This window comes from Martes martes, assembly GCF_963455335.1.
Source record: "Martes martes genome assembly, chromosome: 1".
Taxonomy (NCBI): Eukaryota; Metazoa; Chordata; class Mammalia; order Carnivora; family Mustelidae; genus Martes; species Martes martes.
This window is the reverse complement of record NC_137888.1, coordinates 205,247,704-205,389,117: the sequence shown is the minus strand read 5'-3', so window position 1 is coordinate 205,389,117 and position 141,414 is coordinate 205,247,704. Positions and strand designations below refer to the sequence as shown.

General features: G+C 49.6%; 7 protein-coding genes across 8 annotated transcripts in view; 3 read left to right on the top strand and 4 right to left on the bottom strand.

Annotated features, from left to right (window-relative positions):
• CASP14 (caspase 14) overlaps nt 1-975 on the top strand; it is a 6,532-nt gene extending 5,557 nt beyond the window's left edge. For both annotated transcript variants that reach the window (XM_080799288.1, XM_080799289.1), the window contains exon 7: nt 1-975. This exon is cut by the window's left edge and continues 1,210 nt beyond it. The gene's annotated coding sequence lies outside the window, so the exon portion shown is untranslated.
• A 23,170-nt stretch (nt 976-24,145) lies between these two features.
• On the top strand, nt 24,146-25,096 carry OR1I1 (olfactory receptor family 1 subfamily I member 1; the record flags this gene model as incomplete). The annotated part of the gene is made up of 1 exon (XM_080799153.1): nt 24,146-25,096. One exon carries the CDS (start codon nt 24,146-24,148, stop codon nt 25,094-25,096), a length of 951 nt encoding a protein of 316 aa, XP_080655279.1.
• Nucleotides 25,097-35,256: 10,160 nt separating this feature from the next.
• On the top strand, nt 35,257-42,112 carry SYDE1 (synapse defective Rho GTPase homolog 1). Its single transcript, XM_080798956.1, has 8 exons — nt 35,257-35,386; nt 36,987-37,328; nt 37,430-38,074; nt 38,227-38,441; nt 39,061-39,187; nt 39,398-39,558; nt 40,117-40,342; nt 40,684-42,112. Exons 1-8 carry the CDS (start codon nt 35,299-35,301, stop codon nt 41,085-41,087), a joined length of 2,208 nt encoding a protein of 735 aa, XP_080655082.1. The 5' UTR covers nt 35,257-35,298; the 3' UTR covers nt 41,088-42,112.
• Nucleotides 42,113-42,119: 7 nt separating this feature from the next.
• ILVBL (ilvB acetolactate synthase like) lies at nt 42,120-49,717 on the bottom strand. Its single transcript, XM_080798988.1, has 17 exons — nt 49,574-49,717; nt 49,334-49,378; nt 48,878-49,022; nt 47,477-47,678; nt 47,223-47,350; nt 46,997-47,135; nt 46,795-46,906; nt 46,373-46,472; nt 46,139-46,236; nt 45,884-46,020; nt 44,720-44,854; nt 43,552-43,666; nt 43,283-43,452; nt 43,136-43,206; nt 42,987-43,058; nt 42,706-42,811; nt 42,120-42,589 (listed from the first exon to the last, which is right to left on the bottom strand). Exons 3-17 carry the CDS (start codon nt 49,010-49,012, stop codon nt 42,411-42,413), a joined length of 1,899 nt encoding a protein of 632 aa, XP_080655114.1. The 5' UTR covers nt 49,013-49,022; nt 49,334-49,378; nt 49,574-49,717; the 3' UTR covers nt 42,120-42,410.
• A 22,580-nt stretch (nt 49,718-72,297) lies between these two features.
• Nucleotides 72,298-73,335, bottom strand: LOC308351123 (olfactory receptor 10T2-like; the record flags this gene model as incomplete). Its single annotated transcript, XM_080816602.1, has 1 exon — nt 72,298-73,335. The coding sequence occupies one exon, from the start codon at nt 73,333-73,335 to the stop codon at nt 72,298-72,300; it is 1,038 nt and encodes a 345-aa protein (XP_080672728.1).
• Nucleotides 73,336-88,792: 15,457 nt separating this feature from the next.
• On the bottom strand, nt 88,793-97,145 carry LOC308339951 (neurogenic locus notch homolog protein 3-like). Its single transcript, XM_080799023.1, has 5 exons — nt 97,024-97,145; nt 95,591-95,895; nt 95,189-95,336; nt 91,701-91,798; nt 88,793-90,893 (listed from the first exon to the last, which is right to left on the bottom strand). Exons 1-5 carry the CDS (start codon nt 97,088-97,090, stop codon nt 89,841-89,843), a joined length of 1,671 nt encoding a protein of 556 aa, XP_080655149.1. The 5' UTR covers nt 97,091-97,145; the 3' UTR covers nt 88,793-89,840.
• A 9,653-nt stretch (nt 97,146-106,798) lies between these two features.
• On the bottom strand, nt 106,799-139,884 carry NOTCH3 (notch receptor 3; the record flags this gene model as incomplete). Its single annotated transcript, XM_080798827.1, has 33 exons — nt 106,799-108,899; nt 109,707-109,804; nt 113,195-113,342; nt 113,597-113,901; nt 115,030-115,192; nt 117,785-117,869; nt 118,820-119,042; nt 119,143-119,297; nt 120,806-121,138; nt 122,517-123,082; nt 123,435-123,553; nt 123,634-123,891; nt 123,978-124,110; nt 124,655-124,839; nt 125,277-125,430; nt 125,569-125,770; nt 126,184-126,409; nt 127,328-127,483; nt 127,950-128,063; nt 128,283-128,434; nt 128,511-128,703; nt 129,181-129,291; nt 129,412-129,645; nt 130,202-130,315; nt 130,718-130,831; nt 131,491-131,676; nt 131,772-131,927; nt 132,531-132,764; nt 132,850-132,972; nt 133,062-133,400; nt 133,480-133,622; nt 137,154-137,232; nt 139,767-139,884. The coding sequence occupies 33 exons, from the start codon at nt 139,882-139,884 to the stop codon at nt 107,847-107,849; spliced, it is 6,972 nt and encodes a 2,323-aa protein (XP_080654953.1). The 3' UTR covers nt 106,799-107,846.
• Nucleotides 139,885-141,414: the final 1,530 nt, after the last annotated feature.

Genomic DNA, 141,414 nt, shown 5'->3' with positions numbered 1-141,414 from the left:
CCTTGCCATGGCCTGCTAAGTCTTGAAACATCATAAAACTTTTCTAGTTAGAGGAACTTCCTAATAAAGGTTCTCCCTACTTCGCAGTAGGAGCTTTTTGGAAGACCCACAAGTCCTCGATACCCAGCAGTCAAGACTACTTGCATGAGATTCTGGCACTGGCCTGGAATTTGAACTAGATGCATTACCTTCCAAGTCTACGACTCGTGTCTCCTCATCTCTAGCCTTGACCTTCCCCACTGAAATAAAATGCAGGCATATCTGCCATCACTGAAAATTCATGGTTAAAGATGAGTCCTTTCTCTCCAGTTCCTCCTCCAAGTTTTAACTGGCACCCCACCCTCAGACCACAGGTTCCGAATTCTGCAGTTATCTATGACTCCCCTCTTCTTGTCTCCTTTCAAATGCCAACAAGCACAAGTTTTAGCACAGTCTGACTTTAAAACAGTTCTCACATCTGTCTTCCCTTCCCTTACATGTCATTCTTCAGGCTCAAGTTCCATCCTCTATGTCTGCATCTTTGCATCATCTTCCTTCTTTGCCTCTCTGCCTGCCCACTTCACCTCTCCTCTGCCCTCCATCTACAATTCCTGACCTCCATAGAACACTCAAGAGTACACATCAGTGTCCCATTACTTAGATATCAAGACCAAACTCCACATCCTGATTTTGCACTTCCTTACAACTTCCCCCCGTACCAGCAATCAGCTAAACTCATCTCCTACCTCCTCCATCATGAATTCACTTCTCCAATAACACTAATGTCTTCTGACTCATTTCTGCCTCTGAGGCTTTGCTTACCACCACTTCCCTGAGCTGGGGTGCCCCTTCTCTCACTACTTCCCACGCAAATGTATTCTTTCTAGTTGATTCTGCACTCTCACCCAGGATGAGACACTGATGATTACAGGATTGACAGCAGGAACAAATCTTGGATCAACATAATGAATGTTCAATAAACAGATGTCAAACTTTAAAAGTATGTGTTGGAACCTGCTCTATGCTTAAAACATGAGGCTAATGTGAAAGACATTATAGATTTAGTTCCTTTTTCCCAATGGCCCACTGCCTCCCAGACAAGTCTATCATGAATAGAGAATCAGGAGCCTCATCTCATCTTTCTCAAAAATGCAGGTGTGTATGAAATTTATAGTTAGAGACCACACTTCCATTCCAAATGGTTATGTTTTTCACGATTGTGTTATCTCCAGAATGTTCCTGAAGAAGTTTCCAGACACTGAACTATAGCTTTTTAGAACCATAAGGGACCTTGGAGATCACCTAGTTACAGGTTCACAAATATTTAGCTAGTGTATCACGTCTTTCTCATCTGGGTGCCCATGGCAGACATGACTAATCAATCATACCTTTCCCACTGAACTTGGGTGCTGCCTCAAAGTATTTCTTCTCTTAGCACTCCAGGAAACATAAGCACACCATTGGGGAGGGACTTGTATAGAGTCACCAAGTTCTTTTTTTTAAAGATTTTATTTATTTATTTGACAGACAGAGATCACAACAAGGCAGAGAGGCAGGCAGAGGGAGGGAGGGAGGCAGGCTCCCTGCTGAGCAGAGAATCCAATGCAGGGCTCAATCCCAGGACCCTGTAATTATGACCTGAGCTGAAGGCAGAGGCCCAACCCACTGAACCACCGAGGCGCCCCCAGTCACCAAGTTCTTAAGTAGCAAACCCAAGCTCCTCATTCTACAGTAGTAGCAGTAATAGCAGTAATAACATTCTGCAGTGATAGGGCAGCAGTGAAGGCTTTATCCATGGGAATGGCAGAACAACTGACTGAGGCAGGGTTGAGTACACAGGGCCAAGTAGATCTAGGATGATGCATATACTGAGTGCTATACACCCACCCATGTGAAAACCTGTGGTCCAAACACCCAATGATTCTAGAGTCTCCAAATAAAAACAGGGATCAGCAAACTATACCTCCCTTGCCAAATCCAGTCAGCAACCCATTTTTGTAAACAAAGCTTTATTGGCACACACTGATGCTCATTCCTTTACACATTGTCGATGGCTCCTTTTACCCAACAATGGCAAGCTTAAGTAGTTACAATAGACAATATATGGCCTGCAAAGATGACAAGATTTACTACCTGGACCTTTTCAGAAGTGTGCCAGCCCCTGCCCTAATGTCCATGCAACAAATTCCCATTTTGTTGAAATCAGCCAGAGCTGCTCATCACCAGAACTATACCTGATACAAGTGACAGCACTGAAAACAATGACTTAATTCTTTAAGACCCCTCATTAAGTATTTCCCCAAAGTATTTAGTAAGGATTTGAAAGGGTATCCTGGAATTTTATTACTGAGTATCAAGGGCACATCCAGGTTTTGTGGGACCTGTACAATTGCTGCAGGAGGAGTTTCTCCTCAAGGAAAATACAAAATTTCCAACCCAGAATTAGTACAGCCATATAAGTGCATTGTCAGGTCTCTCCCAAGGCCTTGGAGGAGCCCATGAAAGTGAGGTACCAGCAGCTTATTCTTTGATAGCCTCCCGGAAAACACACATCTGTCTACCACCTGTTTTCTAGACCATTCTCCAAGAATAGCAGGGATGGTCATTTTTTAAAATGAAAACCTGCCCTGGAAAGCTTGGATGGCTCAGTTAGTGAAGCATCTGACTCTTGATCTGAGCTCAAGTCTTGATCTCAGGGTTGTGAGTTCAAGCCCCACATTGGGCTCCATGCCCCCCAAAAATGAAAATCTGACCTGCCATGCAACCTCTTAAAATCTTTCAGTTGTTTCCCACTACCCTTTGAATAAGGAAAACAGTCTTAATTTGACTGCTAGATCCCATGTTTTCATCTCTATCCCTTCTCTCTTTCTACTCCAATCACATTGGCCTTCTATTTTTCCCAAAATAAGCTCTTGACCACCTCAGGTCTCTCTGCCTAGATCATTTTTCCCAACTACCACTTATCATTCGTATCACAGTTCAAGTATCATTTCTTCAGGGAATTCTTATCCATCACTCCAGAGAAGATCAATGTTTATAGTTCTTTGCAGACTTTTTCCTCAAACCACAAGTCACACTAAAATCTGCACTCAGTGGCTCCAAGACAAGACTTCTGTTGTCATATGCCAATGTGCTATACTTTATATGGAAAACCAAAAAGATTCCACCCCTAAATTACTAGAACTCATACAGCAATTCAGTAATGTGGCAGGATACAAAATCAATGCACAGAAATCAGTTGCTTTCTTATACACTAACAATGAAACTATAGAAAGGGAAATTAGAGAATCAATTCCATTTACTATAGCACCCAAGAACCATAAGATACCTTGGAATAAACCTAACCAAAGAAGTAAAGGATCTGTACTGGAGGAACTACAGAACACTCCTGAAAGAAATTGAAGAAGATGGAAAAACATTCCATGCTCATGGATCAGAAGAATAAACATTGTTAAATGTCATACTGCCCAGAGCAATCTATACTTTCAATGCAGTCCCAATCAAAATTTCACTGGCATTTTTCAAAGTGCTCGACTAACAATCCTAAAATTTGTATGGAACCAGAAAAGACCCTAAATCACTAAGGAAATATTGAAAAAGAAAAAAAAAAGCTGGGGGGATCATGTTTCCTGATTTCAAGCTTTACTACAAAGTTGTGATCACCAAGACAGCATGGTACTGGCACAAAAACAGACACATAGACCAGTGGAACAGAGTAGAGAGTGCAGATATGGACCCTCATCTCTATGGTCAAGTAATCTTCAACAAAGCAGGAAAAAATATACAGCGGAAAAAAGACACTCTCCTCAATAAATGGTGCTGGGAAAATTGGACAGCTATGTATAGATGAATGAAACTTGACCATTCTCTTACACCATACACAAAGACAAACTCAAGACAGATGAAAGATCTCAACTTGAGACAGGAATCTATCAAAATCCTAGAGGAGAACCTAGGCAGTAACCTCTTTGACATCAGCCACAGTAACTTCTTTCAAGACACGTCTCCAAAGGCAAAGGAAACAAAAGCAAAAATGAACTTTTGGGACATCATCAAGATAAAAACTTCTACACAGCAAAGGAAATAGTCAACAAAACAAAGAGGCAACCCACAGAATGGGAGAAGATATTCACAAATGACACTATAGACAAATGGCTGATAGCCAAGATCTATAAAGAACTCCTCAAACTCAACACCCAAAAAACAGATAGTCATGTCAAAAAATGGGCAGAAGACATGAACAGACACTTCTCAAAAGAAGACATGCAAATGGCTAACAAACACATGAAAAAAATGTTCATCATCATTAGCCATCAGGGAAATTCAAATCAAAACCACAATGAGGGCGCTTGGGTGGTTCAGTGGGTTAAAGCCTCTGCTTCTGGCTCAGGTCATGATCCCAGGGTCCTGGGATCGACCCCCGCATCAGGGTCTCTGCTCAGCAGGGAGCCTGCTTCCTCCTCTCTTTCTCTCTCCCTGCCTCTCTGCCTACTTGTGATCTCTGTCTGTCAAATAAATAAATAAAACCTAAAAAAAACACATTGAGATACCATCTTACACCAGTTAATTATGGCCAAAATTAACAGGCCAAAAATAACAGGAAACAACAAGTGTTGAAGAGGATGTGGAGAAAGGGGAACCCTCTTACACTGTTGGTGGGAATCTAAGTTGGTGCAGCCACTTTGGAAAACAGTGTGGAGATTCCTCAAAAAATTAAAAATAAAGCTATCCTATGACCCTACAATTGCACTATTGGGTATTCACCCCAAAGATACAGATGTAGTGAAAAGAAGGACCACATGTACCCCAAAGTTCATAGCAGCAATGGCCACAATTGCCAAACTGTTGAAAGAGCCAAGATGCCCTTCAACATATGAATAGATAAAGAAGATGTGGTCCACATATACAATAGAATATTACACAACCATCAGAAAGGATGAATACCCAACTTTTGTATCAACATAGACGGGACCGGAGGAGATTATGCTGAGTGAAATAACTCAAACAGAGAAAGTCAATTATCATATAGTTTAACTTACTTGTGGAGCATAAGGAATAACATGGAAGACATGGGGAGATGGAGAGAAGAAGAAGTGAATTGGGGGAAACTGGAGGGGGAGACAAAACGTGAGAGACTGTGGACTTCGAGAAACAAACGGAGGCTTTTAGAAGTGAGGGGAAAAGGGGGATGAGTGAGCCTGCTGGTGGGTCTTAAGGTCCATATTGCATGGAGCACTGGGTGTGGTGCATAAACAATGAATCTTGGAACACTGAAAAATTTAAATTAAATGTAAAAATATAAAAATAATAAAATAATAAAATTTATATATAAAATAAGCCAATGTGCTTCAGGGATCATTTGTTACTGCAGCATAATCTAACCTAATCTGACTGATACACCAGGCAAGGTCAAAGGTCTAAAGTGGAGGGTCCAGTTTAAAAGTGACATTATAATGAAAGATGCTTTGAGGTTCCTAGAAGCCAAATACGAAGCTCACAGAAGCCATGAGATAAAAACAAATCCACTTCCTATATCTATGAATACATTGAATCATATGAAAAGTTTATTCTCTTAATCATCTCACAACACACACATATGTCAAATTGTTGTGTTGTTGTATACCTTAAACTTACACAGTGTTATATGTTAACCGTATCTCAATAAAGCTGGAAAAAATCTTAATAATTTTTTTAAAAAGTATATCCATTCACAAGGCTAGCACAAGGAACTAATGACCTAAGTCATTTCAAAGGCCTCTAGTTCAACATAAGACATGAAAAACGTGATGGGATGTCTATCCTCCCAAATTTGGAATACAAACTGGTCTGCCTTCATTCTGATTGACTAGGTTATTTGGGAGATAAAACATGTCAGCTGTTTATGAAGTTGTTCTTACAGATGGTCAATTATAGAAAATGAGGTCGCCCTCATTTTGGTCAATTAACTAAACCAATCACCATCCTGCTATACTTCCTTGCCCACAGCCCACACCCATGGCCTCAAGTCAAGCTCCTTATGTCTATCTGGTTTCCTGTTATGTTCTTAATATCATGAGATATTAAGAGGAAGATAGGGAGGAGGAGGAGCAATGCATGAGTTGAATCTTCTGGTTTTGGTGGCCAGCAATATCACATCATTCCAGTTTCTAACTTTTTTGCCCCATAGGCAGATCCAGCATCATCATGCCCCCTCATGTGTACCAGCAACAGCTGATTACCAAGCCCTCCTCAGAGCTAACTATTGGTACCAGATCCAGTGATACTCCCATGATACCCATCTCTCCCTCCTCTAAGCTTCTGGGATCTGATAAGTTCAGCTCTTCCTTTTGTTTTCCAAGCTATGTTGACCAACTGATTCCCACAGGATGTTTCTCTGTTTAACTCTAGTATTAGATTGCCTTTTCTGTCCTCCACTACCTGTTTAACTAATTCCCATATTCAATTCTTTCTGTTAAAATACCTTGAGTGTTTCTATACATGGATAAAACTTGAAAACATTATGCTAAGTGAAATAAGCCATTACACAAAAGGACCAACATTATACAATTCCTCTTACATGCAGTACCCTAAATAGGTAAATTCACAGAGATGGGATGTAGATTAGAGATGCCAAGGTGGCTCAGTCAGCTAAGCATCCCTATCTCGATCTCAGCTCAGGTTTTGATCTCAGGGTTGTGAGTTCAAGCCCCGTGTTGGCCTCCATGTTGGGTGTGGAGCCTACTTAAAAAAATAAAAATAATAATGAACATTGGGTGTTCTATGAAACTGATGAATCACTAAAGTCTACCTCTGAAACTATATGTTAATTAATTTATTTTAAATTTTAAAATAATAAATAATAAAAGAAGATAAAAATAAATTTTAAAAAAGAGATGGAATGTAGATTAGAGGTTGTCAGGGGCTGGAGGCAGAGGAGAATGAGGGTCTATTATTTGATGATTACATAGTTTCTGTTTGGGGAAATAGCAATGTTGGTTGTACATCATGAATGTAATTCATCTCACTGAACTGTACACTGAAAACTAGTTAAAAAGACAAATTTTGTGTTATATACATTTTACAACAATTTTTTAAAAATTAAAAAGTTATCATACCTAAAAACAATGAATTGTAACACTTTAAATGGTAAATTGTATGATATGTGAATTATATCTCAATAAAGCTGTTTAAAAAATAGGGATGAGCACTGGGTGTTATATGCAACTGATGAATCATTGATCACTACATCAGAAACTAACAATGTACGATATGTTGGCTAATTGCATTTAAATTTAAAAAAAAAACTTGAGTACTTTGCAGTGAAGAAAACTAACCAAGTGAAGGAGGTGTTCATGTGGATTTCGTGTACCTTCTGAAATGATATGATAAAAGGGGCACCTCACCTCTAGGGCATTTTTTCCAAAAATCCATAACCCCAACCTAATCATGGGGAAAATATCAGACAAATTCAGATCAGTTGACATCCCACAAGCTGCCCAGCCAGTCTTCCTCAAGACTGTCAAGGTCATGAAAAACAAGGAAAGACTGAAAAACTATCATAAACTAAAGCAGAGCGGAGAGACATGACAATTAAAAACCCTGTGGTACCCTATGTTGGTGCTTGGACCAGAAAGAAGACACTATTGGAAAAACTGGTCAAATCTAAATAAAGTCCTGAGTCTCGTTTTTAAAAAATAAATAAATAGGGTGTTTTCAACCCCAATTCCATAATACCATGCTAACAATGAGAAAACATCAGACAAACCTAAAATAAGGGGTATCTCACAAAATATCTGACCAATGACACTCTTTCAAACTATCAAGGTCACGAAAGACATGACAAGACAGAGAAATTGTCATAGATCGAAGGAGACTAAGCAAACAAGATCATAAGAACAATGTGGTATCCTGCTTTGGATCCTGGAACAGAGAAAGGACATGTGTGCGTAAATTAGTGAACTCTGAATAAGAGTCAGTAGTACTGTGGCAATGTTAGTTTTAACAAATGCACTCAGGTTACATAAGATACTAACATTAAGGAAATTAGAACATAAACTCTCTATATTATTTTTGTAACTTTTCAGTAAATCTAAAGGATTCCAAAACAAAGAGTTTATTGAAAACAAACAAAAATTGTAACTGGCATAGTTTTTGTTTCCCTGACTTAACCAAGATTGCTAAAGAATGTAATCATCACCGAATATAAAGTAGGGGAAGTAGACCAATGGTTTCTAATCTATGTAAATCATTTCATCAGTTTTAATACATTGCTATTAGAATACAATGCAATTTCCAAGGCATGATAAAAGATTGGCAAATCATAAAATTTTTATGTAATGCTTGATATTTCTGCAATGCTTATTTTTTCAGCATTTTAACATTTCATTTTCCCATTTTATTGAGATATTATTAACATCCAGCACTACATAAATTTAAGCATACAGCATAATTTCTTGACTTACATGCATTGTGAAATAATGACCATATAAGTTTAGTCATTTGATCTCCTTTTCTGAATTTGGTTTGGGGGTTTTTGTTTGGTTAGTTGGTTTTTGTTTTTTGGCTTTGTTTCCGTTTTTGTTCTGTCATGTTGAATTTTGACATTGTGCTTAACTGGGGAAGAATTTAAATCTTTGATCCTGGCACTCGGGGTTATAACATTATTGTGTCAAGATGAATTATCATTTGGCCACTCTACACCATCCCAGGTGGGTTAAATTCTTTAACAAAAGCAACACATCTACTCCTTTAGACAGATTTACTGTGAGGGAAGAAACTAAGGAACAGATACTGAGCATTTCCTGACTACACCCAACATTTTCCCACTGATTATTCTACAGAATAGGGTGAAGCCAGAGCTGGTGGGAAGACTGAAAAAATAATCCTCCCTTCCAAACCACAGAATTAAAGAATGTTTGCACACCCAGAAGACGCACCCCTGTAGTTTACATCAATTATGCATATATCCAAATGGGTTTCCTATTTTCCAGTTTCCCAAACTTTGGTCTTTTGCATTCTACCTTCATCCCATATGTACATATCCCTGCCTTCATTATTTCATTGATTTTTTTAAAGGATTCATTTTTTTATTTAAAGGCAACAACTATCCACACAATACTATTTGTCATTAAAAGGGACAAAGGACTGATTTGGGCTACAGCATGAATGAACTTTGAAATGTTATGCCAAGTGGGAAAAGCCCTTATTATATGATTTGATTTATATGAAATGACCAGAATAGGCAAATCATAGCAAGAGAAAACAGATTAGTGGTTCCCAGGGGCTGGGGGAGGAAGAAATGGGACTGATAGCTTAATGGGTATGCGGTTTCATTTGGGGCTGATGAACAAGTTCTAGAATTTGAATACACCAAAGATCACTGAATCCTATACTTTCAAAGGGTGAGTTTATGGTGTGTGAATTATATATCAGTACAGTTATTTAGGAAACAGTTACCTATTATGGTAAGTGGAAAGTTAGTATCCTTTGCCATAAATTGGAGATAAGCGTTAAAATATTATTCAACCGTAAGAAAGGAAATCCTGCCATTTGTGAAAAATAGATACACCTTGAGGGTATTAGGCTAAGTGAGATAAGTCAAGCAAAGAAAGATAAATAGTATATGATATCACTTATATGTAGAATCTAAAAAAGCTGAACTCAGAGAGAGTGGAATGGTGGTTACCAGTGGGAGTGGGGAGTTGGAGAGAGATTTTAAAGGATACAAACCTTTATCCTGGGTGGCTCAGTGGGTTAAAGCCTCTGCCTTCTGCTCAGGTCATAGTCTCAGGGTCCTGGAATTGAGCCCCACATCGGGCTCTCTGCTCAGCACAGAACCTGCTTCCTCCTCTCTCTCTGCCTGCCTCTCTGCCTACTTGTGATCTCTATCAAAGAAATAAATAAAATCTTTTTTTTAAAAAAAGATACAAACCTGCAACTAGGAGATAAATAAATTCTGGAAATTTAATACATAACATAGTGACTATAGTCAACAGTTCTATATTATATACTTGAAAGTTGCTAATGATGTATTATATGTTGGCTAAGTGAATTTAAATTTAAAAAGCTAGATCGTAAATGTTCTCACGACAGAAAAAGAAATTATAATTATGCAATGTGGTAAGGGTGTTAGCTAATACTATGGTGATAATCATATTGCAATATATAAATGTATCAAATCAACACATTGCCTATCTTACAAAATGTTATCTGTCATTTACATCTCAATAAAAAATACACACATACAATAAAATTTTAAATGTTCAAGATGACCAAAAGTCATCTCAATGTACCACCAATGTAAATTTCACAAAGTCTTGGGGCACCTGGGTGGCTCAGTGGGTTAAGGCTCTACTTTCAGCTCAGGTCATGATCTCAGGGTTCTGGGATCGAGCCCCACGGGCTCTCTGTTCAGCAGGGAGCCTGCGTACCCCTCTCTCTCTGCCTGCCTCTCTGCCTATTTGTGTTCTCTCTGTCAAATAAATAAATAAAATATTTTTTTTTAATTTCCACGAAATCTTTCAATACCATGACCAGTATCCTGGTCTATGCCTCTTTGTGCACATGTACAGACATTTCTCTAGGGGCAGAATTGCTAAGTCAAAGGTGTGAGCACTTTTATCTTCCATATGTTCACTCATTCACTGCATTAAAATAATTTATCAAGCCCCTAAGGAGGGCACCACTGCATGGAGCACTGGGTGTGGTGCATAAACAATGAATTTCAGAACACTGAAAAAAATAATAAAATTAAATTTAAAAAAAAAACTTGAGAAAGGATGTTACACAAACAGTAAAAAAAAAAAAAAAAAAAAAAAGATTAGCAAGCCCCTATCAAATGTCAAAGACTATTCTAGGTACTGGAAATAGTGTGGTTGACAAAGACCCTGATGTTATGGATTCTGGTGGGGAGACTGCCGATGAACAAGAGCATAATGGGTAGCACTGTGTGCAATGGAGGGGGAAAAGGCATTGTAAGGGGTTCAACAATGATGCAAGAAAGATGCTTTTTTTATTGGGGTAAAATACACATAACCTAAAATATACAACTTTAACCATTTCAAAGTGTACCATTCAGGAGCATCAAGTACATTCACAATGTTGTGCAATCATCATCTATATCTAGTTCCAGAACATTTTCATTTCCCCAGAAGGAAACACCATGCCCAGATGGGTGTGGTCAGGGAAATGGTATCTGAGCAGAGATCTATTTAAAGGAAGAGCAAGTGAGAATCATGGGAAGATGTGATGGTCTTGGCATGCTACCTTCACCCCCGACCTACATACCTCTGTACTATTATTGTGTTCTACTTTCCTTTAACATAATTCTTTTCTTTTATTACTTAAAAGCAAACTGTTACCCATATGACAGAATATCATTTGACATTTTTATGTTATTCTTAAGTTGTCTTTTTTTTTTATTGTGTTGTTAGTCAGCATACAGTACAACATTAGTTTCTGATGTAGTGTTACATGATCTATTGTTTTCACATAACACCCAGTGCTCCATGCAATACATGCCCTCCTTAACACCCATTGCCCGGCTCACCCATCCCCCCACTCTCCTCCCCACTAAAACCCTCAGTTTGTTTCTTGGAGTCCATAGTCTCTCGTGGTTCGTCTCCCCCTCTGATTTTCCCCTTTTGTTTTTCCCTTCTTTCTCCTAATGTCTTCCATGCTTATTCCTTATGCTCCACATATATGGTTTCACTTAAATTTGGCAGTTTAAAAAAAGAATAAAAAACCTTGAAAACATTATGATCTTAAAGGGAAGACCACCCTGTGGTTTGGGACCCACAGAGAAGCAAGGAGCTACAGGCAGAAATGCTGAGGAAAGAGATTTTAGCTTTACCTCAAGAAGAATCTTATCACACTACAAACTACCTCCCTTGAAACCATTCAGCTCTGAATTTTTTTAATTAACATATAATGTACTATTTGCTTCAAGGATACAGATCTGTGAATCATCAGTATTACACAATTCACAGCACTCACCATAGCACATACCTTCCCCAATGTCCATCACCCAGCCACTCTTTCCCTATCCTCCCCACCCCCCAGCAACCCTCAGTTTGTTTCCTGAGATTAAGAGTCTCTTATGGCTTGTCTCCCTCCCCCGTCCCATCTTGTTTCATTTTTCCGTCCCTACCTCCATGACCCCTTGCCCTGCCTCTCAAATTCCTCATACCAGGGAGATCATATGATAATTGTCTTTCTCTGATTGACTTATTTCACTTAGCATAATACCCTCTAGTTCCACCCATGTCGTTGCAAATAGTAGGATTTCGGTTTTGTTTAGTTTTGGTTTGGTTTGGTTTGGTTTGGTTTGGTTTTTTGATGTCAGCTCTGAATTTTGAGATCTCCTTCCTCACTGACTCTGAAGTTATTTAAGCAGAGCTCACCCACAACAATCCACAAAAGAGGCTGTATAAATCACAGGCAAGCACATAAGGAATTCTTCTGCATTAGCAGTCAAAGCAATGCAAACTCCACCAACCCTGCAGGGACCAGTTAAAACTCTAACAAATTGTATTGCATGGAGCACTGGGTATGGTGCAAAAACAATGAATTCTGTTACACTGAAAACAAATTAAAAAAAAAAACTTTTATACATGGGGCACCTGGGTGGTTCAGTTGGCTAAGTGTCCAACTCTTGATTTCAGCTCAGGTCATGACCTCAGGGTTGTGAGATTGAACCCCCCACGACAGGCTCGCACTGAACATGGAGCCTACCTAAGATTCTATCCCTGTCCTTCTGCACCCCTCCCCTCAAAAAAAAAAAAAGTTTACATGCAAGCATGTATTTGTACACTTTGTACTGTTTTTCAGCAAGAAACCTAAAGAAATACTTATTTGTTCATTACTTCAAATTCTGATTTAATTTTAAAGTAGGATTACACTCCATAGTTCAAAACCCAAAAGGTATATATCTAAAAGGCATAAAATGGAATGCCCCTTACAGCATTATTTATAATACCTCAAAGCTGAAACAATCCAAATGTCCAACAATAGCACATAGATAACGGTGGTGTGATATATTCGTGCAGCGGAGTATCATATGGCAATACAAATGAACAACTACTTACTCAGGCAGCAATGGGCATTTCCTCAAGCATCATGTGGAGGGAAAGAAGCCAGACATAAAAGTATCTGGATGATTTGGTATGATTCTATTTCTGTAAAGTTCCAAAAGCAAAACTAACCTGTGGTGTTAGAAATATGATAGCGGTTGGGTCCTGGTATCAAGGTCATGTTCTCTCTCTCTCTCCTTCAAATAAGTAAATAAAATCTTTTAAAAAGATAAAAAAAAAACTCTAACAAATTAGTACAATGTTTTATGAACTAGTAGTAAAACTTCTGGTAAGTGGAATGATGGGATAAACTGTTACAACCTTTGGAATGCACTAGCTTTGTCAAAAGCTATAAAAAAATGTTCTCTACTTTTGATCCAGTAATTCCACTTTGGAAAAGTTATCATAAAGAAATAATTCAAAAAAAAGGAAACAATTTTAAGTAGTTATCTCAACCTTATCTACAATTTTAAAAAGCAACAAAAAGGTTGAGTAAATCACTGTTTATGCACTCCATGGAATATTAAACAGCCTTTGAAGTGGTAATCAGAAAGAGTGTATGACAGTAGAGAGGAGAGTAAGCACAAAATGTTAGGTAGGAGTAAGCTTGGAGGAAAGTAATATGCTCTGTGCATTTCCAACCAAGCTCCAAAAAGTATGCATATGGGCCGAGTTGAAGGAAACAAACTGCAAAATCCTCCAAAGACAGCATGGTTTTTTACACGTGCTGTTTCCTCTGCTTGGAATGTTCTAACACACACAGACACAGACACAGACACAGACACAGATAGATGCACATGTTCATATACACAAATATAGACTCATATATACACATATGTCCACACAACACACACATGTACACATTCACACACATACACACAGGTACACATATATAAGTATGTACATACCTAAGTATACATATACAAACACTTAAGTCTAGACATTCATATGCATACATAGACATGCCCACCCACCACACATACATATATATACATAGACACATAAGCACACATCCACATACACACTTATGCACGCATGTGCACAATACTAAGGGCTGAATTGTGTCCTCCCAATATTCATACATTAAAGTCTTAACCCCCAGTACCTCAGAATGTTACTGTATTTGGAGATAAAGTATTAAAAGAGCTAATTAAGGTAAACTGAAGTCATATGAATGGGCCACTAGAGGAGTAATCCAATATACCTGGTGTCCTTATAATAAGAGATTAAGACATGGACGGTTGCAGAGAGAGAATTATCTGAGGACACAGGGAGAAGACGGCCAACCACAAGTGCAGGAGAGAAGCTTCATGAGAAACCAGCCCTGCTGACTCCTTGATCTCACACTTCCAACCTACAGAACTGTGAGAAAATAAAAGTGTTGCTTAAGCCATCCAGTGTGCCATACTTTGTAATGGCAGCCCTAGGAAGCTAATACACACACACTCACATATGCCCACACAATACAAATATACACAAATGTGCACATTCACATGCACACGTGTACTCATATACACAATGCCCACACAATACACAGTCATGTGTGCACACTCACCTACACACATATGTACTCATAATGTACACATACACATATGCCCACACAATATACATACACAAACATTCTCTTCTCCTTCAAGACCTTACTCACATCACCACATTTGTGAAGCATTCCCTGGTCTTTTCAGGGACATGAGTTGCTCCTTCCTCCAATATCTAATACTTTAGAGACCTCCATTTGTTCATTCACTCATTCTTTTATCTCACAAATATCAGTTGAGCACTCACATTCCTCCAGGAGTGAGAATAAAGCAGTAACCAGACCCAATCTCTTCTCCCTGCCACTTGCACTCAACTATAATGCTTATTTCTGTGTACTGGAATTCTTTGTTTATATGTCTGTCCTCTTCCTCAGGCTATGAGCTCACAAAACATCTACCAAATGATATCTATATCAGAAAAGTAAGGGACTTGATGGATTTCTATTGACCTTATCAATGGTTGGATACATTTGCAGAAATGTGTGGATGTGGATGTGTGCTTATGTGTTTGTGTATGTATACTTAGGCTAGTGGAGATCTAAGTTCCATGGTTTGTTAACTTGGGTTCTCCCAAAAGCAGATACTAAGACAAGATCTTGGGTGCTTATATCTGTCGGAAGATGGCAGCAGTAGGGAGCAAAACGGAGAGAACAACAGAGTAAACTGTCAAAAGAGGTCATCATTAGAAATTATCTAGCAGACGTTGGTGCACTGACCAAGGAAGATGGAAGATTCCAGACTGAAACAGCATGCAGGGCGAGGCAGTTCTGAGTGGGATGCACTGAGAGTGTACTGAATACCCTTTCAGGACAAAGGATCAAGACTTGGGAGGTAGGACGATGCACAGAAACAGTCCTGAGAAACAAACAGCAATAATTTCACAGCTAAAGAAACTGAGTTTCTTTTTCACAGCTAAAGAAACTGAGACTCAAAAGGTGACACCACTTGCTTACATTTTTGCAACAAGTAAGGAATAGAGGTGATATTCTAACTGTGGTCTGTTTGCAAAGCCAGAGCTCTTCCTGTTCAGCTCACTGTTGTCAATAGAAAAACCAAAGGTGCCTGACTACAGCAATACATCCTTAAAGGTGTGTGTGTCTACGATTATGAAATGGCCCAACACCCCCACACACATATCTCCAAGGGCATCAGCCTCTAGAAGCCCAGAGGTACGAAGGTACAAAGTCAGAGATACATGGCAATTGGCCAGCTTTGCACAGTAAGGTGTGCCTGCTACCTGCAGCAGAGCCAGGAAAAATCTTTGCTCAGTGCTCTTCTTTACAACTATGACTTCTACTTAGGAGCCCCATATTGACCAACAGCAACAATCAAAATTAAGAAGAAGCACAATCTGAGACTTTCTTTTTTTTTTCTTTTTTCTTTCTTTTTTTTTTTAATTTCTTTTCAGTGTTCCAGAATTCATTGTTTATGCACCACACCCAGTGCTCCATGCAATACGTGCCCTCCATAATACCCACCCCCAGGCTCACCTAACCTCCCACCTCCCGCCCCTCCAAACTTTCTACTTTGTTTCACATGAATCAGTTCCTCATTGACTATATACCTGGCCATAATCAGTCAAACTGATCAGAATAGCCTTTCTCTTCCTCTTTTCCTCAGTTTGACTTTACTCCTTCTTGCCTAGATCTGACTAAGGGCTATGACTTTGAGAATGCAACACTGTCAGTTGAGATCTGGGCCAACATATTGGGTGCTGGAAACACAAGCAAGCCTTCTGAGCTCTAGAAACCACCAAGGAGCTACAGTGCAATAACCACAGGCACTTTTATTGAGTGCTGATTGAATGCAATAGCTGCCCTAAGCACTTTACATACATTGTGCCATACAAACCTCACAACCTGCCGGCGAAGTGAGTAAGTATCATCCTCATATCTCAGGTGAGGAAAGAAAGGTTCGGTTGTATTTAATTACTTCCCGAGGATCTCACATCCAGCAAATAGCAGAGCTAAGTCTTGTGTGAGTTTAACCACTACACTTTTCTGCCTCCCAGCCTTCCTAGAGACCAGCAGGCATATACAGGAGAGGGTGCCTAGTAGCATGGAAATAGACCCAAGAGACTGAGCTCTACCTCTTCCAACTGACTGAGCCAAGCTCTCACGGAGAATGTTTACTGAGCACCTATGACGTAGATTCTCAGGCCTTTGGAGTATTTTGTTTATCATGCTCACTCAAACACTGGATATCAATTTTGGAGATCCTTTCCAAGAAAAATAAACTCAATTCAAAATATCTTAACCAAGTTATACTTGTCTTATACACAACAACTGTAATGACTCTCACAAGTATAATGTTAAGTAATAGACAACATGAAAAAAAAGTATACATGACTGTGTTTAAATAATGTTCAAGAAAAAGCACATTAATCTAAGGTATTAGAAATCCAGAAAGTGGTTATCTTAGAAGAGAAGAGATGAATAAGAAGGTGGAGTCATAAAGGGGTTTAAGGGTACTAGATAGATGATTGATATAGATAGATGATAGAAAAATAGATTATAGATAGGTGATAAATGATTGATAAAATATATACAGTTTTTTAAAGATTTTATTTATTTGACAGAAAGAGAGATCACAAGTAGGCAGAGAGGCAGGCAGAGAGAGAGGGGGAAGCAGGCTCCCCACTGAGCAGGAGCCCAATGCAGGACTCAATCCCAGGACCCTGAGATCATGACCTGAGCCAAAGGCAGAGGCTCAATCCACTGAGCCATCCAGGGGCCCCAATATATACAGTTTTATATCTAGTTTCTTACAAATATATGGGTATATAAAATATATATTCATACCTATAGTTTCTTAAAATTTTAAATATACACTTATACAACCCAGCACTCATACTCTCAGAGATATGAAAATGTATGTCCACACAAAAACTTGCACATGAATGTTCATAACAGTTTTATTTGTAATAGCCAGATCGGAGACAACCTTCAGTGAATGACTGGAAAACACATTACAGTTCGTCTATACTATGGATACTACTTGTCATAAAAAGGAAGGAACGACTGCTACGTGCAACAAGTTGGTTGTCTATCAAGATTACACTAAGTGTAAAAAGCCAAGCTTTATCAAAAGCCTACACAATGGGGGCGCCTGGGTGGCTCAGTGGGTTAAAGCCACTGCCTTTGGCTCGGGTCATGATCCCGGCGTCCTGGGATCGAGCCCCGCATCGGGCTCTCTGCTCAGCAGGGAGCCTGCTTCCTCCCTTCTCTCTCCGCCTGCCTCTCTGCCTACTTGTGATCTGTCTGTCAAATAAATAAATAAAATCTTAAAAAAATAAAATAAAATAAAATAAAGCCTACACAATGTGTGATTCCATTATATTAAATTACATTATATTATATTATATTATATTATATTATATTATATTATCATACCTGTTGGACATGACAAAGCTATAGTGTGAAATAATACATGTACAAAGTATTCATTTTAGCAAAGACTGGAAACATTCATCAAAAGAAAACTGATGACATAGACTATGGCACCACCTACTTGATAGGAAACAAAGAGCTGTAGAAAAATTAAGGATATGAAAATACCACCAAAATAAATTAAGTAAGGGGGAGGAGTTAAGATAAGTACTATGTGTTTTCTGCCCTGATGAATCACTTAATTCTACCTCTGAAATTAATTTTTAAAAACACTAAAAAAAATACTAAGTAAGTAAGTAAAATATGCAAGATTCAGAACAGTATTATAATATGCTACTTTTATGTACAAAAAGAGGTAAGAGAGAGAAAGAGAGAGAGAGAGTGAGTGTGTGTGTGTGTGTGTGTGTGTGTGTGTGTGTGTCTCTAAAGAAACTCTGGAAGGTTACATGAGAAATCATTAATAGGGAGCACCTGGGTGGCTCAGTGACTTAAGCCTCTACCTTCGGCTCAGGTCATGATCTCAGGGTCCTGGGATCGAGCCCCGCATTGGGCTCTCTGCTCGGCGGGGAGCCTGCTTCCTCCTCTCTCTCTTGGCCTGCCTCTCTGCCTACTTGTGATCTCTGTCTGTCAAACAAATAAATAAAGTCTTTAAAAAAAAGAAATCATTAATAAGGGCAATCCATTGAGGTGGATTGTTCAGAACTGGAGGGATGGGGACCTACACTGTACACATTTTAAAAGAAATTTTTAAATACAACAGAAAGCCAATGGAAGAAAAGGTAAAAATAAAAGGGTTCCAGGATAATCTCTTCCAGTCCTGTCCATGTTGCTACAAAAGTTGGGTATTCGTCCTTTCTGATGGAGGCATAATACTCCATAGTGTATATGGACCACATCTTCCTTATCCATTCATCCGTTGAAGGGCATCTTGGTTCTTTCCACAGTTTGGCGACCGTGGCCATTGCTGCTATAAACATTGGGGTACAGATGGCCCTTCTTTTCACTCCATCTGTATCTTTGGGGTAAATACCCAGCAGTGCAATTGCAGGGTCATAGGGAAGATCTATTTTTAATTTCCTGCTTATTGGTGGAGCATAACAAATAATATAGAGGACAAGGGTAGATGGAGAGGAGAAGGGAGTTGAGGGAAATTGGAAGGGGAGGTGAACCATGAGAGACTATGGACTCTGAAAAACAACCTGAGGGTTTTGAAGGGGCGGGGGTGGGAGGGTGGGGGAACCAGGTGGTGGGTATTAGGGAGGGCACAGATTGCATGGAGCACTGGGTGTGGTGAAAAAACAATGAATACTGTTATGCTGAAAATAAATTAAAAATTTAATTTAAAAAAAAGGGTTCCAGGAGATAGGGGAGCAGAAATTGGGGTCATGATGTGAGCACCCCAACAAAGGCTCACCAATGTTGTTGGTGGAAGAGTAGAACAGATATTCCCTAATCCCTATGCAAAGTACACTTGGTAGGGTTAATGAATGCTGAACCCTGCATGTGGCTGACAGGAAGGCATTTTTAACAAGCATGTGGTTCAAAGCCCCAGCGTCAAGCACAGCATCTGACCTATGGAATATGACAGGAAGTGTTTGATAAATTCATTCATTTGACCTTATTGGCTTTTATTTCTAACCTTCTAGAAGCTTTCCTTGGCAAACCAGACTGCATAAATTCTCTTCCTTGTAGAATTCCCATCATGATGGAATGAATTAAAGAACACTGATTCAGGCATCTGAGTGCCTGTGGAGGGTTTGGACCACCAGACCTCCCTGTCTAGGAACTGCTATGAGGCTCAGTCTGGGCTAGGAGAGGATTTTGAGGGGTGTTCAGTGAGAATGAATCCCTGGTGACTTTTCCATCTCCTCACCTCTCCATCATCCGAGAGTGCACATACCCCAGGGAATAAGCCACATGTTTGTGGAAACAAAGCAACTAGCATTTTCCTTCTTAACAAGGAGCCATGGGGATAGAGTCCCCAAGAGGCCCCAAACTGTAAATATCCTACTGCATCCCTGGCCCCCTGCTCACCTGCCCCAGGCCAGGGCCAACACATCATTCCCCCCACCCCAGACATCAAGTTTACCCCAGCCATCACAGCTTGAGTGGTCTCCCTATGTCCTTCTTGAAAGCTTAGCACTGACCTCAGGATCCCCTGGAAGTCAGTGGAGGAGGAGGTTTGCCAAGACCATCTTCTTGGTGACACCATCCTGGTAAGTGAGTGAGGGATGGGGAAGGGAAATGAGCTGGATGGGATTGAGAAGGAGAAAATCCTTCCTTTTCTGGATACCCAAAGAAAGAGAAGTGTCTGAGATCAATTCTATACCCTCTGGGTGGATAGAGGTCGCAGAGGACACACCTCTGTGGCAGGTCATAAGAAGAAAGGACAGTTAGGGTCTGCAGTTGAGGGACACCCGCACACATGGGAGAGATTGAAAAACAGCTCTCTCCACTGTGGGTGGTGGTTCTCCAGATGTGGTCCCCTGGCTAGCAGCAGCAGCATCCCTGGGAACTTCCTAGAAGTGCTGATTCTCAAGCCCCACCACAGACATGCCAGGGCACAGCTCCAGCTCTCTGGGAGACACTGATGCAGATCAATGTTGAAGACTACCACTCTAGTGCAACCAAGGACTTCATCTCAACAACCAAGGACAGCAGCAAATGTGTTGCCAGGAAGGGACTCTCAGTTACATATGCAGCCCAGAGAACCTGAGCATTACCTTACGAAGCCTCAAAGAGACGTCTGAAAAATCATGGTAAGTAGTAAGAGGTTTGGCTAGAGATCTCTTGAGGTTAGCAAAGAGGAGATTACACTGCTTCCCTTCCTGAAAATCCCCTTTCGACACCTCTTCCACCTCCGAGGGTCCTGGCAGATATCTGCATCCCTCCCCTTGTTCCCACAACACCTCAGATTCACCTATCACCTCTCCTATACACACCTGTCCACCTACTGTGTTCTTCCATGTACATCCTGCCCCCTTTCAGCTCACTGTAAATCTTTCTGGAGACTAGCATTCCTCGATGGGCAGAGGGAAGATAATTGCAACCGTCCCTCAGAACAATGTATTCCTTAAAATATAACTTGAAGGAATTATACTAGTTACCAAGCATACTTAGATACAGTCTTAAGAAAAACATGTACTGGCAACAGGCCTCTGAAGATGGCGGGCCCGCTCAGGGCGGAAGGTCACCTGCTTCATTTTTCCATTATCTCCTTCTCCAGAGAGCACCTGTGGCTAATTAGATGATCCCTTTGAATGTGCTTGCTCAACTATAAACGTATATTGCTTGACCAGATATACTCTGCCTTCCTTCTTGTTTATCTATAAGGCATATGATTAATGTGTAGCCTTCTTTGGCTCCTCTCTTGATTACTGTCTATACCTAATAAACATGGAACTGAGAAGTTGTTCAGGGCAACAGTCTTTTCTACGGTCGATCCCTGCTCCCTCTTTCTTGCAGCTGACTTACAGCTCTCTTACAGCCTCATTCTTCTCCCGTGCGCCATCAGGAAGTGGCAATAATTTTAGATGCTTGTGATTGAACAGTTTTCCTAGCAAGTGTTGAAAGCAGAGTTTAGCTTTGAAATGCCTCTCCTCATGAAATGTACTCAGAGATGCAATGACATGTGAGAGAGCAAAAACACATCTGTCCAGATGGGCGGTGGTGCAGGTGCAAGCTGAGGGCCCCTAGCATCACTTTCAGCCTGGCTCCTCATTGTCAGGTGTGGCCAGCACCATCTCCCTCTGTGCATAAAGAAGCTGTGATTCCTAAGAAGGCTCAACACTCCACACACCTGAGTGGTACTGTGAGTTAAGTGCCCAGATCTTGGTTTTGACTCAGGTCATGATCTCATTGGTCTTAAGATCAAGACCTGCATCAGGCTCTGTGCTCAACACAGAATCTGCTTGAGTTTCTCTCTCCATCTCCCTTTGTGCCTCCCTCCAGCTCGCTCTTTCTCTCTCTCTCTGAAATAAATAAATCTTAAAAAAAAAGAAAGAAAGAAAGAAAGAGGAGGAAGAAGAAGGAGAAGGAGAAGAAGAGGAAGAAAAGAAAGACTCAACACTCTACAGATATGGTCACAAAATGCCTCTGTTGTGTTCTTGTCCACAATTGCCTTTAAGCCATGGGGACCCAACCAGTTAAGCAATGAGTTAAAGAAGATCCTCTCTTTGCTGAAAAGAGTCAATATTGAGATTTTATAAAAATATGGTTTCACTTACTTGTGAAGCATAAGAAATAACATGGAGGACATTGGGAGATGGAGAGGAGAAGTGAGATGGGGAAAGCAGAGGGGGACACAAACCATGAGAGACTGTGGACTCTGAGAACAAACAGGGTTTTGGAGGGGAGGTGGGGTAGGGGGTTGGGAGAGCCTGGTGATGGGTGTTAAGGAGGGCACGTATTGCATGGACCACTGCGTGTGGTGCATAAACAATGAATTTTGGAACACTGAGAAGAAATAAAATAACATGGGAAAAAAATGCATCTGAACTTTAAAAAAAAACGTGGTGAGTTGTGCCATGCTGGGCTTTACCTATATCATCCATGTATCATAAGAGAACTATGTGGCCCCTAACACACTCTCTGTAAATGTTCAAGTGAAAGGAAGAATTGCTGTGCATGCCAGGAGGTGGAGACTTGGAAAGGCAAATGCAACCAGGCTTTGGTGGTCCCATGTGGATGGGATAAACACATGCTTTCTTTGGGTTTTTAACATGAAGTTTCTCCTAAGTTCCAAATAGCTGAAGCCAAAGCAGAGACTAACTCAAAAGTCACCTCTGATTCTACAGATTACAGTGGTCTAGGATGAACTCCCAGTTCCCTTCTAAATACATGGGAAAATAAAACCAGGGCCATGCCAGTGTTAAATGGGTGAATGAGAATATTATCACAACATGCCTATCTGTGGGCATTTCTTTAAATGTTGGTCTCACATTGGTCACTGTTTTCACGTCTGTTCATTTTTTTTAAGATTTTATTTATTTGACAGACAGATCACAAGTAGGCAGAGAGGCAGGCAGAGAGGGGGGAAGCAGGCTCCCCGCTGAGCAGAGAGCTCGATGCGGGGCTCGATCCCAGGACCCTGAGATCATGACCTGAGCCGAAGGCAGAGGCTTAACTCACTGAGCCACCCAGGTGCCCCCACATCCGTTCATTTTATAAACTCACTTTTCTTGTCATCATAGTTCCTACAAGAATAAGCACATGGCACACTTTGCTTTCTATCAAACAGGGATTTGGGCACATTGTTGTCATTTTTATGAAACTAGCTTACTTTTGAACCATCTAGACTATGTCTGGGAGTTTTCTTTTGAATGAACTTCTTAAATGCTGTTTGACATTCTATAACAATGTATATTTTCCTGAGGGTACAAAAGTATTCCAATTGCTAGTGACAGCCTCTCCTGAACATAAGAAAGTATAAAATTATTTTTGTCCTGCAAAACTTCTACTAATAACAAAATATACTTCCAAAAGACCATTAGCTTTAAACCTCCAGATATTCTTTTTTACCATGAAAGTTTTCTTTAAAATCTCCATTTAACCAGCTCTCTGGATTCATCCATGGTCGTGGTCTCTGTGTCCTCCCAAACATATATTGGGTGCTGTCTCACAAAGGATGAGAGGGGGTTTACTGTAGCGATGACGTGGTAGAAGATCATAAATGTCCCCAAATAAATTTGGCCATCACTGGAAACAGAGGAGAAGTGTTATCTGTCCTTGTATCCTTGGTCATTAACCTGAAACGGATGCAAAAATTGTATCATGTGAAGGAAGGATGAAATGGAAGGAGGGGAGGAAAGAGATGATAAAGGGAAAGGAAGACAAGGAAGAAAAGAGGCTGATAAGATTCCCTCTCCCTGTACTGGGTTTCAGTTTAGGTTTGATCCAGCTTAATTTTGTTTTCTACGAAGTGTTACTCCACTAAAAACACAAAGGTGTTTATGGGAAAATGTCTAAATTGTCTCTAAACACCTGAGTTCAGTTTTTGAGATGCTAACTATCTCAGGCGTGGATGGGTTTATTGGGGAGAAACAGAAACCCACGGATCTTCACAGAATTTCAATCTCGATGGGGAGCCAGAACAGGAACTCCATCTCTGACTCCCAGCTTTATGTTGCTTTTCTCTCCCCCCCACCTTTTTTTTTTTTTTTTTTGCCTTTACAGTAGACACAGGTTGACCATGGAACCAAAAAACCAAAAAAACCAAACAACAATCTCAGAATTCCTCCTTCTGGGACTCACAGAAAAGCCAGAGCATCAGACTCTCCTTTTTGGGCTGTTCCTCTGTGTGTACCTGGTTACCATCTTTGGGAACCTGCTCATCATCCTGGCCATCATCACAGATGCCTGCCTCCACACGCCCATGTACTTCTTTCTCTCCAACCTGTCCCTCGTCGATACCTTCTTTTCTTCCACCACTGTCCCCAAGATGCTGGTGAACCTTTGGACCCAGAACCAGGCCATCTCCTTTGTGGGCTGCCTTGCTCAGATGTACACCTTCCACATGTTCGGGACCATGGACAGCTTCCTCCTAGCTGTGATGGCCATTGACCGCTTTGTGGCCATTGTCTACCCCCTACGCTACTCAGTCATCATGAGCCCTTGTGTCTGTGGGTTGCTGCTTGGGGGGCCATGGCTGATCACCAATCTCCAGTCACTTGTCCACACCTGCCTCATGGCTCAACTGACCTTCTGTGCTGGCTCCAAAATCCCCCACTTCTTCTGTGATCTCATGCCCCTGTTGAAGCTCTCCTGCTCCGATACCCACACCAATGAGCTGGTGATTTTTGCTTTTGGCATCATCATGGGCATCAGCCCCCTCTTGTGCATCTTTCTATCTTACACCTGCATTTTCTGGGCAGTCTTCAAGATCCCTTCTGCTCAGGGCAAGTGGAAAGCCTTCTCCACTTGTGGTTCACACCTCACTGTGGTATCACTGTTCTATGGCACCATCTTTGCCGTGTACTTGCAGCCCACATCTCCTGCCTCCTCCCAGAAGGACAAGGCAGCTGCCCTGATGTGTGGGGTGGTCATCCCCATGCTGAACCCTTTTATATACAGCCTAAGGAACAAGGACATGAAGGCAGCCCTAAAGAAGCTCGTCAGCAAAGCAATCTCCTCTCAGTCCTAGTGTAGAACAGTTGTTGGGCATTCATCTTGTTCCATTACCAATGTTGGGTGGTGGGAACACAGAGATACATCCCATCCCTGACCTCAGGGCGTTCAGAATTGAGTGGGGGATAGACATGTGTCATTATGGCCCAACATGGTAAATGTGTCACAAAAATGAATGAAAACCTTTGGGAACTCAAAGGGAGAGCTGTGCATTTTCCTCATGAAGATCCAAAGACTTCAAAGAACTCTTAAATTGGTCCTCTCTGGGATATTGGGCTTATGGGATTGCTACCTAGGTTAATACAGTTGAACAAAAATTGGCTACACCATTTTCTTTGGCTACACCATTTTTTTTAAGATTTGTTTATTTATTTATTTGACAGACAGAGATCACAAGTAGGCAGAGAGGCAGGCGAAGGGGGCTGGGAAGCAGGCTCCCCGCTGAGCAGAGAGCCCAATTCGGGGCTCGATCCCAGGACCCTGAGATCATGACCTGGGCTGAAGGCAGAGGCTTAACCCACTGAGCCACTCAGGCATCCCTGGCTACACCATTTTAATATTGATAAAGACAATACATATTAGCCAGTTACATCACCATGCTTCCTAAGTGACATGGAGAAGGAAAGTGAAAGTATCTGTTGAGATTAGCTCACTTATTATTTGCTTCAGTGGCCACCAGCCTTGGTCTCAAAAGGACCTTGTGGCCACCTCTTGTGCCCATGACTTTGGGGATCTTTGTCACAGTCGGGCCTCCCATGTGCACCTCCCCCACCTCCCATGCATTGGATCCTAAGAGACAATGACATCCTGGCTCCCAGGTATTGTGATTCAGGTTGGCGCTGAACCCTGCAATCTGCCTGTTTAACTGGCTCTCCAGGTGGCCCTGAGCAGGGAGTCCTCTGTCTGAGGACACAGGCCCTGGACAAGCTGCAGAGTCCATGTGTTTCCTGTGATGTCCATCACCTGACTTCAAACCCAATCTAATTCTATTGGCGCAATCAGAAAAAAGCAGATAGGATGGGCTGGCAAGCATGGGAAGTTAGTGCTGGAAGGTGAATTGTGTCCTCCAGAAAAGATGTGTCAATATCTAACCCCCCAGGACCTGAGAATGTGACCTTACCTGAAAATAGGGTCTTTGCAGAGATAATCAATTTAAAATGAGGTCATTAGGATGGGCCCTGATGCAATATGATTGCCAACCTTATCTAAAGGGAGAATTTGGACACAGGAGCACACACAGGGAGAAGGCCATGTGGAGATGGAGGCGGAGATGATGGTGATGGTTCTACAAGCCAAGGAATGCCAGAGAGGGCCAGCAAACCACAAGAAGCCAGGACAGAAGCGTGAAGCAGATCCTCCCTCACAGTTCCCAGAAGGAACCAACCCTGCTAATACCTGATCTCAGACGTCTGGCCCCCAGAACCGTGAGACAATAAATCTCTCATCCGGTTTGTGGTCTTTTGTTATGGCAGTCCTAGCAAATGAGTACAGTGAGTTTAGGAAGACCAGGCATCATGCAAAGACCACACTCAGATTCATCCCCTCAAGCCCATGACTCACTGCGTATCTGGTTAAAAGTCTGGGTTACGTCTGCAGGAAAAGATGAAGGATTTAAGTTGTATGGATTCATTCTCTGGGTCTCAATGTGATGACAATAATGAGATTTACTGCATGCTGGGTACAGTACTGAGCCCTTTGGAAACAACAACCCTATAAGGTAGGTGATAAAAGTTCTTAGTTTACAGATAAGGAAGCTGAGGTTTGCAAAATGAAGCTGCCAAAGTTCAAACACAGGACCCATCCCAAAGACCCAGATCTTAACATTACATGATACTGTCTAGAAGTTGGCATTTAGAGCAAGGATGTATAAACCATGACCCTCGGGCCAAATCCAACCACAGCCTGTTTTTGTATGGTCTGCGAGCTGAGGATGTTTTTTATATTTTTAAATAGTTGGGCGGGGGGGAAAAGAAGACTATTCTATGACAGATTAAAATTATATAAAATTCTAAATGTAGTGCTCACAAAGTTTTACGGGAATACACCCATGCCCATTAATTTATGTATCACCTACAACTGCTTTCAAACTACAGGGCAGAGTTGAATAATCTTGACAGAGACTCTACGGTGCACAAAGCCTAAAACATTTACTGTCTGGCTATCTGCAGAAGGAGTTTACTGACCCCTTTTCGATAGAAAAAAGTAGCAACTGATACTCAAGTAGATCCATGAACCAGAAACATTAGCATCATAGGGGTTTTGCTAGAAATGAAGACTCAGACACCATCCCAAACCACTGAATCTTAATTTTAACAGCAACCCACAGGGCTTATATGAGCCTTAAAGTTTGGGGATCACAGAGATAAGTCGAGGATGGAAAAGAGGGTTATAGAGATGTGGGACTCAAATAGGCCTTCAGTTCAGAGATACAGGAGTATCGGATCTGGGGCATTTTTCCATAGACGTTTTCCAGTTCGCTGGCATAAACATGGTTCTGGAGAGGAAACACACCAAACGCTTTGAAAGAGTTGCAGCTGCAAATTGAGGACATGGCCACCAGGTGGCCACAGTGCTATTTCACAACTTGGATTTAAAGCGGCTCCTTTATAAGGAATAACACAGAGGACATTGGGTGAAGGAGAGGAGAAGTGAGTTGGGGGAAACTGGAGGGGGAGACAACCATGAGAGACTGTGGACTCTGAGAAGCAAACTGAGGGTTTTGGAAGGGAGGGGGGTGAGGGGATGGGTGGCCCTGGTGGTGGGTACTAAGGAGGGCAGGTATTGCATGGAGCACTGGATGTGGTACATAAACAATGAATCTTGGAACACTGAAAAAATAAAATTAAATTTTTAAAAAAATTTTTAATTAAAAAATAAATAAAGCTGTTCTTTTTCAGAAGCATTTATCCTGGCTGTAAACTGCCCCTACCTCAGGTGTAATCAACCCGTGGGAGGGACAGCATGTGCAAAGTTCCCGTGGTGGGACAGAGCCTGGGTTGTTCAGAGAAATCACGGAGAGGTGTGTCTCCAGCCCACAGTGAGGGGAGTGGAGTGTGTGGGAGGTTGTGGAGGACAGCAATAGTCAGTCACCATGGGGTTTGGTCCACAGGGCAGAAGGGGACCATGACATTAAGCAGGGATGTAGGGAGGGCCCGTGTTTCAGAATTAATCCACTGATGAGCCATCCTATGGTTTGGGGGTCAGAAACCTTCTATAAATGGCCAGATAGTAATTATCAGCTTTAGAGATCATACAGCTTGTTATAATGACTCATCTCTGCTGTTCCAACGTGGAAGTCACCATAAACAATACATCAAAGAGTAGAAACTGAAACTTGAATTTCATATCATTTTACATGTCATGAAATAGTCTTTTTTTTTTACTCTTGCAAAAAAAAAAAATGGGTTGACATCATCAAAATGATTCAGAAAGATTCTCAGTGTATATCTACCTTCCGTGTGCTTCTCTCCCCACAAATTGTAGTGACAAAATAGAGCATGTGCTTTCCTTTTTTTTTTTTTTTTTTTTTTAAGAAAGTAAAATATATTGCAGAAATGGATCCGGCTCTTTGGGCTTTAGTGACTGGCCTATGTTCACTCCTTTTCTCTCCTCACCCCAGAAATCCTCCCACATGGGTTCCCAAAAATCTCAACTACCAAAATATTTCAACTGTCACCCATAAAGAGGAAATCAGGAGGAAGCTTCCACCTTCTGTATCTACTGGCTGGGCTCCAGGATCACAGGAAAAAAACTAATTAATCTGAGAGTCAGAAAATCCTGTCTTGAGGGGCACCTGGGTGGCTCAGTGGGTTAAAGCCTCTGCCTTCGGCTCAGGTCATGATCCCGGGGTCCTGGGATCGAGCCCCACATCGGGCTCTCTGCTCAGCAGGAAGCCTGCTTCCCCCTCTGTCTCTCTGCCTGCCTCTCTGTCTACTTGTGATCTGTCAAATAAACAAATAAAATCTTAAAAAAAAAAAATAAAAGAAAATCCTGTCTTGAATCTGCCATCCAGTGTGAGCTTTCTAACATTATATATTACTGGACACATTAATCCTATGGTTACCACTAAGGGTCCCTTCATGGACACTAGGTTTGAAGTGTGGTGTTTTTTTTTTTTTTAAGATTTTATTTATTTACTTGACAGAGATCACAAGAAGGCAGAGAGGCAGGCAGAGGGAGGGGGGAAAGCAGGCTCCCCGCTGAGCAGAGAGCCCGATGCGGGGCTCAATCCCAGGACCCCGAGATCATGACCTGAGCCGAAGGCAGAGGCTTAACCCACTGAGCCACCCAGGCGCCCCTAGGTTTGAAGTTTTAACTATCAAAGTTATCAAAAGTAGCTCATGAAATGTTTTCTTTTGATTTGTTTCCAACCATTTTAAAATTTTTTAAAAAGGTCATAGTTCAAGAGCCAGATTTGGTCCACAGGCTCTATTTTGCAAATCCTGGTCCACATGGTTGGGAGTGACAAGAAGCAGAGAGACCAACAGGGAAAAAACAATGAGAGGTGAAATGGGCCAAATCCTAGGACCAGAAAATGAAGGGATGGATGGTGCCACAGGACATTTGCATAGCTAATGTCTTCTCAGAGAAGCTTTGAGATTTCAAGGCAAACCCCACTTCCTCAGGGAAGCCTCTCACCCACTCCCTACCCCAGCTATATCAGGTGCCCAAATACATTCACTAGTCCTCATTTTTCTCATCACATTAGTGATTTTATATTCATTCGTGTGATTCTCTGGTGAATGTCTATTTCACCCACTTAACTATGAGCTGAGAGCTGAGAAACCATGTTCTCTTGCTTTATCTTGCCCAAATCCAGACAGCAGCCACTCAAAATATAGTTGTTGACTGAACAAATGAATGAATGAACAAATGAATGGATGAACAAATGAATGGATGGGGAGGCAATGCAATGACAAGACTCTAGGAGGTAGGCTGGGTTGGAACAGAGACATCTAACAGTCAAGGTTAAGTTGCTGTGGTATGCAATGTAAACTCTCCCTCCACTCCCACAACCTCAGTAAAATCTGTCACACAACCAGGAACCCTGGCGAAATCAAGACAAGAAGCCCATGCACCCCATCCTAGAAACCAGGAACAGCAAGCTCACCATGAAGCTATTTAATTCAGCAATAACAGGAGACCATGAGAAAACAATCATCTAGTAATTCTCCAACATCTCAGCAAGGGTGTTGGAAGGGGCTTGAGCCCATTTATCTGAGTCTGAAGGAGCAGAGTGACCCCAATCAATATTAGAGCACAATAACAATTTTCTCCATACAAGGGATTCTGTTGGGTGATTCAAAGCAATTTTGGAGACTCAAACACTGAGACTCAAAGAAGGAAAGTACCTGTCCCAATGTCATATGCTAGATGAGGACAGAGGAAGTATTTCAATGCAGTGTAGTGTGACCCAAAAACCTGACCCTTCCCTCCACCATGCCAAATGGCCTCCCAGGTGAGTGACTTGCCCAAGGTCATGCTGCAGCCCCATGTGGGACTCTGGGAGGCAAAAGGTGGATCAGCTGGTGGGAAGGAAAGCCACTTCCAGCAAGGCATGAGGAAGGATACAGTAAGGCTTCAGCCTGAAGTCCTGGAGGGAAAGTTCCTACTCCCAAATAGACACTTGCCAAGGATTTGGGGAGTCACTCCTACCTCCTTGAACCTGTGTAGGAGGAGGTCTCCAAGACCACCCTCAGGTTCAACGATTCACTAGAAGGAGTCAAGAAAACTTAGCAAAATTGTTATATGCACAGTTTATTACAGGGAAAGGATAGAGATTAAAAACCAGCAAGGGTGAAAAGCACAAGGGCCAGGGTCCAGAAGGGACGAGTCACCAGGAGGCCAGTTGTCTCCTCCCAGTGGATGCATGTGGACAGCACGTAATTCTCCCAGCAGTGACGTTCAACCACACACATGGTATACTGCCAGCCAGGGGAGCTCCTTGAGTCCCGTGGTCCGGAGTTTTCATCGGTATTAGTTTCCTACTTCTGCCATAATAAAACACCACAGACGGGGTGGTTTAAACAGGAGAAATTTACTTCTCAGTTCTAGAGGCCAGAAGTCTGATGTCAAGGCATCGGCAGGCTTGGTTCTTTCTCAGGCCTCTCTCGGTTGCTGGTAGACGGCCATCTTCCATGCCCTCGTATAATCTCCCCTCCATGCACACATCCTGTGTCCAAATGTCCTCTTCTCAAGAAGAGAAGTCATATCAGATTATGGCCCACCCTAAAGACTTCACTTGATTTAATCATGGTTTAAAGGCCATTCTGAGGAACTTGGTTGGGGGGAGGGATGGAGCAGTTAGGGCTTCAACATATGAATTTGGTGCAGACACAATTCGGTCCATAACAGCCACACAGACATGGCCAACTGCCCATGTGGCTGACCTTGGTTACTCAGTGTCTGGCCCCTCCACGTTAACCTGACACAGCATGGCCGAAGGTCCTCACTATAAATCACATTGTTAGCCTGGCCTCCAGGTATACAAAGAGATTCTTATCAAGTAGGATATTCTAAAGGCTTAGGGGCTTCCTCCCAAGAGCCAGTCAAGGGCCAGACGTTTCTATGGAAGTGAAGTCAAACCCAGAGACCTCAGAGAGAGGAGGAAGGAGCTAAGAAATGACATGGGGTCTCTGCCTGGTCCTACCCACCCTGGGCCATTTGCACCAGCCCATGGGTTGGTCACCCCTCTCCAAACTGCTTCCCCTTTCTCTGGGACAACTAGAGGTCCTGCAAGCTGGACACCATGGCAGCTCTTGGCATGGCTCCGGGTGGCCAGTTGCTGAAGGTGTCCTGGGCATGTGCGGGGGCCTGGCCAGCAGGAGAGCCCAGCAGACCTGCAGCTGATGGAAGGAGGGCACCGCAAGGGCGGCTAGGGGCTCTGTTGCCCCTGGGCTTCAGCTCCACGGGTGGCCTACTGGGCTTTGCCAAGGGCCACTGGGAGGCTCTGGGCCAGATAAGCTGCCCCACTAAATGCCTGCCAGGTGACTCCATATCTCACCTCAGGAAGCTGCCTCATGGTGACTTGGCCACCTCTTCCTCTCTAACTGCTCAATGCTACCCTGGTGGACATCTCTGGGCAAGCACCTCTTCCCCGGATTCTCTAAGGATGGACTCTCAGCCAGGCAAGGGAAGGTACCCTGGAAGGTACCTGACACAGGTGAGCCTCAAGCACAGGGACAACAGGAAGTCACAAAAGTGGGTGGGGGGAAGCTGGGAGACTGCTCCCCGCAATCTTCTTCATCTTGCATTCCCAGGAACTAAGGATCCCAGGAAGATGGCAGACAGGAGGCTTAGCCCACAGATACATGCCCCACCTTCATCATTCCCACTCCCACAGTCTTGGTAACAGGGGAGTTTTCCTCCTTTTGTATGGACAAGGAAACTGAGGCCTAGAAAGAAGGTCTGCATTTGGGGTCCTCTAGAAGCTGACCCTGAAACAAGGATTCAAGTGCAGGGAGTTTATTTGGGAAGTGATCCAGGAAATGCTGGAAGGTTGGGGGGGGGTGGTGCAGAAGTGAGAAACAGAAGGGAAGGAAGTCAGTAAAAAGTGTACTGACATTCAAGTTTCCAGTGTGGGGAGCTGGAGCTCGGTCCCATGGGGACCTGTAAGGGTTGATGTGGGACATGAACCTTCAGTCATCCCACGTGAGGGGTGAGGGAGCTAGGATACATATCCACACACTGTCTGCCAAAGAGGTGCAGAGCTCTGCTCAAACCTCACCAGCACCCTCCACCTGCACTTCTTCTTTCAACAAATCCCCATTCTTCTGGGGGCTGGATTTATCCACCAGGCACCATAAGTACAGCACATCATGTCTGCAGCCAATGAGAACATTGGGGGGAAAGAGAATACACACACACGCTCTTAAATCCCAACAACAACTACCAAAAGCCAGCCTACACAGAATGTGAACCTCAGTATTCATAACCATTTTATTAACACTTACCTAGAATTTCTGGTTGCTGAGAAAGAATCATAGCCAACTGTGAATTAAATGAGCTAAATAATGAGCCAAATAAATGCAACAGGAAAAGCAGAGAAACAACGTCAAAAGTGTTTACCAAGAATGAATAAGTAAATATGAATATGCTGTGTGAGTGGATTTTAGTCATTTGATGTGATATGGGTGGGGCCAAGGGCTGCTCTCATCCCCATGTCAGCCTCCAGCTTCTCTGAAGTACTGGCATACCCTGAGGGGGCCCCCTCTCTTGTCCCCCCTTCCTGGGACTTGTGAACAGATGTTGTCTTGACCCTAACCTCTTCCCCACTGCCAGTAGCTACCTCAAAGACTCCTGGGGTGCATTCCACCACTCTCCAGCATGTCTCCTGCCAAACACACATCCAAGAAAAATGAGCAGAACCTGAGACACCCATGGAATACTGATAAGCCTAAAAACATATGTATAATGGGAGTCCCAAAAGGAGAGAAGAGAAAGGGATAGAAAAAATAGTTGAAGAAATAATGGCCCAAGAAAACCTCCCAGAGTGGATGAAAGATATGAATCTGCACATCCAACTAGCTCAACAAACTCCAAGTAGAATAAACAGAAAGATCCACTTTGAGACACAACATTAGCAAACACACACAACTACTCTATGCAAGCCGCTCGGCCACCCACTCCTAGCCAGGCCTCTGGCACCTGGCACCTGATCTCCTACCTGAACACTCAGCAGTGAACAAGACAGACGTGCATCTGGTGGAGTCCCCATTTCAACAAGGACACAGATAAACTAGGACAAACACTGAAGCTATTCATTTCAAGCTGTGACAGTGTTCAAGAAATGAAACACAATGAGGTGATAACAAGAGGACAGGGGTGGGGACTGAAGGAGGGCCTCCCAAGGGGGTGCTTTTGGAACTAAAGGATGAGAAAGAGGCAAATTCAGAAGAACCAGGGCTCCCCAGACAGAGGAGATTACATGTGCAAAGGGCCTGGTACAGATACAGTTTGATGTAAAGGAGGACCAGAGAGGAGCTCATGGTGAGCAATGGGGACAACAAAGGAGATGAGGCCAGAAGTCTTACTGGAAATCTGCATTTTATTCTAGGTGGGGTGAGCAGTCATGGAAAGACTCTACAGCAGGGGTGTGTCATAATCTGGCTTCGGTTTTTAAATCCACTCTGGAGAACGGAATGTAGGACTGAAGCAGGTTAAATTTTCCAAGATGATCACAATATCTCCCATCCCACATTCTCTTCACAAGGTCACCTTGACATAAGGCTACTGAGCAGGTGGGGTCTATGTCACCTCCTCTTGAATCTGACACCAGAAGTGACACAACATGACACCCAAGGCTGGGTTAGGAAATGTAATGCAGATTCGGTCTTGTTGACTTTGGAGTCCTGGAAACCCAACCCTCCTGACAAATGACCTGCTGGTAGGAAGCCCAGGCCAGAGGGAAAGGCCCAGGTAGCTGTCCTGGTCCACAGCCCATGAAGAGGTCCAGCCCTCAGCTGTGATAGGTTGCAAACCCTGTGAGTGAACATGCCTGCAGATGATTCCAGTCCCCCATTGCTGAGTTACCCCTAAACCTCAAAGCCTTTCCAACCAAGGAGTAGAAACGATCAATGTCAGCTCTGCCCTGCCCAAATTCCTTACCCGCAGCATCTGCGGCATCATAAAATGGCTTCTACACCACTAGTTTGGAGATGGTCTGTTAAACATCTGTAGTAACTGAAACTGGGGGATGGGAAAATTGGGAGGCACCCAAGTGGCGTCCAGGAGACTAAAGAAGAGGAGGTGTCCTGGAACAAAGGGAGTGAGGCCAGGGCTTGCACCAGGCTGGAGCAGTACATGGGGGAAAGAGGTAGAAATACGTGCAGGATGCGTTTTGAAAGTAAATCCAAAAGAATGTGCTGTGTTCGATTACCAAAGGAGAGTGGGTAAGAGGGAAGACAGGGCTCAGGACTGTGCCACGATATTTACAGTTGGAGCCAGCAAGGCATCCTAGAGCCCCCATCTCCTCCCCACCCGGCCCGGGCAACTACATATCCCAGCATCGCTTGCTCGAGCCGCGGGAAGGGGAAAAAAAAAAGTTTGGGCCAAGCATTCCCGGAATGCGCTTCCTGCTGGCGCGGAGCAAGGGGGGTGGGGGTAGGGGGGGAGGCGGGGAGGCCCGGGCGGGGCGGGGAGGCCCGGGCGGGGCGGGGAGGGCGGGGGGCGGCGCGGCCGGAGCCCGGGGCGCGCACTCGGCCCGGCCCGGGCCCCAGCATGGCCGAGCCGCTGCTCAGGAAAACCTTCTCCCGCCTGCGGGGCCGGGAAAAACTTCCCCGGAAAAAGTCGGACGCGAAGGAGCGCGGTGAGCAGAGACGGCGGCGGAGGAGGGGGCGCCGAACCCCGCCCCGCCCGGGAGATGGTCCCGGAGCCCCAAGGCGGGACGACTAGGGGGTGGGGGGAGCCCCGCGGAGTCCCCTGAGGCCCCGGGGGGGGGACCGAGAGCGGGCAGGGGTCCTGGCAGGAAGGGGCTGGGCAGGGGGGAGAGGGGGCGCGAACCGTTATGTGCGCCTGGCCTGGGATGCCAGCGCTGCGGGCTCCTTGCGAGGCCCGAGAGGGGGCCTCGCCCCTGACAGGAAATGGGGCCGAGACCGAGCGCCTGGAGGGCGGAGGGGAGGAGGAGTTGGGAAACTGGCAAACGGGCCCAGTCAGGCCAGGCTGGGACACCCTGCACCCTAGAGACCCGGGATGAAAGATGGGTAGCCACCTCCTGCAGAGGAGGGAGAGAGGCGGTGCATCAGCCACAGTGGCCAGCCCCTAAACCCCCTCCCTCCTATTAACCAGTGACTGCAGCTGCGCCCACCTTAGGCAGCCCTAGGAAATTGTCCCTTTTAGATGGGCGGGGAAACTGAGGCACGGAACAGTTGGGTCATTTGTCCAGAGCCAATGAAGTGACTTAAACAGCTCTTTGGACATGCTACTAATAGAGACCCCCCGAGACAGGGTCTATGGCATTGGAAATCAGAGTTGACCAGATGAGAGAGTCCACCAGCAAACAAGACAAGACCTTAAGGAACTGGGAGCTGCGTGGGACAGAAAGTCCCAGGAAGGAAGGAGTTAAAGGAGGGAGGCCTGATGACTCCAGGATCTGACCTCCCCACCCCCTTCCCAAAGATTCCCAAGTTTCCTAGAGCAGAGAGAAGGGACAGGGGTGCCCACGCACAAACACAGACAGGAAACAGCCCAGGATGTCACAGAAGGGAGGATGGAGCAAAGGGGAGGCCCCAAGGCGTTGACCATGGGGATCTGGACTGGGCTGAGAGATAGGGCTCACTCCGGGATGGGGGCAGAGCCTGGAAGACAGGCAAGGGGTGGGCGGTGGGGGGAGTGCTATAGAAAGGGAAGGCTAAGGGAGGCCCGAGCACTAGTTGTCGTGCCTGCTCCTGTCTTCCGAAAGGAGCAAGGCAGCCTTCACTGTGGTTTACGTGCTTGACCATAACCTGGACACCTAAGAAGCAGTCCCCACACCGAGCTCTCTGATGCCTCCCTGGAGGAGGGCATTGACTCCCCCCATTTCACAGGAGGGCACTGAGGTTCAAAGATGGAAAGCAACTTCCCCAAAGCCACCCAGTAGGAAGGGACAGGGGCAGAGCTCCATGCCAGGGGTGGGAGGTAGAGCTGAGAATGCAGGGCCCAGGTCTGGAGAAACCCCACTGGACCCCTGAGGCCGAAGGGCAGAGGGACACCGTTTGGGACCCCCAGGGACGAAGTGGGGGCAGGCTGTAAGCTGGCAACCAATGAGATTGCTGGCCTGCACCCGCCCATTCCAAACAAACATGTGGAGTGAGTGCCAGTACTGTGTGCACCCCAGCCATGGCCCCTGCTGGGGAAAGAGCCAGCAGGCTGGGGCTGCACTGGGGGCAGCAGAGGGGTAGCTGGGTCTCACTCCCCTTGCTCTCTGCCAGGCCGCCCAGCCCAGCGCCCGGAGCCCAGTCCTCCAGAGCCAGAGCCCCAGGCCCCTGAAGGGTCCCAGGCTGGAGCAGAGGGGCCCCCAAGCCCTGAGGCATCTCGGAGCCCAGCTCGGGGGGCCTACCTGCAGAGCCTGGAGCCCAGCAGCCGACGATGGGTGCTGGGTGGGGCCAAGCCACCGGAAGAGGCTGCTTTGGGGCCCAGGGCACCTGGCAACGGGGAGCCCGCAGGTGAGATCTGGTACAACCCTATCCCCGAGGAAGACTCCAGACCCCTGGCACCAGAGCCCCTGGGAGCACAACCAGGCTCAGCTGAGCCAGAGGGCCCAGCCTCACAAGGTGAGCACAAACCTCATTCCTCCAGCTCCCCAAGATGACCACAAGCCTCACCCCTATCCCAAGCCCAGGCTTCTGAACTCTGAGATCTGCTATTTCTACAGGCGCAGCCCCTGCCAGCCCCCCAACCAAAGCCTCCCGCACAAAGTCCCCTGGCCCAGCTCGGCGCCTCTCCATGAAGATGAAGAAACTGCCTGACCTGCGACGGCGACTGAGCCTGCGGGGCACCCGGGCTGGCCGAGAGCGTGACCGGGCCGCCCCCGAGGGCTCCGTCATCAGTCGTTACCACCTGGACAGCAGTGTGGGGACCCCAGGACGGGCAGCAGGGGCTGGGGCCACAAGGGGCCCTCGGGCCGGTTACCTCAGTGATGGGGACTCACCAGAGCGCCCAGCAGGGCACCCATCACCCACTGCCTTCCGGCCCTATGAGGTGGGCCCATCAGCCCGAGCACCCCCCGCCGCACTCTGGGGCCGCCTCAGCCTGCACTTGTATGGGCTGGGGGGGCTGCGGCCAGCACCTGGGGCCACCCCAAGAGACCTCTGCTGCCTACTGCAGGTGGATGGGGTGGCCCGGGCCCGAACGGGTCCACTGAGGGGGGGGCCAGACTTCCTGCGGCTGGATCACACCTTCCACCTGGAACTTGAGGCTGCCCGGCTGCTGCGGGCCCTGGTGCTGGCGTGGGACCCTGGTGTCCGGCGGCACCGGCCCTGTGCCCAGGGCACTGTGCTGCTACCCACAGTCTTCCGAGGTAGGATACCTGGCTGCAAGGGAAGAGTGGTTGGCACAGATTCAGCTCTGCCTTTCCCCTCAGAGTGTCCGGGGTGGGGGTGTGGCTCAGAGCAGGGGGCCAGGGCATAGGAGCCTGGCGGCCAGACCCCACAGATGCCCTTGTGTCTTCAGGGTGCCAGGCCCAGCAACTGGCCGTGCGCCTGGAGCCTCAGGGGCTGTTGTATGCCAAGCTGACCCTGTCAGAGCAGCAGGAAGCACCAGGCACAACTGAACCCCGAGTCTTTGGGCTGCCCCTGCCGCTGCTGGTGGAGCGAGAAAACCCCCCGGGCCAGGTGCCCCTCATCATCCAGAAGTGTGTTGGGCAGATCGAGCGCCGAGGGCTGCGGGTGAGCCCCCTGCCCCGTCCCAGCTGGCCCTCAGACCTACAGCCCAGGACACCCAGCATACAGAGGCCAGGCCTTCCCCACGAATACACCCTGCCTGGGACACTCCTAGGTCCAATCCCAGCTTAGACAAGGGCAGGAAGCTCCCGTAGACCACAGCACTCAGCCCAGAACCCATGGGTCATCCATCCATTTAGTAATACATTGTCCCAGACCTACTGGAGCTCAGAATCTGATGGAAGAAAAGACATGATTCCAGTAACTCACAAGTGTAAAACTGGCTGGGACAAGACTGAAGCTGGGAGAGCCTGAAGCAGGACTTGATGCTGGTTGGAGTAGTCAGAAAGGGCTTCCCAGAGGAGGTGACAAGTGAACTGAGAAGGAGGGTGGTGGCAGGACAAATGATCCAAGCAGAGGGTTTACGGGACCAGGTTGTTCAGGCAGCCAGGTGGGGACCCCATGACAGGTGTCAGAAGAGCAGGAAGGCAGCTGGGGAAGCCACAGCCAGCCCCCCGACCCCTCAGCCCACTGCCACCCTCACCCAGACCTCCAACCCCACCCCACCCGGCCCCGATCAGTCTGTAGCACTGGCAAGAAGATCTCTCTCTGTCCCCACCCCCAGGTGGTGGGGCTGTACCGTCTGTGTGGCTCGGCAGCCGTGAAGAAAGAGCTTCGGGATGCCTTTGAGCGGGACAGTGCAGCCGTCTGCCTCTCTGAGGACCTGTATCCTGATATCAATGTCATCACTGGTCAGCAAGCCCCTTCTGTGCCCTGCCTGCTCCCTATTGAAACTTCACCTCAAGGGAGTCCCTGTGGTCCCTCTGGGACATCACCCTTTCTATCTAGCTTTGTTTTCACTTTCCTGTGCCTGTCCTCCTCTTCCGCCTCCCAGCCCCAGCTGACCTTTCCAGCCTCAGAAGCCAGGGGTGCCCTGACCAGAGTGGGCCCTGTGTCCACAGGCATCCTCAAGGATTATCTTCGGGAGTTGCCCACCCCACTCATCACCCAGCCCCTCTATCAGGTGGTGCTGGAGGCCATGGCCCAAGGACCCCCAAGCAGGGCACCCTCCAGCACTGAGGGCACCCGTGGGCTCCTCAACTGCCTGCCAGATGTGGAGAGGGTGAGTTGGGTCTGGTGGGAGTGGGCAGGACTGAATGAGCTGACATCAGGAGAGTGTTTCACCCGCACTGAGCCCATGATGTGCACTGTCACAACCCTAGAAAGTAGGTGCTATAGCATCCCCACTTCGTAGCTACGGAAACCTAGGCCCAGAGCGGTTAAGTGAGTTGCCCAAGGTTGCACAGCCAGGATATCACAAAAATGCAGACTCTGAATACAGGTCTGTAAACCTACCACCAGGGAGGTTCTGGCTGTGGGATCCTAGAGAAGTCCTGACCCTCTGTACCTCAATACCCTCATAGGGTATAAACCCTAAAACAGGATTAATGCCCGCCCTGCCTAACAGACAGTGGGGTGGGTTCAAATCCAAGGTCTGCCATTCCAAAGCTAAGTTGCCTTTGTCTTCAGTCTCCCCTCCAGCAAAATAGATCATAATACTAGTATCAAAGCCTGAGCTCAGCCATCAACCAGCTATGAGATCTCGAGTTTCCCCACTCTGGGCCGCCTTAGTCTCCCTTCAGGTTCACCCGCTTCATGATTCCCAACCGTCTTCTTTCAGGCCACGCTGACGCTTCTCCTGGACCATCTGCGCCTCGTCTCCTCCTTCCACGCCCACAACCGCATGACCCCGCAGAACCTGGCCGTGTGCTTCGGTCCCGTGCTGCTGCCGGCGCGCCAGGCACCCGCCAGGCCCCGCATCCGCAGCTCTGGCCCCGGCCTAACCAACGCAGTGGACTTCAAGCGCCACATCGAGGTGCTGCACTACCTGCTGCAGGCCTGGCCAGGTGAGCCCGCCCCTGGCCCGCGCCGCCAATCCAGGCCTGGTCGTCGCAAGGATGCTTTCCGGGCGACCAATCAGAGTCCCGGATTTCAGGCGTGCCACGCCCCTCTCGCCTGGCCCCTGGCGTAAACGGTACCTGGTAGCCTCAGCAACCCGCTCAGATTGAGCCAATCCGTGCTTGACGCGGTCAGAGACCCTGCCTCATCAGAGGGCCGGTTGCCGAAGCAACCAGTTCTAGCTCGGCCAGTGAAATCCTGATGCGGTCGCAGGTCCCGTCTCCCGCCGGGCCAATCAGGGCCCCGGCTAGGTAGGCGGCCAATCACGAGCCCCGCTCTTCCCCCGCAGATCCCCGCGGGGCCCCGGAGCCTCCCGACCTCGCCCCATACCTGCGGCCCAAACGGCAGCCGCCGCTGCACTTGCCGCTCTCCGGCCCCGAAGTGGTGGCGCGGCCCCGCGGCCGGGGCGGCCCCGAGAGCCCCCCGAGTAACCGCTACGCGGGCGACTGGAGCGTGTGCGGACGGGACTTCCTGCCGTGCGGGCGGGACTTTCTGTCCGGGCCGGACTACGACCACGCGACGGGCAGTTACAGCGAGGACGAGGACGAGGAGGCGGGCGAGCCGGCGGGCGCCGCGGACTTCGAAGACGACTTCGAGGCACCCTTCAACCCGCACCTGAACCTCAAAGACTTCGACGCCCTCATCCTAGACCTGGAGCGAGAGCTCTCCAAGCAGATCAACGTGTGCCTCTGAGTCGGGCGGGGCGGGACCTCGGTCACGAAGGGCCGAACTCCTGGCAGCTGAGGCGGTGCCCCGGCGACGGAGGGGACCAGGGCTGCCTGGGCCACCGTCCCGGTTGCTGGGGATTTGCCTAGTGACCAGCCCGTTGCTGAGAATCATTCCTCGTTTCCGGTACCCAGTGGTGGGGCACTGGTTGCGAAGACTGGGGACTTTCGGGACCAGCTGCTGGGGACATCTTTTCTGAGTACCAAGGGCTTCTCCCCTTGCTGCCAAAAGGCACTTCTCCCGCTTGCTGGCCTGGCCTCTCTTGCCCCCTACCCCTTGGCCAGGGAAACACCAGTTACTGTGAGCATCACCCCGGGATGGTGAGACGACACCGCACCCACTTCCTTCTCCCCTGCCCCTCTGCCCCCCACCCCCATCAGTCCTCTTGCTGCTGCCAACCAAATCAGTATTAGCTTTAAGCACCGCACTCTGCTTCTCCCTCCCCTGGAGGGTCCAAGGACTATCATGAGGTGCTATCTGAGGCAGGGTAGGGGGAAAGCCCCTATCCTGGGCTCTGGCTGGATAAGGGGAGCCAAGGGCCTTAAGAAAAATAGCTGTTTCCCACCCTCTCTTCCAGGGAAAACCCCATGATTGCCTCAAACCAGGAAATGGAGATAGCAGAGTCTGGCCTTTCCCCTCCCCAGTTCTTCCTCCACATCCCTGAAAAAACTGAGCACTTACAAGACCTCCCTTTCGGAGGGGCCCCACCTGAAATGTCAGGCTGGGGGCACTTTGGTACGGAACATATTTATTGCCTCCGTGCGTGTGTGTCTGTATGTGAGGACTAGTGTGCATAGACACGTCTGGAGCAGGCGTATGGGGCTCTTTCACGGACCTCTAAGGGCAAAAGAATTTGCAGTGGCCAGGCACCCTGAAATTCCCAATAATGGAGCCTCAGTGGGCCCGAGTTCCAGCGGGACAGTAGGCCCCCTCCTGTCTCCCCCTTTTCCCTCACTTCCATCTTTGTGGACAATAAATCAATATGCACAAGTTCTGGAATGAGTGCTGGGGCCACATGGACCAGAGGTGGTTTATTCAGTGCGCGTGAGAGGAAGGGAGAAAGGGTAGCTGTACCCACAAAGGAAAAGGCCCAGGAGCTCTCTAGTGCTGCCAGGGAACCTCTCTGAGCTCTGACCCGCACCTCCCCACCCCAGCCCCACCCTGTCTTCAGGGAGGGTTGTAGAGTCACTGGACCTGATCGGCCAGGTCCAAGGCAGGCAAGGATGAGACTCTAAATCAGCTAGGCACAGTCCAGGGGTGGGAAGGCCAAGGCTACTGACCCACGAGGCCCTACACAGCAATGGAGCCATCTCGGAAGTCCGTCCTCCCAATAAGGATGTTGACCACAACCGGGTGGCCATCTCGACACTGCTTTTGAGCATCATGAAGCACCTCGACTACCTGATCTTCTTTCTCCCGTGAGAGCAGCAAGCCCTGGGCCCCAAGTCCTATGGCTGCCTTGTGATAATCTAAAAGGGGAAGTCAAGTCAGATGGTGGCAGGGACCCAGGCCACCATGCAGTCAGCCCAGGAGAGGAACACACAAATCAGCTTCTCCCTCTCTCCACCCAACCCGAGCCTCTCACCAGTGTAAGCCAGGCCACAGGCCACATTGCTGCCCAGAGAGGGCACCTGCTCCCGAGAAATCTGGGTCCAGCCAGCATCATTCCCGATCAAAGCAATCACTGGGATCTGCAGAGAAAGGATGAGGCCAGGCCATAGCCTTCAGCTTTAAGGCTAACCAGAGGACAAAGACAGGGACAGGACCTTTGCCAGACAGAAGCAGCTCCCTCCCTAGCCCTGCTCACCCCTCATGACCACTCCCAGAACCCCAAGCTCTGAGCTTCCTTCAGGGCAGCTCGGTCACCTTGTGCCTGACGAAGGTATCAAATTCAATGAGGCTATAGCCAAAAGCTCCATCTCCAAACAGGCACCACACCTGAGCAGGGAACAAGGCTGGTTGAGTGGCTCACTGTCCAGAAAACCCCGCCCCCAGCCTCCAGCACCCTCACTCACCTCGGCATCCGGCCGGCACAGTTTGGCCCCAAGTGCAAATCCTGCACCAACGCCCAGAGTCCCAAAGGCCCCTAGGAAAACCAAGAGCAGGTGGGTGTAAAGGGGCCTAGACAATGCAAGCTGTCCCAGGCAGAGGTCCCTCCTTACCAGGATCAAGCCAGCACAGGGGGCCACGGGGCTGCACCAGGTGGGCGGCAGTGCCCACGAAGTCCCCACCGTCGACCACCAGAATCGAGTTGTCAGGCAGAGTTTCCTCCACCAGCTGCAGTACCCGCACTGGGTTCAGGTGCTGGGCTACAGGCATCAACCCCTTCTCCCTGCCACGGAGCAGCGCACGTCAGCAGGGCCAGCAACAAAGCCTTCCAGGAAACCACAACAATACCCCTGGTCCCGTGTCCGCTCTACCCAGTCCCCACCGAAAGGCCTGCTCCTTCTGCCGGTCAGCTTGCCGAAGCTCCTCTGTCCAGTCTGAGGCCCATGTCTGGCCCTTAAGGCCCTCCACCAGCTTCACCACAAAGGAGGCCACGTCTCCTAGGGAAGGAAGAGGATACAGCTGCAGGGAAGTGGCCTCCTGCCCTTCCAGCATCAGAGGCCCAGTGACAGCAGGAATCCAATGGCAACATTCCAGAAAGAGACAAGGAGGCAGACCGGGAATGTTCCTAGGGGAAAACAGGTAAAACACACCCCAGGATCTGCCAGAACCAGGTTAGGGCAGCCAAGGTGAGGCAGAGAGCAAGGCCAGAGAAATGAAGGTTTAGGAAGCACAATGTACGTTAGAAACCCAAGCAGCTTTGCTGCCTGCCTCCCGCCCTCCCCCACCCAGATCAGGCAGTGCTGTCAGTTCTGCCTCTAAAACACATCCCTCCAAACACCTCCATCAGCCAAGCACGTCTCTCTAACCCAGACATGCAGCATGCTTGTGAATTGACTGAGAAATGGGCCAGTGATGTACTTTTCATGTTGGTCTTAGAAATGATCCCATGAAAGCACAGAGAAGCAGAATTTGTCATCCCTGTCTGTGCCCGCTCCAGGCCTCATCCTTTCTGTCCTGGCCTGGTTGAACAGGCCCCTGGCCTCCACCTGCCCTCTCTGACTCACTGCCTACCAGCTACTACAGTGGACCTTCCCAAACATAAATGTAGCAATGCCACTTCTCTGCTTGATCCAAGAGGTCCGTGTAGTACCATCAATGTGTTTGGAATGATGGGCAAAGAAGAGCACATAAAGGCTATGGGAGCAGACTGAACAGGGATGGTATGGCAGGACAACAGAGGCCTTGGGGCCCAGGAGGGAGCTCTCTGTCCTCCAGGCAGCTGGCAGCATGGGAGGGTTTCCAACCAGGAGCACGATCACATGCACATTCCGAGGCCTTCCCTCTTACCCACGCCCCACCATTTGTTCATCCAGAAGCACCCATCAGTCTGAGAGCCCGTGTCTCTGGCTCACTGGGTGCCCATCGGGGCAGGGTCTGGGCCCTGCTCACCAGCACCTGGCTCAAGCCAGCTATCACAGAGGTCAGAAGGAGAAGGACCGGGAAGAACATATATGTGTTGGGGTGGAAGGGGGAGGGTCCCAGGAGCTCACCCTGCACAGCTTCCTGGGGCTTCCAAAACATGTCTGAGTTAAGCAACATCTCTTTCCGGTTACGGTTGACAATGATGATCTTGCTGCTGCGGCTAAGGACACGGCCATAAGACAGGCGGAAGTCACACACGGCTCCTGGAGTGGGGAAAAGGGGCTCAGTGGCTGGAGAGCCAGTATCCCACCACCTTACTTAATCCACCATAGCAGACTAAATGCAAAAGGGTCCCCATTCTTCCTTTCTCCCTGTACCAGTACCACCTGCAGTTGACTTCACAGCTCCCCACCCCTCGAATCTGGGCTGGCCTCAGGGACATGCCCTGGCCAATAGAGTGTGGCAGGTGAAGGCAAGCGTTCCTGAGGCCAAGCTTCAAGAACTGTAGCTTCTACTGTCTCTCTCTTAAAAACCTCACTCTCCCATCCCTGCATGTTTCTCATCCTGCACCAAGTGAGCAAGCCCAGGCTGGCCCGCTGGATGGTGAGAAAGCTGGAGGAAGAGGCAGGGAAGAGCAAAAGAACTCAATTATCCCAGCGGAGGCCACGGCAGCTTAATCTGTAGTCCGCCAAGGCCAAGTATATGCAGCAGCCCAGCCCGATCAGCCCAGATGCCTTATTGTCTCTCCAACTACAGACTCATCAGTGAGCCCCATCAAAACCTGGAAAACTACCACCTAACCTCTAGGTGGACCTGAAGTAATGATAAGTTTATTTTAAGTCACTGAGTTTAGCAATGGTTAATACACAACAGCAAACTGATACAACTATTACGTGTTGGGCAGGAGTCCAAATACTTTATGTGAGAATGTACATGACATACAGGTTTACACTACAGAAACCCCGTATAAAGCACACAAATGCAAATGCTGAATATAAATACTGCAGGTGCCCTCTATCCATGCATTCTCCTTTGCAGGAAGCTGAGCCTACAACACAACTCCAACCTTGCCAGAGTTTACCTGGACTTGAAGTACACAGTTTTCCAAACCCCTGAAAGGTGAAGGGGTGGGGCCCAAGATAAGAGGGTAGGTGATTACTAGGTTAGTGATTAGTTGGGCAGGGTGCCAGTAAGTACCTGACTAGGAGGGGCAGGGTCACAGAGGTGGGGGCAGTGGACAGGGGGGCCTGGAGGGAGGGGAAGGGAAGAGGGCAGAGGAGCCCGAGGCCCACCTGCCAGAAGGACAACATCTGCTTTCTTCAGGGCAGCGCTACGGTTTTGCCGGATGTGGAGGGGGTGGTTGCGGCCCAGCAATCCTCGTGCCATCCCTCCCAGGAAGCAGGGGATGCCAAGGGTCTCCACAGCAGCCCTGGGGATCCAGACAGAACAGAGGTGAGTGTAATGTCAAGGGCGTGCCCCACCCCACAAAGCATCAGGGCAACAGGGACCAGGTATATGATAGCAAGAGTAGGGCTGAGCCTTCTCACCGAAGTCTATCAGCGGGTATCGGGGGCAGCAGAGCCTGGCTTCCCAGCACAATAAGGGGCCTTTTGGCTCGGCTCAAGATTTCCATACAGCGCTGAACCTGGGATAAGAGATGGGGCTCAAAGAGCCAACCATGTGAGTCACCATCAGCCCCCAAGATCAAGGCCCCAATACTGACTCAAAGAGAGACCATCCTGCCAGGTGGGGTCCTCAGCCAGGGAAGAGAGGCGATTCACCTGCTGGGTTGATGCCTGGGGAATGTCCAGAGGCAGAGGGCCCTCAGGCCGAGGCTCCCAGGCTCCTGCAAAGAGGTTGGCCAGGTAATTCTCTAAGTACCTGCAAAAGTGAGAGCAAGAGCTGGTTACCAGAATCAGTGACCAGGGCTCCCGGAGCTGTTCCGAGCTCAGCTCCTACCCCTCTTTGCTCACCTGCACTGTCACATAGGCTACCTTGCTTTCCTAACCCACCAAGTTTGCTCCTGCCTCAGGACTTTTGCATTTGTAGTCCCTCTACCTAGAATGCTCTTCCCATGGCTGCCCTTCCCCCACTCAATTGATATGCAAGCCCATGAATGAGTCAAAGGAGGGACAGATGCTGGCAGAAGTTACAAAGGAGGGCAAGGGGCTGGAGAGAGCATGGTGGGAGTGGGGCTGCTCACCAGGAGACCACTCGACCCATGAAGCCCTTGGGCGGCTTGGCTGGCACCATCTCCTTCTGGACCATGTAGTAGGGGTACAACACATCGATGGGCAGCTCCACAAACACTGGGCCTGCAGAGGGGCAGGGAGGATACTGAGCCTGCCATGCCTCCCTAAACCCAAGCTTTAGGGCCTGACCACTGCCCAGCACCCCCCACCTACCTGGGGTGCCCGACTGGGCAGCAGCTATCGCAGCCCTCAGAGTGGGCACAATGTCTCGCACCCTCCGCACGGAAGCACAAAACTTGCACAGTGGCCTAAACAGGGACATCTGATCAATGGCCTGGAGTGCACCCCGGTTCTGGTGGAAACAGAGGTGTCCAGAGAGTCAACACATGAGCCCTTTGAGGCTCCCTGGGGCTCCCACCACCCACCAAGGACAAGGCACCTGCAGGAGCGTGCTGGCAGCTCCGCCCAGAAGCAGGACTGGGGACTGAGCTATCTGGGCGTTCTTCATTGCAGTCACCGTGTTGGTGAGGCCCGGGCCTGCTGTCACTGCAGCCACACCCACCGTCCCTAAAACACAGAATCCATTGCAGCTGTGCCCACCGGCCTGGCCACCTCTGAAAAAAAACTCTGCCCCTCGAAGACCTCCCCCATCCCATTCTCCCCAGCCCTTAGTCCTCTCTGCTCTGCCCTCACCAGTCAGGCGGGCCACGGCATCGGCAGCGAAGACGGCTGTGACTTCGTGGCGTGTGTCCACCACACGGATGCCCAGCTTCTCACAGGCCACCAGCAGCGGGGAAATGTGCCCACCGACCAGTGTGAAGAGGAACCGCACGCCATGGGCCCTCAGCACAGCTGCCACGTTCTCCCCACCATGCTGAATGCTTGCCTTGTCCACCTGGGCCCCGGAAAGGGAGCGCAAGATTATCAAGGATCAGCAAGGGCACTAGGGCACATAGGGAGAAGGCAATCTCGCTCCCCCAGGAGGGAGGGCAGGAGAGTCAGGGGAACTTGGATGTTGGTTAGGCACCTATAATACCATATGCCAGGCCCAGAGGAGGGCATGTTATCCTATCAGATCCTCTGGTGATTATATCCTTTTGCAGCTAGGAAGACCAAGACTTGCCACAGCAATAGTCAAAGTCCCATAGAACCCGTGCTCTTAAGCGCCCTCTTTCTGTTACACTGCCTGTCCTGAGGGCAGTGGGGCAATCAGAGTGAAAGGAGAGGGAAAATGGATCCCGAGAGCCCAGAGTAGTTTGGCCAGGGGCTATCTGCTGAGATTCCAGAACTGCCTGCCCTCCAGGGCCTGGCAGCCTGACTGCTGATTCCAGCCTGCTAGACTTCCTCCCACTCACAGGGCAAGCCCAGTTGGCAGGCCCAGCTGGCCTGCTGCTAGCCACCAAGCACCCGGCACAGGATCGGCCTGCTGGCAGAGATCGTGCCTGAGGCTTCCCAGACCCAGCTTCCTCACAGCCCGGCACAACAGAGGCCTCTGCCTTAAACCTCCACAAACCCTCAAGACTAGCAGCCTTGCTCCCGTTGCTCCTGCTGAAGAAAGGAAGGATCGCGGAAGGAGTGCGGGAAAGGGGTAGATTCCCGAGGGGAGGAACCAAGAGTGAGGTCTGTGGGGTCAGTTCTTCCCAAAAAGATCAACTATGGCAAGCTACCCCACGAGATGTCTTGAGCTTATTTCCTCTTGTGGAAAATGAGGGCAGAAACAAAAAACTATTCAGGGACGTGTGGAGAGGTACATGACAACTGTCACAGCCCCCTCGGGTGCCTGCCTTTGGCCCACTCTGGCCGCACAGGATTCAGGGAGCAGTGCTCTGTGAAAAGGGCTCGGGGCCGCTGGGGAAGGAGTGGGCCGAGCCAATGGGCAGATACTCCAGATTCTCTCTTACTAGAGGCAAAGTCCAGGGCCTTGTCTGCAACCTGGCAATGGGGACAGGGAAGTGGATAGAATTTCCCGACCTAACCCCTAGATTAGTCGGGCTTCACTTTCTCCGCCTGCAAAATACGTGAGCTAGAGAGAGTGCCAGGCCCTCGTTCCTTCTTTGGCTGCCCCCAGCCCGCCTCTGATCTGTGCCCCCGCACCTTGTGCATCAACTGGTAGAAGAGCCCCAGGCGGTGCGCGGCGCCCAGCAGAGCGGCCACTAGCGTCCCGCAGGCCAAGAACAGGAATGAGGGGAAGAAGTTCCCGGCAGGGGCAGCGGCCGCGAGGGTCTCCATGACTCCGCACCTGAAAGAGAAAGGACAGGGCCAGCAGCTAGACGCAGAGATTCTTTACAGAAGAAGGTACGCCCCCTCCCATTCGGATGCCGGGCCACACCTCCCCCACCCCCCGTTTCGGCGCGGCCACGCCCCTTACGCTGCTCGTCTCTGGACGAGGCCACGCCCCTGGAGAACCAGGCCCCGCCTCTCGGGGGGAGGCCACGCCTCCTGCGGCGCCAGACCCTCCCTTTACGTCTCCCCCACCACCATCACCACTAAAACTAGACCACCACACGTCGATGCGGCCAGAACGACCTCAAGATAGTTTTTAACACTCACCGGCTTCTCAACGAATTGGTGGAGAGCCCCGCCTCTCTTTTACACCTGGATCCGAATTTCAACCTTAAAAGTGAGCCCGCCCACCCCGCGCCCACGTCACCTAGGACGAGGCCACGCCCCCGAGGTCGCGAGTGAGCCCCTCTCCTGAAGCCAGATCTCTATCCACTGCGAGCTCCAGAATTCGACCCCACACCCCAGGCCGGGGGTCGAGGTCAGATCGCATCAGAAGGCTTTTCCTACCCCTGGGGCACTTTGGCCTTCGCCTGCGGGAAATGGCGCTGACTGCTGAGGAATTCGGCGCCCTTCGTATCACATGACCCAGGAGCGCGGCCAGGGGAAGCTGGGCCCGGAGCTGTGGCCGCGCCCCTTTCTCTCACAAGGCTTGGCGGTACCCTGTAGTCCGGCCCGGCGCGCGTGCGCAGAGCCGTAACCACGCCCTGGGACGCAAGCACCTCCTATAAGAACTCTGGCCCTCCTAGCGGCGGGCCCACAGGCCCCGCCCCCCCGCCTCTCATTGGCTCTCCCTTCAAGCCTATCACTTTTCTTTACAGGAGGCCACGCCCCTTGGCATCTGGTCTAAGCTGAGGCCCATGGAGCCGACTTTCCGCGGCCTTCCATTGGCCCCACATTTCAGCCTGTAGTCCTCGGGCTTTCCGAGTCCTCCGGCTTTCCCACCAGCCGTGCCGAATGCCCCTTAGCATTAGCCGGACTTGGACGTCACGGCCCGCTCCCCAGATTCCACCACCACCCGGGCCCACGTCCCAAGCAAGGCCCGCTCCCAGCTCTTGCACAGACCCCGCCTCCCATCTTACGTAACCCTGCAAAGGCAGAGGCCCGCCCCCTCGCTCGTAGGCCTGCCTCTGTTGTTGGCTCCGCCTTCTTCCCCGACTTTTGGGTTTCTCAGTTCAGAGTTCAGAGTGCAGGAGAGTAGAGTGCAGGGGAGGAGACGATCGGCAGCCCTAGGGACCTGCTTGCAGCCGTCCGGCCTCTGGAAAATGATCCCCATCAGCAAAGGGGAAATAATTCTAGTACTAAGTACCCTACTACCTTCCAAAATGAATCTTCACATCTTAACAGTGGCTCCCATCCCTCGTCAACTTCTGGAATTTCCCTCTTGAGTATTCCACCCCATTATTAATTTTATCTTATGTTGAATCTTCCTACTTTTCATTTCACCCATTTAAAAAAAAAAGAAAAGAAAACTCCGTTTGCCCCACATTTTCCACCTATCACTGTCCCTTTGCACCTCTTTTTAGCGAAATTCTTCTAATGACTTGTCTTTACTTACTGTCTCATGAGCCCTTCTATTCCCTCTTCACTTTATGAAATCTGTTAGGAGTATTCCAACAGTCTCTAAAACCGGTTCCTCTCCCTTCTATCTCTCATCTACCAGCTCAACCCCACTTTCCTTTCCTATAATTAACAGGATAAAACTTCCGAGAAAGGTCTTCTAGGTCCAGTTAAATTCCCAAAGCCAATAATGAAATAGTGACCATTACTTTTCATTAAGCACTTATTACATATGAGGGGCTGTTCCATACACTCTTCACATCAACTCGTGTAATCCTCACAATAGCCCTGTAAAGTAGCTTATATTATTAATATGCCCGTCTACAGATGAGGAAACGGGAGCACAGAGAGGTTAAGGAAGTTGCTCAAGGTCACACAGCTTGTAAGTGAAAGAGGCACAATGTGAACTCAAGCAGTGCTGCTCCCAGTCTGGGAGAACAGGTAGGGTGCTTCAACCACATGGCTTCCCCATGCCTGTCACAGGATGTAACATTTGGAGCCCACCCAGACACCCTTCCACTTAACACTGGATTTTATTCTGAGTTGGAAAGGGGAGAAGATTTTGAACAGCCTAAGTCACACAAAACCTGCACACAATTATTCATACGAGCTTAATCTGTAACAGCCAAAAACTGGAAAAACCAAATGTCTCTTGCGAAAATCAGTAAAAGGAAACCTCATTTAAAATGGAGTTGGGGGATGCCTGGGTGGCTCAGTCGCTTAAGCGGCTGCCTTTGGCTCAGGTCATGATCCCAGGATCCTGGGATAGAGTCCCACATCGGGCTCCTTGCTCAGCAGGGAGTCTGCTTCTCTCTCTCCCTCTGCCTGCTACTCTGCCTGCTTGTGCTCTCTCTCTCTCTTTCTCTCTGTGTCAAATAAATAAAATCTTTTTAAAATAAATAAAATAAAATGGAGTTGGGAGGCTAGAAGGGGAGCTCACATGCCCTACCACTCATCATCAACTGTAGACCTCAGGAAGAGACCTACCTGGCAAGTCTGGAGAATAGATACTATTGTACTACTCCAGCAGGAGAAAGAAAGGTTTTCCTTCTCCCCCAGCAACAACCCAGCTAATGAGGGACTGTGACAGCTCAGCCAATGAAAAGTCACTATTCTTGGAACTCCCAGTTTACTCTAATGAGCTTTTGGTTTACAACAGCTCCTTCCAAATCTCCCTTTTCCTTTATAAAAAACATACCTTGCCTGTGTTCCCCAGATTTGCATACAGTTTTGCTGTAGCTTGTGTATCCTGAATTGTAATTTTCTGCTATCCCTGAATAAGCCCATTTTTGTTGATTAATAAATGATGGTTTTATCTTTAAGTTTAATGCCCTCGATAGGTGAATGGCTAAACAAGCTGTAGTCCATTCCGATCATGGAACACTATTCAGCAATAGAAAGACAAAATATTGAAACACACACCTTGGATGAATCGCAAAGTATTTATGCTCAGAGAATGGATTGTGGTTGCCAGAAGCCAGGGTGGGAGGAAAGAATGGGAGGGAAGCTGGTCAAAGGTACAGACATCTAGTTAAAAGATAGGTAAGTCCTGGGACTGTAATAGACAGCTTGGAAAACACAGTTAACAATAGTGTATTGTAGATTGGGAAGTTGCTGAGAGAGTAGGTCTTAAAAGTTCTTGTCATAAGAAAAAAATTGTAACGATGTTAAGTGTTGGATGTTAACTTATTGTAGTCACCATTTTGCAATATATATGTATACCTTAAAGTACAATGTTGTATGTCAATCATACTTCAGTAAAACCGGTGGTAGGGGAGGCAAGAAAGGCCAGAACTACAAACATCAGTCATAATTTAAATTATGTTTCTTTCCAGCAAAGGTCTGTGGGATTGTATGTTGCATATCTTATTATTCCTAGACAGACTCTTGAGTTCTATTTGAATGTTCTAGCCCTTTACCTTTTGATAAAATCAATGATATTTTTGGTGAAATAGTTTTAAAGAATGAAGATTTATAAATTATACATTGGATTAATATATCAGATATCTGCATTCCTTATGCTGGTGTCATATAATCCTGGCTATTTAAAATTATTTTAATCTCCAGAAACATGTAATATTCTGTGTTGAATGGAGTACCATCTCTGTAATAGAGAAATAAGATATTATTTAAAAGGTTTATTTTAAATATCACTTATTCTTTAATTTTAGAAAGACTATTAACTCTGTGGTCTCAGATTATCATTACAAATCAAATTATGCTGAACATTAAAAAGTGTGACAGAAATAGATTATCCTAAGCAAAGAAATTGTAAGTTTCAGACATTTCAAAAATTTAAATTTTAGCCTGGGCAAATTATTTTTACTTGTTGAAAGATGTAAGCAAAAAGAACTTGCCTACTTTTAGAAAAAAAATAAGTCAACAAATAAACCAAGTAAGTATATTCGATAAGTTTAAAGTTACCAATTTTTTTTCTTTTTAGAGTATCTAATTCACTAAGTAGTGTAACTAAAACAGAATGACACTTTGCTAAAATTTTTATTTTCATCTTTAGAGATGAGAATATTGGTGACAGTGCCAAACTAAATCTAAGTCAGAGCAAAACAGGAAGAAACAACCGATACTGTGTTAAGATCTTAGAGACTACTGTTAATCTTAGGAAACAAACTAAGGATTGCTGGACGGGAGAGGAGTGGGTGAATGGGGTAATGGGGTGATGAGCGTTGTGTTGTAACGAACACTGGGTATTGTAGAAGACTGATGAATCACAGACCTGTACTCCTGAAACAAATAATACGTTACATGTTAATTTAAAAACATGTATATAGGGGCGCCGGGGTGGCTCAGTGGGTTAAAGCCGCTGCCTTCGGCTCAGGTCATGATCCCAGCATCCTGAGATCGAGCCCCACATCGGGCTCTCTGCTCAGCAGGGAGCCTGCTTCCTCCCTTCTCTCTCTGCCTGCCTCTCTGCCTACTTGTGATCTGTCAAATAAATAAATAAAATCTTTAAAAAAAAAAAAAAAAAAACATGTATATACTGGGGAAAAAAGAACAGGGGGAAAAATGGTGTGGGGTGGTATTCTCTATCCACAAGCCACGCACACACCCAGAGAATGATGCTGAGTGAAAGAAGCCGGTCTTAAAAGGTTACATACTGTATGATTCCATCAGAATGATATTCTCCAAGTACAAAACCATAGTGAGAGAGGACAGATCAGCGGTTGCTAGAGGATAGGGAAGGATGTGATTATAAAGGGGGTAGGACTAGGGAACTTTCTGAGGTGATGTTCTGTATCCGGATTATAGTGGTGGTGGCATGTGTTAAAATTCATTGATTTGGACACTTTTTAAAAATCTGTTTTAGTGTACAGTATTTTTAAATTTGGGGCCCCTGGGTGGCTCAGTCAGTTGAGTGTCCAACTTTTGGTTTCGACTTGGGTGATGATCTCAGGGTCAGAGACCCAGCCCCACATCGGGCTCCTCACTCAGCACAGAGTCCGCTAGAGATTCTCGCCCCCCTGTCCCTCCCCCGCAACTCTTTCTCTAAAAATAAATCTTTTTTTAAAATATAAGTAAATAGAGGCACCTGGGTGGCTCAGTGGGTTAAAGCCTCTGCCTTCAGCTCAGGTCATGATCTCGGGGTCCTGGGATTGAGCCCCGCATCAGGCTCTCCGCTCAGCAGGGAGCCTGCTTCCCTCTCTCTCTGCCTGCCTCTCTGCCTACTTGTGATCTCTGTCAAATAAATTTTAAAATCTTTAATATATATATGTAAATAAATTATACATATAATTTCATATGTGTGTGTTTAGGTAGATATTTTACATACACAATGTAAATAATTTTTTAAAGATACACTAGCAGAAATAAGTCAGACTGAGAAAGACAAATACCACCTGATTTCACTTATATATGGAATATAAAAAACAAACAAACAAAAAAGAATAAACAAAAAGCAGAATGAGACCTATAAACAAACCAATAGTTGCTAGAGAGAAAGGGGCCAGGAGGATGGGCAAAATGGGTGAAGATGAGTGGGAGGTACAGGTATTCAGTTATGGAATGAATAGACCACAAGACTAAAGGGTACAATATAGGAAATAAGTCAATGATATTGTAATATTGTTGTCCAATGACCGATGGTAGCCACATGGGCTGTGAGGATAGCATAAGGTATAGAAGTGTGGAATCACTATGTTGTACACCTGAAACTAATGTAATATTGTGTGCCATACTCAAATTTTAAAAATGTAATAAATAGGGACATCTGGGTGGCTCAGTCGTTAAGCATCTGCCTTCAGCTCAGGTCATGATCCCAGGGTCCTGGGATTGAGTCCCGCATTAGACTCCCTGCTCATCGGAGACCCTGACTCTGCCTCTCCCTCTGCCCCACACTTGTGTTCTCTCTCCCTCGCTCTCTGTCAAATAAATAAAATCTTTTTTAAAAATAGGGGCGCCTAGGTGGCTCAGTCCGTAAAGCATCTGCCTTCAGCTCAGGTCATGATCCCAGAGTCCTGGGATCGAGTCCCACATCGGGCTCCCTGCTCAGTGGGGAGCCTGCTTCTCCCTCTCCCACACCCCCAGCTTGTGTTCCCTCTCTCACTGTTTCCCTCTCTGTCAAATAAATAAATAAAATCTTTTTTAATGTAATAGCTAGATAAAAGATCCACTAGCATCAAACTGAATTTTTTCCTAGCAGTAATCTGTAGACTTGAGAGAGAATTAGGAAAAGGAATGCATTTCTGCCTCGGGAATGCAAAGTTCTCTTTCTTCCTGCCATCCTCAGGAAATGTTACTCTTCTGTGCTCCACATTTTGGGAAACAGTGACCTTGCCAGACCTTCATATCCTCACCAAGCCTCATATTTATGAGCTCCAGAGACAGCATAGGGTCTGAAAATGTCCAGGAGAGAAGAGATCATCAGAGTCAATTCCTCCATTTAATGACCTCTGAGTCACAGAGAAGGGGAGGGATCTTCCCAAGCCCCCACGAGTGCTTCAGAGAGAAACTAGCACCCAGATCTCCAGGTTCTGGTTGAGTGGATAGTGTTTCTAAGTGCTCACAGCCTTTGAGAGAGAGGGAGCACAAGGTGCCCAGAGCTCCTTGGAAACTGATGGAAGCCCCCAAGCCTTGCCTGCACCTGCTTGAACCAGAGTCGGCAGCACTGGGTCCTGCAGGCCTCATAAGGAAGGGCGAGCCTTCACTTTCACCCTCCATAGCAGAGAAATGAAAGCCGGTCAGGCCTCAAACAGAAAAAAATATAAATAAATAAATGAATAAATAACTAAGAAGTCCACAGAAACCGCAAAAACAGGCTCGCTTCCCAAATACTGCAGATTCAGTCCCAGACCACCACGATAAAGCAAGCGAAATGCATTTTTTGGTTTCCCAGGGCATATAGAAGTGATGTTACACAATACTGTACTCTAGTGGGTGTGCAACAGCATCGTGCCTGAAATAACCATGGACATACCTTAGTTTAAAAGTACTTGATTGCTAAAAAATGCCAACCAGCATCTGGGTTTTCAGTGAGTTGTCATCTTTTTGTAGATGGAAAGTCCTGCCTCCATGGTGATGGCTGCTGACCCATGGCCACTCACGGCTCGGGTGGCTGTGGCGGTTTCTTAAAATAAGACCACAAGGAAGTTTGCCTCATCGATTGGCTCTGCCTTTCACACACCATTTGTCTGTAGCATGTGATGCTGTTTGATAGCATTTTTTTTTTATTTGTCAGAGAGAGAGGAGCGAGAGTGAGCACAAGTAGACAGAGTGGCAGGCAGAGGCAGAGGGAGAAGCAGGCTCCCTGCCGAGCAAGGAGCCCGATGTGGGACTCTATCCCAGGACGCTGGGATCATGACCTGAGCCGAAGGCAGCTGCTTAACCAACTGAGCCACCCAGGCGTCCCTGTTTGATAGCATTTGACACACAGTAGCACTTCTTTCAAAATGGGAGTCAGCCCTCTCAAATGCTGCCACTGCTTTATCAGCTCGTTTTCTATAACACTCTACACCCTTTGTGGTCATTTCAGGTCTTCACGGCATCTTCACCACGAGTAGAATCCAGCTCAGGAAACCATGCTCTGTGCTCATCCATTAGAAGCAACTCCTCATCCCTTCAAGTTTTAGCGCGAGGTTGGAGCAATTCAGTCCCATCGTCAGGCTTCACTTCTGATTCTAGTTCTTTGGCTGTTTCCATCACACCTGCGGTTACTTCCTCCACCGACGTCTTGAACCCTCAGTCATCCATGAGGGCTGGAATCCACTGCTTCCAAACTCCTGTTCATGTTCATATTTTCACCTCTTCCCATGAGTCACAGATGTTCTTAATGGCATCTACAATGGTAAACCCTTTCCAGAAGGTTTTCAGTTTACTTTGCCCAGATGTGTCAGAGGAATCACTGTCTGTGGCAGCTGTAGTCTTTTAAAAAAATGTATTTCTTAAGGAATAAGCTTAAAAGTCAAAATGACTGGGGCAACTGGGTGGCTCAGTCATTAAACATTTCCACTCAGGTTGTGATCTCAGGGTCATCAGGAGATCTCTCAGGAGATCTCTCAGGAGATCCAGCCCCGGATCGGGCTCCACACTCAACCTGAAGTCTGCTTGTCCTTCTCCTCTGCTCCTCTGCCCGCTTGCATGCTTTCTCTCTCTCTCCCTCTCTCTCTCTCTCTCCCTCTCAAATAAATAAATAATTTTTTTAAAAAGTCACAATCTCTCCTTGGCCCATGGGCTGCAGAATGGATGTTGTGACAGCAGGTATGAAAACAACATTAATCTCATGGCACATGCCATCAGAGCTCTTGGGTGACCATGTGCATTGTCAACAAGCAATATTTTTTAAAGATTTTATTGATTTATTTGTCAGAGAGACAGAGAGAGAGACCAAGAGCACAAGCAGGGAGAGCAGTAGGCAGAGGCAGAAGCAGACTCTCCACCAAGCAAAGAGCCCAATGTGGGACTCAATCCCAGGACCCTGGGACTGTGACCTGAGCCAAAGGCAGACGCTCAACCAGTTGAGCCACCCAAGCAAAGTGTCCCAAGCAGTAATATTTTAAGAGGAATCTTTCTCTTCTTTCTTTCTTCCTTTCTTTCTTCCTTCTTTCTCTTTTGGAGCAGTAGGTCTCAAACAGTGGACTTAAAATAGTTAGTAAACCATGCCACAAACATGTGCTATCATCTAGGCTTTGTTGTTCCCTTTCTAGACCACAGACTGAGTAGATTTAGCATAATTCTTAAGGGCCCTAGGATTTTCCAAATGGTAAATAAGCATTGGCTTCAACTTGGTCCCCAGCCGCATTAGCCCCCAACAAGAGAGTCAGCCTGTCCTTTGAAGCTTTGCAGCCAGGCATTGGCTTCTCTCTGCAAGTCCTGGGTGGCATCTTCTTCCAGTAGAAGGCTGTCTCACATGCACTGACAGTCTGCTGAGTAGTGTCGCCACCTTCATGAATCATCTCAGCCACCTCTTCCGGGTCCCTTGCTGCAGCTTCTACATCAGCACCTGCTGTTTCACTGGCACTTTCAGGTTATGAAGTTGGTTTTTTTCCTTGAACCTCATGAGCCAACTCCGCTGGCCTCAGACTTTGCTTCTGCAGCTCCCCCAGCTCTCTGAGCCTTCACAGAATTGAAGAGAGTTAGGCCCTTGCTCTGGACTAGGCTTTGGATTAAAGGAACGTGGTGGTTTGATCTTCTATCCAGACCACTCAGACTTGTTCCCTATCAGCAAGAAGGCGGTTTCGCTTTCTTTGTTCCCTAGACTAGCACTTTCATTTCCTTTGCATCACAGGTCGACTAACTGGCACGAGAGGACTTGCCTCCAGCCTCTCTCTACCTGCAACCTGCCTTCCTCACTAAGCTTGGTCGTCCTTGCTTTGGCTTTCAGGTGAGAGATGTGTGACTCCTCCTTTCACTTGAAGACTTAGAAGTTACTGTAGGGTTGTTAATTGGCCTAATTTCAATATTGTTGTATCTCGAGGAACAGGGAAGCCCGAGGAGAGGAGAGAGATGGGGCACCAGCAGGTCAGTGGAGCTGGGAGAACACACACATTTATTAGGTTGACCTACTTCTATGGGCGCAGTTCATGGCATCCCAAAACAATTACAGTAGTAGCATCAAAGATCACTGACCACCAACAAATACCATGCTAGTGAAAAAGTTTGAAATATGGCTGGAACTACCAAAAACTGACACAGAGATGTGACATGAGCAAACGCTGTTGGAACACCGGTGCCAGTAGCCTCTCTTGACCCAGGATTGCCACACACCTTCAATTTGTAGAAAGCGCAACGTCTGCAAAGTGTGGGAAAGGGAAGCACCAAAAAGCTATGTGCATTCAAATGAGGTGCCTGTGCTAAGTTTCTGGTAGTTTAGTGATTTATGAATCATCTGATTCCCAAATCTAAAACAAAAATGGAAGCATCCTACAAAAATTTTAACGTGCTTAATGTGACCTTTAAAATACAAATTGAGGGGCACCTGGGTGGCTCAGTGGATTAAAGCCTCTGCCTTCCGCTTAGGTCATGACCACAGGATCCTGGAATGGAGCCCTGCACTGGGCTCTCTGCTCAGCAGGGAGCCTGCTTCCCCCTCTCTCTCTGCCTGCCTCTCTGCTTGTCATCTCTGTCAAATAAAAAAAAAATTTTTTAAAAATACAAATTGAAAAAAAAAAAGAAAATTGAAATTGAAATCAAACACTCTACGGTCACCTTTATTTGTAAGGTCAAAAACTCAAACAACAAAACAATACACCCCTCACTAGGTGAATGGTCAGACTGGGCTACCGCCACACTGTGACATGCTCTCACTGATGTAGCAGGCATTTGTGACTATTATATTATATTGGATCTTATATTATGTATTATAATTATATTATGTATTATAAATATATTATGTATTATAAAATGGAAGACAATTATTATTGGCAGAGAAGAGAGGTGTAGTCTTGAAATGCACCCCACCCAAATGTGTCCCTTCTTTAGTTATGCCCAGAGGCTGAAGGGATTAAAGAACTTTCCATTCCCAGAAGGAAAGTTTTAAGAGTAGACAGAATCAGGGGCGCCTGGGTGTTTCAGTCATTAAGCCCCTGCCTTCGGCTCAGGTCATGATCTCAGGGTCCTGGGATCCAGCCCCACATCAGGTAGCCTGCTTCTCCCTTTCCCACTCACCCTGCTTGTATTCCCTCTCTTGCTGTCCAATAAATTTTAAAAATATTTTTTTTAAAAAGAGAGAGGAAGTAGATAATCATGAATACACAGCATCTAGAAATTTGTCCAAATTTTATTATTCTCTTGAGTCACCCATCAAAAGACCTGAGATGGAAATCTGGGAATTTCTTTGCTCTACTCTCCCTTCCACTTCTCATCCCACATTTCTTTCGGATTATGTGTGATCTCTCGGTTCCACTGGCTCCTGGCTCCCAGTGAACTGGGAAGGTTCCTAAGAGCACACAGCACATGGGACAGAATCCCACCTTCGGTCTTCAGTAGCTGTGTGATACGGGGCGAGGTTTTAAACTCTCAGTGTTTTTCGCCAATACAATGGAAATACAATCCTGATCCATGGGCGGATACAAGTAATGTGTTGCTACTTTCCTGCCAAAAATTATTCTCACCTCCCTCCTATAAAAATAGAACTCCCAGGGGGTGCTGGGTTGGCTCAGTCAGTAGAGCATGCGACTCTTGGTCTTGGGGTTGTGAGTTCAGCCCCATGTTGGGTGTAGAGCTTACTTTAAAAAAAAAAAATAAAAAATAAACAGGACTCCCAAGATGTGGCCCAGCACATGTCAATCCCCCTAAAAAGCAGGTGTCCAGACACCCTGGCTGCCTGCCATAGGGTCCGAGTTCTGGTCAATGGGACACAAACAGATGTGACGACCACCACATCCACACTGTGCCCTTCAGAGGAAAGAGCATGTGCTCCTTTGAGCCTTACACCTTTTCCTGTAGCCTGGGATGAAGATACAATGGTGCAACGTAAAGAACTTACATTGGGCCACGGATTGAAGACATGGTATATATGGAAAGAGGAACCACTTGACCAGCCCAAAACCAATCACCACCTGGAGACTGCAACATCCAGTTTCAGCTGCTGTGTTTTGGAATCTCCTTGTTATAGCAGCTCCCACTGTACAATAACTGACATAAAAGTTAATGCCAGTAACAAATAACATGGAGGACATGGGGAGATGGAGAGGAGAAGGGAGTTGAGGGAAATGGGAAGGGGAGGTGAACCATGAGAGACTATGGACTCTGAAAAACAACCTGAGGGTTTTGAAGGGGCGGGGGGTGGGAGGTTGGGGGAGCCAGGTGGTGGTTATTAAAGAGGACGTGTATTGCATGGAGCACTGGGTGTGGTGCAAAAACAATGAATACTGTTACGCTGAAAATAAATAAAAAAATTTTTAAAAAATTTGCCAACAGAAAATAATTAATTAATTAATTAATTAATTTAATTTAAAAAAAAGTCAGGGCGCCTGGGTGGTTCAGTGGGTTAAAGCCTCTGCCTTTGGCTCAGGTCATGATCCCAGGGTCCTGGGATCGAGCCCCACATCGGTCTGCTTGCCTCTCTGCCTACTTGTGATCTCTATCTGTCAAATAAATAAATAAAATCTAAAAAAAAAAAAAGTTAATGCCAGAGGCACCTTCATGGTGCCGTCAGTCAAACATTCAACTCTTGCCTTCAGACTCAGGTCATGATCTCAGGGTCGTGAGATCGAGCCCCTCCTCGGGCTCCACGCTCAGCGGGGAGTCTGCCTGAGGATTCTCTCTCACTCTCCCTCTGCCCCACCTCCCCAATCGTGTGTGTGCTCATTCTCTCTCTCTCTCTCTCTCTCTCTGTCTCTCTCTCTCAAATAAATAAATAAATAAATCTCAGATGGATGAACTGTGAGGACATGATGCTACGTGAAATAAGGCCATCCCCAAAAGACAAATGTGGTATAAGTCCTTTCACATGCGGTCCTTAGCGTGGTCAAATTCATGAAGACAGGAAGTAGAAGCGTGGTTGTCAGGGCGGGCAGGGAGAGAGGAATGGAATTAGTGTTTGATGGGGACAGAGTTTCCGTTTTACAAGAGGAAGAGTTCTGGAGAAGGATGGCAGGGATGTTTGCGTAACATTCTGAATGTATTTAATGCTGCTGAACTGTACAGGTAAAAAGTGGTTAAGACGGTTGATTTTACATTACGGGTAGTTTACCACAATAAAAGAGATGGAAACAAAAGAGAACCGAGGGAGAGGAAATCTTTGGCTGTGCTTGCTTGCACTTGGAGCGGCCTGGACACACAAAGATGGAGCACCTCCTAAATTTTTTAGAAAAACCGAGAGCCTGTAATAACTGTTGAGGGGGCGCCTGGGTGGCTCATTCAGTTAAGCATCTGCCTTCCACTAAGGTGATGATCCCAGGGTTCATGGATCGAGCTCCACATCAGGCTCCCTGCTCAGCGGGGAGGCTGCTTCTCCCTCTGCCTTTGCCTCCCCCTCCCCCTGCTCATGCTCTGTCTCTCTCTCTCTTTGTCAAATAAGTAAAATCTTTAAAAAAAAAAAAACCATTGACTAGTGGGCTCAATGCCCCAGGGTTCCACGATGAGGTCCCCAAAACCATAGCTGCAGGAGACGCACTGAGAAAACTTCAGAAGCGGTGATGGAGGACAGGGCACAGTGAGGAGGCTCAGGGAGGGCAGACCCCAGGGCCACGGAAGACAATGGTACAAGCAACTGGCTTACAGCAAGGGGAGGAGCCTAACAAAAATTTTAAGTTGCTAAGTTTAGCAACTTCTGTGTGCTTCCCAGGCCCTGCTGAGGTTTGTTGTTTTGTCGTTGTTGCTGTTCATTGTGGTTTTAACATCTATTTCACGCAGAGATCGGAGTTTTCTAAAGTTCATGGGTGACGGGGCACCTGGTTGGCTCAGTAGGTTAAAGCCTCTGCCTTCGGCTCAGGTCATGATCCCAGGGTCCTGGGATTGAGCCCTGCATCAGGCTCTCTGCTCAGCAGGGAGCCTGCTTCCCTTCGTCTCTCTCTGCCTGCCTCTCTGCCTCCTTGCGATCTCTGTCTGTCAAATAAATAAATAAAATCTTTAAAAAAAAAAAAAAAGGTTCATGGGTGGCTAGAATGGGAGAAGCCACTGCAGGGCTTGAAGAAGAGAGCTCCTATTTCAAACACTACGCAGCGAACAGATGACTGGCTGGGTTACATCCTCGGGCAAGGGTGCTGGATGTAGGAGAAGAATGGTGTGGACATAGTCTATGTCAGTAAGAACAGCGGCACCCGTCCTTCTGGTTCTGCTTGTCTAGTGAGCTGCTTTCAGATTCATCAGCACCAAGATATCTGCAAGATAAACAAATCCTTCTCTTGCCAGTATCGACTGCCACACATGGCATCCCTGCCTCAGTGCTACTTTTCAATTTTAGTTATGGTAAAATACACATAACATGAAATTTGCCATCTTAACATGTAACCCACTGAACCCTTTAAGTGTACAGATCGGTAGTGCTAAGTACATTCTCTAGAATGTCTCTAGAAATTCTAGAGTCTCTAAAACTCTTCCTCTTTAAAAACCGAAACTCTGTCGCCATGAAACAACAACTCCCCATTCCTCCAGGTCCCTCAGCCCCTGGCTCCCACTGTTCTACTTTCTGTCTCTATGACTTGGACCATATGAGCAGACTCCCATAATCTTGTCCTTTTGTGTCTGCCTTATTTCATTTAACATGATGTCCTCAAGGCTCATCCATTCATCCATGTGGCAGCCTGAGTCAGAATTACCTTCCTTGGGACACCTGGGTGGCTCAGTTGGTTAAGCAGCTGCCTTCGGCTCAGGTCATGATCCCAGCGTCCTGGGATCGAGTCCCACATCGGGCTCCTTGCCCCGCAGGGAGCCTGCTTCTCCCTCTGCCACTCTGTCTGCCTATGCTCGCTCGCGCTCTCTCTCTCTCTGACAAATAAATAAATAAAATCTTTGATAAAAAAAAAAAAAAAAGAATTACCTTCCTTTTTTTTTCTTTAAAGACTTTATTTATTTGAGAGAGAGAGACTAAGAGAGAGCATGAGAGGGGAGAAGGTCAGAGGCAGAAGCAGACTCCCCATGGACCCAGGAGTCCAATGTGGGACTCGAACCTAGGACTCTAGGACTCTAGGACTCTAGGACTCTAGGACTCTAGGATCATGACCCGACGTAGGCAGTCGCCTAACCAACTGAGCCACCCAGGCGCCTTCCTTTTTTTTTAAGATTTTATTTTTTATTTGTTTGACAGAGAGATAGAGAGCTCAGGTAGGCAGAGCAGCAGGCAGAGGGAGAGGGAGAAGCCGGCACTCTGCTCAGCAGGGAGCCCAACGTGGGGATCAACTGCAGGACCCTGGGATCATGACCTGAGCCAAAAGCGGCCACTTAACAGATTGAACCATCCATGCGCCCCAAAATTTCCTTCTTTTTTAACACTGAATAATATTCCATCACATGGATAGACCACGTTTTGTTTATCCATTCATCTGTCAGTGAACAATTACTTCCACCTTTTGGCCATTGTAGATAATGCTGCTATGAACATGGACATGCAAACATCACTTTGAGACCCTGCTTTGAATTCTTCTAGATATATATCCAGAAGTGGAATCACTAGATACTCCTACGTTTTTAGAGGAACCACCATAATGATTTCCACAGCAACTACACCATTTCACACACACACATGTAGGACACAAGGGTTCCAGTTTACCAACATCCTCACCAACACTTGTTACCTTCTGGGGGTGGGGTTTGTACTAACCATCCCAATGGGTGTGATAGCATAACTTTTAATTCATCATTGTGTCCAGACTCGTTCTTTCTTGGATTTTGCCAATGCTCCCCTTGGAAAAGAGAGAGGATAAAAGCCCTATCCTGCCACAAACACATATAATAAATTTCCATTTTCCAGGAAAGAGGGATCAAGACAGCGCAGTAACACTAAAGGAACACTACAGTCTATGACTCCCAACATGATGTTCATGTACTATTTGTAACTCATCAGCTTCTACAACAATCTCCAGAACCCAAAATCATACTAGCAGGAAATGAGCTGCCAGTTGGTGGGGCATCTGACTCTTGGTTTCTCTTGTTGCAGTTCAGGTCATGGTCTCAGAGTCATAAGATCAAGCCCTATGTTGGGTTCCATGCTCAGTGGGGAGTCTGCTTGGGCTTATCTCCCTCTCCCTCTGTCTCCCTACCCTCTCTCAAGAAAATAAACAAATGTTTTTTTTTTAAGGGTTGGGGGGAGAAAAACAAATGTTGGGTGAACCACCTGACATGACAGGCTCTTCCAAAAGCTCATTCCAAGGAGGAGAAAGAAGGCCCTTACTTTTTCACCCCCAAAAAATATACCTTTATTAGTTCTCTATTGCTGCATAACATATTACCCCAAACTTAATGACTTAAAACCACACACACTTATTATCTCAACATTTGTGTAGTTCAGGAATCTGAGCAAGGCTTAGCAAGGACCTCTGTGACACAGCCTCTCACAGGCTGTGATCAGAATGTTGGCCAGGACTGAGGTCTCACCTGAAGACTCAAGTGGGGAAGGATCCTTTTCCTAGCTCACTTACTTGTTTTCAGACTGGACTGTGTTCCTCAAGAGCCATTGAACTCAGGGCCTCAGGGTCTCACTGTTGGCTGAAGGCTACTCTCACTGGGCTTCTCTAACTCTTGTGTGCAATGTGCTCCATCAAAACCGGTAAGGGAAAGTGTCCAGTAACAGGAGTGAAGCCAGAGTCTCTGTAACCTGACCATGGAAATGACATTCCCTCAATATTTTCATATTTTGTTGTTTAAAAGCTAGTTACTCAAGGGGAGAGAATTACATGAGGTTATGAGCACCAGGAGATAGGATCACTGGGGACTGTCTTCAAGGCTCTCTGCCATATTGTGCCCTCTTCTGCATTTCAGGACTCCAGTGTTGACCTTTTGTTTCCCCAGCTTCTCCATGCACCCTCTCTTCTTCTCCTGTTACTGCAAAAGCAGTCTCCACCCCACCCCACGCCCCACTGACACCTTCCCGAAGTAGGCATCGCCCTCTTTTTTCTGCAGGACCACAATGGCAGAATCATTCCAGGGGAATGCAGAGGATTTCTGCAAAACACATCTGTTTGGCATTTTTTAAATCTTATCCCTGAAAAAGTCATACAATCATGTACAAGTAAATACACAGAATGAGTAGCACAGTTAGAAAACAGAGAAGCAAGGAGAGGCATCTCGGAGGCAAGGAACAGGTGTTCACGTGAGAAGTCAGGGTTGTCAGAGACAGTGGCTTGGTTTCCCCAGGGCAATCAGAGATATGTCGATAGGGAAAGTTGTCTGAGGTGTTTTGTTCTTTTCTTAAGGAATTCCATTTGTAAGTGTATCAACAGGATCCAACAGGAAATGTGTGATGCACTCTGGGTGGGTAATGCAAGGGCAGTTTTTAAAAGGGGCTGTTCAGGGGCACCTGGGTGGCTCAGTGGGTTAAAGCCTCTGCCTTTGACTCAGGTCATGATCCCAGGGTCCTGGGATCGAGCCCTGAGTCAGGCTGTCTGCTCAGCAGGGAGCCTCCTTCCCTTCCTCTCTCTGCCTGCCTCTCTGCCTACTTGTGATCTCTCTCTCTCTCTCTCTCTCTGTCAAATAATTTTTTAAAAAATTTTAAATAAAAATTTAAAAAAGGGGCTGTTCATAGGGGCACCTCAGTGGCTCAGTCATTAAGTGTCTACCTTCAGGCTGAGGTCATGATTCCAGGGTCCTAGGATCAAGCCCCACAATGGGCTCCCTGCTCAGCAGGAAACTTGCTTCTCCCTCTCACACTCCCCCTAATTGGCTCCTTCTTTCACTGTATCTCTCTCTGTCAAATAAATAAATAAAATCTTTTTAAAGGGGGGGGTGCTGTTTCTAAAGGTATGAGCAGAGTTAGGGGCTGGAGCAGCACCCCAGAGCTAGCAGCACTGGAGAGCTGGCAGCACCCACATGCCTGAAGAAACCAAGGAAACAGTGGTTGTAGCCAGAAAGATTGGTTGTGTGGAAAACACTGTGACCTCTGACTGAGAGTGGCCACCCATGGACACATGTAGAGAGGGATTGGAGAGAGTAATACCCTGGCCTGTGTCTTCTCCTACCCTCCATCTCCTGACACTGCCCTCATTGGCCAAACCCAACCAGAAGCCAGAAGGCAGAGAGCCCATCAATGTGATCCATACAGGTTGATCTCTGGAGACAGAGATGATCACAAAAGGGTGGTCTTGCTCTGACAAATGGAAGATACAGAATATAACACACAGACCATATCTTGCTGGAAAATCTCAAGGTGGAAACCCCATCCTCGGTGTTTAGCTTGTCCTTTGTTTCTAGTTCCTTGCGTGTATAGTTAAGTTGTTGATATGTATTTTTCTTCCTTTTTAATGGAAGCACTTACAGCTATGAATTTCCCTCTGAGCACTGCTTTTGCTATATCCCCCAAATTGTGGTATGTTGTGTTTTCATGTTCATTCATGTCAAACTCTTTTCCAATCTAACTTGTAATTTCTTCTTTGATCCCGTTATTTGAGAGTGTAGCATTTAGGGGTGCCTGGGTGGCTCAGTGGGTTAAGTCTCTGCCTTCGGCTCAGGTCATGATCTCAGGGTCCTGGGATCGAGTCCTGCATCAGGCTCTCTGCTCAGGGGAGAGCCTGCTTCCCCCTCTCTCTCTGCCTGCCTCTTTGCCTACTTGTGATTTTTCTCTCTGTGTGTCAAATAAATCTTTTTCTTTAAAAAAGAGTGTATTGTTTAATTGTTACATATTTGGCAAGTGTCCAGTTTCCTTCTGTCACTGATTTCTTATTTCATCCCACAGTGGTCAGAGAAGATGCTCAGGAGGATTTCAATCCATCATCAGTGTTTAATTAGGCAAAAGTGAATTACTAAGCTATTTCACATATACTACGGTGGCTATAATTTCAGAAAGTGGAGAATTAATTTTGGCAAGAATGAGGATAGCAGAAACAATGATTCTTCATTCCCCCTACTCCCAGTCTCCGATAACCTCAAATCTACTTTCTGTCTCTATAAATTTGTTTTTTCTAGATATTTCATGTAAGTGGAATCATATATTTGTACTTTTATATCTGGCTTATTCATTTACCGTAATGTTTTTAAAGATTTCTTTAATTTATTTTAGGAAGAGAGGGGGGCCGCCTGGGTGGCTCAGTCTTTAAGTGTCTGCCTTCAGCTCAGGTCAAGATCCCAGGGTCCTGGGATTGAGCCCCAGATCAGGTTCCCTGTATGTCAGGAAGCCTGTTTCTCCCTCTCCCACTTCCCCTGCTTGTGTTCCTGCTCTCTCTCTCTCTCTGTCTCTCTCTCTCCGTGTCAAATAAATAAAATCTTTAAAAAGAGGGAGAAAACGCAAGAGTGGGGGGAAGGACAGAGGAAGAGAAAGAGAGAAAACCCCAAGTAGACTCCCCACCGAGCCCAGAGCCTGATGTGGGACTCCATCCCACAACTCCCGAGATCATGTCCCCAGATGAAATCAAGAGTTGAACGAGTGGTGAATGGATTAAGAAGAGATGGTACAGAAGCTTTTGATCTTGATGAAGTCCCAAAAGTTGATTTTCTCTTTTGTTTCCTTCACCTTTGGAGACATATCTTGAAAGAAGTTGCTGTGGCTGATATCAAAGAGGTTACTGCCTATGTTCTCCTCGAGGATTCTGATGGATTCCTGTCTCACGTTGAGGTCTTTTATCCATTTCGAGTTTATCTTTGTGTACGGTGTAAGAGAATGGTCGAGTTTCATTCTTCTACATATGGCTGTCCAGTTTTCCCAGCACCATTTATTGAAGAGACTGTCTTTTTTCCACTGGATATTTTTTCCTGTTTTGTCGAAGATTATTTGACCATAGAGTTGAGGGTCCATATCTGGGCTCTCTACTCTGTTCCACTGGCCCATGTGTCTGTTTTGATGCCAGTACCATGCTGTCTGGGTGATCACAGCTTTGTAGTAAAGCTTGAAATCAGGTAATGTGATGCCGCCAGTTTTATTTTTGTTTTTCAACATTTCCTTAGCAATTCGGGGTCTCTTCTGATTCCATACAACTTTTAGGATTATTTGCTCCAGCTCTTTGAAAAATACTGGTGGAATTTTGATCGGAATGGCATTAAAAGTATAGATTGCTCTGGGCAGTATAGACATTTTAACGATGTTTGTTCTTCCGATCCAAGAGCATGGAATGGTCTTCCATCTTTTTGTGTCTTCTTCAATTTCTTTTAGGAGTGTTCTGTAGTTCCTCGAGGACAGATCTTTAACCTCTTTGGTTAGGTTTATTCCAAAGTATCTTATGGTTCTTGGTGCTATAGTAAACGGAATCGATTCTCTAATTTGCCTTTCTGTATTTTCATTATTAGTGTATAAGAAAGCCACTGATTTCTAGACATTGACTTTGTATCCTGCCACATTACTGAATTGCTGTATGAGTTCTAGTAGTTTGGGGGTGGAGTCTTTCGGGTTTTCCATATAAAGAATCATGTCATCTGCGAAGAGAGAGAGTTTGACTTCTTCCTCGCCAATTTGGATACCTTTTATTTCTCTTTGTTGTCTGATTGCTGTTGCTAGGACTTCTAATACAATGTTGAACAAGAGTGGTGAGAGTGGGCATCCTTGTCGTGTTCCTGATCTCAACGGGAAGGCTGCAAGCTTTTTCCCATTGAGGATGATATTTGCTGTGGGTCTTTCATAGATAGATTTGATGAAGTTCAGGAATGTTCCCTCTATCCCTATACTTTGAAGCGTTTTAATCAGGAACGGATGCTGGATTTTGTCTGCACAGCAAAAGAAACAGTCAACAAAACAAAGGGGCAACCCACGGAATGGGAGAAGATATTTGCAAATGACAGTACAGACAAAAGGTTGATATCCAGGATCTATAAAGAACTCCTCAAACTCAACACACACAAAACAGCTAATCATATCAAAAAATGGGCAGAAGATATGAACAGACACTTCTCCAATGAAGACATACAAATGGCTACCAGACGCATGAAAAAATGTTCATCATCACTAGCCATCAGGGAGATTTAAATCAAAACCACATTGACAGGGGCGCCTGGGTGGCTCAGTGGGTTAAAGCCTCTGCCTTCGGCTCAGGTCATGATCCCAGGGTCCTGGGATCGAGCCCCAAGTTGGGCTCTCCGCTCAGCGGGGAGCCTGCTTCCCTTCCTTTCTCTCTGTCTGCCTCTCTGCCTACTTGTGATCTCTGTCTGTCAAATAAATAAATAAAATCTTTAAAAAAAAAAACCCACATTGACATACCACCTTACACCAGTTAGAATGGCCAAAATTAGCAAGACAGGAAACAACGTGTGTTGGAGAGGATGTGGAGAAAGGGGAACCCTCTTACACTGTTGGTGGGAATGCAAACTGGTGCAGCCACTTTGGAGAACAGTGTGGAGATTCCTCAGGAAATTAAAAATAGAGCTTCCCTATGACCCTGCAATTGCACTACTGGGTATTTACCCCAAAGATACAGATGGAGTGAAAAGAAGGGCCATCTGTACCCCAATGTTTATAGCAGCAATGGCCTCGGTCGCCAAACTGTGGAAAGAACCAAGATGCCCTTCAACAGACGAATGGATAAGGAAGATGTGGTCCATATACACTATGGAGTATTATGCCTCCATCAGAAAGGACGAATACCCAACTTTTGTAGCAACATGGACAGGACTGGAAGAGATTATGCTGAGTGAAATAAGTCAAACAGAGAAAGTCAAGTATCATATGGTTTCACTTATTGGTGGAGCATAACAAATAATATAGAGGACAAGGGTGGATGGAGAGGATAAGGGAGTTGAGGGAAATTGGAAGGGGAGGTGAACCATGAGAGACTATGGACTCTGAAAAACAACCTGAGGGCTTTGAAGGGGCGGGGGGTGGGAGGGTGGGGGAACCAGGTGGTGGGTATTAGGGAGGGCACAGATTGCATGGAGCACTGGGTGTGGTGAAAAAACAATGAATACTGTTACGCTGAAAATAAATAAAAAATTTAATAAAAAAAAAAAGAAAAGATGGTACACATATACCTCAAGAGTTGAACGACTGGTGAATGGATTAAGAAGAGATGGTACATATATACCATGGAATATGATTCAGCCATTAAAAAAAAGAATGAAATCTTAAAATTTGCAACAATGTGGATGGAACCAGAGAGTATAACACTGAGCAAAATCAGTCAGAGAGAGACAAACACCATATGATTTCACTCACGTGGAATTTAAGAAGCAAAACAAACAAAACAAATGAACGGAGAAAAATAAGAGAGAGAGAAATCAAGCTACAGATGCTTAATTATAAAGAACAGATTGGGGATGCCAGGATGGCTCAGTTGATTAAGCATCTGCCTTCTGCGCAGGGTCCTGGGATTGAGCCCCTCACAGGGCTCCTTGCTCAGTGGGGAGCCTCCTTCTCCCTCTGCCTGCCCTTCCCCCTGCTTGTGCTCTCTCTCTGACAAATAAATAAATAAAATCTCTTCAAAACATAAAAATTAAAATAAATAGGGCCCCTGGGTTGTTCAGTGGGTTAAAGCCTCTGCCTTTGGCTCAGGTCATCATCCCATGGTCCTGGGATCAAGTCCCGCATCGGGCTCTCTGCTCAGCGGGTAGCCTGCTTCCTCCTCTCTCTCTCTCTCTCTCTGCCTGCCTCTCTGCCTACCTGTGATCTCTGTCTGTCAAATAAATAAATAAAAGCTTTTAAAAATTTAAAATAAATCAAAATTGTAAAAAGAGCAAATTGGTGGTTGCCAGAGGGGAGGTGGGTGGCAGGATGGATTAAGGAGGTGATGGGGATGAATGAGTGACCTGTCCTGATGAGCACCAGGTGATGTGTGGAAGTGTTAAATCACTACACTGTACACCCGAAAATAATATGACACTGTATGTTCACTAACTGGAACTTAAATAAAAACTTTTTACAAACATATCTGATAAAGGACTGTCATCCATAATCGACAAAGAACGCATGAAACTCAATAATAAAAATTTTAATGGATAAAATGACAAAATTTATGTTACATAAATTTTACCACAATGATTTATGAAATCCTCCTCCTTTCCTTTCCCGTCACACAACAAAGAAATAAAAGATCCAAGAGGAAGACAGCTAGAGAATCATCATGAAATCAACTCTAATCATCATGACACTCTAGTTTTTACAAGTATTTATCACAAAGAGGATCTTACTGTTTATTGTCTCCTCCCACTAGATTTAAGGATGTGATTCCGGCAGGAAGAAAAAAGACAGCCTGGGGCCGCTGGTTCAAAGCCACCGAGAACACGGATTAGAAAACCTGGGCTGCGGGTCAGAGGGGAGCTCTGCGTCTCATGATCACCCAGTGCCCCAGGGGATGGCAGGAGGCTCCCTGGCGGTCCTCACCCCCCAGGGCAAGGAGGAAGCAGCCTTCCCTGCTCTCTGTCAGCACTACCCCGCCCGGCTGGCCCAGGCTTGGCAGGGTTCCTGGCTGGTGACCATCTGCACTGCAGAGAACCGTGCATCGCCGCAAAGTCAAAGACTCAAGGACCAAAGGAAGAGGCCGCGCTGTCTTCGTGGACTTCATGGTGGGTCCCAGCCACTGCCAACTGCGTCATTGAAGAGCCTATTTCATGCAAGGCTACGGGAGCGACCCCTGTATTCCAAGCGGGGAAACGGAGCGTCGGGCGGGAGATACGTTCATGAAGAAGCTAGAAGGGGAACGTGGCTCAAGCGTTTATTGAAAAACCCCGCGGCTCCGCACCAGGGTCCTCCTCAGAGCCACCCGCACCTCCTTGTTGCGCAGGGTGTACACCACGGGGTTCAGCAGCGGCGTCACCACCGTGTAGAACACGGCCACCAGGCGGTCCTGCTCAGGCCTGGCCCCGGACTCGGGCCGCAGGTAGATGATGGAGGCGCAGCCAAAATGCACAATGACCACGGTGAGGTGGGCCGCGCAGGTGGAGAAGGCCTTGCGCCGGCCGGCGGCGGAGGGGATCCTCACGATGGCGGCCACGATGAAGGCGTAGGAGAGGAGGACGAGGAGGAAGGAGACCAGCACCACGAGGACGCTCAGGAAGAAGATGGCCAGCGCTTTGCCGGCGCTCTCGGAGCAGCTGAGCTTCAGGACCGGCGCGATGTCACAGAAGAAGTGCTCCACGCGGTGGCTGCCGCAGAAAGGCGAGGAGAAGATCATGCTGGTCTCAATCGAGGCCACCGAGAAGCCGGAGCAGAAAACCAGGGCTCCCAGGCGGAGGCACACTGTGGGTCTCATGATCACCGAGTACCGCAGGGGGTGGCAGATGGCCACGTAGCGGTCATATCCCATCAGGGTAAGGAGGAAGCACTGGCTGCATCCCAGGCCCAGGAAGAAGAACATCTGAGCCCGACAGCCAGGGATGGAGATGGCCTGGCTCTCCATGAGCAGATGGGCCAGCATGTTGGGGATAGTGACCAGCGTGTAGGACGTCTCGGAGAGGGACAGCACCGCCAGGAAGCGATACATGGGAGTGTGAAGGGTCCGATCCACCTGGATGATGATGATGATGGTGATGTTGCCACTGAGGGTGACCAGGTATGTGAGGAAGAAGAGCCCGAAGAGGGTGTACCTCAGGTGTGGGAGGTTGGAGAAACCCACCAGCACAAACTCAGTCACCAGCCAGGTGACATTTTCCTGCTGCTTCTCAGGAGCCTGGGAGGAGAGGACAGAGTAAATGGAATGGGACAATTTTGTAACGATCTGCCGTATATCTGTACCGATAGGGCAGGAAATCATCCCTGTTTTACAAAAAAAAGGAAAGAGACTCAGAATTTTTGTCACTTCTAGGGGCACCTGGGCAGCTCAGTGGGTTAAACCTCTGCCTTCAGCTCAGGTCATGATCTCAGAGTCCTGGAATCGAGCCCGGCTTCGGCCTCTCTATTCAGTGGGAAGCCTGCTTCCCCTCTCTCTCTGCCTGCTGCTCTGCTTACTTGTGATCTCTCTGTCAAATAAATAAACAAAATCTTTTAAAAAAAGAAATTATGTTACTTCTTTTCCTTAATATCACCCAGCCAGCCAGTGTCTCTTCAATAGGCAAGAAAATTGCAGATTTGGAGACAGCCTGTGTCAGTCAATGGATGAATGAATAAAGATGTGGTATAGGGCACCTGGCAGGCTCACTGGTAGGACATGGGACTCTTGCAGTGACGAGTTCAAGCCTATGTTTGGTGTCCAGAATTTTTGTTTTAAGATTTTATTTATTTATTTGACAGAGAGACAGCGAGAGAGGGAACACGGGCAGGGGGAGTGGGAGAGGGAGAAGCAGGCTTCCCACAGAGCAGGGAGCCTGATGCGGGGCTTGATCCCAAGACCCTGGCAGATACCTAATGACTGAACCACCCAGGCACCCCTAGAGATTTTTTTAAAAGGACAAGGAGGGGGAGGAGAGGAAGGAGGAGGAGGAGAAGGGCTGTATACACACTACGGAATATTAATCATCCTTGGGAAAGAAGCAAATCCTCCTTGGGCAACTAACACGGCTGGATCTTGAGGACATTGTGTTAAGTGAGATAAGTCAGATAAGGAAAGACAAATACAGTATGGTATCACTCATAGGTGGAATCTGAAAGAGCCAAATTCTTTTTTTTTTTTTTTTTAGTTAACATATAATGTATTATTTGCTTCAGGGGTACAGGTGTGTGAATCATCAGGCTTACACACTTCACAGCACTCACCATAGCACATACCCTCCCCAGTGTCCATCACCCAGCCACCGTCTCCCTGTCCCCTCAACTCCCAGAAACCCTCAGTTTGTTTTGTGAGATTAAGAGTCTCTTATGGTTTGTCTCCCTCCCGATCCCATCTTGTTTCATTTTTTCCCTCCCTATGCCCCATGACCCCCCACCCCGCCCTACCTCTCAAATTCTTCATATCAGAGAGATCATATGAGAATTGTCTTTCTCTGATTGAATTGTTTCACTCAGCATAATACCCTCTAGTTCCATCCATGTCATTGTAAATGGCAGGATTTCGCGGGGTCGGGGGTGGTTGATGGCTGCATAGTATTCCATTGTATAGATATACCACTTATTTTTTTTTAAAGATTTTATTTATTTATTTGACAGAGAGAGAGAGATTACAAGTAGGCAGAGAGGCCGGCAGAGAGAGAGAGGGGGAAGCAGGCTCCCCGCTGAGCAGAGAGCCCGATGCGGGGCTCGATCCCAGGACCCTGGGACCATGACCTGAACCGAAGGCAGAGGCTCCAACCCACCGAGCCATCCAGGCACCCCGATATACCACTTCTTTATCCATTCACCTGTTGATGGACATCTAGGCTCTTTCCATAGTTTGGCTGTTGTGGACATTGCAACTATAAACATTTGGGTGCACGTGCCCCTTCGGATCACTACATTTGTCTTTTTTTTTAAGATTTTATATATTTATTTGACAGAGAGAGAGATCACAAGTAGGCAGAGCGGCAGGCAGAGAAAGAGGGGGAAGCAGGCTCCCGCTGAGCAGAAAGCCCAGTGCAGGGCTCCATCCCAGGACCCTGAGATCATGACCTGAGCCAAAGGCAGAGGTTTTACCCACTGAACCACCCAGACACACCTACACTTGTATCTTTAGGGTAAATACCCAGCAGTGTGATTGCTGGGTCATAGGGTAGCTCTATTTTCAACTTTTTGAGGATCCTCCACACTGTTCTCCAGAGTGGCTACACTAGCTTGCATTCCCACCAACAGTGTAGGAGGGTTCCCCTTTCTTCACATCCTCGCCAACATGTCATTTCCTGATTTGTTAATTTTAGCCATTCTGCCTGGTGCAGGTGGTCTCTCACTGTGGTTTTGATTTGTATTTCCCTGATGCTGAGTGATGTTGAGCACTAAAAGAGTCAAACTCCTGGGGCACCTGGGTGGCTCAGTGGGTTAGGCCTCTGCCTTCAGCTCAGGTCCTAATCTTGGGGTCCTGGGATGGAGCCTTGCACCAGGCTTTCCACTCAGTGGGGGGGTCTGCTTCTCCCTCTCTCTCTACCTGCCTCTCTGCCTACTTGTGATCTCTCTCTCTGTCAAATAAATAAGTAAAATCTTTAAAAGAATAAAATAGCCAAACTCTTTAAAAAAAAAAAAAAAACAGAGTAAATGGTCATTGCTTAAAAGTTTCTACCAGAGGGGCATGCCTGGCTGGCTCAGTCAGTTGGGCATGCAAGCCTTGATCTCAGGGTCATGAGTTCAAGCCCCACGTTGGGCATGAAGCCTACTTAAAATAAATAAAAACTTTTTTTTTTAAGTTTCTACCAGGAGGCATGAATTTCCCAGTAATTCCCACTTGATATGTACGGGGAATTCGAAGCCCCCATCTGATGAGAAAAAACATATAAGGGTCAAGGTAATGTGGGAGAGGAATTTACAGGGTCTGCTGCAGTGCATGTGAAAAGAACACCCCAGAAAGACAAAGCCTGTAACAGTGATATCTGCAGTGAACAAAATAACACCTTGAGGAATCTGAATATTAGGGCTACATCATGAGTTCTGTGGGCCCTAGGCACTTCTGCCTTCCCCATAACAAATTTTCTTATTTGTATCTAAATTGTGTTTAAGTAGAATTTGTTGAATCAAATAAATAAAATCTAAATTTTATTTAAAATTATTTAACAAAAAAAATAATAAAATACAATTATTTAAATATTATCACACTTTAAAGGTGTATGTTATAGGACCGTTTTGGTATAAAGATGAATATAGTCTTCAACCCTCAAAGTTTATTTATTTCTTCTGACCTGAGAAATTACAAAGTTTCATACCCCCCTACCCCCACCCAATAGTATTGTGGACCCTAGGCATTGTGCTAATGGCTACATCTGTGTTAATTAAATGGAAAATAACTCTGAAATTACTGACCATTTTAATTCAAATGATGAGGTTTTGGTAAAAATCCTGGATTGGAGATAGCATCATTGTTTTATGATCGATTAACCTGCCAGCTAAGAAAAAAAATGCACCTATATTGAAACGTTCCTCATAGTATTTTGCACTCATTTGGAAGGTGGGACTGTTTTAAGGAAAATGCCCCCCATCCCATCTTTCCCTGCTGACCAAGAGTTCGTTGGCTTAGATAAGCAAAACTCAGTCTTGAGTTCCTCAAATACCAACTCAAGAGACAGGGTGGCTGGAAAGGAGGGTGGAGAGGACAGGACTGGTTTAGGAGCCACCTAGTGGCATTTTTGGGTAACCTGCTAGCCAGTGACCCCTAAGAGGAGGAAAAATGAAAGGCTGTACCTGACAATTCTCATCCACAGCAGTGGGGCCATAGAAGTTAAGAGTAATCATTTAAATGTCTTGGAAGTTTGCTGAAATTTTAATTTAGGAAACATACATTTTAGACTTTAGTCCTGAAGATATATAAAATAGGGAAAAACAACAAAAATGTTCTTGATCTATATTCTGGTTAAAAGAAGACAAGTCAGGACGATTGGCGAACTTAGGAGGGAAAAGATGGAGAGGGAAGGAAGAAACAGGCAGCCACATCAATCAAGCACAGGGGTGCAGACTTCTCTAGAAAGGACCGGATAGTGAATATTTTAGACATTGTGGGCTGCACCATCTTGGCCATAACTGCTCAACTCTGCCATTCTAGTGTGAAAGAGGCCATAGACAATGCATAAACAAGTGTGCACGGCTGTTTCAATAAAACTTTATTTACAAAAGCGGGCAGGGGGCCAGATCTGGTCCTCGGGCTGCAGTCTGCCAACCTCTGATCTAGCACGAGTAGAACTAAAACAAAGTTCAATTTAGAGAAACTCCAAAGAGATCCTCTGAGGAACTCGTGCTGTGATAAAAGCAAAGCCTACCTTGACATCTGCAGAAACTGAAGCAAAATGAAACTCAAAAACCAAGAATCTTGCACCCCACTTAAGAACTCTAGATCTGAGAAAAGGCACACTGGGCAGAGACGCAGGTGTCTAAAAGAAGCCTTTTTGCTGCAAATTAAACAGCATCAGAGAGAACATCGGAGCCTTTATAGAGTGAGAATAATAGAAACTCAGTTACCTGGAAGACTTCATGAAGTAATTGGATACGAGCATTTAAAAAATGTAATTTCCAAATCTCACAAAGCATTGTTAAATTGAAACAAATGTATAGGCAAGTCACAAACTAGAAAAGGTCGTGGCCCTAAAATATATTTAGCTCTTATAAATCATTAAGAAGAAAATGAAAACTTCCAGTTAAGATAAGTAAGTCATGGGATATCAAGTCCAGCCTGGTGACCATAGTTCATAATACTGTACTGGGTATTCAAAAGTTACCGGAACCTACATCTTAAAAGTTCTCATCACAAGAAAAAGAATTTGTACCTATATATGGTGAGAGACAGACTTATGATGGTGATCGTGTTGCCATATATACTAACACTGAACCATATATACTAACATTGAATCATTACGTGGTACGACTGAACCTTCTCACGCCCTCTCCCTTCTCCCCTGCCACTCACCTGCAGACACTCACAGGCCCATTCTCTCTCTAAATCATCATCATCATCATCATCATCATCACTAACTTGGGGCACCTGGCTGGCCCCTGTGGAGTTTGCAACTCTTGATCTCAGGGTCGAGTTTGAGCCCCACGTTCCATGCAGTGGTGACTTAAAAATCTGTTAATGGGACGCCTGGGTGACTCAGTCCCTTAAGCATCTGCCTTCAGTTCAGGTCATGATCCCAGGGTCTTGGGATTGAGTCCCACAAAGTGCTCTCTGCTCAGCAGGGAGCCTGCTTCTCCCTCTCTCTCTGCCTCCTGTTCCCCCTGCTTGTGTTTTTTTCTCTCTCTGCCAGAAAAATAAAATAAAATCTTCTTTTAAAAAAATTTTAGGGGCGCCTGGGTGGCTCAGTGGGTTAAAGCCTCTGCCTTCGGTTCAGGTCATGATCCCAGGGTCCTGGGATCGAGCCCGGCATCGGGCTCTCTGCTCCATGGGGAGCCTGCTTCTTCCTCTCTCTCTGCCTGCCTCTCTGCCTACTTGCAATCTCTGTCAAATAAATAAATAAAATCTTTTTAAAATAAATAAATAAATAAATAAAAATTTTTTAAGAATAACTGATAACGGGATGCCGAGGTGGTTCAGTTGTTTAAGCGTCTGCCTTCAGGCCAGGTCATGATCCCAGGTCCTAACCCCAGGTCCTGCCAGCACTGGGCTCCTTGCTCAATGGGGAGCCTGCTTCTCCCTCTGCCTGCTACTCCCCCTGCTTGTCCTCTCTCTCTGACAAATAAATATATAGAATATTTTTTAAAAGAGTAACTGATAACATGAGAATTCTTATTTATATGTTTTGGGAAAAATGGAAAGCAAGATAGTAAGATTCTAATGGACTAACTACATATGCACATGTTGGGTTTTTTTTTTTTCTTGCATTTCCCAGATTTTCTACATCAAGTAAGAATTTATATAAGTAAAAGAAACAAAAATTTCTTAGAGGGACTTTTCTTCCCTTGGTAAATTTTTGTATTGCTTTCAAGAAGTTTAATCAATCTGGTTTTGACAGGGAAAGCTAAGGGTAGAAATAAAGAGGTTCCTCTCTGAATGTAAAATACGCTAACACCATTTCTGATTAACATTTGCAATATGTACCCTGAACAGCGAAGGTCTAGTAAAGACGGCAGATAGGTAGGTGACAAGCCTTCTTGGTAAGCCGTGAGGCAGACTTTGGAGGAAGATCATAGGAAGCTGAGTATGGGGACATAAGGGAGTTAGAGGAACCTTCAGAGTGAGCTGATGCTTTTTAGAGGGAGAAGTCAAAACCAGGCTGATGGACTCCCAACTGTTAGTTGCCATACAGGGAAGGGGCCCTTCATGGTATTAAAACAAACTTCCTCCAACAGTGGAGGAAGTCAGCCCATCTTGGGCATCTTCAAGAAAGGGATTGAAAAGGAAACCACCCCCTCAATATACACTCAGTGTAGGAGTCTCCTCTACTGCAATTATACAGCTTCTACTTGCATGCCTCCAGTGACGGGAAGGTCACTATCTGACCCAAAAATTCCCCATTGCATAGCACAGAAATCCTGCGTTCAAGGCAACCCTTCAGTGACCGGCAGGAACAACAGGGATGAGCCCCGGCATCAGACAAGCCTGAACTTCAATGTTGGTGCCTTCACTCACTGGAGGCAATGTGACCAGGGACGGCTGGTTTGGTGCCTCTGAGCCTCATCTGTGAGGGTTGAGATTGATGCTGTGAGCTCACGAAAAATAGTCAAGATTCCCAGAACAGTGTTATGACCCTTTTGGTCCTGGACTCCTTGCAAGGCTTTGCGCCTCTGGAGAAGCAGGGTCCAGGGGGATAATCTGCTCACATTCTTACAGTCATGGTGCCAGGATTTGAAGCCAGGGGTCTGTCTCCAGACGCTGTGTCTTAAGGGCTGTTTTATGGGCTCCGCTTTCATCCGGCTTATATTAACTGAGAATCTGCTCTGCGCCAGGTGTGGCTGTGGACACAGCAGGGAGCTAAATGCAAGGCAGAGATCCCAGCCTTGGAGGAGCAGAAGGTTCCAGAAGGAGGGTGTCAGGGGATAAGCAACAAACTTGATAACTAAACAAGTGAGACTGTATGTTAGAGGAGAAGTGCCCCAGGAAAGGAAAAGCACAGTACTTAGAGGCTCCGTGAGGGGAAGGGTTACCGTTCTGTGGAGGATGGTCAGGAAAGGGTTTGCCGAGGTTTAACGCTCAGTCCCTCGGGAATGCTTCCCTTCCTTCCTTTTCAGATCTCAAGTCTAGTGTTGGGGATGGGCTAGGGTGACTGCAGCTGGGTGGCCAAGGCCCCACATTCCCATTTGAAAGAAATTTTTAAAATCAGCCCAGAGGATATGTGAGGGAAGACCAGGGAGAGGCATCAGCCCATGCAAAGGCTCTGGGGCTGGGCTGCACCTGGCACAGGAAGAGCCAGGAGGAACAGAGTGATAGAGGGAGCAAAAGGGGGAAACGAGGTGAGGCCACAGGAGTGACGGGGGCAAGTTGCTAGGGTCTTGTGGGTTCCAGGGAGGACTTTAGCTCTCCTGCCAAGTGCCATGGGGCCGATGGAAGATTCTGAGCAGAGGAGGGACGTGACCTGACTCAGGCTTTCCCGGGCACCCTCTGATCATTGAGGGAGAACAGAATGTGGTGGGGGGACACAGGTGAAAGTTGGGAGACCGAGGAGGAGGTGGCTGAGCTGGTCCAGGTGAGGGATGATGGGCACTGACCAGGGTAAGGGCCGTGGAGGCGGTGAGAGGTGGGCAATGCTGGACAGGTTGTGCAGGGGGAGCCCACCAGACTTCCTAACAGGTTGGATGCAGGTGTGAAAGAAAAGACGGAGAACAGGGACTGGCCAATCCGCTTAAAGAGTATGCAGGGCAAGACGGGTCCAGCTAGGGGGCCCAGGAGACTCTGTCATCTCAGGGAATACCAGCGGCAGACATATGCTGAGCTAAGCTTGGGGGACTCATGCACCCTTCCGGCAAATGCCATCCAAGCCCATCTTTTCAGGTTAACACGCAGTCACTCTGGCATTTCTCTCTCCCGACTTATTTTCATATTTCACCTGTAGGACCAGGGATGTGCCAGAGTGACTTCTCCAGCCTTACAAAGGCTCTGAATCCACACTCACCATGGCCGAGACAAGTTCCCACGGTGCCTGCCCACATCACTCTCTGCTCACAGCCTGAGAAGGGAGGGGCTGAAGACCCAGATCCTCTTAGGCAGGGGTTCCCCAGAGCTCCTGCCCTGGGGGCTCCCCAGCCACTAACAAGCACCCTAGGGCTCAGGCTGCTGACTCCCTGCAGATTTTCTCCCTACTGGAAACTAGAAACCCCAGGGGTGGCTTCCCAGCCCCCAGGCTCCAAGGGCAAAAAATGGGGGGAAGAACTAATTATGATTTATTTTTGTGGTGGAGCTCACAAACACACTCCTCACTCCATCCGTGCTCCCCAATGCCCATCAGTGCTCGCTGTGTGCTGGGCAAGGCTGCTGCCCCAGGGAAGATGCATGTCCGCATACACACACATGCACACTCCCTCCCCACAGGGCTGAGAGGGAGAAGTGGATCAGTTGATGTTATACACATGTTGCCCAGGCTTAACTTCTTATAGTGACCCCAGCCCCGTCGATCCCTTTCGCTACTCTCCCCAGAATTGTCCAATGTTTTCTCTGTCCTCCCTCCTTCTTTATACTAACCCCCCAGCCCCACCCTAACTCAAGTGCATCATTCTCACCCAGCAAAAGCCTGCAGTGCCACCTCCCTCCAGTCCATCCTCTGTATTGGCCACCAAAACAGAAGGCTCTGCCTGTGTCCCCTCTCTACTCAGAGACCTCCGTGGCTCCCCATTGCTCCCAGAGTAGAGTTTAAAATTCCCCATTTTCATATTCAAGACCCTTGTGATCTGGCCCCTGCTATCTTCTCTAGTTCCAGATCCAGCCATGGTTCCGTGCAAAATGACACGCATCCATTTAACCGATTAATAATAAGGAAGTGATCCAACTGCTGACCCTTCCTCTGACTTTCCCATGCTGTTTGACATCCTTTTGCCCATGCCCCCCACCCATGCTATTCTCTCAGGAATTTCTTTTTCTTTTTCTCTCCTCCTAGCCTCATATTGTCCAGCTCTTGGTTTCAGCTCAGGTCATGATCTCAGGGTCATGGGATCAAGCCCCAAGTCGGGCTCTATAGTCAGCATGGAGTCTGCTTGAGATTCTCTCTTTTCCTCTCCCTCTGCCCCTCTTGACCTCTCCCACATGCTAAAAAATAAATAAATAAAATCTTTTTAATTTTTAAAAAATTAAATAAAATCTTAAAAATAAATATCAATCAGGGCACCTGGGTGGCTCAGTGGATTAAACCTCTGCCTTTGGCTTGGGTCCTGGGATCAAGCCCCGAGTTGGGATTTCTGCTCAGCGGGGAGCCTGCTTCCCCTTCTCTTTCTGCCTGCCTCTCTGCCTACTTGTGATTTCTGTCAAATAAATAAATTTATAAATAAATAAATAAATATCAATCGATGTAATCCACCATATTAGCAAGCAAGAAAAAAAGAAAGAAAAAATTTTAACTGTATCAGTTGACACAGAAAAAGCCCTTGACAAAATCCAGCACCCATGCCTGATGAAGACTGTTAGCAAGCTAGAAATAGGAGGGACTGCCACAACTGGATGTTCTGCTTCCACACAAACCTACAGCTAACATTCTACTTAAAGACTAAATGTGTTTCCCCTAAGATACAAAACAAGGCAAAGCTGTCTCCTTTCACCACTCCTATTCAATATCGTCCTGAGGTCCTGCCCCATGAAATAAGGCAATAAATTCCTAGTCATGACATCAAAAGCTAGGAAATGAAAACATGTGTCCACTCAAAGCCTGTACACAAAATGTTTATAACAGCTCTACTCATAATCTCCAAAAACTGGAAACAACGCAAAAGTCCACCAACGAGTAAACGCTCAAGCATACTGGGATACATCCTTGCCATGAGGGGATATTACTCAGTAAGAGAAAGAGGAAACTATTGGAATACGTAACATCATAGATCAATCTCAAAGATCATTATGCTGAGTGAAAAACAGAAAATTTCAAAAGGTTACAGAATGTATGATTCCATTTTGTGTGTGTGTATGTGTATGTGTGTGTTTTAAGGCAAAAGTAAAAGGATGAAGAGCAGATCAATGGTTGCCAAGGGTTAGGACTGGTGGGAAGGCATGACCACAAAAGTGCAGAGTGAGGAATTTTCTTGGAGTGGTAGGCTAGACGTAAATCTACATACGTGTGAAAACACAGACCTGTGCATACATACAAAGTAAATTTTATAGTATGTTATTTTGAAAAATTAGAAAAAAATGTTTAAATGGGAAAAAGATCTGAACACATACTTCACCAAAGATGATGAGTCTCAAATAAACATATGAAGAGATGCACTCATTTTCAAATTAAACACAAATGAAAAGCACAGTGAAATACCACTCTATCACCAGAAGAGCTAACATTAAGAAAACTGACAATAGCAAGGGTTAACAAAGATGTGGAGCCCCTGGCACTCTCATGCATCACCAGTGGGAAGGCAAAATGGTACAGCCGCTTGAGAAAACTGTTGGACGGTTTCTTGAAGGTCGACAAATGCCATAAAACCTAACCATCTCATGCCTAAGGAAACATACCTAAGAGAAATGGAAACGTGTCCACATGACGAATATTTATAGCAAATTCATTCATAACAACCAAAATTGAAAAGCACCAAAATGTCCCTCAACTGACAAATGGATAAGCCAATCGCTACATATCTGTAACACACATCATGCATACTGTTGTCAGCAATAAAAAAAAAAAAAAGCACATGACACTCATGAGGACTGATGTGTCTTATAACATGGATGAGTCACAAAAGCATTACGGCGAGTTTTGAAAGCCAGATTCAAAACACAACACACTGCATAATTCCATTTGTATGAAATTCTAGAAAAGGCAAAACTATAGAGATGGGCAGCAAACCCATGATTGTTACAGCCAGAGGTGTGGGAGGATATTGACTACACAAGAGTGTGAGGAAACATGATTGTGGTAGTGGTTTTGTGACTATGCATTTGTCCAAACTCATCATGTTTTACCCTTAAAACTGATTAACTTTATGTTAGTGGGGCACCTGGGTGACTCAGTTGGTTAAGGATCTGCCTTCAGCTTAGGTCATGATCCCAGGGTCCTGGGATCGAGCCCCTCATTGAGCACCCTGCTCAGCAAAGAGTCTGCTTCTCCCTCTGCCCCTCAACCTGCTCACGCACTCTCTCTCTCTCTCTTTCTCTCTCAAAAATAAATAAACAAAAATCTTTTTTAAAAAAACTTTATTATATGTTAGTTATACCTCATAACACTGAACAAAAATAAATGAATAGGTAAATGATGGAAGGAAAGAAGGAAGGAAGGAAAGAATGGAGGGAGGGAGAGAGGGAGAGAGAGAGAGAGAGAGGAAAGGAAAGGAGGAAGGAAAGAAGAAAGAAAGAAATGGAGAAAACATCCTCCCTTCCTTCTTCTGGGAGAAAGAAAAGAGAGAAAGAAAGAAAAAGGAAAGAGAGAAAGAAAGGAAGACAGGACAGGATGTAGGCAAGTTGTGGGACTGGACCTTGGAACTTGCAATGATAGAGAGACTTTACCACCCCTAGGCCAGAAGGGACAAGGAGAGGGAGAGAGAATAAATACTCAGACTCACAGAAGGCAGCTAGGAAAGCACCAGAGCTACCCTGCAAGAGAAGAACCAGGAAAATAAGTGCATTCTATTCTCTCATCCTCTATCTCATTGGCCAAACCCAAATGGAAGCCAGAGGATAGAGGAGCCCAATGACGCCATCTGCTTGCATCATCCTCCCAAGCACAAAACAGAGTGGAGAAGGGTGAGGGTAGGTCTGGAAGGGCGAACAGGGGACACACAGCTGTTTTAGAATTATCTTTTCAGTCAAGAAGTCTCTGCCCCTCACCCACACATGGACATGCTCTCTCTTTCTCTAGAATAAATAAATAAATCTTTTTAAAAAATCAACTAGGATAATGAACCTAAATGTCTCTGAAACTTGTGGCTACTAGTGAAGTCACATCCACATGAATCTTTGAATCTCACTAGCTCATTGAGGAAGTGAACAGACTCCTTATTCTCCCATGTGACACCCCTCCCCCAACCATTCCAGGGAGCCCCCAGAGCAGAGAAGTCTCCCATGTACTTACAAAAAGTTGGCTCCACCAGACATGAAAATAGGTTCCACCTTGTGGAATAAGCATCTCCAATTTATTTTTTTTAATATTTTATTTATTTATTTGACAGAGGGAGAGAGAGAGCACAAGCAGGGGGGGCAGCAGAGGGAGAGGGAGAAGCAGACTTCCCACTGACCAGGGCGCCCAACGTGGGACTCAATTCCAGGACCCTGGGATCATGACCTGAGCCAAAGGCAGAGACGCTTAACGACTGAGCCACCCAGGTACCCCTCCAATGCCTTGTTTATATAAAGTCAGGGTTGCATGATAAAGTAAGCAAAGTGGGTAGAAAGAATGACTTTCTCTTCCTTTGAGTAGCACTCAGGAAGAAGATCCCAAATGTTTTGGTTTCTCCCCTGAGTCAACTCATACACACAGCTAAGGTGGCTCTCTCTGGAGCCAAGGATTCAAGTGCAAAGACTTCATCTGTAAAATTATTCCAGAAATACCCAGTATGAACATTCCAAAAAGGAACATCCCACAAAGTCCCAAGGAAGGGACTCCCAGGAAAGTTAGTTGCTGCCATGGGCAATGGGCTCGATCCCAGTGGACATCGTCTGAGTCTGTGGGACACATCTCTGAATTTCCCCCACAGAGGAACAAGGAGATTGGGGTATTTATCCATCAACTCCTATCCACCTCTCAGTCTTGAGGGCAATTCCTGCCCCACACAAGAGAAAGCCCCCAGGTAGAGAGTTTTTGGGGTTCTGAGACTCTGTCAATATCTGGAATGGTAAGATCCAAAGGGACACAGTGGCAGGCCCACTATCCATCCCCTAACTCTCCTGAAATACCATAAGAGCAGAGAATGGGCCATATACTTCCTCATTCTACTCCCAACTAGTCCAGAATTTGGCATGCAGTAAGTACCCAACAAGCAACCAGAGGCTAGATGAACATGCGTAAAACAAACTTAAGACAATGATAAAAGAGATTGTTCCATCTCTAAAGATTTATCCAGAGGTGGGGAGAGAGAGGGGACATGTATTAGTTGTTTCCACAGAAAGCCTACTTCTGCAAACCTAATTGTCCCTAAGTTTAACACACACACACACACACACACACACACACACACACACACACACCTCCAGTTTCAGAGCAGAGACCGCTTGCTTTAAGAAATCAGCACATCCCACATCCCATTGCCACAGTTACTGGTTGAGCAGTGGTGTTGAAGAGCAACTCCCCCGACTCCCAGGGAACAACTGGCCATGTCTGGAGACATTTTCCATTGTTGTGATGGAAGGGGGGTGTTGCTGCAAGCATCTAGTGGGTGGAGGCCAGGGATGCTATTAAACATTTTACAATGCACAGGATCAGCCCTCGGAGCAAAGAATGATCTGGCCCCAAATGTCGATACGGTCAATGTTGAGAAACCCTAAGTCAGAGAACAGATACATGATCCAGTTGGGGCCAATACAAAATCAACCTCAAAACTAGAAGCTTCTGAGGGCACCTGGGTGGCTCAGTCCATTGAGCATCTGCCTTTGGTTCAGATCATGGTCCTGGGGTCCTGGGATCGAGCCCCATGTCATGCTCCCTGCTCAGAGGGGAGCCTGCTTCTCCCTCTCCCTCTGCCCCTCCCACCCCTCAGTTGTGCTCTCTCTCTCTCTCAAATAAATAAATAAAATCTAAAAAACAAAAAACATTAAAACTAGAAGCTTCTCAATCCTCTGGAAAGTGCAATATGGTCTATGTCCTTTGCCCTGATTTTGCTAACAGAGAAGGAGGGTTAGAGCTGTGTGGGGTGGGAAGAGAAGTTAGGTTGGGTCCTGGTGGAGCCTGAGGGTGACACTGATGCCCAGAGAAAAATCTATAGAGATAAAGAGAAATTCAGCCCTTGTTCACCTCATCTGAGCCACTAGATCAAATCTACCCTGAAGCTGGTCCTCTTTAGTTAAATGAGCTGTTAAATTCCTTTCCTGTTTAAGTCAATTGAGTCGGCTTTTTTGTCACTTGCAACCAAGGTCACTCCAAATGGATAGGGTAGGCAGTCAGATGTGAGTGGGGACAAATGCTTTCCAACTGACCAAAAGGGCGACACCAAGTTCCACACAGCAGAGACAGCCCCGTGGGGGCGCGGAGAGGATAGGCGTGAGTTCTCCCCTCAAACCACTGCCCTCCAGTAACCTCTAGCTTCATAATAATATATTTACCTTGCGGTTCTGACATCCTCTTCAGGGGAGGGCTGCCAGGACAGTTCCACAAGGACCCTGGGGTGGGTGGGGGAGGGGGAACCAACCCCTCCACCAAGCCAACCAGTAGGAGGAGTCCCTTAGATGATGGTAGGCAGCCCCAGGTAGAGACCACCCAAGCTGTGTGCCCTGTTTTGACCTTACAAAATTGATGAAAGCAAAAGGGAAAGAAACCTATCATAAAGCAGGTAAGCAGAATAGCTTCTTTTGAATCCCAGGCTTGTCTTCCTCAACCGACCCAGCTGCAATGCAGTATCAATTTGCAGAGCCCCCACTTCCGTGATGACTGTCTCAAAATCTCTCCAAATGATTTTGTACTGCAAAATAAAACCAAGTTCCTGAAACCAGAGAGAGAGAGGTAGAGAGAGACGGCCCTAGCTATGACCTGTGACCCATGCAAATATAAAAGCAAGACAACCCTGACCCCTCGTAGAGTCGCCACTTCCAGACCTGCCCACTCTCCCTTCCTGGGAGTACACTTTATCTTTTACTGTATCAAACTCTTGCTTGAGAATTTAGCTCTCAATTCTTTCTCAGCCAAACTCAAGAACCAAGAACTGAGATCAGTGTAGAGGCAAAGAAGGGACCCGGCCAATGACAAAAATGACAGGGTGAACGATTATCCCATCCTCCTTTTCAGGAGGGTCCCCTGGTACAAACAACATCGTTTGAGGGCACAGCTGGTTGCAAGACACGGGAACCCATTCAAGCTGGTATGTGGAAGGGAGGATCTATTTCACGGTGCAGCATTGTCTCCAGAACCCAAGGGAGGATGAGGGAGAGGTGAGATTCCTGCAGAACCGGCGTTGGGCACTTAAGGAGGCAATGAATAAGGACCTGTTGAAGTCAATGGGATGCATGCTCAGGTCACCGGAATGGACGCTCCATCTGAAACTGAGAGACGCCTCCAATGCTCCGGAGACATCTGAGCTCTCATCTCTGCTTCTCCCTGCATGTCAGCCTCATTCCTCTGCTCTGTGTGCTCAGCTGCCCTCACCACCCCAGACTGGCCACCCGTATTTCTCCATCTGCCTTTGGCCTTAGAGGTTCCAGCAACTGACCGCTTTCTTAGCATCTCATTAAAAACCTTCGGGGGCAGGGGACTCTGATGGGCTCACCTCAAGTCAGGTGACCACCTCTGAGCCACAATCAGCGGAGTCAGCGTCAAAAGTGAAGCAGGGGTGGGAGGACAAGCTAAATGGCTTCACTCCAAGATGGCAGCTCACACGCTGGCCCTGGAGATACGGAAGATCCACCGGTACCACCAACCGCGCCCTCCCCCCCACCCCCCCACCCCCGACACAGACCAGTGACACGGAGTGTTAACTATTCCTTTATTAGGTGGTGAGGGGAGTGGGAGCTGTCCAACACAAGGCCTGGGAACTTAGCTACCCAGGGATTGTGGCCAGAAGCCACATTACAAAAATAGCCTAAAAATACTTCTATTCTGCCCCGGGACTGGGCCAGGGGAGTACCAGGAGGAGGGGGTGCCACGCAGGTGACTCCTTCCCTTCCTAGAGTCCCATATTTACAGGGAGACAAAATGAAATGCACACATCTCCCCTGGTCATCCTGTTCTCACCAGCCACCCCCACCCAGTTCTCCAAGGGAGTAGCCCAGGCTCTAGGGTGGGGGGACCTGGGGCGGGCTCTGTGGGCCAGAAGGGTCCTTCCCCGGCAAAGCTATAGAACAAGTTCCATATGGAATGCAGTGAAGTGAGGGAGGTGGGATAGGAAAGAGGCTCCCAAGTCTCACCCAAGCCCTGCCCCGGAGGGTACATCCAAGGGTGCCTACGTGGTACACACCAGGGTTGTGTACTCGGTACACAGGATCCCGGTCATGCCTGTGTACTCGGTACACAGAATCCAGCTTGGCCGAATGGGCCCACAGACTCAGCCCCACGGGGGCACTGGGGGGTTTGCAGGGGCAGGGAGTGTCTCCATATATATATTTTGTAAAAAATAATAATAATAATAAGTTTGCTTAAATGAATTTGTTTCTATACAAAATGTAAAAAAAAAAAAAAAAACCATAATAATAATCCACTCGTGTCAGAGTGTAAGGACAGAGACCAGAGAGGGCGGGAAGGGAAGGCGGGAAGAATGAGGAAGAGGGGGATACAGGGGGAGGTCCCAGGCTCTTCACAAGGCCCAGAGGGCGGGGGTCAGCACGCACCCCCTATAAATAAAGGAGGACTGAAAATGCCTAGGCTGGTGACCCATCTCAGTCAGCTTCAGGGGGATGGGAGGGTTCCAGGAGGGTAGGGGGAGAGAGAAGAGAATGGAAAGGTCTAAAAAGAAAGACAGTGAGAGTCAGGATGGGATGTCTGTTCGGCCCCCCAAAATCCAGGAACTGAAGAGCCTTCAGGCCAACACCTGCCTCTTGGGGGTGACTTCCGGCTGGGGCCCCAGCTGGGTCTGGGCCTGAGCTAGAGGGCCTGGGACGGAAAGGGGGAGCGGCTGGGCAGGCAGTGCCCCAGCGGCTGTGGCCGTAGGCCCCGTGGCAGTGGCTGGGCTGGGCGTGGAGTCCGACCAGTCCGAGAGCGAGGGAGGCGAGGGGCTGGCCCAGTGCTCAGGGGACTCAGGGGATGGGGTCAGGTAAGGGTGCTCGCTGGGAACCCTCAGGAAGCGAGCCTTGGGGGAGCTGCCGTGGGTGCTGGCTGCCGGGTACTCTTCGCCATGTCCCGCAGCCGCCAGATATGGCGGGGGCCGTTCCTGGGGGGACACGGGGGTCCCAGGATTCAGCAGCTGGGGCCCCGGTGCCAGCGGCAGCAGGAATGAGGGGCCTGGCGGGGCAGGTGGAGGTAGCCGGGCCCAGTCGAGGGGAACGGCCACGGGGTTCAGTAGACCCAAGCTGAGCACGCAGCCCCCCGGGGGCTGGCGCCCTAGACCCGCCCGGCCCGCACCACCAAGCTGAGCCAGGGACACGGCCGTGGCAGTGGCTGCTGCATAGGGCCCTTCGAGGGAGAAGCCGCCGGGGGACGCAGGGGGCCCACCGAAGGGCCGCGGGGAGTCCAGCGAGTCCACGGGCGACAGTGTGACCGAGCTCTCGGCCAGGGGACCCGGGCAGGCCAGCGTCAGCTTCTTGCCCCGTCCCCGGGTGCCCTGTGGCCCCAGCCCTGCCTTCCCTGGTGGCCTCCGGCTCTTCTTGCCCCCTGACTGTGCCACCTTGAGGCCAGGAAGGAAGGCCCCTGGGGGGCAGAGGAGGGGCCCCAGGCCATGTGGGCCATGAGGGCTGCGGGGCCCACTGGGCTGGTCCAGCAGGCGCACGATGTCCTGGTGCAGCCGCTCCTGGGCCACATCCCGCGGCAGCCTGTCCAGGTGGTCCGTGATCTCACGGTTGGCAAAGTGGTCCAGCAGCAGCTTGGCAGCCTCATAGCTGCCCTCCCGGGCGGCCAGAAACAATGGAGTTTCCTCCTGAGGGGGAGTGGGGCGCAGAACCCACCCGAGGTCAGTGTCACGAGAGCCAGGACTAACTCCTGGCCAAGATCTCAAAGGCCCCTGGTGGACACTGGGAGCCAAGAATTCACACTCTCCAGCCCAACAGACTTGGCTAGAATCCCAGCTCTGCTAACAGAAACTGGGCAAGTTCTCTTAAAGCACTTTCATCCAGGACCTACTAAGCACCATGCCTCAAAGCCAGGACTAGGGTAAGGAAACTAAGGTACTCTCTTTAGGCACAACATTTAAGAGGTGTCAAAAACCAATCATCAAAATAAATGATATTTTAATGCATTACTTTTTAAATTAAGAGTATTGCAAAAAATACATAATGAATAAAATATCAAAATGTCAGATAAGGACAGAATCTACCCTGTGCCCCTCTAGGCCTCACTCTTCCCATTTATAAAGTGAGGAGAGTAATTCCACCATGCTAGGGTTTTAAAAACAACGATCGTAACACGTATGTTTTACTGAGGATCTGCTAAGCATTTTACAAATGTTTGATTTCACTGAATCCTCAGGAGACAAAAGTGTGGTGGGTACTAGTGCTTCCCCACTTCAAGATGAGGACAGTAAAGCTCAGAGATGTTAAGCAATTTGCCCAAGTTCACACAGCTTTTTCCTCTGACCCTGTTGGAGCCTGTTAGGTCCAAATCCTACACTGAAACCTGGCTGCAGGCAAGATAAATGCCCCCACTAACTTACCTCACCCTGCTCTTTGCCACATTTAGGGGATTGTACCAGGGCTGACTGCCTGGTGGGTCAAGGGCTGGGGCTCACCTTGCTATCCTGCATGTCCTTGTTGGCTCCATTTTTGAGTAGGGCCAAGGTGGCCTCCACATTGTTGACCGCTGCTGCCCAGTGTAAGGCTGATTTCCCTGGGGGGTGCGGGAAGAGAGGTCAGGTTAGGACTGGGTTCATTTGCTAGGATCCCATGGCAGAGGGAGAGGAAGTATCCAGAATATGGCCTTTTAGGGGGGTGGGCTGAGGAGGGATCTGCCATGAGTATCAGACCATGCGTTTGGATCCATGTATGTGCAGACCTGTGGAGTGACTCTCTCTGTCCAGGGAACCTACAGTGTGTGACTCTCCATACGCGGGGGGTACTATGTGGGGCGCTGGTTGTAGCCAGAGCTGTGCTTGTCCAGTGCAGTAGCCACCAGGCACATACTGCTCGTCAGATTTAAACTAATTACAACTAAACAACATAGGTGCCAAGGCCACTCAATGGGGAAAGGATAGTCTTCTCAACGAACGCTGTTGGAACAATTGGCTCTCCACATGCAAAAGAATAAAGTTTGGTCCCTATCTCACACCAAATACAAAAATTCACTCAAAACGAACCAAAGACCTAAACGTAAGAGCTCAAACTATAAAATATTTACAGGAAAACGTAGGACTAAAACTTCATGACCTTGAATTAGGCAAAGGATTCTTAGATATGATACCAAAAAACAAGCAGCAATAACGATAGAAATAGATATATTGGACTTCACCAAAATTAAAATGTTTGTGCTTCTACGTGAAAAGAAACCCTATAAACGGGAGAAATAGTTATAAACTATATGCCTACTAAGAGACCTAAATCCGGAACATATAAAGAACTCAAAACTCAATAATAAAAAGAGAAAAACCCACTATGTTAACTATACTGGAATTAAAAGAATTTTTTTAAGTGATCTTCCCTTTTTTTTTTTAAGATTTTATCCATTTATTTGACAGAGAGAGCACAACCAGGGAAAGCAGCAGGCAGAGGGAGAGGGAGAAGCAGACTCCCTGCAGAGCAGGGAACCCCATGCGGGACTCGATCCCAGAACCCCGGGATCATGACCCAAGCTTGAGGCAGTTGCTTAACCAACTGAGCCACCCAGGCACCTGGAATTAAAGTTTTTCTTAAAGATTTTATCTGTTTATTTGATAGAGAGAAAGAGATCACAAGTAGGCAGAGACGCAGGCAGAGAGAAATGGGGAAGCAGGCTCCCCGCTGAGCAAAGAGCCCGATGCGTGGCTTGATTCCAGGACTCTGAGATCATGACCTGAGCCGAAGGCAGAGGTTTAACCCACTGAGCCACAAAGGCACCCCCTAAAATCTTTTAAAAAACAAAAAAGACCCCAAAAAATGACAAAAAAAATTTTTAATGGGCCAAGGATCAGAATAAACATTTCTCCAAAGAAGATCTACAAATGGGCAATAAGCACAGGGAAACACGCTCAATATATTATCCAGCAGGGAAATAAAAATCAAAACCACAATGAGATGCCCATTCACACCCACTAGGAAGCCTAGCACAAACGACAGACAGTAACAACTGTTTGGGAGGACGTGCAGAACCTGGAACTGGAGCCTTCATGCACCGCTGGCAGGGGCATCAAGCCGGGGCGGGCACTGTGGAAAACAGTCTGGCCACTCCCCACGAGGTCCAACACAGAGTGATCACATGACCACGCGACCCACCCCGCAATGCCACTCCTGGATTTGTACCCAAAAGAAATGAAAACATACATCCACACCAAAACATGAACACGAATGTTCACAGTAGTGGTAGCCAAAAAGCAGAAACAACCCTAATGTCCATCAATGGATAAACCGATTAACAAAATGTATATCCATACAACTGAATATTATTTGATCATTAAAAATTAAAAACAGGGGCGCCTGGGTGGCTCAGTGGGTTAAAGCTTCTGTGTTCGGCTCGGGGTCCTGGGATCGAGCCCCACATAGGGGCTCGAGGAGCCTGCTTCCTCCTCTCTCTCTGCCTGCCTCTCTGCCTACTTGTGATCTCTGTCTGTCAAATAAATAAATAAAATCTTTAAAAAATTTTTAAAAACAAATCAAAAGTACTGATCCATGCTACCACACTTCATAAACCTTAAAAACATTACACTGAGTGAAAGAAGCCAATCAAAAAAGACCACATATTATTTGATACCCCTTACAGGAAATATTCAGAGTAGACAAATCCATAGGTAGAGAAAGTACATTCGTTAGTAGTTGCCCAGGGCTAGGAAGACAAGATTGGAGGGGGTCAGTAACAGTGAGAGCTTGTGTTCCAGGTGATGAAAATGTTCTAAAATGTATTGTGATGACAGTGGCACAACCAGGTGATTATCTGAAAAGCCACTGGATGTTATACTTCTGATGGCTAAATTGTATGGTATGTGAATTATATCTAAATAAAGCCTTAAAAAAAAAAAAGCAAGCAGAACAAAAGTTAAAAAATTAAATAAGCATGCCTGGGTGGCTCAGTCAGTTAAGCGTCTGCCTTCAGCTCAGGTCATGATCCTGGGATCCTGGGATCAAGCGTGGTGTTGGGTTCTCTGCTCAGCGGGGAGTCTGCTTCTCCCTCTCCCTCTGCTTCTCCCCCCACCAACTCATGCTTACTATCTCTCTCTCTCTGAGTGAAATAAATAAATAAAACCTTTAAAAATTTTTAAATGAAATAAGACATTTAGCCCTTCATTCACCCTAGCCACATTTCAAGAGCTCCAAAGCCACCAAGTGCAGCCAGTGGCCACCACAATGGATGGCACAGACCAGGAATATTTCCATCATCATGTAAAGTTCTATTGGACAGCGGTCCTCCAGAGTCACAGTTCTCAACTGGAGTGATGTCCCCACCCAGGGACATTTGCCAATGTCTGAAGACATTTTGGGTTGTCACAACTAGGGAGTGGAGTGCTGCTGGCATCTAGTGGGTCAAAGCCAGGGATGCCGCTTAATATTCTACATTGCAAGGACAGTCCTCCTCACAAAGAATCATTCAACCCCAAGTGTAAATGGTGCAGAGGTTGAGAACAGCAGCTCCCAAGGATGTTTATGAGCATCTGAGTGTGTCTGCAGCTGTGTGAGATCCTCCGGCCATGAGGGCAGGTTGCTGTGAACCCGCTCGGGCCAGGACCTGGGCCATCAAGCCACCTCCACCGAGGTAGGTAACACCACGTGTGGATTTGGCTAATTCACAAACATAGTATGCCAACTGTCCAGCAGAGGGCAGCAGAGTAGGTTCTTCTAACAAAACAGATGGAAATGACGTGCCTTGGGGAAGGCAGCATCTTTCTAAGTCACTGAGATGTCCTATGGCCTAGGGGATGCCATGAAAAAAAGAAAAAAAAGCATGTGAGGTTAAGTCCATGTCAAAGCCCTCATATGTGAGTTTCAGTGATTGGCTCTCAAAGTAATTCACATAATTCACATAACATACATGACAGTCAGGGCCCAAGGGACACCCCTCTAAAGCCTCCACCCACTGCTACTCCCCACAGCTTACCGAGCTCATCCACGGCATTGACATCAGCATGGCTGGCAATGAGCTCTTCCACCATGCCCTCCACCGCCAGGCGGGCTGCCAGGATCAGTGCCGTGGAGCCATCTGCCATGCGGGCATCCAGGTCTGTGGAGCGGTTCCGGATGAGAATCTAGAAGAAAAGGCATGCAGAAGGGAGGGTCATGGCATTAACAGAGGGACCAGGAGCATCTCTAAGTCCCCTGAATTCCCCAATCCCCACAGTCCCTAGACTCCACAAAGTTCGGGAAGCAGCTACCTGCCAGCCACCGTATATCGCCACTTCACAAATGAGAAAAACAGAGCTGTATTTTGCAGGACGAGGGCTCAAACCCAAGTCTGATGCGTGTGCCAGCTCCAGAGTCCAAAGGGGTTGGTGCATCTCACCTGGAACACACCCTGGGCATCCGCGGTGACAGCAGTGTGCAAAGGAGTGCGCCCTGAGTGGTCCTGGGCATTGGTGTCTGCCCCCGCGTCCAGCAGCCGCTTGGCTGCATCAGCCCGGGCATAACGGGCAGCCAGGTGCAGGGCCGTCTCGCCTGTGCGGTCAGTCCGTGCCCCAAGCTGGGCTCCCTGACAGATCAAGTCTGAGATGATGCTGGCTGATGTGTCTTCTGCCTCATCCTCCTCGGTGGGCATTGGCTCCAGGGCCCCCCCACAGAAAGAGGCCAGCATCAGTGGGGTGAAGCCATCTGTGGGGACCAGGAGTCTGTCACAAGGGAGGTGGGCACAGGGACCTTTCCAGGGAATACCACTGAGGACACTGCATTAGGAGGAAATGGGACGCATGGGAGCACAAGAGGGAATGGCGCGTGCACACATGCACACACACACCTGTGTCGGGTACCCCAGAAGCCAGCCCAGATGAGGATTCACAGGCAGCCCTTCCGTGACAAATCACGGGAGGGGATCCAGGAAGCAGGAGGGGATCCAGGAAGGAGGGAAGAGCAAGCCTTCGGTCTCAGGCAAATTCCTAGGAGGTTAGGTCTGCCTAATCCTGAAGGGGGACTTTGGAGGCTGCGCTGTACCTCAAACTGTGATCCCGCTCCAGGGGAAAGAGCTGTGCCTTTCCCACGCCCCCACCCACCGGGTAAGAGCCACTCCAGGGACATAAGAGCCCAGGCAGCTCAGACCCTGGTAGCTTGAGGAATTCAAAAGAGAGCCACAGGAGCAGGCCGTTTGGAACAAAAGCAAAATGAGCTGGGGGAGGACTACCCTGAAATGTGGCAAAGACGGATCCAAAAGGATCCAAATAATGTGATCTGCTACCCTCCGCGTGAGCATTAGTCCTGGTTAGGGGAGCCACGCGCACCCCATTCCCCACCCTCCAGCCCTGGATAGAGCTAAACCCAGTCCCTGGCTCAGAGTGTTTTAGCCCCGCCCCCTTAATCATCTGCATATTCCAGCCCCCGGAGCACACTGATTAGCTGAGGGCTGGGCACATGACTCTAGCCCACCCAATCAGAAGTCATTCTGGAACTTCTGCGAGTGCCGCTGGTAATACAGATTTTATAAGGCTGGTGAGGCTGGTGTCTACGGCGCCCCCAGGAGAATGCCTCCGCAGGCTGGAATCGCGCGGCAGGGCGTCCTGGACCCAAATATCCATGACGCTTCTGGTTTCAAGAGCCAGTAAATCCCTGGTTTTACTTCACCTAGTTTGAGCTGGGCTATTATCACTCACAACCAAGAGTCCTGATTAAACACACCCCCACAGACGCACGCTGGACACAGCCAACTCTCCCCAGAACGCAGACCTAGATGCAACTTTTCACAGCAGGACGGGGAAGGGGCATCCTTGGCGGGGAGGCCCCGTCACTGACCTGGGCCTCGCACATTGACATCCATGCCGTCGGCATCCACATCGCCCTGCGGGGGTGTCAACGCCATGGCCGGCGCCACACGGATGTCGGCAGCAACCAGGTGGTGTTGGGTCCACTGGCGGCAATCCACAGTATCCTCAGCCCCCACACCGGGCTCCTCTACCTGGAGGCACAAGGACCAAGGCTCTCACAAAGAGTTGGGAGAGATACAGTTAGAGGGACAGTCTGAGCACCCTCACAGGTTCCTCTCATGGAAATGCACTCACAGTTCCAAGAAACCATGAATATCCTGCTTCTCTTATACCTACGGAAACAGGAAATTGACATGCTGGAGCTCAGAACTCATCAAAGGAAGGTTTTATTTATTTACTTGAGAGAGAGAGTGAGAGAGAGAGCACGAGAGGGAAGAGACTCAGAGGGAGAAGCAGACTCTCTGCTGAGCAGGGAGCCCGGTGCTGGACTCCATCCCAGGATTCCAGGATCACAACACCAGCTGAAAGCAGTCGCTTAACCAACTGGGCCACCCAGACACCCCGGAAGAAGAGGGATTTTACTCTGGGTTGGAAGTGGGGAGGGCTAGGAACCCAAGGTGGGTGATCAAGGAAGAGACAGAGAGCATAGCACCTGTCAGAACACACCTGTCTATACACGAGACATAACACACCAAAAATGAAATTAGGGGAACAATCCCATGACAACAGTATCAAGAATAATATAATATTTAAAAGTAAATTTAACAGAAGAAATGCAAAACTTGCATTCTGGAAGCTATAAATCACAGGTAAAAGAAATACAGGGGCAGGGCTGGGTGGTCCTTCACAGATCAATTTTAATCTGAGAAAAGAGTGATTGGGTGGGAGAGAAAGAGAAAATCAAGGGAGATGCTCTGGGTACCAAGTGGGACTCCTACTCATTACCATGAACATGAACATAAGGTATCAGGACAGAACAGTCATACACAAATGTACCAATTTCCCTTCACAAGCATAGCACCTGGGCCCCTGGCAGGAGCTTGATAAATTTCAGACTCAGGGTCCAAAAGGCATAGTGATGTTATAGAAACAGGACGGAGTATGCTTAACTAGCCTGCCAGGACATTTAAGAGCCTTCAGGCACCAAACACAGCCTGATCAAGTCAGACCCACGCTTAAGGACCCAGGTAGAGAGTTGAATTTCATGGAAGGGGAAAGCCAGATGATGGATAGTTGTCTCATCCTCCCTGACCCTTTCTGGTTAGCTGTTCCTCAGCTGGCAAATCACACTAGAGCTCTGAGCGTCTCATTAGCAAAGTCAGGATAATGCTGTCATTCTGCAATGTGAAAATGCCATCAAAAACATATTGTGGGGACGCCTGGGTGGCTCAGTGGGTTAAAGCCTCTGCTTTCGGCTCAGGTCATGATCCCAGGGTCCTGGGATCAAGCCCCGCATCGGCTCTCTGCTCAGCAGGGAGCCTGCTTCCCGCCCCCCCCACCACCACCTGCTTCTCTGCCTACTTGTGATCTCTGTCTATCCAATAAATAAATAAAATCTTTAAAAAAAAAACATATCATGCTTTAAAAAAAAATTGCGCTATCTACTTAATATCCACTTTGGGATGAGAACGAAAAAGAAAAGCCTGAGGTGAACAGATTTCTTCAGGTGTCAATTGTAATATATGTCTCCATTTCATGAACATTAAAATCTAGGCTGGGGGTGCCCATGGGGCTCAGTCACTTAAGCAACAGACTCTTGGTTTTGGCTCAGGTCACACTCTCAGGATGGGGAGACCGAACCCCAGGACGGGCTCCACGCTCAGCCTGGTCTGCCTGGGATTCTCTCTCCCTTGTCCTCTGCCCCTCCCCCGCTTGTGCGTGCACTCTCGCTCTCTCGCGCTCTCTCTGTCTCATAAATAAAGGGGAGAGGCAGGCTGAGAACTGCCTCTAGGCAGGGAGAGGCAGCTGAGAACTGAGGTGTATATTAATAGCTGCTTTATAGGATCCTCATAAAGATGAAATACGATGCTTGTGTGTGTTCAAGACATTCAGCAAGTAGAAGGAAAAGCTAGCAGGAACCTGTTACAGACAGACTGTGCTCCCCCAAAAGTCATTTGTGGAAACCCTAACCTCCAACATGACTATATTTGGATGTGGGACCTTTAAGGAGGTAATTAAGGTGACACAAGAGCATAAGAGTGGGGCCCTCATGCAATAGGATTGATATCCTTGTAAGAAAAGGAAGAAGCACCAGGGATCTCCCCTCTCCAGGCCCACAGAGGAATGCCGTGTGCTGACACATGAAGAAGGCAGCTGTGAACGAGCCCAGAAGAGAGCCCTCACCAAGAACCAACCCTGCCGGCACCTTGACCTTGGGACTTCCAGCCCGCAGAACTGTGAGAAAATAAGGATCTGCTGATGAGTCCCCCACTCTGTGGTATTTCATAACAGCAGCGCAAGCTAACAAAGACCCCACGGGTGTGGCCCCAGCAGAGGACATGGTGTTTAAAACCCTCTAGGAGCACTTTCGGCCTGCACAGGCTGGACAGAGTTGGACCCACCAGAGAGAAAGCAGAGTTGCTCTCTGGGCCAGGGGCTCCCCTCCAGGAAGACCTCACCTTGGCCTGGGAGCAGAGGCCTGGTTAGAGAGGGGCAGGATGGGGTAGGTGCCATCACTGTTCCCCAGAGCTGGGGAGAGCAGAGATTTCCCCTGACTCTCCCCCTGGCCATCGGGACCTCCACCCAGGACCCTGAGGGCAGGAATCAGAGAAAGGGGGCACAACCTTCAGTCGCTTAGCCTCTGGGCACTCCGTATCCATCCAGTCTGTGGCCACTTCCCCCATCAGACTCTCGCTCTTGGCCATGTTCCTGTGGGGACAGTTGAAAGGGGGTGGGAGAGAGGAAACAATGGGGACGTGCAACCTGATAGGAGGATTGGGGGTGGGGTCAGAGAAGAGCTCCCAGAGGCCAGGTCTGGGTCCGGGTCTGGGTTCTGGGGTCCTGGGTCAGTAGGCACAGGAGACAGGGTCAAGATACAGGGTCCAAAGAGGGGATGCAGGATGAAGTCAAGGTCACAGTGGGGGGTAGTCAGAAGTTATGATGGGTGGCAGCCAGGGTCTTAAGGTAGAACTGGGCAAGGAGTGGGGTCAGGGGTCAGGACAGTGGGCTATGGGATAGATGAAGGTCACAGGCATACAGCAGGGATTATAGAAGGTGACATCAGGAGTCGTGAGGATGGAGTTATCCTCACCACAGGTGAGAGATGAAGCCAGGATCAAGGAGGTTGTAGTGAGGAGTCAGGAGGTCCTGGGGTCACAGGAGAGGGGTAAATTCAGGGGTTAGGTCAGGGTGGGGTTGGAGGTCTTAAGGGACACATCAGGGAGTTGGAGGCAAGGCCCAGTGCCAAGGTCAGAATGAAGTCAAAGGTCAGGGTGAGTTAGAGCCAGAGGTGGTACTGGGGGACCATAGAAGATAGGGCCACGGGTCAGTAAGGGATTGAGGTACAGACAGGGATCATGAGGCCCGCAGTTGTGTGGGAACAAATTTGAGTATCACGGTGAAGTTCGGGAGGCCAGGATCAGGGCAGGGTCATGGTGGGGTCAGAGTAGGATTGGGGTCAAGGAAACTGAGATACAGGAAATGGGGTCGGGGGGGTCATGAGTCCGGGGTGGCCCCCAGGGATCACGGAGTCAGTCAGTGGTTAAGGGGATGAGCCCTGAGGTCCTGGCTGGAATCTGAGAAGTCAGAGTCAGGCCACAGGGGCCCAAGGGCTCCCAAGCGCCCCCACAGTCAGGCACGGGGAGCAGCAGGGTCCTTACTTCCTATTCAATATCGTCCTGAGGTCCTGCCCCATGAAATAAGGCAATAAATTCCTAGTCATGACATCAAAAGCTAGGAAATGAAAACATGTGTCCACTCAAAGCCTGTACACAAAATGTTTATAACAGCTCTACTCATAATCTCCAAAAACTGGAAACAACGCAAAAGTCCACCAACGAGTAAACGCTCAAGCATACTGGGATACATCCTTGCCATGAGGGGATATTACTCAGTAAGAGAAAGAGGAAACTATTGGAATACGTAACATCATAGATCAATCTCAAAGATCATTATGCTGAGTGAAAAACAGAAAATTTCAAAAGGTTACAGAATGTATGATTCCATTTTGTGTGTGTGTATGTGTATGTGTGTGTTTTAAGGCAAAAGTAAAAGGATGAAGAGCAGATCAATGGTTGCCAAGGGTTAGGACTGGTGGGAAGGCATGACCACAAAAGTGCAGAGTGAGGAATTTTCTTGGAGTGGTAGGCTAGACGTAAATCTACATACGTGTGAAAACACAGACCTGTGCATACATACAAAGTAAATTTTATAGTATGTTATTTTGAAAAATTAGAAAAAAATGTTTAAATGGGAAAAAGATCTGAACACATACTTCACCAAAGATGATGAGTCTCAAATAAACATATGAAGAGATGCACTCATTTTCAAATTAAACACAAATGAAAAGCACAGTGAAATACCACTCTATCACCAGAAGAGCTAACATTAAGAAAACTGACAATAGCAAGGGTTAACAAAGATGTGGAGCCCCTGGCACTCTCATGCATCACCAGTGGGAAGGCAAAATGGTACAGCCGCTTGAGAAAACTGTTGGACGGTTTCTTGAAGGTCGACAAATGCCATAAAACCTAACCATCTCATGCCTAAGGAAACATACCTAAGAGAAATGGAAACGTGTCCACATGACGAATATTTATAGCAAATTCATTCATAACAACCAAAATTGAAAAGCACCAAAATGTCCCTCAACTGACAAATGGATAAGCCAATCGCTACATATCTGTAACACACATCATGCATACTGTTGTCAGCAATAAAAAAAAAAAAAAGCACATGACACTCATGAGGACTGATGTGTCTTATAACATGGATGAGTCACAAAAGCATTACGGCGAGTTTTGAAAGCCAGATTCAAAACACAACACACTGCATAATTCCATTTGTATGAAATTCTAGAAAAGGCAAAACTATAGAGATGGGCAGCAAACCCATGATTGTTACAGCCAGAGGTGTGGGAGGATATTGACTACACAAGAGTGTGAGGAAACATGATTGTGGTAGTGGTTTTGTGACTATGCATTTGTCCAAACTCATCATGTTTTACCCTTAAAACTGATTAACTTTATGTTAGTGGGGCACCTGGGTGACTCAGTTGGTTAAGGATCTGCCTTCAGCTTAGGTCATGATCCCAGGGTCCTGGGATCGAGCCCCTCATTGAGCACCCTGCTCAGCAAAGAGTCTGCTTCTCCCTCTGCCCCTCAACCTGCTCACGCACTCTCTCTCTCTCTCTTTCTCTCTCAAAAATAAATAAACAAAAATCTTTTTTAAAAAAACTTTATTATATGTTAGTTATACCTCATAACACTGAACAAAAATAAATGAATAGGTAAATGATGGAAGGAAAGAAGGAAGGAAGGAAAGAATGGAGGGAGGGAGAGAGGGAGAGAGAGAGAGAGAGAGGAAAGGAAAGGAGGAAGGAAAGAAGAAAGAAAGAAATGGAGAAAACATCCTCCCTTCCTTCTTCTGGGAGAAAGAAAAGAGAGAAAGAAAGAAAAAGGAAAGAGAGAAAGAAAGGAAGACAGGACAGGATGTAGGCAAGTTGTGGGACTGGACCTTGGAACTTGCAATGATAGAGAGACTTTACCACCCCTAGGCCAGAAGGGACAAGGAGAGGGAGAGAGAATAAATACTCAGACTCACAGAAGGCAGCTAGGAAAGCACCAGAGCTACCCTGCAAGAGAAGAACCAGGAAAATAAGTGCATTCTATTCTCTCATCCTCTATCTCATTGGCCAAACCCAAATGGAAGCCAGAGGATAGAGGAGCCCAATGACGCCATCTGCTTGCATCATCCTCCCAAGCACAAAACAGAGTGGAGAAGGGTGAGGGTAGGTCTGGAAGGGCGAACAGGGGACACACAGCTGTTTTAGAATTATCTTTTCAGTCAAGAAGTCTCTGCCCCTCACCCACACATGGACATGCTCTCTCTTTCTCTAGAATAAATAAATAAATCTTTTTAAAAAATCAACTAGGATAATGAACCTAAATGTCTCTGAAACTTGTGGCTACTAGTGAAGTCACATCCACATGAATCTTTGAATCTCACTAGCTCATTGAGGAAGTGAACAGACTCCTTATTCTCCCATGTGACACCCCTCCCCCAACCATTCCAGGGAGCCCCCAGAGCAGAGAAGTCTCCCATGTACTTACAAAAAGTTGGCTCCACCAGACATGAAAATAGGTTCCACCTTGTGGAATAAGCATCTCCAATTTATTTTTTTTAATATTTTATTTATTTATTTGACAGAGGGAGAGAGAGAGCACAAGCAGGGGGGGCAGCAGAGGGAGAGGGAGAAGCAGACTTCCCACTGACCAGGGCGCCCAACGTGGGACTCAATTCCAGGACCCTGGGATCATGACCTGAGCCAAAGGCAGAGACGCTTAACGACTGAGCCACCCAGGTACCCCTCCAATGCCTTGTTTATATAAAGTCAGGGTTGCATGATAAAGTAAGCAAAGTGGGTAGAAAGAATGTCTTTCTCTTCCTTTGAGTAGCACTCAGGAAGAAGATCCCAAATGTTTTGGTTTCTCCCCTGAGTCAACTCATACACACAGCTAAGGTGGCTCTCTCTGGAGCCAAGGATTCAAGTGCAAAGACTTCATCTGTAAAATTATTCCAGAAATACCCAGTATGAACATTCCAAAAAGGAACATCCCACAAAGTCCCAAGGAAGGGACTCCCAGGAAAGTTAGTTGCTGCCATGGGCAATGGGCTCGATCCCAGTGGACATCGTCTGAGTCTGTGGGACACATCTCTGAATTTCCCCCACAGAGGAACAAGGAGATTGGGGTATTTATCCATCAACTCCTATCCACCTCTCAGTCTTGAGGGCAATTCCTGCCCCACACAAGAGAAAGCCCCCAGGTAGAGAGTTTTTGGGGTTCTGAGACTCTGTCAATATCTGGAATGGTAAGATCCAAAGGGACACAGTGGCAGGCCCACTATCCATCCCCTAACTCTCCTGAAATACCATAAGAGCAGAGAATGGGCCATATACTTCCTCATTCTACTCCCAACTAGTCCAGAATTTGGCATGCAGTAAGTACCCAACAAGCAACCAGAGGCTAGATGAACATGCGTAAAACAAACTTAAGACAATGATAAAAGAGATTGTTCCATCTCTAAAGATTTATCCAGAGGTGGGGAGAGAGAGGGGACATGTATTAGTTGTTTCCACAGAAAGCCTACTTCTGCAAACCTAATTGTCCCTAAGTTTAACACACACACACACACACACACACACACACACACACACACACACCTCCAGTTTCAGAGCAGAGACCGCTTGCTTTAAGAAATCAGCACATCCCACATCCCATTGCCACAGTTACTGGTTGAGCAGTGGTGTTGAAGAGCAACTCCCCCGACTCCCAGGGAACAACTGGCCATGTCTGGAGACATTTTCCATTGTTGTGATGGAAGGGGGGTGTTGCTGCAAGCATCTAGTGGGTGGAGGCCAGGGATGCTATTAAACATTTTACAATGCACAGGATCAGCCCTCGGAGCAAAGAATGATCTGGCCCCAAATGTCGATACGGTCAATGTTGAGAAACCCTAAGTCAGAGAACAGATACATGATCCAGTTGGGGCCAATACAAAATCAACCTCAAAACTAGAAGCTTCTGAGGGCACCTGGGTGGCTCAGTCCATTGAGCATCTGCCTTTGGTTCAGATCATGGTCCTGGGGTCCTGGGATCGAGCCCCATGTCATGCTCCCTGCTCAGAGGGGAGCCTGCTTCTCCCTCTCCCTCTGCCCCTCCCACCCCTCAGTTGTGCTCTCTCTCTCTCTCAAATAAATAAATAAAATCTAAAAAACAAAAAACATTAAAACTAGAAGCTTCTCAATCCTCTGGAAAGTGCAATATGGTCTATGTCCTTTGCCCTGATTTTGCTAACAGAGAAGGAGGGTTAGAGCTGTGTGGGGTGGGAAGAGAAGTTAGGTTGGGTCCTGGTGGAGCCTGAGGGTGACACTGATGCCCAGAGAAAAATCTATAGAGATAAAGAGAAATTCAGCCCTTGTTCACCTCATCTGAGCCACTAGATCAAATCTACCCTGAAGCTGGTCCTCTTTAGTTAAATGAGCTGTTAAATTCCTTTCCTGTTTAAGTCAATTGAGTCGGCTTTTTTGTCACTTGCAACCAAGGTCACTCCAAATGGATAGGGTAGGCAGTCAGATGTGAGTGGGGACAAATGCTTTCCAACTGACCAAAAGGGCGACACCAAGTTCCACACAGCAGAGACAGCCCCGTGGGGGCGCGGAGAGGATAGGCGTGAGTTCTCCCCTCAAACCACTGCCCTCCAGTAACCTCTAGCTTCATAATAATATATTTACCTTGCGGTTCTGACATCCTCTTCAGGGGAGGGCTGCCAGGACAGTTCCACAAGGACCCTGGGGTGGGTGGGGGAGGGGGAACCAACCCCTCCACCAAGCCAACCAGTAGGAGGAGTCCCTTAGATGGTAGGCAGCCCCAGGTAGAGACCACCCAAGCTGTGTGCCCTGTTTTGACCTTACAAAATTGATGAAAGCAAAAGGGAAAGAAACCTATCATAAAGCAGGTAAGCAGAATAGCTTCTTTTGAATCCCAGGCTTGTCTTCCTCAACCGACCCAGCTGCAATGCAGTATCAATTTGCAGAGCCCCCACTTCCGTGATGACTGTCTCAAAATCTCTCCAAATGATTTTGTACTGCAAAATAAAACCAAGTTCCTGAAACCAGAGAGAGAGAGGTAGAGAGAGACGGCCCTAGCTATGACCTGTGACCCATGCAAATATAAAAGCAAGACAACCCTGACCCCTCGTAGAGTCGCCACTTCCAGACCTGCCCACTCTCCCTTCCTGGGAGTACACTTTATCTTTTACTGTATCAAACTCTTGCTTGAGAATTTAGCTCTCAATTCTTTCTCAGCCAAACTCAAGAACCAAGAACTGAGATCAGTGTAGAGGCAAAGAAGGGACCCGGCCAATGACAAAAATGACAGGGTGAACGATTATCCCATCCTCCTTTTCAGGAGGGTCCCCTGGTACAAACAACATCGTTTGAGGGCACAGCTGGTTGCAAGACACGGGAACCCATTCAAGCTGGTATGTGGAAGGGAGGATCTATTTCACGGTGCAGCATTGTCTCCAGAACCCAAGGGAGGATGAGGGAGAGGTGAGATTCCTGCAGAACCGGCGTTGGGCACTTAAGGAGGCAATGAATAAGGACCTGTTGAAGTCAATGGGATGCATGCTCAGGTCACCGGAATGGACGCTCCATCTGAAACTGAGAGACGCCTCCAATGCTCCGGAGACATCTGAGCTCTCATCTCTGCTTCTCCCTGCATGTCAGCCTCATTCCTCTGCTCTGTGTGCTCAGCTGCCCTCACCACCCCAGACTGGCCACCCGTATTTCTCCATCTGCCTTTGGCCTTAGAGGTTCCAGCAACTGACCGCTTTCTTAGCATCTCATTAAAAACCTTCGGGGGCAGGGGACTCTGATGGGCTCACCTCAAGTCAGGTGACCACCTCTGAGCCACAATCAGCGGAGTCAGCGTCAAAAGTGAAGCAGGGGTGGGAGGACAAGCTAAATGGCTTCACTCCAAGATGGCAGCTCACACGCTGGCCCTGGAGATACGGAAGATCCACCGGTACCACCAACCGCGCCCTCCCCCCCACCCCCCCACCCCCGACACAGACCAGTGACACGGAGTGTTAACTATTCCTTTATTAGGTGGTGAGGGGAGTGGGAGCTGTCCAACACAAGGCCTGGGAACTTAGCTACCCAGGGATTGTGGCCAGAAGCCACATTACAAAAATAGCCTAAAAATACTTCTATTCTGCCCCGGGACTGGGCCAGGGGAGTACCAGGAGGAGGGGGTGCCACGCAGGTGACTCCTTCCCTTCCTAGAGTCCCATATTTACAGGGAGACAAAATGAAATGCACACATCTCCCCTGGTCATCCTGTTCTCACCAGCCACCCCCACCCAGTTCTCCAAGGGAGTAGCCCAGGCTCTAGGGTGGGGGGACCTGGGGCGGGCTCTGTGGGCCAGAAGGGTCCTTCCCCGGCAAAGCTATAGAACAAGTTCCATATGGAATGCAGTGAAGTGAGGGAGGTGGGATAGGAAAGAGGCTCCCAAGTCTCACCCAAGCCCTGCCCCGGAGGGTACATCCAAGGGTGCCTACGTGGTACACACCAGGGTTGTGTACTCGGTACACAGGATCCCGGTCATGCCTGTGTACTCGGTACACAGAATCCAGCTTGGCCGAATGGGCCCACAGACTCAGCCCCACGGGGGCACTGGGGGGTTTGCAGGGGCAGGGAGTGTCTCCATATATATATTTTGTAAAAAATAATAATAATAATAAGTTTGCTTAAATGAATTTGTTTCTATACAAAATGTAAAAAAAAAAAAAAAAACCATAATAATAATCCACTCGTGTCAGAGTGTAAGGACAGAGACCAGAGAGGGCGGGAAGGGAAGGCGGGAAGAATGAGGAAGAGGGGGATACAGGGGGAGGTCCCAGGCTCTTCACAAGGCCCAGAGGGCGGGGGTCAGCACGCACCCCCTATAAATAAAGGAGGACTGAAAATGCCTAGGCTGGTGACCCATCTCAGTCAGCTTCAGGGGGATGGGAGGGTTCCAGGAGGGTAGGGGGAGAGAGAAGAGAATGGAAAGGTCTAAAAAGAAAGACAGTGAGAGTCAGGATGGGATGTCTGTTCGGCCCCCCAAAATCCAGGAACTGAAGAGCCTTCAGGCCAACACCTGCCTCTTGGGGGTGACTTCCGGCTGGGGCCCCAGCTGGGTCTGGGCCTGAGCTAGAGGGCCTGGGACGGAAAGGGGGAGCGGCTGGGCAGGCAGTGCCCCAGCGGCTGTGGCCGTAGGCCCCGTGGCAGTGGCTGGGCTGGGCGTGGAGTCCGACCAGTCCGAGAGCGAGGGAGGCGAGGGGCTGGCCCAGTGCTCAGGGGACTCAGGGGATGGGGTCAGGTAAGGGTGCTCGCTGGGAACCCTCAGGAAGCGAGCCTTGGGGGAGCTGCCGTGGGTGCTGGCTGCCGGGTACTCTTCGCCATGTCCCGCAGCCGCCAGATATGGCGGGGGCCGTTCCTGGGGGGACACGGGGGTCCCAGGATTCAGCAGCTGGGGCCCCGGTGCCAGCGGCAGCAGGAATGAGGGGCCTGGCGGGGCAGGTGGAGGTAGCCGGGCCCAGTCGAGGGGAACGGCCACGGGGTTCAGTAGACCCAAGCTGAGCACGCAGCCCCCCGGGGGCTGGCGCCCTAGACCCGCCCGGCCCGCACCACCAAGCTGAGCCAGGGACACGGCCGTGGCAGTGGCTGCTGCATAGGGCCCTTCGAGGGAGAAGCCGCCGGGGGACGCAGGGGGCCCACCGAAGGGCCGCGGGGAGTCCAGCGAGTCCACGGGCGACAGTGTGACCGAGCTCTCGGCCAGGGGACCCGGGCAGGCCAGCGTCAGCTTCTTGCCCCGTCCCCGGGTGCCCTGTGGCCCCAGCCCTGCCTTCCCTGGTGGCCTCCGGCTCTTCTTGCCCCCTGACTGTGCCACCTTGAGGCCAGGAAGGAAGGCCCCTGGGGGGCAGAGGAGGGGCCCCAGGCCATGTGGGCCATGAGGGCTGCGGGGCCCACTGGGCTGGTCCAGCAGGCGCACGATGTCCTGGTGCAGCCGCTCCTGGGCCACATCCCGCGGCAGCCTGTCCAGGTGGTCCGTGATCTCACGGTTGGCAAAGTGGTCCAGCAGCAGCTTGGCAGCCTCATAGCTGCCCTCCCGGGCGGCCAGAAACAATGGAGTTTCCTCCTGAGGGGGAGTGGGGCGCAGAACCCACCCGAGGTCAGTGTCACGAGAGCCAGGACTAACTCCTGGCCAAGATCTCAAAGGCCCCTGGTGGACACTGGGAGCCAAGAATTCACACTCTCCAGCCCAACAGACTTGGCTAGAATCCCAGCTCTGCTAACAGAAACTGGGCAAGTTCTCTTAAAGCACTTTCATCCAGGACCTACTAAGCACCATGCCTCAAAGCCAGGACTAGGGTAAGGAAACTAAGGTACTCTCTTTAGGCACAACATTTAAGAGGTGTCAAAAACCAATCATCAAAATAAATGATATTTTAATGCATTACTTTTTAAATTAAGAGTATTGCAAAAAATACATAATGAATAAAATATCAAAATGTCAGATAAGGACAGAATCTACCCTGTGCCCCTCTAGGCCTCACTCTTCCCATTTATAAAGTGAGGAGAGTAATTCCACCATGCTAGGGTTTTAAAAACAACGATCGTAACACGTATGTTTTACTGAGGATCTGCTAAGCATTTTACAAATGTTTGATTTCACTGAATCCTCAGGAGACAAAAGTGTGGTGGGTACTAGTGCTTCCCCACTTCAAGATGAGGACAGTAAAGCTCAGAGATGTTAAGCAATTTGCCCAAGTTCACACAGCTTTTTCCTCTGACCCTGTTGGAGCCTGTTAGGTCCAAATCCTACACTGAAACCTGGCTGCAGGCAAGATAAATGCCCCCACTAACTTACCTCACCCTGCTCTTTGCCACATTTAGGGGATTGTACCAGGGCTGACTGCCTGGTGGGTCAAGGGCTGGGGCTCACCTTGCTATCCTGCATGTCCTTGTTGGCTCCATTTTTGAGTAGGGCCAAGGTGGCCTCCACATTGTTGACCGCTGCTGCCCAGTGTAAGGCTGATTTCCCTGGGGGGTGCGGGAAGAGAGGTCAGGTTAGGACTGGGTTCATTTGCTAGGATCCCATGGCAGAGGGAGAGGAAGTATCCAGAATATGGCCTTTTAGGGGGGTGGGCTGAGGAGGGATCTGCCATGAGTATCAGACCATGCGTTTGGATCCATGTATGTGCAGACCTGTGGAGTGACTCTCTCTGTCCAGGGAACCTACAGTGTGTGACTCTCCATACGCGGGGGGTACTATGTGGGGCGCTGGTTGTAGCCAGAGCTGTGCTTGTCCAGTGCAGTAGCCACCAGGCACATACTGCTCGTCAGATTTAAACTAATTACAACTAAACAACATAGGTGCCAAGGCCACTCAATGGGGAAAGGATAGTCTTCTCAACGAACGCTGTTGGAACAATTGGCTCTCCACATGCAAAAGAATAAAGTTTGGTCCCTATCTCACACCAAATACAAAAATTCACTCAAAACGAACCAAAGACCTAAACGTAAGAGCTCAAACTATAAAATATTTACAGGAAAACGTAGGACTAAAACTTCATGACCTTGAATTAGGCAAAGGATTCTTAGATATGATACCAAAAAACAAGCAGCAATAACGATAGAAATAGATATATTGGACTTCACCAAAATTAAAATGTTTGTGCTTCTACGTGAAAAGAAACCCTATAAACGGGAGAAATAGTTATAAACTATATGCCTACTAAGAGACCTAAATCCGGAACATATAAAGAACTCAAAACTCAATAATAAAAAGAGAAAAACCCACTATGTTAACTATACTGGAATTAAAAGAATTTTTTTAAGTGATCTTCCCTTTTTTTTTTTAAGATTTTATCCATTTATTTGACAGAGAGAGCACAACCAGGGAAAGCAGCAGGCAGAGGGAGAGGGAGAAGCAGACTCCCTGCAGAGCAGGGAACCCCATGCGGGACTCGATCCCAGAACCCCGGGATCATGACCCAAGCTTGAGGCAGTTGCTTAACCAACTGAGCCACCCAGGCACCTGGAATTAAAGTTTTTCTTAAAGATTTTATCTGTTTATTTGATAGAGAGAAAGAGATCACAAGTAGGCAGAGACGCAGGCAGAGAGAAATGGGGAAGCAGGCTCCCCGCTGAGCAAAGAGCCCGATGCGTGGCTTGATTCCAGGACTCTGAGATCATGACCTGAGCCGAAGGCAGAGGTTTAACCCACTGAGCCACAAAGGCACCCCCTAAAATCTTTTAAAAAACAAAAAAGACCCCAAAAAATGACAAAAAAAATTTTTAATGGGCCAAGGATCAGAATAAACATTTCTCCAAAGAAGATCTACAAATGGGCAATAAGCACAGGGAAACACGCTCAATATATTATCCAGCAGGGAAATAAAAATCAAAACCACAATGAGATGCCCATTCACACCCACTAGGAAGCCTAGCACAAACGACAGACAGTAACAACTGTTTGGGAGGACGTGCAGAACCTGGAACTGGAGCCTTCATGCACCGCTGGCAGGGGCATCAAGCCGGGGCGGGCACTGTGGAAAACAGTCTGGCCACTCCCCACGAGGTCCAACACAGAGTGATCACATGACCACGCGACCCACCCCGCAATGCCACTCCTGGATTTGTACCCAAAAGAAATGAAAACATACATCCACACCAAAACATGAACACGAATGTTCACAGTAGTGGTAGCCAAAAAGCAGAAACAACCCTAATGTCCATCAATGGATAAACCGATTAACAAAATGTATATCCATACAACTGAATATTATTTGATCATTAAAAATTAAAAACAGGGGCGCCTGGGTGGCTCAGTGGGTTAAAGCTTCTGTGTTCGGCTCGGGGTCCTGGGATCGAGCCCCACATAGGGGCTCGAGGAGCCTGCTTCCTCCTCTCTCTCTGCCTGCCTCTCTGCCTACTTGTGATCTCTGTCTGTCAAATAAATAAATAAAATCTTTAAAAAATTTTTAAAAACAAATCAAAAGTACTGATCCATGCTACCACACTTCATAAACCTTAAAAACATTACACTGAGTGAAAGAAGCCAATCAAAAAAGACCACATATTATTTGATACCCCTTACAGGAAATATTCAGAGTAGACAAATCCATAGGTAGAGAAAGTACATTCGTTAGTAGTTGCCCAGGGCTAGGAAGACAAGATTGGAGGGGGTCAGTAACAGTGAGAGCTTGTGTTCCAGGTGATGAAAATGTTCTAAAATGTATTGTGATGACAGTGGCACAACCAGGTGATTATCTGAAAAGCCACTGGATGTTATACTTCTGATGGCTAAATTGTATGGTATGTGAATTATATCTAAATAAAGCCTTAAAAAAAAAAAAGCAAGCAGAACAAAAGTTAAAAAATTAAATAAGCATGCCTGGGTGGCTCAGTCAGTTAAGCGTCTGCCTTCAGCTCAGGTCATGATCCTGGGATCCTGGGATCAAGCGTGGTGTTGGGTTCTCTGCTCAGCGGGGAGTCTGCTTCTCCCTCTCCCTCTGCTTCTCCCCCCACCAACTCATGCTTACTATCTCTCTCTCTCTGAGTGAAATAAATAAATAAAACCTTTAAAAATTTTTAAATGAAATAAGACATTTAGCCCTTCATTCACCCTAGCCACATTTCAAGAGCTCCAAAGCCACCAAGTGCAGCCAGTGGCCACCACAATGGATGGCACAGACCAGGAATATTTCCATCATCATGTAAAGTTCTATTGGACAGCGGTCCTCCAGAGTCACAGTTCTCAACTGGAGTGATGTCCCCACCCAGGGACATTTGCCAATGTCTGAAGACATTTTGGGTTGTCACAACTAGGGAGTGGAGTGCTGCTGGCATCTAGTGGGTCAAAGCCAGGGATGCCGCTTAATATTCTACATTGCAAGGACAGTCCTCCTCACAAAGAATCATTCAACCCCAAGTGTAAATGGTGCAGAGGTTGAGAACAGCAGCTCCCAAGGATGTTTATGAGCATCTGAGTGTGTCTGCAGCTGTGTGAGATCCTCCGGCCATGAGGGCAGGTTGCTGTGAACCCGCTCGGGCCAGGACCTGGGCCATCAAGCCACCTCCACCGAGGTAGGTAACACCACGTGTGGATTTGGCTAATTCACAAACATAGTATGCCAACTGTCCAGCAGAGGGCAGCAGAGTAGGTTCTTCTAACAAAACAGATGGAAATGACGTGCCTTGGGGAAGGCAGCATCTTTCTAAGTCACTGAGATGTCCTATGGCCTAGGGGATGCCATGAAAAAAAGAAAAAAAAGCATGTGAGGTTAAGTCCATGTCAAAGCCCTCATATGTGAGTTTCAGTGATTGGCTCTCAAAGTAATTCACATAATTCACATAACATACATGACAGTCAGGGCCCAAGGGACACCCCTCTAAAGCCTCCACCCACTGCTACTCCCCACAGCTTACCGAGCTCATCCACGGCATTGACATCAGCATGGCTGGCAATGAGCTCTTCCACCATGCCCTCCACCGCCAGGCGGGCTGCCAGGATCAGTGCCGTGGAGCCATCTGCCATGCGGGCATCCAGGTCTGTGGAGCGGTTCCGGATGAGAATCTAGAAGAAAAGGCATGCAGAAGGGAGGGTCATGGCATTAACAGAGGGACCAGGAGCATCTCTAAGTCCCCTGAATTCCCCAATCCCCACAGTCCCTAGACTCCACAAAGTTCGGGAAGCAGCTACCTGCCAGCCACCGTATATCGCCACTTCACAAATGAGAAAAACAGAGCTGTATTTTGCAGGACGAGGGCTCAAACCCAAGTCTGATGCGTGTGCCAGCTCCAGAGTCCAAAGGGGTTGGTGCATCTCACCTGGAACACACCCTGGGCATCCGCGGTGACAGCAGTGTGCAAAGGAGTGCGCCCTGAGTGGTCCTGGGCATTGGTGTCTGCCCCCGCGTCCAGCAGCCGCTTGGCTGCATCAGCCCGGGCATAACGGGCAGCCAGGTGCAGGGCCGTCTCGCCTGTGCGGTCAGTCCGTGCCCCAAGCTGGGCTCCCTGACAGATCAAGTCTGAGATGATGCTGGCTGATGTGTCTTCTGCCTCATCCTCCTCGGTGGGCATTGGCTCCAGGGCCCCCCCACAGAAAGAGGCCAGCATCAGTGGGGTGAAGCCATCTGTGGGGACCAGGAGTCTGTCACAAGGGAGGTGGGCACAGGGACCTTTCCAGGGAATACCACTGAGGACACTGCATTAGGAGGAAATGGGACGCATGGGAGCACAAGAGGGAATGGCGCGTGCACACATGCACACACACACCTGTGTCGGGTACCCCAGAAGCCAGCCCAGATGAGGATTCACAGGCAGCCCTTCCGTGACAAATCACGGGAGGGGATCCAGGAAGCAGGAGGGGATCCAGGAAGGAGGGAAGAGCAAGCCTTCGGTCTCAGGCAAATTCCTAGGAGGTTAGGTCTGCCTAATCCTGAAGGGGGACTTTGGAGGCTGCGCTGTACCTCAAACTGTGATCCCGCTCCAGGGGAAAGAGCTGTGCCTTTCCCACGCCCCCACCCACCGGGTAAGAGCCACTCCAGGGACATAAGAGCCCAGGCAGCTCAGACCCTGGTAGCTTGAGGAATTCAAAAGAGAGCCACAGGAGCAGGCCGTTTGGAACAAAAGCAAAATGAGCTGGGGGAGGACTACCCTGAAATGTGGCAAAGACGGATCCAAAAGGATCCAAATAATGTGATCTGCTACCCTCCGCGTGAGCATTAGTCCTGGTTAGGGGAGCCACGCGCACCCCATTCCCCACCCTCCAGCCCTGGATAGAGCTAAACCCAGTCCCTGGCTCAGAGTGTTTTAGCCCCGCCCCCTTAATCATCTGCATATTCCAGCCCCCGGAGCACACTGATTAGCTGAGGGCTGGGCACATGACTCTAGCCCACCCAATCAGAAGTCATTCTGGAACTTCTGCGAGTGCCGCTGGTAATACAGATTTTATAAGGCTGGTGAGGCTGGTGTCTACGGCGCCCCCAGGAGAATGCCTCCGCAGGCTGGAATCGCGCGGCAGGGCGTCCTGGACCCAAATATCCATGACGCTTCTGGTTTCAAGAGCCAGTAAATCCCTGGTTTTACTTCACCTAGTTTGAGCTGGGCTATTATCACTCACAACCAAGAGTCCTGATTAAACACACCCCCACAGACGCACGCTGGACACAGCCAACTCTCCCCAGAACGCAGACCTAGATGCAACTTTTCACAGCAGGACGGGGAAGGGGCATCCTTGGCGGGGAGGCCCCGTCACTGACCTGGGCCTCGCACATTGACATCCATGCCGTCGGCATCCACATCGCCCTGCGGGGGTGTCAACGCCATGGCCGGCGCCACACGGATGTCGGCAGCAACCAGGTGGTGTTGGGTCCACTGGCGGCAATCCACAGTATCCTCAGCCCCCACACCGGGCTCCTCTACCTGGAGGCACAAGGACCAAGGCTCTCACAAAGAGTTGGGAGAGATACAGTTAGAGGGACAGTCTGAGCACCCTCACAGGTTCCTCTCATGGAAATGCACTCACAGTTCCAAGAAACCATGAATATCCTGCTTCTCTTATACCTACGGAAACAGGAAATTGACATGCTGGAGCTCAGAACTCATCAAAGGAAGGTTTTATTTATTTACTTGAGAGAGAGAGTGAGAGAGAGAGCACGAGAGGGAAGAGACTCAGAGGGAGAAGCAGACTCTCTGCTGAGCAGGGAGCCCGGTGCTGGACTCCATCCCAGGATTCCAGGATCACAACACCAGCTGAAAGCAGTCGCTTAACCAACTGGGCCACCCAGACACCCCGGAAGAAGAGGGATTTTACTCTGGGTTGGAAGTGGGGAGGGCTAGGAACCCAAGGTGGGTGATCAAGGAAGAGACAGAGAGCATAGCACCTGTCAGAACACACCTGTCTATACACGAGACATAACACACCAAAAATGAAATTAGGGGAACAATCCCATGACAACAGTATCAAGAATAATATAATATTTAAAAGTAAATTTAACAGAAGAAATGCAAAACTTGCATTCTGGAAGCTATAAATCACAGGTAAAAGAAATACAGGGGCAGGGCTGGGTGGTCCTTCACAGATCAATTTTAATCTGAGAAAAGAGTGATTGGGTGGGAGAGAAAGAGAAAATCAAGGGAGATGCTCTGGGTACCAAGTGGGACTCCTACTCATTACCATGAACATGAACATAAGGTATCAGGACAGAACAGTCATACACAAATGTACCAATTTCCCTTCACAAGCATAGCACCTGGGCCCCTGGCAGGAGCTTGATAAATTTCAGACTCAGGGTCCAAAAGGCATAGTGATGTTATAGAAACAGGACGGAGTATGCTTAACTAGCCTGCCAGGACATTTAAGAGCCTTCAGGCACCAAACACAGCCTGATCAAGTCAGACCCACGCTTAAGGACCCAGGTAGAGAGTTGAATTTCATGGAAGGGGAAAGCCAGATGATGGATAGTTGTCTCATCCTCCCTGACCCTTTCTGGTTAGCTGTTCCTCAGCTGGCAAATCACACTAGAGCTCTGAGCGTCTCATTAGCAAAGTCAGGATAATGCTGTCATTCTGCAATGTGAAAATGCCATCAAAAACATATTGTGGGGACGCCTGGGTGGCTCAGTGGGTTAAAGCCTCTGCTTTCGGCTCAGGTCATGATCCCAGGGTCCTGGGATCAAGCCCCGCATCGGCTCTCTGCTCAGCAGGGAGCCTGCTTCCCGCCCCCCCCACCACCACCTGCTTCTCTGCCTACTTGTGATCTCTGTCTATCCAATAAATAAATAAAATCTTTAAAAAAAAAACATATCATGCTTTAAAAAAAAATTGCGCTATCTACTTAATATCCACTTTGGGATGAGAACGAAAAAGAAAAGCCTGAGGTGAACAGATTTCTTCAGGTGTCAATTGTAATATATGTCTCCATTTCATGAACATTAAAATCTAGGCTGGGGGTGCCCATGGGGCTCAGTCACTTAAGCAACAGACTCTTGGTTTTGGCTCAGGTCACACTCTCAGGATGGGGAGACCGAACCCCAGGACGGGCTCCACGCTCAGCCTGGTCTGCCTGGGATTCTCTCTCCCTTGTCCTCTGCCCCTCCCCCGCTTGTGCGTGCACTCTCGCTCTCTCGCGCTCTCTCTGTCTCATAAATAAAGGGGAGAGGCAGGCTGAGAACTGCCTCTAGGCAGGGAGAGGCAGCTGAGAACTGAGGTGTATATTAATAGCTGCTTTATAGGATCCTCATAAAGATGAAATACGATGCTTGTGTGTGTTCAAGACATTCAGCAAGTAGAAGGAAAAGCTAGCAGGAACCTGTTACAGACAGACTGTGCTCCCCCAAAAGTCATTTGTGGAAACCCTAACCTCCAACATGACTATATTTGGATGTGGGACCTTTAAGGAGGTAATTAAGGTGACACAAGAGCATAAGAGTGGGGCCCTCATGCAATAGGATTGATATCCTTGTAAGAAAAGGAAGAAGCACCAGGGATCTCCCCTCTCCAGGCCCACAGAGGAATGCCGTGTGCTGACACATGAAGAAGGCAGCTGTGAACGAGCCCAGAAGAGAGCCCTCACCAAGAACCAACCCTGCCGGCACCTTGACCTTGGGACTTCCAGCCCGCAGAACTGTGAGAAAATAAGGATCTGCTGATGAGTCCCCCACTCTGTGGTATTTCATAACAGCAGCGCAAGCTAACAAAGACCCCACGGGTGTGGCCCCAGCAGAGGACATGGTGTTTAAAACCCTCTAGGAGCACTTTCGGCCTGCACAGGCTGGACAGAGTTGGACCCACCAGAGAGAAAGCAGAGTTGCTCTCTGGGCCAGGGGCTCCCCTCCAGGAAGACCTCACCTTGGCCTGGGAGCAGAGGCCTGGTTAGAGAGGGGCAGGATGGGGTAGGTGCCATCACTGTTCCCCAGAGCTGGGGAGAGCAGAGATTTCCCCTGACTCTCCCCCTGGCCATCGGGACCTCCACCCAGGACCCTGAGGGCAGGAATCAGAGAAAGGGGGCACAACCTTCAGTCGCTTAGCCTCTGGGCACTCCGTATCCATCCAGTCTGTGGCCACTTCCCCCATCAGACTCTCGCTCTTGGCCATGTTCCTGTGGGGACAGTTGAAAGGGGGTGGGAGAGAGGAAACAATGGGGACGTGCAACCTGATAGGAGGATTGGGGGTGGGGTCAGAGAAGAGCTCCCAGAGGCCAGGTCTGGGTCCGGGTCTGGGTTCTGGGGTCCTGGGTCAGTAGGCACAGGAGACAGGGTCAAGATACAGGGTCCAAAGAGGGGATGCAGGATGAAGTCAAGGTCACAGTGGGGGGTAGTCAGAAGTTATGATGGGTGGCAGCCAGGGTCTTAAGGTAGAACTGGGCAAGGAGTGGGGTCAGGGGTCAGGACAGTGGGCTATGGGATAGATGAAGGTCACAGGCATACAGCAGGGATTATAGAAGGTGACATCAGGAGTCGTGAGGATGGAGTTATCCTCACCACAGGTGAGAGATGAAGCCAGGATCAAGGAGGTTGTAGTGAGGAGTCAGGAGGTCCTGGGGTCACAGGAGAGGGGTAAATTCAGGGGTTAGGTCAGGGTGGGGTTGGAGGTCTTAAGGGACACATCAGGGAGTTGGAGGCAAGGCCCAGTGCCAAGGTCAGAATGAAGTCAAAGGTCAGGGTGAGTTAGAGCCAGAGGTGGTACTGGGGGACCATAGAAGATAGGGCCACGGGTCAGTAAGGGATTGAGGTACAGACAGGGATCATGAGGCCCGCAGTTGTGTGGGAACAAATTTGAGTATCACGGTGAAGTTCGGGAGGCCAGGATCAGGGCAGGGTCATGGTGGGGTCAGAGTAGGATTGGGGTCAAGGAAACTGAGATACAGGAAATGGGGTCGGGGGGGTCATGAGTCCGGGGTGGCCCCCAGGGATCACGGAGTCAGTCAGTGGTTAAGGGGATGAGCCCTGAGGTCCTGGCTGGAATCTGAGAAGTCAGAGTCAGGCCACAGGGGCCCAAGGGCTCCCAAGCGCCCCCACAGTCAGGCACGGGGAGCAGCAGGGTCCTTACTTCATGCCCAGTGCGTCTTGACCCACAGGCTCCCGCCGGCCCTTGTGGCCAGCAGCCACATCCTTGTGGAGTGCGAAGCCCTCGGGGAACCAGAGGGTGCTGTGCTCACGCTTGCGGCGGGCCACCATGACCCCCAGGACGAGGATGACCAGCAGGAAGACTGCACTCGCAGCCAGCAGGGGAAGCAGCGGCACGCTTGGCTCCGGCAGCTCCAGCGGCTCCCCTGGGGGCGGGAAGCAGGGGGGCTGGAGCACAGACCCGGCCCACCCCCACCCCCGCGGAGCCCCAAATCCACCCTCATCACCCACCGGGCTGGGCCTCACCCCGCACGGCCCGCAGCGGGTACGGGAAGTCCAGGCGCTCCACAGCTGACAGCGCTCCCAGGTAGTCGGCCGCGCTCTGGGCATCGGGGAAGCAGTGGTCATTCTCGGGTGACTGCAGGCACAGCCGGTTGTCAATCTCCAGCATCACCACAGAGCTGCAGGGATTCGAGGAAAGGACAGGCAGGTTCCATGGCGCACCTGCCGTCAGCCAGGCCCGGAGCCCCAACACCAGGGCTCAGAAGAGCCCTCTCCTCTCACCATGTTGTCCGGGCCCACATGCCCCCAGTCTGGCACCGAACCCCACTAACGCCCCAAAACCAGTCTTGCTGTGGCCACCAGGGTCCCCTGACCACAAATCCAGTGGGCACTGTTTTCACGTCAACATCTCTAGTGGATGCCGTCGGCGCACACCCAAGTCTCCAGCTTCTAACAGCTGACAGCCGCCTCTTCTCTGAGAAAGGGACCTCAGCCAAGTGGCGACCTCTTCACTTGGGAGGTGACACCCCTTAGGGCAGCCCTCAGCCCAGGACTGGCTGAAACAGGGTGTACAAAGTGGCCCTCCGGTCTCAAGGGGGCGACTGACTCGGGGTGTTATTTGTGCTCTAGAGCTCCCTGAGGAATTACACTGAGGCCAAACGGAGACCCCTTCCTGCCCCCTCCTGCTTCCCTCCTTCCCTCTCTCCTGAGAGCACCCCTTCCTTGCGGCACATACGTCTGAATCCCCATCTCAGACTCTCCAAACTCCCTCTCACCTTGAGATCCCATCCTAGCGCTCCGGCTGCTCCCTCTCCTCTTTGTGAGCTGATTTCCCTCAGCCAATCCCTGGGTCTCTGTGTCCCCAAATCATTCTTCGGTCTCCACTTCTTTGAGTCCCTCCCATGGCTTCAACACCGCTCTTTCTTACCTGTGTCTTCAGCCTTGCCTGCCTCCTGGAGGGGGGACCTCTACAATACCCCAGACTCCTCCGATTCTGCAAGCCTATGATCCACGTTTATCACCCATGTCCTTCTCTGGGTGAGACACACACCCCTGCCCCCGCTGCCCAGAGACCCTATCACCGCACCCAGGGAGCATCCAGGGACCAGTAGGTCAGCCAGACTCCATCCACTCCCCCATGCCAGCTGTCCCCGTCAGAGCCCCTGCCCTCCATCTCTAGAATCCAGCCCTCCTTGGCCAAGGGCCCCCTGTCTGCTCAGAGGCCACACCTCCCTTCTGGCCTCCCTCCCAGGCCACCCTCAGGAAAATTCTGTTTTCCATTTCTAAAAAACAAAAACAAAAACAAAAACAAAAGCAAAAACTACACATGCCCTTAACCACTCTGCTCTCCAGAGGACCCTTTCTGGTACCCAGAGGCACTTCTGTCACATCTTGGTGGCAGGGGGTATGGGGGGGGGGGACACCTGCACATAGTGGGTGGAGGCCAAGCCCGCTCCTGCTGAGCATCCGGTAGCACCCAAGACAAACCACCCCCCCCCCAAGCAAACAATGACCCGGCCCCAGATGACAGAGGTGCAGAAGGTGGGACATGCAGGTCACATCACCAAGAAGGCTCCCCAAGATATTAAGGGAAGTGAAACCCATAAGCCCTGAGGAGCGGGGACCCTCCCCTCCCAGACCAGCACCCCCAAGGGCCCCCGCAGCTCCTCCAGGGTGCAGCACGCACCCGATCACCTCCGGAGCCAGCTCGCGCCGGTTCCGGGCCTCGGAGCCAGGACCGGGCCGGTGGTAAGGGAAAACCATGGCCTGGCCGTTCTCGTCCAGGCGGAAGCGCAGCGAGGTGCGCAGGATGCCGCTGAGCCGCTGCAGGAAGTCGGCGCTGGAGCGCAGCAGCTCCTCGGGGGGCAGCAGCACGGTGAGCACCAGCACGCCGCGGGCCAGCAGGGCGGGCACCTCACCCGCACAGTCCAGCCCGTCCCAGCCACACTCCTCTGTGTTGCAGCCCTGGTCGCAGCGGCCATCAGCAAAGTGGTCCGCACAGTACTTCTCGTACACGGGGCTGGGGGAGGAGAGGAGTGCGGTCAGAATCGTCCAACACCGCCGCACCCGCGCCAGAGAGGACCCAGACTCCAGAGACACAAGGGGGACAGACGGTGAGAGCACAGAGGGCTCGAATGTATCCGACAGGTGTCACGCCTTCTGCAAACCCAGCCGTTCCTTCAGTAACTAGTAGCAAATAACTATGGACAGATGCCTGCTGTAGGCATCCAGAAATATGCCCGCCCAGGGACAGCAGGCACTCCAGTGGGCAGAGACAGACACTGAAAGAGATGAATGAGCAGCAGAATACAGAGCATTTCAATTACACATCAGAAAAAGCTGAATATAAACACACACATATGCAGGGTACTATGGGAATTAAAGGCTAAGGAGGAAAATAAAGCAGGGGAAGTATTGGAGGTGGCCAGGGAGGAGCTCACTGAGAAGGGACTGCTGTTGGCGTGGAGGCCTGAAGGAGGTGAGGAAGGAGCAGTGTAGCTTCCTGAGGGAAGAGGATTCCTGCAGAGGGAACAGCCAATGCAGTGCAAAGACCCTGGGGTGCAAGCAAGCCTAAGGTATCTGAGAAATGACAGAGGCCAGGGTGTCTGGAGCACTGTGAGTGAGGAGGAAAGTCGGGGTAATAAAGACAGGGAGATAAAAGTGAGGGAAGCGTTCTAGGCAGACAGAGGGACAAAAGAGGCAGAGCAAAGGGATAGACAGATGAGGTCCAAGAATGGACCAGAAGAGGTGTAGACAGGGACACCTGGGTGGCTCAGTCAGTTAAGCATCTGCCTTCAGCTCAGGTCATGATCTCAGGGGCCTGGGATCAAGTCCGCCATCAGGGAGTCTGCTTCTCCCTCTGCCCCTCCCCTCCCCCAGCTTCTGCACATGCTCTCCCTTCTCTCAAATGAACGGATAAAATCTAAAAAAAATCTTTAAAAAAAAAAAAAAAGCAAGTAGACAGACATTTGGGCGTGCTGAGGGACGAAAGGAATTCACGGATGGACAGAACAAAGTCCAAGGATGGACAAACAGGACATGGGGAGAGACAGATGAAGTGCACAGGTAGAAAGACAGACACAACATGGACAGGTCATGTCGTGTGTGGATGGAGGGACAGAGAGCAGTGGCACATGGATGGGCGGATGAGCCGCACAGACAGACCAACAGCACTCAGACGGGCAGACAGGGTCCACAAGGAAACTAAGGGTGAATGAGTGGACATCCTACGGACAGTCTAAGGATGGACTGACATTAAGCCAGTGAAGCGGCAGAGAGAGAGGCGGGGCCCACAGATGCGCAGGTGGGGCCCACGCACGGAGAAGAAACAGACCGGCGAGCGGTCGAACGGACCGGTCAGAGGGACGACGGACAGACGGACAGACGGAGGGGCTCACTTGCAGGTGCGCTCGCGGCCGCCGGCGCGGCAATCGAAGTTGTCGTAGAGGCAGGCGGGGGAGCTGCAGGCGGGGTCGCAGCGGCTGTTGTTGAAGAGGCGCCAGCACTGCAGCGCCGCGCACTGCCGCCAGGGGTCGCCCACGCTCAGCGAGCAGTCGCCGCCGTCCCAGCCGCAGCCCGGGCTGTTGCACTCGCGGTCGCAGCGCTTGTCCCCGCTCTTGGCCTCGCAGGCGGCGCTCGGGCACAGGGGCTCCTCCGGGGCCTCGGGCGCCGCCGCGGGCGCCTCGCACCTTGGTCCGGCCCAGCCCGGCGCGCACGCGCAGCGGAAGAAGGGTGCGAGCGGCGCGGGGCGGCAGGAGCCCCCGTGGAGGCACGGGGAGGCCACGCAGCTGGCGTTGGCGGCCCCCGGCGGCGACCCCCGCGCGCCCCGGCAGGCGGGCCCCGATAGTCCTGGGGGACAGGCGCAGCGCGGCCCACGGACCGTCTGCTGGCACGGGACGCCGGCCGGGCACTGCAGCTCCCGGCAGGAGCGCGCCACCCGCTCGCAACGCGGGCCCCAAAACGGCTGGGGAAAGAGAGGGAAGCGAGGCATTTGGAAAGGTGGAGAAGAGAGAAAGGGGACAATAGGGGGTCAAGGCTTCAGAAGGTTGAGCCTCCAATCTCCCCAGGTCCCGCCCAACCTCTCCCCTAGCAGAGAAGCCCCGCCTTCCCCCGGAGGCCTTGCCTCCAAACCTGTGCCTCCCCCACCCCCGCCCCCACACACACACACTCTCTCTCTCTCTCTCTCTCTCTCTCTCTCCAGGTATTTTCAGTATTTCTCAGGAACTCCCTTCCCTTCCATCTTTTCTCCCCTAAAGCCAAACCCTCCAAAAAGGACAAGCTCCCACCCCTCTCCCAGAGACACTGATGTGACCTACCGGAATGCAGTGACAGGTAAATGTCAGCACACCCCCAGGGCCTGGGCTGGGACGGCACTGGCCTCCATGCTGGCAGGGCTGGGACTCGCAGGGAGACAGGGCAGTCTGACAGCGGGGACCTAGACAAGCAGGAGCTGGCGGGTCAGCCACAGGGTAGGAACACAGGCAGGGTCCCAGGGCAGCCGCCTCGGATGCTTACCTGCGAAGCCTGGACGGCAAATGCAGCGGAAACCCCCACCTGGGTCCTGCAGACAATCCCGAGTGTGTGCTTCGTGGCAGGCACCCGGGTGACATTCATTGATGTCCGCCTCACAGCGCAAGCCAGTGTACCCGGGGGGGCAGGTGCAGCGGAAGCCCCCCACCAGGTCCACACAGGTACCGTTGTGCAGGCACCGGGGGCCCTGGTCCAGGGGTGGGCCTGGGCCACAGTCGTCCTCATTAATCTCACAGAGCACGCCTTGGGGAGGGGAGGATGGGGGAGCAGTCAGGAGGGGACAGAGACTCAGCCTCCCATCCTGTCTCCCAACCCTGGCCCTGGCATACCCAGTGTTCCTGGGGGGCAGGAGCAGAGATAGCGGGCCACAAGGTCGATGCAGAAGCCCCCGTGCTGGCAGGGCTGGGAGGCACACTCGTCCACATCATCCTCACAGCTGTCCCCCGTGTAGCCAGCTGGACACTGTAGCAATGTGAGACAGGAACCTCTAAGCCCAGAGGGACACAGATACTCCCCATGAAGACACAGAGATCACAGAACAAGAGGACCTACAGTCTCATCCAACACAGAGAGGCATGCCCCATGTACAGAAACACACACACACACGCACACACACAGTACAAGGAAACACACCCAGTCACAGAGGGTTAGAGACACAGCTAGTGCAGAAGGACACACACACACAAATGCACAGGATAGCCACACAGGAGAAACATCCAGATGTACCCAAGACGCATACAACCAGAGATGCACTGGGACACCAGCACGTGCATTCACACCCAAAGGGCAGGGTACATGGAAGAATACAGACATACATCTAGGAAACAACCGAAGACACAGGCACACCCAGACAGACAGAAAGTCTCTCAGATCAACCAAGAAATACACCCACAAGATTATACCCAAAGACACAAAAGCAAAAATCCAGACATGCAACACACCCACACCAGGTCACAGACACACAGCATGACTAGCTCCCCTCTCCCCGAGTCTGGGTGCCCCTTACCTCACACACATAACCCCCCATGTAGCCTCGGCAGGTGCCCCCATGCTGGCAGGGCTGGCCCGAGCAGGGGTCCACCTCCTGCTCACAGTGGCTGCCTGTGCGGCCTTTTGAGCACACGCAGTAGTGGGAATTGTCCTTGTCCACGCACTGCCCACCTGTCTGACACAGTTCTTCCAGCCGCACCCCTGCGCAGAGGAGAGCAGGGTCAATCATGTATGTGCCCCTTCCTGACTGCATCGCTCACAGCATCACCAAACACCCCCGCTGGCATCAGTCGCCAGGGTCTCACGCACACCCCATTGGGTTGTCAGCCCTCCAAACTGGCACGGTCTCAGACACTGTCACACAAACACATATCCACACCTTTGCTGTCTACACTAGCTCAGTCACACACAGCTACCTCATCCCTGCTACGATGTCATCCCAGCTACCTCATGGTGACAGAGGCATCCAACATCCTGGCACTGGCCAGCTGCCCCACATTACACATCAATAAAAACTCAGCCACACACCCCATCCCGCCCATACGCTCTGCCATAGCCTTACTGGGCTCTCGTCAGCAAGAAGTATGTGCACACACACCCTCTGGAGCCCCACACCCCGCCTCTGTGCTCCCCCTCACCCATCTGGGCTGCGGCCTCCCTGCAGGGCAGACTCCGGATGTCACAGAGGCGGCCACTCCACCCCGGGGGGCAAAGGCAGTAGAAGGTGGCCCCGGTCCGGGCACAGCGACCCCCGTTCTGACAGGGCGCGCGGCTGCACCAGTCTACCAGCGTCTGGAGGGGAAGCTGTCAGCGTCAGCGCTCAAGGACCTCCGAGGAGCCGCACCCCAGCTTCTCCAGGGTCCCAGGCAGGCCCCTACCCTAGACCAGCCCTCCAAATTCCTCCCGCAGACCCCCGGTGACGCTGCCCACCTGGCACTGCGCCCCAGTGAAGCCCTCCGGGCAGGTGCAGCGGAAGCCAGGGTGGGCGGCACTGCAGACGCCCCCATGCAGACAGGGCCGAGAGAGGCAGGGGTCAGCCTCGTGTTGGCAGTGTGCGCCCGTGTAGCCGGGACGGCACTGGCAGCTGAACGAGTTCACGCCGTCCACGCAGGTCCCACCGTGGAAGCAGGAGCTGGAGGGAAAGTGAGGGATGGGTCAGGCTCCGCCCCCATGCAGGCCCCGCCTTCCTGGCCCCTCCCCGCGTCGAGAGGGCACTCTCTGTGACCCCCCTACCCACAAGAAGCTGCAGGCCTAGCAGAGGTCCCGCCCTGTCCTGTCCCTTAGCCCCAACTTACCAAGTACTTCAGAGCTAAGGCGGGAGCCATGTGGAGGCCCCGCCCTAACCTGGCCTCACTCCTTTCGGGACCAGCATCCCTAAGGTGACCTCCAAACAGATGCCCTAACCCTTCCTGGACACTGCTCCATTACGGATCAGAGCTGTGAGGTGCGTGCCAAGCCAAGAACCCCCTTCTTGTCCCCACTCCTCATGTTCCAAACCCCATCCCATGCCAGGGTCCCCAAGCTCCTAGTAGGGACCCCACGCACCTGGGGCTGCAGTCTGGTAGATCCTGCTCGCAGTGGAAACCTCCATAACCAGGTGGGCAGGTGCAGGTAAAGGAGGCCACGTGGTCAGTGCATGTGCCTGGGCCACATGGGCTGCTCAGACACTCGTCCACATCTCGGGCACAGCGGGGACCAGCGAAACCAGGAAGGCAGGAGCACGAAAAGGAGCCCAGGCCATCCTGACAGGAGCCACCATTCAGGCAGGGGTCTAAGGTCCAAAGGGAGAAGCCCTGGTCATACACTTCACCACCCATCAGCTCAACCTGACCCAACCATGCCTTTCATAGAGGGAAATCAGGAGGAAACCGGGCTTAACTGGGAGGGGCACATTTGGTCAGAGGGATCAAATTCTGTCCTCTCTGTGGCCTCATCCCCTCCCTTATCTGGAAACCTCACCTATGTGCAAGAAAGAGAGACGGGGGAGCCAAAAGGTCCCTTTGAGCTGCCAAGCACATGCTGCTAGATGTGTCTATTTAATTCCTGGGCACAGCACAGAAGGCCTCCAGACCTGTGCCGGCCAGTAGAGTGGTCATTGGCCTCGTGTGTCTAGTAAGCCCTTGACATGTGGCTGGCCCAAATTGGGATGTGCTATAAGAGTAAAATAAACACTAGATTTCTGATTTTGAAGACTTCATATGAAAACAAAGATGAATGTAAAAGATCTCAATAATTTGATATTGATTACATGTCAAAATAACATTTTAAATATAAGTTTAAATAAAATATATTATTAAACTTAACATCTTTTTTTTTTTCACTTTTCCAATGTGGTGACTAGAAAAATTTTATGTGTATATGTGGCTTACATTACTGGCCTCTCAGGCAGTGCTCCTGGAGCACTCACTGGGGGTCTATTATGTCATACTTTCCACATGGTGTTAATTTGCTTGTTGCCAGAGGCAGCCTACGGGCTTCAGACAGACCTGTGCTCAGATCCCACCTCATCCCTCTCCCTTCGTGACCTTGGGCAAGCCACCTAACCTCTTTGGAACCTCGGTTTTCAAGAATAAAATGGGGAAAGTGAGAGAAGAGTGAGCAAGAAAACTCAGTGCTGGGCACATAGTATGGGCTTGAGGAATGTGCTCTCTAGAGCAGCGCCCCCCCCGGGGGTCTCCCCTGAACTCACTGGGGTCACAGTCATCGATGTCCTGGTCACAGGAAGGCCCACTATACCCCCTGTGGCAGGTACAGCTGAAACTCCCCTCCAAGTTGGTGCAGGTACCGTGGGAGCCACAGGGGGAGGGGCCAGCACACTCATCCACATCCTGCTGGCATCGTGGGCCTGGGGACGAGGAGCAAGGTAACACCCAGGGTTAGAGGGTGCAGGGCAGGGGCTGAGAGTACCTGGCCCTCAGGAAGAGCCGGAAGGCTGAGGGGGTGAATACAAGAACAAGCTTTGTGGTCATTTGCCTCTGGGTGTTTTGCACAGGCTGTTCCCAAACTGCCTTCGCCTTATCTCAGTGGGTAGTAAAGGCTTTCTGATTGAGGTCTCCCCCTCCAGGGAGCTGTCCCCAAACCCTCCGCCTGAATCCTAGCTTCCCCACTCCCGTATCCCTTCATCCTCTCCAGAACTGACCACATGGCTGCAAGTGTCTGTGTTCAGCCCGGTCCCTTCCTAAAAAGAAGCCCCCTCAAAAAACAGGGCCAAGGACATGTTTCCCTCTGGGTCCCCAGCACCACCCACTATGCAGCGGGGTGCAGAGGAGGTAAAGGAAAGGAGGAGGAGGAGGAAGAAGCAGGTGGTGTACCTTGCCAGCCAGGGGGGCAGGAGCAGACAGGCAGCTGGCCAGGGACAGACTCGCAGTGGCCCCCGTGCTCACAGGGGTTCGGGGCACAGGAGGACAGCAGCTCACACTGATGACCTGTGGTGGGCAGGCAGAGTGAGATAGTCTTGACAGATTCCTTTTCCCCATCTCCTTCCAGGGTCCCCACCTTGTTACCCACCTCCAAATCTCCTGGGGGGAATAGGGGAAGAAAAGGGGGAAAAAGCTAAATGTAGAGGAGGGGGAGTGGAGCAGAAAGGAAACGAGCAGGAAGAAGTGGGGAGGGCGAGCCTGGGGTGGGAACGTGGGGACACACACCCTGTACACCAGGGGGACAGGTACAGTGGAAGCCCATTCCATCACTGGTGCAGGTGCCGCCAGACCGGCAGGGCTGGGATTCACAGGCATCTCGAGCCAGGCTCTGGCTGCATCGGGGACCACTCCAGCCAGGCTCACACACACAGCGGAACCTGGAGGGGAAGGCAGTCAGGGAATGCCCATGGGCAGGGACACAGCAGGGGTTCAGGAGTTGGGGAAAGGCCTCACCCTCCGGGCGCATCATGGCAGACACCGTGACTGCAAGGATCTTGGGCACAGGGATGGCTCGCGGGGAGGCAGAGTGGGGGCAGGGAGCCAGGAGGGCAGAGGCAGCGGAAGCCATTTTCCCCATCCACACAGGAGCCTCCGTCACCGCACGGACTGGATGCACACTCGTTGATCTCCACGTTGCAAAGGGGCCCTGGAGAGCACGAAGGCAACCTCATCCCAGGACAAGGACGATGGGTGCCAACAGGGAAAGGCAACCTTGCCTCATTTAGCATGGCCACACCCTTGAGCAAGAACAATCTCACCTTCATAACCCATCAGCTCTTGTACAGACTAAGACAGCCAGCTCCTCAACCCGGAGCTGCCCCAGATCATACTTGTCCCCAGACTTCCATGAAATCACCTTCATTTTCACCAAGGATTACTTTGGCCCCATGCAGAAACACGATACCTGAGTCTGGACCCTCATCTGTGTTCCAGGATAACCTTGAGCTGATATGGGGACAACCTCAGTCCCGCGGGAGAGAGCACAACCTCAGGGCTAAGTGTGGACAATCTCATTGGACAAGCAAATGCAAAGAGAGGGGCAAACTCAACTAAGAATAGAGTACTTTCATCCTCACCCTCTCAGCCTAAAAAGACCCTCTTCCCATGGCCGCCACCTGCCCACCTGTAAAGCCAGGCTGGCAGACACAGTCATAGCGGTTGATGCCATCGCGGCAGACTCCAAAGGTGCAGGGGTTGCTGGCACAATCATCAATGTTCACCTCGCAGTTCACTCCTGGGGAGGGGGAACACGGCAGGGGTAGCCACCACTGAGCCCCGCAAGGGGCATCATTCCCAAAGCCTCTGTGCCCTTCCCGATGTACTGTTCCTGCCCCAACCCGGCCTCCAGCCCCACCTGTGGTGCCAGGAGGGCAGCGGCAGAGATATTTGTCCACCAAGTCTAGACATTTGCCTCCGTGGCGGCAGGGCTGGCTGCGGCACTCGTCCACCTGGCTCTCACAGCGTGTGCCTGTGTATCCCGGGGCGCAGGCGCATGAGAAGCTGGCAATGCCGTCCACACAACGACCATGGTGGCACGGGTCCGGGGAGCAGTCATCCACGTTGCGCTCACACAGCGTGCCCTCAAAGCCTGGAGGACAAGAGGGTCAGGCTCCACCCACTTGCCAAGGTCCTGCCCACAGCCGTGGCTTCTGCCCAATCCTCGCCCAGCTCCACCTCAGGCCCCGCCCATCTAGCCAACAGGAGGTGGGCTCAATTCAGGCCCCGCCCCTTAACTCCCTCCAGCCACAAGCTCCAGGACTCCCCCCTGGCTAAGACACTTCCACAGATAAATCCCCTCCCCAACTGCAACCTCTCCTCCAGTCTTTACCCTATCAGCCCTGTTCCGCCTCACTTCCCACTCTGGACTGGAAATGGGGACACATGGGAAGTGCCTGGGTGTAGAGGGATTTGGACACTCCCCCTCAACCAAAGTGCACCCCTTCTCTGCCAGACCCATTGGCCCCACTCCTAGCCTTACCTCTGCTTACATCCATCATTGGCTCCGCCCCCTAGCTCTGTCATTGGCTCTCTCGAGTCCTGCCTTGCTGCAGCCCTGCCCCCAAATTGTCCCCAAAGCTGTTATTTGCCTCCACCCTCCGCCCCGCCCCCAGATTCTTGCTGGCCTGTCACTGGCCCTCTCTCACCCTCTGCACAGCGGCATTCATAGCCATCAGGCTGGTCCACACACTTGGCTCCATTCCGGCAGGGTGTGCTTGCGCATTCATCCACATCCAGCTGACACATGGCCCCACTGAAGCCTTAGGGTGGAAAGTGGGATGGGCAGAGGCCCAGATAGGGTCAGAGAAGTCACCCCTTGCCAGCCCTGCCTTGTTTGGGTGGGATGAATGGGATGATCATTTACTTAGTGTGTGTGTGTGTTTTGTCTGTTTTTTAAATAGGCTCCATGCCCAGCGTGGAGCCCAACGGAGGGCTTGAACTCAACCCTGAGACCAAGACCTGAGCTGAGATCAAGAATCAGGTTTAACCCGACTGAGTCACCCAAGCACCCCAACTTGGTTTTAAATTAATTTCAAGGTTTTTCATAGCACATGGTTTCTGTTATGATAGTTATCCACTAACATGGTCTTATAAGGCTCCCCTACAGCCTTTGCCTCTGCGGGGACCTGTCTTCTTCCGGCTCCCTGGCCCAGGGTCCTCACCCGAGGGGCAGGTACAGCTGAAGCCGTTGACTCTGTCCTTGCAGACCCCACCATTGACACACGGGCTGCTCTGACACTCATCCATGTCCACCTCACAATAGGTGCCTGTAAAGCCTGGGGGGTAAGGGAGGGGGATTAGGGCAGTGCAGGTTAGCCTCTGGTCTAAAGGGAGAGAACATGGGAAGGTACTCCCTTTCCTACCCATAGATCGTTTCTCTGAGCCTTGCTTGGCCTTGCCCCACCCCCACCCCCCAAGGCCAATCCCAGATTCAGCTTTTGACCTCTTGGTGGACCTCACCCAACTGTGGATCCGAACGGTCCAAAGCTTATGAGCCTCCCTATGGGCCTTCCCTTCAGACCACCCTCTTCCCTCTGCAGTCCTCACACTCTACCGGGTCCTCGGGTACCAGGCCCAGCACCCACTGTAACCTTGGGCCCAGCCTCCATCCCATCCCAGGGTTAGTGCAAGACTCTCTGCAGGCTCCACCTTGACCCACTCCAGCTCCTGGTCCAGCCCTCGTATCATCTCCCGCCCCCCCCGTGGGTCCTAAGGCACAGACTCCAGTCCCAGCCCATCTGAGGTTCTACAGACTCCCTTTGACCGTGGCCCCAGCCATGCACAAAGGTGCTACTCTGGCCCACCTCCACCTCATTTCAGGGTTCCGTTCCAGACAGTTTCACCAGGAAAGGGGGAGGGAGGTGTCCTGACCTGCAGGCTTCCCTTGCCATGCCCCCCAGCCTCAGGCTCCGCCCTGGCCACACACCCAACGCACCTGCCATGCAGATGCAGGTGAACTGGCCTATGCGGTCGAGGCACGTGGCCTGGTTGCGGCAGGGCCCGGACAGGCACTCGTTGACATCAGTCTCACAGCGCGGGCCAGTGTAGCCACGGCCACACTGGCACAGGAAGGAGCCTTGTGTGTTCACGCACCGGCCGAGGTGTTCACATGGGTTGGCGCCTGCAGGAGGAAGCAACGCCAGTGTGAGTGTGGGTGGCTAAGGACCCGCCTCTCCCCTCCCTCCCAACTCTCAGACCACACACCCCCCCCCTCACCAATAGAGCACTCATCCACATCCTGGTCACACGCCCCGCCGGTAAAGCCTGGTGGACAGGTGCAGATGGCCCGGCCATTCACAGGGTTCGTGTCGCAGATAGCATCCTCGTGACAGGGGTTGCTGACGCAGGCGTCATCCAGGTGACATAGAAGCCCTGGAAGAGGTTAGGCAGAGTTCGGGGGGGACCCTCCAGCTCTGCCCAAAGGTCTCACATCTGCCACATCTGTTTTGTGTTTTGTTTCTATCAACCTGCAGTGTATTTAGGAGCTATTTTCCCCAATGGTTTATTATAAAAATTTTCAAATGTACAGCAAAGTTGATTCACACGCCCACCACCTAGATTCAACTCTTGTAAGCTTTATGTTGTTGTTTTTGTATTTTGGAACCACTTGAAAATGAGTTGGAAACATCCACACACTGTTTTAAAATATGTTGACTCTTTTTCTGATTACATACTCTCAAGTCTTTGCCTCTGCAGTATCTTCTGCCTGACATGCCCTGTCCTCCATATCCAAGTCCCCCTCCCAAACACCTTCCCTGACCCTGGCCACTTGCAAAGGTCCCATCTTTCTCAGTCACAGGTAGCTCTCTATTCCCATGACTACTGCCCTGGACTGTGGGCCAGCATCTCCTTAGACCCCTCCCAGGCTCACCCTGCACCCCAAATCATTCTAACACTCAAGTCAGACTCCATCCCTGCTCCCACTACAGAACCATCAATGGCTCCCTGCTCCCTATAAGGAAAACAGCCACTCACCAGTCTTGCCCATGGGACAGGCACAGTAGAACGAGGCCACACGGTCATGGCAGGTGGCCCCATGGAAGCACACAGCCGTGGCACAGTCATCGATATTCTGACTGCAGCTCTCGCCGGTCCAGCCATTGACACACACACAGCTGTGGCCACCCAGAGTGTTGAAGCAGGTGCCCCCATTGTGGCAAGCGTTGGGCTGCAGCTGACATTCATCCACATCCTCCGTGCAGAATTGGCCTGTGGCACACAGACACAGCAGTCCACACCCGCTGCATACCCACCCAAGGTCTGCCACCTGGCTCTCTTCAGCCCTGATGCTCACCTGTCCATTCAGGAGGGCACTGGCAGTTGTAGGTGTTCACACCATCCACACATGTCCCCCCATTTAGACATCGGTGCCCTGGACAGTCGTCCACATTGACTTCACAGTTCTGGCCCTCGAACCCTAGCAAGGGAGGAAAACAAAGATGGTCACTGCCAGGCGGCCCGCTGTCCCTGCACTCCTGCCACCTCCCCAGGGCACAGCTCCCTCACCAGGAAGGCAGGCACAGTCATAGGTGAGATCGCCACTCTGTCTGCATGTGCCCCCGTTACGGCACGGTGAGGGGGCGCAGGGCACGGCAGCGTTCTCACACAGTGGCCCCGTGTAGCCAGCTGGGCACTGGCAGCGGAAAGAACCAGGCGTGTTGAGGCAGGTGCCACCGTGGCGGCAGGGCCCTCCCACCCGGCACTCATCCACATCACTTCGGCAGCTGCGGCCCTGGTAGCCAGGCGGGCAGGAGCAGATGTACCGGCCATCGGGCCCCACCGAGCAACGGGCACCATGGGTACAGGGGCTGCTGAGGCAGGGGTCCGGCAGGGAACAGTCGGGACCTAGAGGGACCAGAAGAGGGTGAGCTTGGGCTGTTCACATGCTTGACTGGCTTGGGTTTCCCTCCAGACCATCCCTTACCTCGGAAGCCACGGGGGCAGCGGCAGGAGAACCGGGCGGCGCCTGCCACCACGGAGCTCTGGCAGACGCCCCGGCCAGCACAGGGACCCGAATGGCAGGGGTCTTCCAGCTGGCATCGCTCACCCACCCAACCTGGCGGGCACCTGTAGGCAGAGATAGCTTAGTATAGGGAAGTACTAGGGTGGTACCAGGCAGAAGCATCCCAGACACAGAGATACACACACGTGACAGCAAGAAATACACACGTAAGCAGCCCAACAATCAGGCATGCCCGTTCGTTCATGCAACCAACATTCACTGACTAACTACTGTGTTCTAAACAATAGGAATACAGTCGCAAACACATTAAAAGTCATCCCCACCCTCTTTATGCTCACAACCAAGCAGGGCAAAGAGAAGATACACAAATAATGAATGAGATAACATGCCAGCATAGGGTGGTAAGGGCCATGAAGAGTTCAGTGGGTTGTTGTTTTTTTTTAATTTTTTATTTATTTATTTGACAGAGAGAGAGATCAAAAGTAGGCAGAGAGGCAGGCAGATAGAGAGAGGTTTGGGAAGGAGGCTCCCCGCTGAGCAGAGAGCCCAACATGGGGCTCTATCCCAGGATCCTGAGATCATGACCTGAGCCGAAGGTAGAGGCTTAACTCACTGAACCACCCAGGCACCCCAGTTCAGTGGGTTTTGAGTCATGGCCCCAGGAAAGAAATGCCCATGTCCCAGAACCTGTGATTCTGACCTTATTGTGGAGGTAACTAAGTGACAGATAACAAGATGAGATCATCCCGGATTTTCCAAATGGGCCCCCAAATCCATTGGCCGAGGGAGATATGGGAGAAAGAGGAGATGGCCAAGTGGAAGACAGAATCAGACACAGGGTGTTGCACCCACAAGCCAAGGAGCTCCTGGAGCTGCCAGGAGGTGGAAGGGGCCAGGAAGGATTCTCTTGGAAAGCCACTGCAGATGGCGGGGCTACCAGCACCTGGAATTCAGACTTCTGACCCCCAGAACTGTAAGAATAAACTTCTCTTTTTTAAACCACCCAGTGTTTGGTGGTTTGTTATGGTAGCCAGGAAACTAGGACACAGGATGAGGGAGATGAGTAAGGAAGGAAGGCAAACATGGTATTTTCGGACTGAAGAAGGTAAGGGAGAGGGGCATGGGGTTGTGTAAGGAAGAGCCTCCCAGGCAGAGGGAATAGCAAATGCAAAGTCTCGGGCCCCAGAAGGCAACTGCTCCGGCACAGACAGACTCAGAAACATACACAGATAACACAGCGGGACGGCGGATTCCACATACTGGCCTGGCGAACATTCAGACCCAAATCCACAGCTCCGTTCACAGACGGGTAGCTCTCATGTGGACAGAGAGTGTAACTCTCCCAAATCCTCCACGCCTTTCCTGGAGGCACAGACAACCCTTCCTGCCCCTGGGAGGAGGAGGTGGACACCAGTGCTGGTGCCCTCTGACTGGGACAGAGTCCTCCCGCCTGCAGCCCCTTCCCCAGACACCCCAAGAAAACCTTGAGTAGGAAGGAAATAAGGCGGTTGGCCTTAAGACTGGAAACCTCCGGAGGGAGACTGGCGGGGTGGGAGGGAAGGGTTTAGACTGGCAAGAGGGTCCGAGGTCCCGCCCCGACGCTGCCCACCCCTGGCGCGTTCCCTCCCTCTGGCTCATCCCAGCCGCTTGGGGCTAACCTCAGGCAGCTGACTCAGTCCCTAGCGTCTCCCACAAGATCCCCCACCCCGGCCCCCAGCGAAACAGGCCGGGGCACGGCAGGGCAGGGGTGCAATGGTGTTGAGAAGGGAGGGCGAGGCTCCCAGCCCCCTCCCCAAAGCCCCGCAGGGTGAGGACGTCCGTCTCGACTGCGCGCCGAGAGGGGGCGCGCTGCGCCGGGCGCCGGGGACTGCCGGTCCCACCGCCAGGCTGGGCGCGGCCGCGCGGCCCCCTCCCGACGCCCCGGGCGGGTTCCCACGCTCTGCGCCCCGCTCCCCCGCGGACCGGTCGGGCCGGTTCCAGCCTCCGCCCGCGCCCCGCCTCGTAGCCAGGGCTTTGGGGGAACCGAGAGGGGAAAGAGCACTCTTGGTTAGGGGTCGGGGGGAGGGGAGGGGAGGGGGTTGCTGCGAGGACTGGGAGACAGAGACGTTGGCTTGGGAGGTTACTTTGAGGAAGAGGCTAAGGGGGGAATTCGTGGAGAGGTGACATATTGGGGCGTTCCTGAAAAGACACGAGTATTTGGAACCTTGAAGGAGATTGGGGGGCCCGTGGGGAGTGGTTCCCACGGCCCAGCTCGGGGAACAGCCCGCTCCGCTCCGGGTAATCCGGGCTCCGGGCCGCCGCGCGCGCTGGTGATTCACCTGTTGAGGGGCGGGGCAGCCGCGGCAGCATTCACCTGTCGGCTGTATTCCAGGTGCTGAGCTCCACTGCGCAGGCGCCCGGCCCCGCGGCTCCGCCTCCCAGGTGAGTGGTTCCAGATAAGGTCACACTTTCCCCCACCCCCACCATCGCAGACTCCCAACCCGAGGAACCCGCTTGGCGAGGCTAAGTCCCCACCTGGGTGAGCCCCAGTGGGCTCCAGTCAAAGCGCGTGTATAACTTCAAAGGGGCTCTCCGGGATCAAAAGTCACCCCAGACCCGCCCAGCTTGGCACACACATTCAACTTGTTGTTGAATAAACGAATACATTAATGAATCAATCAATGGCTACTATTATTAACGACGATATTATAAAAGGACCTACCCATTTCCCCAAAACTTTGAGACGTTCACCTTTATGGCACGTATTTCCTGTGTCCCTACTAATCTTCATCATCATCTTCTTCCCTATTTATAGAGCACTTATTGCTCGCTGAGCATTACACTGAGTTCATCCCATGAAGGGTCTCTTAATCTTTACAGTCAACCCCATTAAAGAGGGACTATGATTGCCCCATTTTCCAGATGCGAAAACTGAGGTTCGGAGAGCTCAAAGCACTTGCTCAAAGTATCCCAGAGCCCAGAATTCAAATTGAGTTCTGTCTCCCTCTGCTCAGTTCTTTCCCAGCCTCTGCTCAGCAACTTCAACCCTCTGCCTTTCCCTATATTATCTAACAACTGAATTCTTGAGCCCCTTCATGGTCACAAGCCAGGGGAAAGTGCCCCTATTTCTGAGATCCAGAGAGAAGTGACTAACCCAAGGTCACGCAACAAGAAAGTGACATTGCAGAGCTGTATTACAGCCCCCCGTACCCCCACCACTAAAGGTCGAGACATGGGAAGATGCAATTGGTGTGCCCACTATGACCAAGCCATTGGTCCCTGAAGATCTGTTGATTGAATAATAACTACCTCCATCAGAGGCTTTACACATGACCTCAGGCAGCCAAGAACTCTGTGAAGTGGGGTTTAATGTGCCTGTTTTCCAGACCAGGACACCAAAGCTTAAAGGGTTTAGGTCCCAGGCAGTCAGCAACACGATGTGGGGTCTGAACCCCAGCCAGGCAAATTGCAGAACCCCTGCTCTTAACCTTCCTCACTTCTTAACCCTGCTCGATTCCAGTGGGGAACAAGAGGTTACCCAAGCCATACACATGTAGGAAGTGGTAGAGGCGTTGGTGGTGGACACAGAGGCAAGGGAAGAAGACAGACTACCTCCCCACACAGGACCCACTGATGGCTCAGAGCCAGGCACTCACAGGCAGGCAGCCTCCCGGGAGGGCAGCTGGGTGCAGCGACCTCCATTCATACACGGGCTTCCGTCCAGGCAAGGAGGTGCTGTGTAGGGGCAAAGTAAAGTTGGGGGGGGGTCAGTCAGGCACCCAGGAACCCCAGCTCAGAGTGCCAGAGCCCATCCTTCCCTCCCCCAGGCAACAGCTGCAACGGGCTGGGGGTGTCTCTGTGGGTGCATGGAGCCCCCGCATCCCCAGTTCCCACGGCCCCCCGCCCCGGCCCCAGCTGTTGGGGCTGCAGCTGTCCCTGCCAGCTCAAGCCCTGGGAACCACAAGGCAGGGGCGGGCAGGAGGAGGTGCTGACTTGTGCCAGATGTGGGGACTCAGGAAGCTGCCAGAATGGGGGGTGCAGAGGCAGGAAGTGAGGGTGCTGAGCGTTGAAGGGAGGTCCGGGGCTGTGTGCCCAGATCCCAGGGTAATAGAGAGGGCAGGGGTGAGGAGGCCTGGGGCCCTGGGTCTTTCTTGGCCTGATGTTGGGCATCTGCTCCAGCTGGGCAGAGCTGTGTGGTGCTCTGGTGAGAGGGGCTAAGGCCTGTACCTTACGCCCAGCCAGCACTGGATGCTGCAGGGATAGAGTGTGGGTTGAAGGGAGGGGCAGCTGGCAGTAGGCATGTGCTGCCCGGTCCAGCGTCCCCATCCCTGAGGGCTGTGTCCCTCTGGGGCGTGGCAGTCTAACTGTCCTGCCAGACTGGTCTGTGCCAGACGCGGCTGGGTGTGAGCTAGTGGAGAACTGTGTATGCCGGCAGGTGTGGGGCCTCTGTGTGTGTGTGTGTCACAGATGGAGAGATGGAAAGAGATGGAGGGAGATAGAGAAAAACGGAGACAGACACAAGGAAACTAGAAGCAGGCCGACACAGAGAGGAGGCAGAGAAGTGCAGAGAGAGAGAGGGAGAGACACACAAGTTGAGCTGGACATGCTAAGAGGACAACATGGCATGTGCCCCCTTCCTCAGGGGACAGGGAAAGACAGGACACTACCGCCCAGACAAGGGCCTGTGGGTGTTTGGGAACTCACAGTAGGAGCCACGTGACACAGACTGCGGGCCTCACCGAACAGTGGGCCATGTGAGCCATGTGTGCGTGTGCTCGAAGTACATGCGTGTACAAATGCCTGCGCCATCTATGTGTGCACTGGGTCTGTCACGGGTGCCCATGCACCGTGAGCCCCGTTCATATGGTACACAGCTGTGTGTCTCTGCGTCCAGTGTATTCTCAGGTGTGTCTGTGTATGGGTTGGGTGTGCCTCTCTGCACGTATTACACTGGGTGCAGGCATGCCTTGGATCTGTGTGTGTCTGAATGTATGCAGGCAGCAGGTACAAGGCTCTGGGCTGCTGATCCTTGGTGTGTATGAACATGTGTAATTGTATGTGAAAGTATGTTAGTGTGCGGGCTGCGTATCCACTGTGCGGGTGTAGTGCGTGTGCGTGTGTGTGTGCACGTCTCTAGCTGCCTGTGTGACCCCGGGCTGTGTGTGCCTCCGATTGTGTGACAGGCCATGTGTGTGTGCGCTGGCCCCGCGGGGGCGGCAGCTCCTGCCCCATCCTGCCCCGTCGGGCACCGGGCTGGGCGGTGCAGGCCCTTCCTTCCCAGCGCCGAGCCCTACAGCGGCTCCCCGGGACCCAGGGCCAGGGGCGTTCGGCCAGTGTCCCTCTTCCGCCGGCCAGGCCTCCCTTGGGGGTGTGCGCCCCCGCAGCCCCCGCCCAGGCCCCGCCGCCCGTCCCGCTTTGTCTGGCAAAGAAAGCGCGAGGCCGGCCCGGGGGGGAGGGGGTGTCTAGACGGCGCGGCCATTGTCCCAAGCGGGGGAAGGGAGAGCGGGGAGGGGGAGGGGCGGGGGGCCCCGGCCGGCTGGGGAGGGGCTCGGGCTGCGGAGACGGGGCGCTGGAGCTGGAGGGGAGCACGTGGGCTCGCGCCCCCCGCCCTCCCTTTCCCTCCCCTCGCGGGGGCGGGGTCCCGTGGCCTCCCGGTCCCAGCGGCCAGGGGAGGGAGCGGGGCCGCGGGCGGGGAAAGGGGCGCGGGCGCCGATGTGCCTCCAGCTCCGACTCCGGCTCCGGGTCTTGCCGCGCTCCGGCCTGAGAAGTTTTTCCCCGAGTTCGGAGCTCCGAGAACTTCGCGCCCCCTCCCCGTCCCCCGCCCGGCCAGGCCAGCCCTGGGTGTGTAGGGGGGCTTTTGTGCGAGGGGTCCCCAACCTGGGGGTATTGGGCTTCAATCGTGACTTTCCCAAGACTGCAGACCGACGTGCATTGGGAGCGAGCCCCAGACTCTTGGTCCCCCCGATCTTGCGTCCCTGATCCCCGCACCTCAAGCTCCCAGTCCCTCATTCCTGGGTCCCTTCATCTGCAACTCTGATCGTTCCGGGGCCCCTATTCTTTGGACCTCTGGGGACCTGCCCCCTCCCCCCACTGAGCCCCTGTCCCCCCGGGACTGGCACGTAGCCCCCGAGCTCCTGCTCCCTGCCCCCGCTCTAGTCCTTGGCTTCTAGACCAGCTCCCCAGTCCCAGACTCGGGGGTCCTTAAACTCCTCTCTTACCCTCCCCCAACCCACCCACCCAGTCCCGCCCGCTAGGTCCCAGCCCCTCACCTGCAGCCCCGGGCCCCGCTAGCAGTAGCAACAGGGGCAGCGCCCGCACGGGCGGCAGTGGTGGCGGCGGCGACATCGGGCGACGGCGGCGGCGGCGGCCCCGGGTCCCCGGCCCCATGGCGGCAGGCCGCGACCCTCCCTCCTCCCTCCTCCCTCCTTCCCTGGGCTCCGGGCGCGTCCCGGGCCAGCCTCCGCGCCGCCAACTTCGCCAAAGTGAGGCTGCCGGGCCGCCCCGCCCCCAGCCCTGGGCGGCTCGCCCCGCCCCGGGGCCGGCCCTGAGCTCCCCCGCACCCCCCACCCCTACCCCCCACCCGGCCTCCCGGGGTCCCTGCCCACCCTCCACCCACACAGCCTGGGATCCGCAGACCCTAGGAAATTCAGGTCGGCCATGCGGTGAAGCGTGGGTTGAATCCGCAGTGACAGACACACCGGCTTCTTGAACACCCTGGCTCCCAGCGCACACACACTCAGAGCCCGGGACACACACAGAGCCAGGGCGCAAACACAGACCTCCAGATACCCCAAAACCGAGGCCAAGCACGTCCTGAGACGCTCATGCACACACAGCTACCACGCACAAATGCAGACGCATGCCCAGAGCTTCATGGGGACTTAACGTATAAAACAAACCCGAAGCTCAGTCCCAGCCAGGTCTGGAGCCGGGGGGCAGCGTCTGCAGCCTCAGACCTCAGACACACATTAGGAAGGAGCCTCATGCATGTGGGCAGACACACACACACACACACACACACACACACACACACACACACACCTTCTTACTCTCAGCTCTCCTAGAAAGCTCCTTACTACCCTGTGTGAACTCCAAAGGTCCATCCCAGCCCCCAGCCCCACCCAAACCCTACACAGCTTTGCTGCTCAGCCTGGCAATTCCATCAACTGCCTTTTCCAAAATCAGTCCTGCTGATTTTGGATCAACTGCCTTTTCCAAAATCAGTTCTGCTGCAAAGCCACGGAGCAGCCCATTCTGTCCCTGTGGCGATAATGGGGACTCCAAAACACCCCAAGCACAGCCCTGGAGGAGCCCTCAGTCTGCGGAAGAAAAATGTGGACAGAGAACCCCGCCCCCACCCCCAGCACTGGGGGTTCAGAGCTGGGCCAGAGGGACAGCATCTGGGAGGGCAGAGTCTGGGAGGGACAGAGTCTGGGAGGGCAGAGTCTGGGAAGGGTACATAGAGGGGCTGGTGAGGGCTCGGCCTGAGAGTAGTTACTTACTTGTTCATTCATTTATTCAACGAGTAGGTATAAAGCTCCAGTCCTACATCTGACTTTGTTCCAGGGGCTGGAGTTACACCTTGCTCCTCCAGAGAGGGCTTCCCAGAGGGGGGCCCGGTGGAGCTCAGCCAGGACAGATGAATTAGAGGGGAAATATCCCAGCAGAGACACAGGCCTGCAGCCACAGGAGGGAGCAGAGAAAGGAGAAGGAGTGGACAGGCCAGGGTCGCACCGGCCTGGATGAGGAGGGGCAGAAGGAGGCCAGACTGCCTCCCTGGTATTTGGCTTGCTGGTAAGGCTGCAGGGGGAGGGATGGTCTGGGGGGTGAGGTGCTGAATCCGTAGACCCTGGGGGTTGCTTATGTGCAGCTGAACACTGGGGCTGAGCACAGGGAAGCCGTGCTGGGAGATCGTCA

What these genes read in the sequence shown, in the direction of transcription:
- SYDE1 (XM_080798956.1), top strand. Translation starts at nt 35,299, where the DNA reads ATGGCCGAGCCGCTGCTCAGGAAAACCTTCTCCCGCCTGCGGGGCCGG. An exon ending in GTCGGACGCGAAGGAGCGCG is followed by an intron (nt 35,387 to 36,986) that starts GTGAGCAGAGAC and finishes GCTCTCTGCCAG; the next exon opens with GCCGCCCAGCCCAGCGCCCG. An exon ending in TGATATCAATGTCATCACTG is followed by an intron (nt 39,188 to 39,397) that starts GTCAGCAAGCCC and finishes CTGTGTCCACAG; the next exon opens with GCATCCTCAAGGATTATCTT.
- ILVBL (XM_080798988.1), bottom strand. Translation starts at nt 49,012, where the DNA reads ATGGAGACCCTCGCGGCCGCTGCCCCTGCCGGGAACTTCTTCCCCTCA. An exon ending in CCCAGGCATCAACCCAGCAG is followed by an intron (nt 46,237 to 46,372) that starts GTGAATCGCCTC and finishes CTCTTATCCCAG; the next exon opens with GTTCAGCGCTGTATGGAAAT. An exon ending in TGTGCCGGCCGGATGCCGAG is followed by an intron (nt 43,059 to 43,135) that starts GTGAGTGAGGGT and finishes TTCCCTGCTCAG; the next exon opens with GTGTGGTGCCTGTTTGGAGA.
- LOC308339951 (XM_080799023.1), bottom strand. Translation starts at nt 97,090, where the DNA reads ATGGCGTTGACACCCCCGCAGGGCGATGTGGATGCCGACGGCATGGAT. An exon ending in TGTCAATGTGCGAGGCCCAG is followed by an intron (nt 95,896 to 97,023) that starts GTCAGTGACGGG and finishes TGGTCCCCACAG; the next exon opens with ATGGCTTCACCCCACTGATG. An exon ending in ATGCCCAGGGTGTGTTCCAG is followed by an intron (nt 95,337 to 95,590) that starts GTGAGATGCACC and finishes CTTTTCTTCTAG; the next exon opens with ATTCTCATCCGGAACCGCTC.